Source organism: Paralichthys olivaceus, chromosome 20 (assembly GCF_024713975.1).
Source record: "Paralichthys olivaceus isolate ysfri-2021 chromosome 20, ASM2471397v2, whole genome shotgun sequence".
NCBI classification, from domain to species: domain Eukaryota; kingdom Metazoa; phylum Chordata; class Actinopteri; order Pleuronectiformes; family Paralichthyidae; genus Paralichthys; species Paralichthys olivaceus.
The window spans coordinates 7,372,544-7,516,722 of NC_091112.1; the positions used below are offsets into that span (position 1 = coordinate 7,372,544).

Consider the following 144,179-nt stretch of genomic DNA (forward strand, 5'->3'; position numbering starts at 1 on the left):
CGTATGTGATGCTGCAAGAGGCTTTCAGTGAGGGCTGATATCACTCTGCAGCTCCGCATCCACCTTACAAACACTTCTGTGGGTGCAGGGAAACACTTTGTAACTGTACTATAAAGTATCATCCTCTAACAGTGCTGTAAGGGCTCTGTGGCTCATGTCCATGCACTCAAACTGACACGCATTGTCACGGACACACAATATGAATGACGGTAGTTAACGTTATAGCAGCAATTCCACAGGCCTCGGTGACAGAATGCAGAACGATAAGGTAACTCATTACAGGACTCCATTTCCAGACAAGTACCACTCTTACAGAATGATGCAACCGACACTATATCCCTCACACAGCCATCTCACTGAGTTCAGCTGTACGTGGCCCCATAGGCACAGAGCTGAACATGCTGCTGTAACACTGTAAAATCTCAAGCAATATGTCAGCTAGTGTGTGCGTTTATTTATTTACCAGGTTTATTTGAGTTAAAACTCTATTTTGTCAAAATGCTGACGGACAATGCGTGTTTAAAATATGCTTGAGGTCAGACTAACAGGGAAGTTATATAAAATAAACTCTGGGTAAGGTGAGGTGGGAAATGTGCAATTTGGGGTGGTGGATGAAATGAATATCCAACTTTCATTTTCATTGCAAACTGCATTAGAGACCGTTACATTTACACATGGCTTCCACACTACTGAGGAGTTTTTGAGCCCCTATAATGTAGAACTTTGGAAAAGCAGCGTTTTAGTCTGAAAACTCTGGGGCTGCTGCTGTTTCTTGTTTGAAGTATTTTCCGTAACTAAGCAACCAACTGCAGAGTGGACAATCTGCTTCCTGTTAAAAGCCAACACACACATGCCCAATGTCTGTGATGGTCATGTGATGTTTATTTTCGTATGTGAATGTAATTCCTTGAAATATTGTGCTGGTAATTGGATTTGTGTCTCAAACTTGCAGTGAATCTTCATATAACTTTAAGGCAGGTATCTTATCACCAGCCAACTTTACCTCAGTGTCAGCTCCCAGTAGATATCAAAAAAGGTTTTCACTGCAAGAAGACCATCCACTTTCCTCAGTGGAGAGACATTTTGTGATGCGCTCAACATGGTGACTTCAGGGATGAGATGATAAAACTGATCTGGATGTTTTGCAGAAGCAGTTCCAGCACATCACCTTTAGTAAAGGCTGATTCTACCGTAGCTCAGACTCACAGATGATGTAATGTCATCAGATGGCCTCATTTCCCTGAAGGCCAGTTGACATGAAAGAATAGAAATCCCCTTGCATCTTCAAAAGAGGAACAAAGATGACAAGTCTGATTCTGACACTGCTTGGTTGTAATCCTTCTTATGTTGCCGACTTTATGGCAAATTCAGCCATAAAAGATTTGAGGTTTTCGTCCACTGACTTATTTCATCACTGCAACACTCTGTGTCTTTCTTTTCAGCGGTGATGAGGCACAATTACATAGAAATTGCAACCGTGGGTTTTTGGCTCATTCCTTCCATTGATTGTGATGGCTGTGGTCATGGTCCTGGCTACGATCTCTTGGCAGGACCACCTCAGGGAATAGTCATCTCTTTTTTTTTTTTTCGGCATAAACTCCATGGCCTCTGGGTCCAGCCCAGCTTGCAGATAAAGCACTTGGCAAGAAGTGAACATGAAAGTGAGTCTTGCCTTGGGAAAGCTCGGTTAAAGTTGCAATCTGGCTGGTCGTCGCTTTGGCTGATAGCTGGACTGCAGTTCCTCAATTTCTCACTGCAGTGAAGGAACTTTATGACGAGTGTAATGAAGTTTTTCCATCTTAAAACTCAGTCTCGGGGAACTCCTAATTGATTTTTACAGGAATTATTATTTCACATATTCAGTATTTTAATAAACAGGGAGAAGCAGAGGGATGGGAGATTATCCCAATAGTTCAAACAAGAAATATTGATGCTGTTGTGTATCATTTCTTTGATTTTAATTATTTTTAACAACACTCACATTTTATTTTAATGTTGACCTATGCAGCTTATCGTTTCCTTTGCCAATTTTATAGATCAATATGTTAGAATAAGCCAGTAATGTACAACTTGTACAAATTTTGCATTTCATTCCAGAGGGGAAACTGAGGGTCACTGATCTGAATACATAACGTTACTTTGAAAACATTTCTTTGGCAAACAGAAACATGAGCTGGTTTCATGTTTGACAAAAAACAATGAATCTAATGTGGAAACTATATAAAAAACTAAAGCGTGGGACGTCCTGGTGACTCAATGGGCAAAGGTAGAAGCCATGTAAAAGCAGCGTCCAAATGTTGGGTCCAACATTGCATCTTTGTTAAACTCAGGCTTTCCTGAAGCTGAACCTTGAGATGTGTAAAACAAAAAGACATTTTCTGAAACAAAAATGGACGAAGCTGCACTGAAACACGCTGTTAATCAGCAAATGAAGTAAATACGTGCAAGTGACCGTCCACAAAGCAGCCATTTGACTGACCCGCTGGAACGGCAAGTAAGTTAACAAATGTAAGAAGCTAAGCACAGCAAAGTATAATTAATTTTGTTCATTGTTCATTTATTATAACTAAGTATTTAACAACGCAATTTAACAACTCTTCTATGGTTTTTATTGTGTTATTGTTTTAGTGGATGTGCTCATGTCTGTATCTTGGTTTAAGCAATGTTCTGTAAAGAACATATAAAATGCCTGAGAGATGTGTATCATTTATTATAGAGAAGGTTATTAAAGACTGATTCTTTTCTGTGTGGTATCTAATTGTGTGTCTATTTGCAGTTCAGTCATTTGTCTTTCACTCTCTCTGCATTTAAATTATTCAGATTTATAATAGTTTTATATCTTTTCCATCAAAACATGCAGCAGTATTAAATATTGAATTTCAGAACTTAAAATCTGTCAATGTTTTAGTTTTGTTTCGATGTTATTGGTCTTCTTCTGCCAAACATTATCACAAAATATAATGCACCTATTGTGTTTGGCTTTTGGTTGAGATTTGTATGTATTATTTAAAGTTGTCTGGGCAGTAAACCCTGTTTTTTTTAATGGTTTGATGTTTATTTTAAGACAGCAAAGGTGAGAGCTACATCTTTGATTCTGTTTTATATTTTTTGTATCAACAGTTTTCTCCTCGTTATTCACTTTGGATGTGTGAAGGTTTGTGTACAAACTCAAGAAACAAAAAGGATTTAATACTTATATTTTGTAGGAAATGCAGTTCTCTCTATATGCTGACTCAAACGCCCTTGTTCTCACAGGTATTATGCATATTGCTGAATACCGGGATATGGTTTGTTGTTATGTATGTACACACTTGTTCATCGCCCTCTTTGTATACTTTGATTAAGGTCAGCTGCATCCACACTTGGCAGAAAGGATGAAAAACTTGCTGCAGCTGGGACGTGAGGCTGCAGAGGTCCCCTTCTATTTCTTCTTCAGACATCGGAGTCCTTGTTGACCTTGTTATTAGAAAATAAAATATATGCAGTACTTTTTTCTCGTACTTTTTTCATCTGCCATCTGAGCTTGAAGGAGCTGTCCATGTATTTTTGCATGCTTTACTTCATTTACCACAAATCATGCACGACTATTAGGAACTTTAGTACTTTTCCACACCATCTTTATTGTTTCTGTGGTCAAGTGTCGACCCTCTGCGAGCCAGTCCTCAACCACCACCCCAGTATTAGAGAGGAGTTATTACTCCCACACTCGAAAAACCCACCAGCCTGCTGTTTGCTTCTCTCTCTGCCATGCATCTGTCATAAATTTCATTTGTAATATTGTGTTTTTGCAGGACAAACATTTGTGGGAAACATTGCACACTACAATAATAAAATGCTTCTTCCTTCATGTATTGACTGATCTGAAATTGAGGTTTGCATCTGTTCTCATAGCACTACTATTTCAATTTACTCATTTAGGAGAAATGACGTAAATAATTTTTTTTAAATTACCTGCATTATAAAATATAGATTGACTATAAAATGGTGATTTTACAACCTATGCAATTCATTTTCCAACTTTAACCATTCCAGGACAGAGCTGTGGAGGGTGTTGCCATATAATAATAACTTTATTTGTATAGCACTTGTCTAAACAAGGTTACAACATGTTTCACAAAATCCAAGGCAAAATATAAAGGAATGAAAATAAAAGGTATTCAATTCAGTTCAATTTTAAGCTCCAAAACACAACATATTGAGGTTGAGACCTAAACAGTTATAGAGAAACACAGTGTGTATATATTCAAACACATGGAGAAAATATGCACACATTGAAAAAAGATATATATATATCTATAGATACTTCTGAAAAGGATAGAGATTTTACTTTACTGAAAAAAACATTGAAAACGAACACCTAAAAACAAAAAGAAAACTTTGTTGAATCAACACAAACGAGACAGACAGTGTTTGTAACAGTCAGTAGACGTGTCATCTCAAGGACAATTGTTTCACTGTGTGGAATATAACCTTATAAGCTGCATGTTTTCCTCACCGACAGGACAATATTAATCATAAATAACAGAATGAAACTATGGGACCAGCACACAATCTTTTTCTTGGGGAAAGAATTGAAGATTTTAAATAATAATAAGGTAAAGGCGACGGAATGGGGAAAAGAAATCAATGGGAGGTTTATATACAAGACATGCAGCAGGTGGCAGGTGCATTATTTCCTCAATGTGACTCTTTCTCTGTAGTCCGTCCAAAGCCTGCACCACTCAGGATGGGGTGGATCCAGCAGTGTGTATGCCTGGAGGCTGCAAGATTGCCTTTGTTAGCAAAAAACATTCTTACCTTTGGCTTTTGAAGGGCAGTGTTTGAAAAAGAGACTAAAAAGTTCACAGTCCCTTCCGCCCCATGGGGCAGCGGGGGAAAGGACTGCGAAGGAGAAGGTGAAAGACTTAGCCGGAGCCTGGTTTTCATACAAGGGTGTATTTATTATTCATATCACCCCGATCCCCACAACATTCTGTAAACTATTCTTTTTGCATTATGGCAACAATAAAACAGTTGAAGGCCTGACTGAATATGCACACATAGAAATTAATCTTGTCTTTATGTTGCATGGTTTCCATTTCACCACCCACGCACAACATCTGCATACACTCATAACCCTGTAGAGTGTCCTAAATAAAATCTTCCATTAAATGAGATAATATTTGACCAGATGTTCTGCAGTTTGTAGAAACAGTTGATAATATCAAATTAGGAGTTATTCAATAGCTGACAGGTGGAAGTGATGTTGACTTAGTCGTTAAATCACCCAAATAGATATGTTAGCTTCTCATGACAAGGGTAAATTCATTCAACCATTGATTTACCCTGTGGATAACTGGGTAGTGATATGAGTTATTAATATGTATGGGCCTCTGATTTGATTGAACTTATTGTCAGATTATAATATTATTTTACAATTTATATTTCCTGAGGTTTTTACGACAGACATGAGGGCTCAGCTTAAGTTTCCAATGTATTTTGAGGCAGTGAAAGATTGATTCACATTTCAAATACTGTTTCCAGAAATGAACGTCAGAGAGTGTCCATAAAATTGAACATTCTCTGGAATTATTGCCAAAAACGTCTACTGTGATAACAGGGCGTGTGTCACCTTAGTGGTCACTGTTTCTGCATTTGCATCTCCGGAGTTCAGAGCAAATAGAGGATTACAGTGTGTGTCACTTTAAGAGTCAGAGTTCTCGACTGTAATGTATTTGATTAATTTTAGCGGGCCCGTGCACAGCTGGTATTAACATTTGGTTCTTATGATCAAATCACAAGTGGACAGCTCTAGATACAGGTGTGAACGCACACCTCTAAACCGCAGCAGTTTCATTATGAATCGAACAGATTTCTTTTTAGCTCAAATGTCCGCTGTTGTCCTCCTAATGTCCGCTGTTGTTACTGCTGCAGTAACTGCAGCAGTAACTGCAGCTATTGCGAGTTCTGTCAACAATCAGGAGTTCTCGTGAGGCTAGATCAGCTTTAACTAGAAGCAGGATATCGGAGCACATTATGGCTAAAAACATGGTGTAAATGACGCTGTACGAGTCAAATTTGAATGTTGCTTTGAATTACTGACACTTGGATGACACAGTAGGGAGGCATGTTATGTTTTTTTATTACGTTTGAAGAATCATTCCCCATTTACATCAATTGGATTGGATTTGGCTGCAACGCTATTTACCCCTGAAACTCCAAAAGTGTTTTGTGGACTCAAACACTTCCCCTCCATCAGCATAGTGGTGAGTTAATGAGTGAATTTTCATTTTTGGGTGAACTATCCCTTTAAGAGACACTCTTTTTAATGTTGTGTATTTTGTTTTCATAGGATGACAGTGTATCACTTTATGAGTCAGAGTTTCTGACTGCAGTGTCTTTGATTTCTTCATTATTATCTGTGTAAAAAAATAAGTGTGATGCCAGTGTGTGTAACTTCGAGACACTTTGATATGAAAGTATCGTTGATTTTGTTTATACATAAATAAAAGTATATCGTGTGTAACTTTGAGACACTTTTATATGTATAGTTGATTTTGTTTATACATAAATAAGAGTAGATCGTTTGTAACTTTGAGACACTTTTATATGAAAGTATCGTTGATTTTGTTTATAAAAAATAAAAGTAGATCGTTTGTAACTTTGAGACACTTTTATATGTATCGTTGATTTTGTTTATACATAAATAAAAGTAGAGTGTGTGTAACTTTGAGACACTCTTATATGAAAGTATGGTTGATTTTGTTTATGTATAAATAAGATGACAGTGTGTGTCACTTTAAGAGCCAGAGTTCCTGACTGTCTTTGATTTTACTGTCGTCTGTGTAAATGAGTGCGATGACGGTGTGTGTGTCACTTTAAGACCGAGGCTTCTTGATATTAATAGAGCTGCTGTGTCTTCCTCCTGTGACGTCATGGCCACAGGCAGAGAGGTGCTGTCACAGCAGAGCGATCACTCTCCTCTGATCCACAACAAAATCCTGAAAACCCATCAGAACCCCACCAGCTGCTCTCCTCTGCTCTGCTTCTCTGTGACCCAACAAAAAAAAACTATGAAAACTACATGAACGTCGGAATATTGCGACAGCACTGAACAAAATTAGCCTCCAACTCTCCCTCAGACCAAAGAGAGAAAAAAAAAAAAAACCAAGAGACAAGCCACAGTCACACCGTCCGACATCATCAACAACAAACAAAAAAAAAAGCCCTGAAAGAGACGAAGCAGCCAAGCAGAGCAGCCTCCATCTTAACAGGCTGCAGACACACAGAGAAAAGAGGCTAATGCTTATTTTTGATCAACAGGTAAGCTGCTCCACGACAGCGCCGCTAGCAACATTAGCTGCTCGCTGCTAGCTGCTGCTGCAGTCACAGTGCGCGGAAGGAAGAAAACAAAGCGGCGGCGGCGGCGATGCTCGGTGCGTAGACGCCGAGGGGAAACGCGTGGTGTGCGGGGAAGATGAGGGTCTGTCCTCGGGAAGGGGACGCTAAGCCCGGAGATGTGTTTGCTAACAGAGGTGAGGGGAGGGGGGCAACAATATCAACAGCGTTAGCCGTTACTAGTTTTTACGACGGGCAGCAGCCGCTTTGCGTCTTATGTAACTAACGGCCTGAGCAGAGTCGGTCAGGAAGAGAAAAAAAGAGGGATCTGGGGTGAATGAGAGAGAGAGAGAGAGAGAGAAGGAGGAGGAGGAAGAGAAAAAAAAGAGCAGCACCGCTTTGCTTTGAATTCACATGGCACATTTACATTTAGGTTCGCACACACACACACACACAGACGCTACACAAATACAAATTGAAAGGGGGCTACCGGGGGGACGGCTTTGATTTAAAGGCTGAGTTTGGAGGCGGCAGCGAGGGGACGCGGAGTGACTTAGTCGCCTCAAAGTAGGTTTTGTGTTTTACTCCTTTTTCCTACAAGTTGTCTCTTCTGTACTATTTTCTCCTCCTTCAGCGGCATCCCGAGCCCGTGGAAGCCGGCGGTGACTTTGTGTGTGTCTGTCGCCCGGTAGCTTCTCCCCACAACTACTCCAACTCACTTTTACTGTGTCATTTTCATTGATAACTTATTTTTTTTAAATCTGACGCCGCACACTCAAGTTCAGATTTGCTGCTGCCGCACGTCGCAGTAACTGAGGTTTGCGCTTTAAAGCTGAACTCGTTTTACTTTTGGATGCTCGTAGTTTGTTTGGGGTGCAAGTGGGGAAGTGGTGATCAAAGGCAATTGTGTTTATTAGGTGCTTAAGAGCAGATATGGCGCTGTTTCTTGCACCTCTCTCATTGTTTGGAGCGCATGGTGGATGTGGATTGTCGTAAAAGACCCCCCCTCCTCCCCAAAAAACATCCTCTCCTATCTGCTTCAAAGCAAAACAAGCACGCACTAGCTTCAACATTTATTTATTTGTTTGTTGTTATTGTTGAACTTTTTTTCATGAGTGATGCCGGGAAGCCTGAGTTGCCATTTCCACTCCACTTTGAAAAAGTTTCTCCCCCCCCCTCACCCAGCTCCCCTCTTCTTTCCTCCTGTCGTAAGAAACTGTGATGTTCCTTTGAGATAAGGGAGCCGGGTAGGCATGACAACTCAGAGGGGAGAGCAGAGTATGTGAAGCCAGTACAATGAGGCACACACTGCGAGGAAGCTTTTTACATAGTCCTTCACAGTTCTCCAACTCTGGTCCCCCCCACAAAACAGAGAAAACTGCGAAACTACTGAGTGTGTGTGGAGCGACTTTTATTCAGCAGATAACCTCCGTTTAAAAAAAAAAAAAAAAACAGGTCTTAACTGTGACTCCCCCAAACACTTGTTAACAGCTGTTTCAAAAAAGCTGACACTTCTCTATTTTACTATTTAATTTAGTCATAAGGAAACAAGTTTGTGTAGTTGTGAAATAGTTGCTGGCTATTCCTGCTTTTAAATATAAAGTATATCAGCTTCAAGTTTCACGGCGACTCACTGATGAGCAGAAATCACTGTGCGAGAAATCACTGTACAAACAACGTTGCACAGACTTAAAAAAAAAAAGTGAAACCAAGTTTACTATCTTTGCCTTCCAGTATTTTGTTAAAAAGTTTTCCCTCTGAAAAATCTTAGTTTTTTCCAACTTTTCCATGTTTTTCCACAGCAGCAGAGAACAAGTATATGTGTGTGTAACTATAGGGATCACTTGAGTAAAGACACAAATGCAGAAAAAGATTCACAAGACTTTTTAAGTTAAGTTTGAAGTTTTTAAAGTCAGCATTCTGTGGCTCTAATCTTACTCTGAAGCTGTAAATGCTTTAAATGAGTATTTTCAAAGCACATGACTTATGTGAATTTTACTTAAGGACGGAAAGGATTGTAAGCCGCTTGTCTTCTGTGAGATTTATGATGATGACACATTGTTGTTGTTATTACGCATTACTTATTACGAAAAATTCCTATTGATATTACTTTTTAATTAATTTGTAATCTGATATGATGATGCAGACTTGGTAGTTTGATAATGATCACAGCACCTCAAGGTCAGGATCAAGTGCTTTTTGACAGACATCTACTTTTGATACAGTTGGAAATAGTTTTACGTGCTATTTTGCTGCTGAGTTGTGTGTTCATGTTTTCGTAAGATACAACACACTCCAGCCTGCATATTGCTGCTCTTAGTTGTATGTCCTGATAACATATTCTTATTTCTGAAAAGATCCACACATGCAATATCACAGTGTTTAACTTTTATAAACTTCAAACAAGTTTTTATAAAATTTGGTAAGAAAACTATCTATCAATGTAACAGTGCAGCTCTATAACCTTTTAAAATTTTTTCCTCTTTCCAGACACTGGATATTATTGTATCTTACGGCCTTGTTCGCTGCTCCTATTAAACGTCAAAACAGTTGACGACTTCCTAAAGAGAACCTCTGCTTGTAAAAGTCTTTCCTGAACGTGTGTGAGACAGAGTGGGAGAGAGCACAGCACTTTTTCCTGTGTGCGTCTGCGTCTGTACAAGCGGCGGAGGCAGCCATGGCTTACTCATATGGCTGCAATATGTGAAGCCTCTGCGGTGGAACTGGGAAGAGAGAAAGTTTTGGGGGGAGAGAGAGGGAGAGAACACATGGAGAGAGGGAAGTCAGAAACGTCCTGTTCAACTAGCTGGAATGTATCTCCTGAGTTTTATTGATGGTTTGATGTTCTGTAAGACATGAGGAACAACTGTAGTGATTTTGTGGGCTGCCATGCATTTGTCTTTGGTCGTTTCATAGTAGTGCTGCGTTACCAGAGGAGGGAAAAAAAGGGCCTGTGTGAGATGGAGTGTAAAAGGAGACTTCAGCCCAATTCAAGCCACTTTTTTGGGGTAGAATTCTAGTGATTTCATTGGTACAGGCGCACTTGATTTTGCTGCCTTTGAAATGAAGTAGGCATGGAAATATTTGTTGTACACAATCATTTCTTAAAGCCGTTAACTGTAGTTATCAAAGTTGAAATCAGCTTTTTACGTTAAAATTGGGGGGGGGGGTACAACAAGACAGGAATATTTAAACATTACATCAAGACATTTTTACAAGTAGTTGTTCAAGACCAGAGGAAGTTGTAGAAACCCAATTGGGACTGTGAATATTACACTGTACGGTGAACAATCTCACATACGCAAGATAAGACCATATTTATCAACTGGAAAGCCTTTATAGTATTGATTGAAGTTTGGAAAACTTTTGCAACTGTTCTTCCAGTACGTGACTTAATCTGCTTTACATTACCAGCTTTAATAGTAAAGTGAATAATTCCAGCAGTAACTTCTGCTTATTTGCTGCCGTTCCTCCACTGACATGCGTCCTCTCCATGCTTTGTTCCATTTCATTGTGTTAAATTATACGACGCAGCTAACATAAGGGCTGATTTTAGTTTATCTTGGCTTGTTATCGCTGTCTAGAAAATTGGGTAATCTCATTCACAAACCTGTTACTCAGCACAGATGTGTCTGAGGAAGTGAAAAACAGTCTGTTCCCTGATTTGAGGAGATAACGGCTCTAATAATCTGTTGAGCTGGATAATATAGAGACTGTGACTAAAGTGGAACTAAGAGCGACTGCCTTCACAAATCAAAACTTTGATTTTACTCCTGTATTTAACCCTCCTGTTCTACTTTTGTGTATTTTAGCTGTTTTCCTTTGTGTGTTTTGATGCGTCAGTTAATTAGACATGGGGAAGCCTTGCTCAGATATTATAGCTGACATGTTTACAGGTGACATTAAATTACCATCTCCATACCTGCAAATTTAGATCCCGTCTCAAATAAAGTCTGCACTCAGTCCATCTTAGTAATGTAGCACATGTCATATTGTTTAAACCTAAAAAGATCACATGGGATTTCAAGTTTTGAAGGACCTATTCTGTTTTGCAGACACAGAGCTTCAATTTATTTTTCATTTCTGTTCCTATTTATTTATGAACGTGAACCGTCTTAACTCTCACAGTTTCAAATAAGCAGGAAAAGATAACATCTATTAAAGCAATCAGCTGTTATTCATCTCAACCCAGCCTGCAGTTCAGATAAAGGAAAACATCCATTTGTCACGGATAGTTTCTTTTAAGAAGAAAAAAAAAGTTTGCAAGGCTTCTGGCGCTCTTGGCTCAAAGCTCCGCAGCTAGCACTTCTTTATGACCAGCTCTCTTGTTTTGCTCATATCCCAAGGACACAATTGTTTTTAACTTATTTTTATCGTCTGGGCACATTGTTTTTGGCTCTTTCATTGCTTTATATTTGCTGCCTGTAACGTCAGTGATACAGGGATTTGAGCGTATTCTCCTGTTGCAGTTACTGGAAGTCGGTCTGGAAAAGAGTGTCTGCTAAATGCCCAAAATGTCATCCCCACTCTCCGTCTGTGGTTAGTACAGCGTTGTTTAGGCTTGAGTTTGTCTCTAATGTCTTTGGTCTATTTTAGACTTTTAAGTCTTTTTAGACGGCCTGCTTCAGATAACGAGCACATGGTCCTGGTTTATGGTGAAATGATGCTTTTTTCCCTCCCACTTTTTCTTTTTAGCTTTTTTTCTGGGGACATACAAATCGTAAACATGGACAGTTTTCCTCCTTTGATCTGATGGAGTAAATAATTCATCTGTCACAACATAGAGCAGACTGATAAAGTAGTGGATGAGCAGATAAAGGTTTATATTCTTGTAGAAGGTGGTGATACAGACAGCGGTTGTGTTTATAGACTGAAAAGGTCATAATACTCAACATCAGTTTGCCCCTTTAAAGTTATATCTGCTGAAATATGCAGTAGATCATTGTTTCTAAATGTGCATAAGCTGTATTTTAATCTTCTTTTAAAACAGCTGTGGCTCCTGAGTGAGTTGATGAATGCTCTTCGGGGGGAGAAACCTGCTGGCTGGTTATTTGCTGCATTTTGGGCTGCGAGTTCTCGACTGTTTTGACTCAGCAGTGTACTCATAATGCTGATGCTTCCGGTGCACCACAGACATTTAGTTATCAATCACTGTTTATGTGAGTTTTGACCTAGTGTAAAAAGAAAAAACAAAACGCAGCGAGCGATTTGCTCCAGTGCTGTGTTCAATTAACGTTCAAATAAATCATGTCCTAATTGACAACGAATCAGCGCACATTTGCTCAATCATGAAAAAATGAATTGCTGTTTCCACTTTAAGAGCCCCGCCTCGTGGAAAGATCGTTGTTACATTTACTACACAGCAGCAGTTTTTCCTTGACGTTCCTTATGTTAGACAAATTATGACTTTCTGCTTTCATCATACAGATGTAAAATACACATTTTCCACGAGTCCTATAAGTTGTGTGGCTTTGAATCGCTGCTCGTCTTTCTCCAAGTTGTACTGCAGGTGTTGCTCCAGTGTTGCAAGGTTTTGCAAAGGAAATAAAGAAAAGAAAAAAGCGTATGTTGATGACTGTTTGTCATTAGGGAAAGAAATGTGGCTCTAAACAGTTGTCAGTTATCTTGAAATAAAACAGACGGCGGTGTTGTAAATGTTGATTTCAAAGAGATCTTAATATGAATAAGAAAAGTTTGGAAGCTCCAGTTTATTGTATTAACTCTGCTTTGTAAGATAATTGTGAATAGGTTTTTACTGAGTCTGTAAATATGGTCTGTCAACCTGTTTACACTGAGGGTGCATTAAAAGTAAGTTTGATGTATCCTGTCCACCGACGTTGTGGGTCTCATTGTGATAATGGTCAATAAAACGTTCCACTTTTCACCTTTGAAAATGTGGCTCCACATTAAAAGGTAACATCCAATTACAATAACTTGTCACAATAGATATTGAGCCAAAACCCGCAGCAAAAATCATTAAAGGAGAATCAATTTTGCAATTGCCCTTTTTAAAGTTTTAATCCTTGCATAATGAATTTGAATGAGCTCCAATATTGCTTTTCCCCACAGCAGTGGTATTTTAAAAGATTGTGGTTAGTAGAGTGGACCCAAAACACTTCCAGCTGTCACATCAGGGTCTCACAGGGACATTTATCATTTCATCTTTTCACATGTATTTTTCACACCATTTGTTCTTATGCAGGGAAGCTAAAATGTTTTATTTGGGTTATCTGCTTAAATTGTTTATCTCTTTTACAGCACTCCTGCTGAATATATATATTTTATACATCTTAAAACAATGCAAAATAATCTATCTTAAAGTATAAATTAGGTTTTGCAGGATACTATTTTAAATTTGAATTAATTGTACCAGTTTGGTGTTTACTTGTCAGAGCAAAGCGGAGCATGTATGTGTCAGGATGTCGTGATATAAAATATACTCTTTTTAGAAACTTTATCAAACTTGTATCTTAAAGTAAGTTTGTAAAAATGTAGCATGTTTTTCACAATTTGCAGAGTTAGCCCAACACAATATTTACAAGTAATCCTTTTTTAAGAAAACAAGATTATAATTTTCTCAATGCAAATATTAGATACACATTCAAAAGCCAGTGTAGACACACAGATGTGGTATAAGTAATATATTTAGTGTTGTGTCAGGTAATGCAGCGAGGTAGAGATTACATAGAAGGTTATTACGACAAGATCTTTAGAATACTTTCAAAAGGATTTAGATTACATTCGTATTCTGGTCTCCAGTGTTCCCATGAGCATGACTCCATCTGTAATTTCTTCTAGTTTTCACACAATATCCAGCAGATGAATGGTGAAAATTAGCCATGTAAAATGTGACACTTGCACAAGTGGCATGAATTTGCACGTGATTTATGTTGCCGGCGTCTTTGTGTTGAGGCTGAAAAGGCTGTGAACACACAGATGGAGAATTTTCCTTAAGTCCTTACTGCTTAATTCAGCGAGACTTTTCTGGAGTAGCAGTCGCAGCTATTTTCTTATTTTTTTTTTTTTTTAATCAAAAGAGCTACTTGGATAAAAGTAAAAGTTTACACAATCAACCTTTCCAAGTGAAAGATTTGATTTTATGTGAATCAACACATCCACCAGCTTTTTGACTTTCCCAGGTTTGATTTGTTCTTATTCTATCAACAAGTTAGAATAGCTGTGACAGATGAGGGCTAAAATAACTGTATTTCATATAACATCAGCTTCCTGTTGAGCTGCTATAAGTCTGAGTTATGAGTTTTTGCAGGTATTTGTGAAGTGGTTGTTGTGTGTTCGCAGGTGATTTGAAGCCTCTGCAGCTCAATATATTTCATTAATATGGCATCTGCTCCTGTACGTCTTTCAAATAAATCAGAAATGCACCACTTCTCATGGCAACAGGCTTCTCAGTGTTGGAGAACATTCATTCCCAGACAGTTGAGCATTGTTGATAGATAGTTATCAGTTACTCTAACAGTCTATCAGCACTTATCTCCCTCGGTTGAGGTCAGATCTGACTCACTGATTGGAGATCTCTGTCCTGAAGGTCAACCGTCTCTTCTCTCTCTCTCTCTCTGTGTGTGTGTGTGTAGTCAAACCAAGAACCTGCTCACTCGCATCTACACATTCATTTCTCTCCTACCTCCTTTCCCTCATGCCGTATCTTTATCTACAAATCTCTCTTACCGTAATGCAAACCAAGAAAGACTGTTAGTGTCACGCGTGTTTGATCAGACTGCAACCACTGTCAAAATACTCCATTTACTCGCTCTGAGATTGCAATTATTTCTGATTTCGAGTGTAAATACACGCTGACATTTGTTTGCTATTGTTTCCTTCTCGGTCACAATAATATTTCTTCAGAGGTTTGATTTGTTAAACTTTTTCTGCAGCAAATGTGTGTTTTGTCCCATTGTGCATTTCACAGTCATCCTGCATTATCACAAAGTCATACCTCTTAATGTCATGGATGGGTGTGTGTGTTTGTAAAATGCTCTACATCCTGTGCATTTGTTTATGTGCACGCAATACTAACCCTGTCAGCTATGATGTGTTTCATTTTATAAAATGAATGTGTGTGTGTGTGCACGTGTGTGTGCACGTGTGTGTGTGCACACACGATAAGTTAAATTAAAACTTAAGTTTCATTTCTTAAATAGTATAGTTATGACTATACACTGTACGTGCAGCTTCTTTAAAAGGTACTGCGCTTACTCCCCCTCTTGCGAGCGCACACACACACACACACACACACACACACACACACACACACACACACACGTACAGCCCCATTAGTATTGTAGTCTGGGATCTGGCTAAAACATCTGGTGGCTGAGTAACTTTTCAAAGTAGTCTTTGTCCTCACTCTGTGTGCATACATGCGTGTGTCTGTCAGTGTGGGCCTTCGTGTGTGTGTGTGTGTAATAAGGGGCAGACTTTTTACGGCGTCCCGTCAAATTAAAACTATGATTTAAACGACGAACATGTACATTCTTTTTTTTTTTTTCTTAAAGCGAATAGCCTCTGCTCATTTTGTGTGTGTGTGTGTGTGTGTGTGTATGTATGTATGTTTGTGCCTCTGGCTTTGTGGACTGTTGAAAAAACATTACGAGAAATTAAGCATTGATCTAGTAACTGTAACTGACGAATGGCCAGTCTGGCCTGTTGTGTTATTTTATTCATGTAACCCTGGCTGGCCGGCTTTAAAAACACAAGACTGCGAAAAGAAAGCAAAGTGAGATATGACCCCCTCCCAACTTCCATCTGGTCCTGCTGGACATTTGTGCCCAAATCTGAAAGAAACCAGTGAAATGAGGTTGGATGCAGCTAAACCATCTCACCTGTTTTCTGCGAGGTGGGGCTGGGCTTGGTTTACTGATACTGATAATCCCACAGCAGCAGCTTTGGGCTTTACAGGGCACAGCCCCTGCACACAGTTTGAGCTGATGCCCTCAGAGCTTCACTTCAAACCCACACAAGTTAGAAAGAAGCAGAGACTCATCTTTGACTACTGCAATTCATTTTTCTCTCACGCAGCATTTTTTGAAGGTGTAGCATATTGTCCTGGTATGAATACTTAAGTGAGATGTGTGTGTTGTATGTGAGGAAAATCCTTTGACATAGAGTGAAACATTTGACATTGAGCAGGAAACCACAGCCATGGCTAGATAGTTTTTTTTTTTTCCAGTGTCCCCCAGTCTACAGTGTTTAATGCCAGTGATGGGGTTGTGTCTGTATGACACTGCTGAACTGATTTCAAATGAGATCTGATCACAGTTTGAAATGTAGTTGGACCAGCTCCTAACTATAGATATTTTGTTTATTGCAACTAGGGAAGAGCAGTATTGATCAGCCAATTAATGAACTGAAATAAATCAGCAACGTAGATAATAAAATAGCCCCCTTCAGCTTTTCAAAAGTCTTTTATGGATTTCTATCTAACATCTATAATGGTAAAATCGTTGATTTTTAGACTGTTCATCGGACAGAACAAGACGACTCAATGAGATTTTTGTGAATGAATCATTAAATCCAAATAATCCCCAGATCAATTGCTAATCTTTTGTTGCAGTGCTGATTTGATTCCTTGGCCTCAGAGTGGTTGTGATATAAAATCTTTTTACAGAAATATAAATAGAAGATTGTGGCATTTAACCAAGTCCTATTTATTTAATAGATTCAAGTTTTAAGATGCTTCTCTTAAGTAATACATTTATCAAACATATGAATGCATCTTAAATTAGGGATAAATAGTATTTTGTATGGTCAGCATTTTTGGAGAAATATCACACAATGTTTTTAACTGTTCTGCACTCTCAAGGATCAGATTAGTGATATTTGTCATGGTCAGCATGTTTTTTTGGGGATATGTATGATTTTGCAGATTTTTTTATGTGCATGTGTGACTGTTTTTGAAGTGTCCGCTCTGTGTGTTTGTGTGTGTGGGAGTGCACAGCTATATGGATGATGGAGGGAGGGAGGTGACTCTTTTTTTGAAATGGAAATTAAGGGGGCACACATCTGGGGGTCTTTGAGACTTTTGTGGGGGAGATGAGAAGATGGGTGTCAGAGGCCCACAGTCAGAAGCGTGTGTGTGTGTGTGTGTGTGTATTGGGGGGTGGGGGTTAAGGAGGCATGGATAAAAAAGAGGGAGGGAAGCGTAGTTTCTCATTTCGGGAGAGGTAGGAGGGAGGAGATAAGGAAAGGGGGAGCAGATGGGGGTGTCTGTGGTCAGACTTTGCCTGTGGTGTGGGTAGACAGAAAGAGAAAGACAGAGGTATGGATGGATGCATTGCCAGATGAAGGTATGGCGGAGGAAAAATTTAGAGGCAAGAGGGATGAGTGGAACTGAAATGAGTCACAAAAACATTGTCAGAATGAGACAACATCCCCTATGTTCAAGGGAAGGAGGGATAGGAAATGAAGTGTAGAAGGAAGGATGGATGGACAGAAGGATGGATGAGGAACTAATTTACATAGACATGGGAGGGGGAGGAGGAAAAGTGGAGAGAGAAAAGGGGCAAAATCACCCTCTATAGTCAAAAACTTTACGGCTGACAGTTAAATTTACTTAGGGACCGCGTGTGAGTGTGTGTGCGTTGCGATGGGTGGAATAGCACAGTGGGGGGCATGGCGTTTGTTCTGCAACATGGCTTTTAGGCTTTTTACTGCTTCACACACAAGTTGTCTTCTGCCTTTTCTTTAGAGGATGATTTCACCTCGTCGTGAGAACCTCTCTCTCTTTCACCACTCCTTTCTCTCACTCTCTCACTCTTTTAGACGAGTCAGGGAGTGGCGCTGACAGTTTAGCGTTGGGACTTTGTCGGTCGGGCTTCTGTTTTCCCAGTCGCTTGGACGCACGCAACTTTTATACCTGTGCAAAGCATAAGGAGGGGCGTGTGCTCTCGCATATTTGATGTGCACCTTACCAGATTTAACTGCAACCTCGAGGGACGTGCCTGTTGTGGGATGAGATAAAACATGTTTTTGTTTTTCAAATAATAAAAATGTTCAGGATTATTTTGGCATGCTGTGAAGCTGGAGAATACTCTGGATTTATCTTACCAGGCACTTAAAGCAGTTTTAAAATTTGACTCATGTCTTGAAGGATAAGATAAAATAAGTACTTTTTGCTTTGTTTTTCGAACATATCCTGGTTGTATTCCAGTAATATCGCACCGTGGGCCACCAATGTTACCTCGAGTATACATGTGGGGCTGTGAAGCAAAGTGTTTCAAATAGTTCTGAGGGTGTAAAGAGTCTCCCCTGAATAATACTTGTGAGTGAGGTAGCTTTGATGGAGTTCAGTTTTACAGAAGGAGATGGAGAGGAGGACATATGGAAAGGAAAGAGAGTGAAGAAAAGTGATGCATGATACCAGATGAGTTAGTGATTGAAAAGTGGAACACAAACGTATTGAGGAACCACAGTGTTGTTGAAGACGACTCCAGACCAATGGCACACGTATTTGTACCAAAATCTTTCAGTGAGGCCTTTTGTGCGCTGAGTGTTTCCGTGAGTGCAGTGCCCACTCCCTGCTCCACATAGCATCAAAGCAACCTCTTGCTAACAATTCAGACCAGTGCGGCAGGGCTCGCAATTTTATGTCTCTCTCTGCCCGAGAGAAATTTTTACAAAGCCCAACCTGAACCTGACAGACATTCTGTATTTTGTGTCCGAACCCAAATATCATATCTAATACTTTCTCTGAACCTAGCTGGACCCGGTCGGGTATCAACACTAAAATAGTAAATATCATTGATGTTTTTATAGCAGTGGCTATGCAGCAATACATGTTGCAAGAACATGGGTTTTAAAATCATGCTGAAGGTAAACAAGCCCCTGGTTTCTTTATTAATTTAATCTTGTAAATTAACTTTATTTGTACATTGCATCCAGTAACAGCAGTACTTAAACTATTAAGTAAAGTAGTGTTCAATTTAAAGTAATTTTTTTTTTTGTATTTCTTATATTTGCTGTACAACCAACCAAACCACTACCCTAAAACCAAGGTTTACACCAAGCCATGATTTTTGTGTATTGTTACACCCTTAGTGCACAGTCATGAGTTCAAACCTGTGCTGTGGAAAAACAGAAATGCAGATATATATCATAAACTTATAATTATATCAATGATCTAAACCACAAAATGTTGTTTTATGTTATAATTGTAATTTCCAATCCTGTTAATGCACTCTTCTTATGCACCTGTCGTATGCAATGATATGAACTGATTATGATAAATCGTTTGCAAGAAGTGGAGAATACCCAGTTAAACTTGGCTGTTAATCCTCCTGCAGGTGTGCTTTAAAGTGCGGTTTGTTGAATCTGAATTATAAACTGAGATTATGTAAGGAATTATATGGCTCAGGGCATTCATTCAGTTTCTCGTCGCAAAAATCATTATAGAATCCATTCCTCGCTACAGTCGAGGAAAAGTGCAGGATGCTTTGGCATCAGTCACAGGGTTTTATAGAAGAGCTTTATAGGAGAATCAAATCAAAGGGAAAGTTGATGGCTCGGAGGCACTGTTTGATTTGTGACACTGAGAAATATTAAAGCGTGTTTTTATTGCTGTGAAAATTCTGCATTAAAGAAATTACAGTGATCGTATTTGGCTTTGGATTTTGATTAAAGTCCAGTTTTTTTGAATGGAGTCCAACCCCCATTGACATCACTGAGGCCCCCTGAACCCTCCCAGTCTTCCCTTCCCGATAGTGTTCAGCGGGGAAAGGCTGCTTCACTTGGCCGGCGCTCCAACAGAGAGGGCTCTGGAAAGGAATATAAAGTCAACATTGTGGGTTAAAAATGTTCCGTTTATGTGTCTTGCATGTGTACGTGTGCGCGCGCTTGTGCGTCTTTAAGTTTGTCCAGACATTTTTCCCGTCGGGCCCAGCACTCGCAGGAAACGTCCGATTCTCCAGGAGTGGAAAGTGTGTGTGTGTGTGTGTGTTTGTGTGTGCGTGTGTGTGTGCGTGTGTGTGTGCGTGTGTGTGTGCGTGCATGACAGAGAGTTGAGTTTAGTTGTGAGTGTGTAGCAGTGTGTGTGTATTCTGACGTAATGTTTGAGTTTTCCCAGACAGAGATGAACCAAACCATGACACACATACATACAGTGGTGTGTGCACGCGTATGCTTGTGTCTGTGTGTTTGTGTTGAGATCCATCAACATGTCTTGCAGACGGGTGAGATATATATATGTGTGTGTGTGTTTCTGTTTCTGGCAGAGCCGTAGTTTGTTTTCCGTATTTTGGGGGGAAAAGACAGCCCGGCAAGAGTCAACAATCAGCATGTTGATTTATGCAGCTACTAGTTCCTTCCATTACGCCTACAACTAGCACTGAAGCAGAGTTTGTTCTCCATTATTTTTGATGTATGAGAGTCTTAGCGGTGGAGAGCAAGGTCAAAATCAACAGTCCTGCATTGATTTATGCTGTTCCCGCTTTCCTGCTTCTATCGTACATCAAGGCAGGACATTAACACCATACACAGGCTAATGCGGATATTGTCTTGACTGTGGTTGGTAGGTTCTGTCTCTAACAGCAACAGCAGCAGCAGTTTACCAATCATCTTTTGGGTTTTATGCAGTAAAAAACCCTATGTGCAATTTGAATAACCTGTAAAATAAACCTGTTTTAGAAGTTCAGGTTGTTATAAATATTTGTATTCCCTGGTTCTAGGACATAATTTATGAAGGGGATAGAGGGGTTTCACCCCCTCAATAATCAAAACCGGCCTGTACAATCCCCCCAGATATCAAACCGTCACACCAATTTAAAAATATTGTTATGAACAGAATACAATGTATGGTGTTCTTGAGTCATATTAATTTGCTGCAAGAGCAAAGATACAATTTTGTTGCAGCTACTTTGGCTCCTAGCTAGTTGATATTATTTGGCAAGTATGAAATTTAAATGGTTATTTTCAAGGTTAATCAATCGATTATTCAATGGTGATTTCGGTGCACTGGGCCATGCCATTTGGACTCAACCACTCCATTCTTCAACCCCGACCCCTGTTTTGTATGGATTACTGATGGAAGCATGAAGTAGTGGACTGATATCATCCATCTGCTTGTGTACTGAGGCACACAGAGAGGAACAGATCTGTTATCGGGAAGTGGCATGTGTCAGTAACTTGCACGTGCCTCTGTGTCACAGCTCTGGGTGTGTCCCGCAGTAAAAAAGAGACGGGCCTCTCCCTCGCTTTTTATCCTCCACAGGCTTAAAGATCTGGTTGATCCGGGTCACTGAGTGTTCTTCACCTGAGGGCAAAAATCGCTGTCACAGTCCTGTCATGACAACGTGTTCTCGTATCACGACAAACTGGATGAAGGAGTTTGTTCTTTGTTGTTAATTGTCTCTTCTCATACACATATAGCAATTAAAATTAAGAGGTGGAGCCGCTTCACTAGACATCAGCCAAATCTGAGTAATAAATATGTATAAACTGATTTAATTTCAAGTTTAGTTGCTAATGGGGATATATATATAAAAGATTCATTCTTGTCAGAAAACGTTACAATTATGTCCTTTACTTGACATTCTTGATTTGGAAACAAAGATCAAATAACTACTAAAGCTTTTATTTGGGCCACATCTAATCACATCTAATTGTTTTCATAATTGGTTAGTCTGTTAATTGTTTCTTATATTCATAATTTAGTTCATACAGTTTTAGAAAAAACTCAAAATGCTGTTTCTGATTTTCTGGATTTCATGTTGATGTCTTCATTCTGCTCATTATTACAGGAAAAACATTAAAAACTAGAAAGAAATTTTCATTTTCATTTTAATGAAATCAAAGCAAAGCAGAAAATTCTCCCTCTAGTGAAGCTGCAACTAGAACATTGTTGGAATTCTTGCTTGAAATTACTTGAAATGACTTGAATTCAATTTCTGCCGATCAACTGTGACTCTAAACCGAGTGATGACTCCAAACTCTGACGTTAGAGTCACTGTACAAAAGGAATCCATTAAGAACAGCTAAATATGCCGCGTGTAACCCTAGACAGTCATCACTACTCTGTTTTGACACGGACATCAGCAGTTAGTGTCAGCTGCTCCTCCGCTGCTCGTAGCGAGGTCCGTTTTCTGACACGTCCTCCACTGGGAGCTATCATGTTAGTTTTTTCTAGTTAAGGGATAAGAACTGTAGCGCCTTATTTTTGTTTCTGCTTAGTCAGTCATTTTAATCATTATGATAATCATGCCTATGGGGGACAGTAAAATAACAGTTTGCTCTTCATAAAGGTTCACGCTGAAATAGAAAGAAAAGGCTAATATTAAACTCTTCTTTTCACCTTGTGAACATTTTAAAGGCTTGTGCTATTCTTTTGGAGCAAGGAACAGATCTCCTTTTTCCTGTTGTGTGTGTTTTCCTGCTCTTTTGCCTCTTATTCAGCATTTGATGTTAAATCCATGTTGCAGTAGTGATGAGTCAACAACCGAAAAAAAACACATACTTCAGCGTTTCTGCCTGCGTATCCAGGGCAGATGTTGTGCTGTTACTTCAATTTGGTCGTCCTATTTATAGCATTCAAACCACAACTATTTAAGAAACTTAAAAAAATGAAATAAATGTATGCAAATGCCCCTTTATGTTAAATTATCCTTGCTGCTTAATGCGTTTGGAGCATAAGAGCAGCAGGCAAGGTGTAACCGAAGATTTTATACCTTTTTAAAACATAAAAAAATCTGCTAGTCAAACCCGTCTCGCTGCTTATGTTATCTGATTTTCCGTCTGTCTTAGATACCTTTGAACATCGAGCTTTGCAAATTTCAGATGCAAACAGTCAAAACAACAGAACCATCCGGTAATTTTCAGATGCAACTTTTAAATAAAGAGAAAAAAACATCGTGGTTTCCTGTCCATCCAAACTGTAATTGATGGAATGTGGAACCAAACTCCATCTACATGACATTTAAAAACAAACCGATCGGCATCAGGAGACGCTCTTACATCTGTTGATCTGTCGGCCGCTCTGTTTATTTGTGTTGATACTGTATAGCTTTTTAAGTACATGCAAACATCAGCGTTTCTTTTATTTCAAATCCCTCAAACACAAGTGACTGAAATAATCCCCTTCAGATGGAAGAGTTGGGTTGAGTGTGAGACAATGTGCTCTCTGTGCTCTAATTGGTGGAACATGGAGCTTAACTGTGTCTACATAATGTCTAAAAATGCAGCGAGACACATCAAAAAAGTCTTTCAAAGACAATCTTTTTCTCGGGGACAGACGAGGGAACTGAAAATCACTCAAAAAGACATGGAAGAAATGTGCGTTACTAGTTTGACCACCATGTCATTTGGAACAGCATTAGCAAAAACAAATCAGAAAATTTTTTTTGAGATGAAATGGAGATAAATTAAAGGGCTTGTTTTTCATGGTTAAAAACGACTGAGCACCAATTTGGGCACGTTTAGTGTGTGTGTGTGTGTGTGTGTGTGTGTGTGTGTGTGTGTGTGTGTGTGTGTGTGTGTGTGTGTGTGTGTGTGTGTGTGTGTGTGTGTGTGTGTGTGTGTGTGTGTGTGTGTGTGTGTTGAAGAGTGGGTGAGTGGGTATTTGTGTGTAATCATGTACGTCAGGCCGTCATGAATGGTGTGTTTGAGACGGAGCGGAGTGTGGAGTTCCTCGGGCTGGACCAAATTGGAAACAGAAAAACAAACATTCCCTTGGAACCCCCCCCCCCCCCCCTTCAAACCCCACCTCCTCCACCCCCACGTCTGCCGGCTAGTGGCGCAGTCCAACCTGTCTGGGACAATGTAATGGTCTATAGTCGGACCGGACCACACGCATTCGTGGAGGGGGGTCGAAGCTCAGGAGGCAGCGGCTGTGGTGGTGGTGGTGGTGGTGGGGGGGGTTGCTCAGCCACAATGACAGTTTGGAAAAACAGACAGAAGAAGCACATGAATGTGACAGAGAGCTCAGTGATGGATTGATGGCAGAGGTGGAGATAGGGAGGGAAAGCAAGACGGAAAGGACAGAACTGTAATACTGAGAAAACGAAGAAGAAAGAAAGAGATAAGTCATGGTGGCATGGTGGAGGAATAGAGAAAGAGGAGGAGGATAAGGAGAAAACCAGATTGGCGGGGAAAGACAGTGATTGAGTAAATGAATAAGCAGCAGCTCGACTGAGTCAGAGTTCCACAGGGAAAATATTTAGACCCACACTCACTCTCTAAGAGAAAGAAAACGTTTTTCTCCCTTTTTCTTTCCCTGTTGTGAAAACGTCTAATGAGTAAGTCGCCCTACACTTTTCCTTTTTCTTTCTACTTGTGGAGAGAACATTTTTCTTCTGCTTTCTTTCAGCTCTAATGGCTAATGCTATTATGTGGTCAATCATGTAATAACCGGAAGCGTGCGTGTGTGTGCGTACGTGCGTGTACGTGCATGTGTGTTCACGTGTGTGTGTGTGCGCGTGTGTGTGTAATTTCACAGTGCAGATTTTAAAACCTGGAGAAAAAAAAACAGTTGTATCAATGTAATCTTTGTTTTTGTAGGTGGGTGTATGTCATAGCTTTTTAAGCCAGGGATCATTAAACTCTATATGTTCATTTAAAGCAGTGAAATGGCAAGATATTCTAATTCAGGACACTTTGATATCAGTTCATATTTCAGTATAAGGTTACCTGGGGACATGTGACAGTTCCCTCCCATGTGTCCTACCTGGAACTCATCATCGACCATGTTACAACATCAGAAACAATACTCTTTAACATGGGAGGTTCTCACAAAATGACTCATAATTTCAGTAATGACTCATAATGTGCTTTATTACCGATGCCAGCATTCTCCCTCTCGCTCTTTCTCTTTTTTCTTCTTTTCAAACAGCAGATATCCCTTTTCAGATAATGACGCACTCAAGTTCTCAAATGGCTGCTGAGTTCGTTTTCTAGCCTGTAGTCCAAACAAAGTTAGAGCTGCGCTATAGGATGTGGTCAGGTCCACGGCCGACCAGGTAAACCACAGTACAGGTGAAAAGCCCGTCCCATACATCAATTCACTTTAAAAAAAAATCTTTTTACATGCATTTAAACTTTTCAAAACTGAAATGTAAGTATAAAATCAGCAGGAGAAAGACAGTTTAATATGCACAGCCTCTGCCATCTTCTTTGTTTTATCATTTAAGCTGATAAAACAGTGGCTTTATGAGCGTACGTGTGAAGACTTCAGATTTGCCTCCTACACACACACGCACACACACACACACACACACACACACACACGAGTCAAACTGACCCAAGGAAACCGGCTTTGTATAAATACAGACTCAGATTTAGATTTGCGGTAAGAGGGAGAGAGAGAGTCAAGATGGATGGAAAGAAGAAGAAGAAAGGGTGGCACACAGAGAGAGAGAGGGTGGAGTGATTTTTGTGGTTGGGGCAACAAAAGGGGGAACTGAGAACTGGAGAGTCTGACATTTAACACTAGAATTACCAAATAAAGACAATATAATCGTCAGCGGATACAGGACACACTGGGAATTGGATATTCAGTCATTTATTTTGTTTATTAATACCTGGAAATCGCTCAGCGGTGACAGTTTTGTTCTCGTTTATAAAGCGATCGATATTGAAATGGAGCGAATAATAAGTGTGGAGAGAGAACAAGAGATTTAACGCTGGTGCCGCTGATTGTCACCACAGACTGGTTTCTTAATCTGAATTAATTCCTCACGGTTTTATTCGTGGCTTTTCTGTCACCAGTGTATTGGCAGCAAACTGCTGAGTGCTTTATTTAAAGTGTATTAAGCTGACTGTACGTAACCAGTTTGCGCCACAGATAGTTGTCATTTGACTGTGCCAAGTTTCCTTGCGCGCGCACAGACAGACACACACACACACACACACACGGACGCTTGTTATAAAGAACTATTTGCTTTTAATTGTGCTCCCTTGAGCAGTTTTTAAGGAGGAGGATGGGACACAGTTTAGAGTACCCACATTCCCTTCACCATTCCTCATTAAAAAATGTTTGTATACAATGTGAAGCAGGTTAAATTGCTCTTGCACTTATGCAGGTTGGTAATTTACCTTGTCAATGACATGCATGTTTTATTTGAAGATTAACATTACCAGTGGCTGGACTTTATCCTGCTGCCTTAAAACAGTCTTCACATGGAAGGCGTTGTCAGCTGTCAAATCCGGTGATAAAACAAAATTGGTGTGATTAGTTTAACTGTCCGAGGTATCAGGTGGGCACAATTTGTTTTTGCTCCTTGTGCACCGTTTGATCAGCCGGTCAATTTGGGCGGACGTCTAAAGTCTGGATGAAATTGTTTCCTGTAAATGTTAAATATGGACAAAATGCTTGGAGTCGAATAGGTTCCAGTAAATGTGGCAGAATATGCTGGTTTCTAACTTTATTTGTCTTTCTGTCACTTTCCAGGTTGTTAAGGTGATGGTGGACTCTGACAACCGTGACTGAGAGCCTAAACCAGAGCTGGAAACCCGCCCCCCCCAACAGGACAGAAAGAACGGCAGGCTGCGTATGACTTCTCACACGGACCTGCAACGCACTTGATCAAACTCAAAACTGTAATGCCCAGCTGTTACGCATAAGCGCAGCACCAGCCCTGGACCAAAGGTCGACTGATGCTTTGTGGAGTTTAAGACCTTAAAGAAAAGTCAAAGACGCTGAAAAGAGTGGAGTTACATGGACCTGATGAAAGAAATGGGAGGATATTAGTTTGGACCTGGCACCTGGTTCCAGTTGCAGTGTGGAGTACGGCGCACCAGTAGCCGAACTGTGCTGCTGGACGGACCGTGGCGCCGCAGGACTGAATCGAGCCGCTTCCGCAGAACTGATGCCAAGACCCGCAGTCAGCCATGATGTTTTTATAACCTGATGATCAGCAGAGGTAGGAAATGTATAAATGTTTGTTCACATGACATTTTATTTCTTATTTATCCCTCAATATGATCATTAATAATATTATAACAATAACATTAATATCCTTATTAGTGAAAGGATTATATGAATATTTTTCATATGCATATTTTGTTCACGTTTATTTAAATTACATTTGTTTAGGTATCATTTAGTAACTAATTATCATTGATATACATTATAAAGGCATGTTAATAATGATAATAATGTTTATCATTAATTGATCAATCAAAGTTTAAGCTATGATCGATCCCTGTTTATTATAGTTTTCTGTGGTTCGAATAAAAATATACATTTCACTATTTTTAGCCTACATTACAAACTGTTTTACGTGTTAATTTCAGTGAGTCATGATCGAGTTTAAACTTTAAAACATCAAATAAATTCAAAAACACATGCAATCATTTCTTAAAGTGAAAGAGAAAGGTCTTGATCTGCCTCGAGCTCCATTAGTTTGTGAGTCTTGATAGATCAGTGTAGTTGCCTTGAGATAGAAAGGGTACAGCTTACTGTACATTTTTATGAAATGACTGCTTATGGAAGGTTAGCACTTATGCCGAGCAACTGTGAAGCGTTATGAAAAACTCTTCTTAGTCATCACTGGTGGAGGAAGTGACTGCGTTGCCACGACATCCAACCCATTCTCTGTGGTTTTATAAGATTTTTAGCTGCATTGTGTTTGTGTGTGTGTTTGTGTGACATGATGGAGCCACTGTGAGTCTGGGCCAAATGTCACCTGCACCACCCTCACGCCCACTTTGTTGCACTCCGCTTCACTAAACCTCATTAGCAGAGCTCAATTAGTTCCTTATACACACAGTAAAGTTTTGTGGTAGCAGCTTGGTCAGTTGTTTAATCGGCTGAGTGAGATTAGACATACTTGGAGCAAAAAATATGTACGTAATTGTTACCAGCCGTTTCTGAGGCCCCCTGACATGACAGCACTGAACTGGTAGTAATGGTGATGTGTACCAGTGGAGTAAACTCATATAAAGAGTTAGTAAGCCTACAATTACAGTATGATGATATATATGAGTGGAGAGTTACAGTGAACACAGGCTGCGTACATTCACCCAGTCGACACACTCACACGTACACAGGTGATTGTACTACAGGAAAACAGTTGAGGTTTATGCATACAAAGCTGCAGTGGTTTGTGGTGTTGGCTTCTTTATAATTACAGCGGTGTTTTATATGTTTTGTTTGTGGAGTCGTTTTATTGACTCTATACTGTATATGTAAAATCCTTCACTCTGCACTTATGCGCTGTACTTTTGTGTGTTTATGTATGTGGAGAGAGAGAGACAGAGAGAGAGAGAGAGTTTGTGGATTTCAGTACAGTCAGCAGTTGTGTATGTTATTTTATATTGATGTTCAGTATAATGCACGTTAGTAAGGTACACACGCGTACACACGCATGCACACACACACGCATGCACGCACACACACACACACACACACACACACACACACACACACACACACACACACACACACACACACACACACACACACACACTCTCATACACACACTCACACACACACGCACAAACAACTGCTGTACACCTGTGTCACCTTCATGCTGAAAAGCTCTTGGTCTATTCCCACACACTCAGACACACACTTATTTTTCTTGCTGTCTCAAGAGTTTTTACTGTGAACTGTTTTTTTTTAAACAAAATTTTTAAAAATGGAAAAACACTGTCCACGTTGAGGTTTCTGAGTTACCTGACTAACTGGGAATACTTTTGGAGAGACATATTATATTTGGATGTAGAATAAGTCTAAATGGAGAATTTGCCCAAATCTCGTCCAGTAAAAACTAACTAATAAACTTAAACTACCTGAAAGGCTAAAACACTAACAGGACAGTTTTTTTCATGTAACTGGGTGGGTCAACTGACCTTTTAAACATGAATGAAGGGAGTTTCATTGACTTAGTTTGTTTATTCATTCTTGTATGTGCAATGTTATCAGTTTGTGTTTCTTTAAAATTCTCCATTTCCATATTTTAAGTTTGTTGTTTCTTTTAAATGTTTTTTATTCTAGTTTCTTTGCATAGAGAAATTATTAAAACAAGCCTCTGAACATGGCACTGGATGCATACGTATGAGGCCTGTTGCACATTTGGGTGCAGGCATGTGTATGTGCATTTGTATGTTTTTCATTATGTGGTATGGTGGCTTTGCTTGGTGATGTTATTCGGCAGGGCGGATTGCTTTGAGCTCCTTGATGCTTTTAGCTGTGGTCTGTGTTCCTCTGTGTGCGTTTGTGTGTCCAGCTGTGTCTTCACATGTGCATGTTTGCATGCCCTCCGCTGTGTATGTACTCATGTGCATGTGTGTGTATACATGAGCGTGTGTGTTGTGGCAGTACGTTATCTTTGATGTGGTTGTGCTAGTCAGATTTGGCTGATTTCTTGGGAATGTTGAGTAGAGACAATTCATCCAGGCCCACAAGCAAGTTTAAATATCATGCTACATGCAAACACATTTACACACACAGACACACATTATCAAAACATGCAGAAGTTTATTTCTGTGATGAGTTTGGCTTCACAGAGGTAGTGAATTCCCTTTCTATATCATGTGTGTCTCTCCTCGTCTTCCTCTTGTGTTTCTGTGTGTCTGTCCCAGCTCCTCTACACACAAAAGTCACAGTAGAACCTGGCTTAGAAGAAAAGGTGTGAATGAGGTCTGAACCAATTTGTGTGCACAAGCTACCTGCTGACGTATTTGGGTCAGTCGGTATTTCTTTGTTAATGTGATGATGTCATCTTCTCATAACTTTACAACTTGCAAACAAGAAGAGGTATCGCTATTAGTTCTCGCTCTCACTCACACACACACACATGCCAAACAATTAATCATAATTAAGGCTTATTCGTCATACAGACAAATATTAAAGAAAAGAGGTGTCACTTGCTGTCAGGCCATTTAATGACTTAATTTGTTAGTTTGTTAATAAGTGACTTGCATAAACGACATAAATTCACTCACAAATCAAAGAGACAGATGTGTGTGTCTCATTCTCTGTGTGTTTCTGAAGCCTCTGAGGTCTTCACTCTTATCTCAGGGCTTTAAATCAGTGTGACATCACTAATTAGGAGGTGGGTGTTGTGTTTTGCTGTTAATTGATTGCGCTGTCTCTTATATTAATGACATTTTAGCTGAACACTGATGTATATCAGCAACTTATTTCTAAACCTGCCACTGGTTTACAGCAATAACACTGTTTTTAGACATGAACTTTGGGAAATGTCCAAAAAATGTACAGCAGCCATACTTTGACATTTGCTAAATTGGAATAGTCCTTCATCATAACTATCATATCAAGTGATCAGATATTTTGATCCAAGCAAGCTTGGACCTATTCTGAATCTTGGGCTACTTCCATTTGCTGCCTTGGACTTGAAGCCACCCCTCGAGCACCGCTAACTGGAGCTTGCTCTCTGCCCTGATACCTTGTCAAATCTGGCAGCCACATATGAGCCAGACACGGCTCATACCGTCTGTGGATAGAACGCAGCTGAGTACACTGACACTCAGCCCAGTTGGCTCTGCTTGGCTTCTGATTTGCACTGTGATTAATAAACAGTCGGTTAATGTTTCAGTAGCTAGTTAGCCAATATTAGCCTTTGGCTTATCAAATGACTTGTGGCATAGCTTGTTAAAGTTGAGGTCCTTTGGTTGCACATCCCTATATGCCACACAATTCCAGTTGTTAAACAAAAAAATAGATAATGTAGAAGTGCATACATTTGAATTCAAACAAAGTACTAACATTCTCATTATTTGTTGGGAGAAGGGTAAGAACATCTAAATCAGTGATTGAGTCTGAGCACCTTTGACCCTATCATGGCAGCAGGAACTAAAATTGAGTTATCACCTCTACAATTTACTCCTTTCTTCCACCTGTCTGTGCAGACTGTCAAAAGCAACAGCTTTACAGAGCCACAACTCAATGGCAGCTTGGTGTGTTCATTTTCCACTGCTGGACTCAATGGTCTTTTTTTGTCGTTGTCCACCCTCTATAGAAAAAAAAAGAGAAATCCATTAATCAGATTAAGAACATTAACTAGGCAAAACAAGGGCAACGGGCTCAACCTAGTTTTCGAAGGTTCGACCAATTTATCTTTGTCTCGGTCTGTTTTCTGTGTTTGTAGCAGAAATGGGGTTGAAATCCATTAATCAGATTTGGTTAGCGAGTGACCACATTGCTAGAGGGAGACCAGACCCCAAATAGTGGTTCATTTTTTCTCCCACATAATTACACGCAAAGCCTGTGTGTGTGTGTGTGTCCGCACACACTGCACTATATAGCCATTTTCAGAAATGACCTGTGGGTAAAATCCAGAGATTTACCCAGAGTTTGCTTTTCACACATGCACAACACAGCGGGAGGTTCTCTGCACAGATGTGTTCACAACAGCAACAAATCCTCCGCATTATTTAGACGAGATGTGGAGCAGCTGGGTGCAGCAGGCGGAGGCAGGAAGTGACATATAAACTCCGCTGCGTATATCACACAATTCTCTTGACACCATAGAGACACAGGCGTCGGCTCTTATCACCACAAACTCTTTTGGCATCTGTCGCTCACTAGAAGCCTCATCAAACCTCCCAGTTGCTCAAGGTGAATCCAGCGGGGGATCTCCTGCTGTGTTCTCACTTCAGTTTTTACGGACATTATACTAGGAGGCCCGGCAGAAAGAGTCCACAGAGACTGTGGAGCGTCTCACTCGGACATTTGCATTCACACTTGGAGGAACTGTGGAGTTCAGTGCATGTCTGAAAGCAACTTAAGACACTTTAGCATAGTCCATAGACAAACTAGTCAGACATAATACCACATTCGCACGAACACACACACACACACACACACACACACACACACACACACACACACACTGTGAAGGTTTTGTTAATTACAAACACTCTACTTAGACCTTATCAAAAGCTTTCTCCCTCTCTGTCTATATTCGTGCAGCACGTCTAATGCTTTCCAGCCCATTAGACCTGTATGTGTCACTACATGCTCCCACAATAATGTGTGCTGCACCCATTCACCTATAATTTACTCTTTAAGGATGCTTGCTTGTGTGTGAGGCTATACCTGTTTGTGTGCGTGTGCATGCATCTGGCATGTGTGCCTTTGTCTGGGTACAGATGTGGGTGTGTACGTGTGTTTTTTGTGTTCAGTTTGGCTACAACTGTGCGCTGTAGCCAAGTGAACAAGTGTTAACAAGCTCTGTGCAGACTGTATTTATTTAATCCATATGCTGGTGAACTGTACAGCTGTGTGCTGCTCCTGGTATGTCTGGAAGGAAAAATCACTCTGCAGTCGGAGCCTTGTCTGAGGTGCAGGAATTATTGCCATGTCAGCTCAATTGCGGCTGCTTATTTTGACAAAAAGTTGTACTTTTTCTTTGCTTAAAGGAGTGCTTTGCTGATATATCAAAAACATTTTTACCAAGTGTTAGTCATAGATGAGACACGCATTTACTGGTACTACACGTGCATTCCCATCACTGTAGCACACTTTAGTATCTTTCGCACGTCACTTGTAACCCTGACATCATAGTGAAAGTTTGGCAGAGACCAGACAACTTACACTTAGACATAAACAGTGAATTTTATGGGTTACCTCACATTTTATAACATGTTGTCAGATTGGATTGTCAGCAAAGAAACACAGAAGCTCTCAGGCTGCTGCTGATAGTGTCTCTGCCAGATCGTCAGCAGAGGCACCGCCACCAAGATGATAAAGACAGCTGCTGGGAGCTGACAGGCCAGTGGCTAGCGGTGTTGTGCAGCAGCTAGCATCCAGCTTGCCCAGCTAATGCGGCCAGGGTTCCTGGCAGCAGCAGAACAGCTCACCAGAACAATAACAACAGAGTAGCTGGGAGCTGACAGATAGTTCCAACTGGTAGTTTTTTAGGTCCAGGTGCCCAACACGCAAGCGACTCAGTCACCGTGCAGCAGTGGGTTTCACGGTAGACTGCTGCGTGTCTTTGGCTGTGTTGTCAGTGGCGGTGTAGAGGGAGGGTGCTGGGGTGTGGAACAATGTGGGCACAAAATTGCCATCAGAGATGAACAGGAAGAGAAAAACACATTGCCCACAGGAGACAGAGAGATGTTGATTGGATGTTTCTGCAAACTTATGCTGTGTGTATATATATCTAGCTGTAGGCTGTGTGACATGGCCACACTCTCGTATCCCAGATAGAGGTATATATCATTTCTTGTTACTTCTGCCTTCTTTCTCGACTCTCTCTTTAAATCAGGGCAATGCTCTGCAGAGTTGAAGGTTTAACTGCAGCTGTCATGTCCTTTTGTCTTTGTGATTCTTTGTCTTATGGTGCGTCCTTTCATGTCAGAGTATGTTTTGACCACTTGACTTCACTTTTGCAATTTGGTGATGAATATTCTTTCCATCATCTTTGTGGTTGCACTGATTCAAACAAGTGTGTAATGACTGTGTGTTTTCTATCTGCAAACAGGAAGTGTAGATGCTTGGTCAACATTCAGTGTGCTAGTGTAACAATGTGCACGTGCTTCTATTGGGTTTATGAATGCTTTCTGGAGTAAGACTTGTGCATATTAAATCCTCTGGTATATCCATTAATTAGCAAATAATGGGAATTTTTAATGAAAAAAATTGTTACTTTACCATTTTTAAGTTTTATATACAGAAAACAGTATTTTATACATTGTTTTAGTTTATAGAGGATATCATATGGACTTTCTTCTCTAGGAAGCTTCCCTCTCTGTGAGCTGAGTCATCAGTGCTCTCTTTCTCTGCATCATGTCTTACAAAAGTCACTTATTTGGTCTTAATGAATCACTGCTGAGTAAGTCGAACTGGAAAATCAGACATTTTTGACTCCAGCTGCTTCGTGTCCCTTGGATATGTTTGACTGCAATAACAAACTCTGTTGAGTTTGACTCCTGAATCTTTTCAGGGCCAATTGTCGGTAATGGAACATGAAAAGTTCCGTATTGTTGAGGGTATTGGAGAACCTGCTGTGTCTTTGACTGCACCAGGCTGAAAGGGGACATGTGAGATATTGGCAGAAAGAAAAGTCACTGAAAGATTGGTTGGTTGAGAATGTTTTTTTATTATTACTGTTAATTACTGTGTGTCGTAGTGATGGAAATGCTAAGAAGGATGGCACTGAATTGAAGTTAGAGTCAGAGACAGGGAGGCAGAGGCAAGACAGAGTGTATTACCATCAGATTAATGTTGTGATGATCTCAATGCAGACTTAATAAGGAGGTGTCTGTGCTTTGTTTAGCTTAGACCTGCTGAGGTTTGGCATGTGGTTCTTACTCAGAGCTGCTGAAGTTGTCATGCTTTGAATTTTGACTTTTAACTTTGCTGTTGGGTCACTTCTTGTAGCACACAGGCTGTTGTTTAACATTTCAAGTCTAAATAGGGATGATAGCAATATATACAACCTAGCCAAGTATTAAGCCTAATTTATGCTCAACGTTGGATATGTAACGTGGACGGAGCCTTCTGTTAGTACTCTGCGCACATTTCGTCCACAGTGCACGTCTTCTGAAAGTTTATGGATACAGACAAAACAGACAAATGGAGTAGTACCACCAGAAATCGTGGGAGGCAGTGATGCCAATGATTTAAATAAGACGACAATAGGACACAAGAAAAGAAATTCAACAAAAGCAAATTTTTTGGTGGGGGAAACTTAGTTGGACCATCGCAGTTGGCAACGCAGCTGCATATCACAATCTGCACTGTTGCCATGGTTGTTGCTGTCAGAAACTCTCAGACTCTGCGCTGACCCATTGTGGATGTATTGCTAAACAACCATGGAAGAACCTGGGCATTGACAGTTACACCTTTTGAAACGGATGTATCTCTTTTCATACATAAGATAAGATGTACCTTTATTTATCCTCCGCAGAAGAAATTCACATATTACACAGCAGCACAAGAAAGTAGCAACGCAAGAGTAAAAATATAAATATTATATAGAAAAGTAGAGATAGTGTTTTATATACAAAAGGCAGTTTTTTTTACATGTGCACTCTAGAAATGGGGATCAGAGTTGTTTTCATGTGCAATTTATCCATTCTTTGTAATATATTGAGTGTAAAAGGTTCTTTCGGTTCTTTCCTGAGATATAGTTTTCAGAAAGGCCCATAGGGTTCATATAAACATTAAAAATTTGTCCTGCAGACTTTCCAGCAATCAATACATATTCCTTTTATTGTTGTTGCACTTTTAGGCAATCATTACCTATCTCTGAGTAATGGTTGTTAGATTAGTTTCAGATATCATGATAAGGTATATACATACATTCCATTTAGCAGTCTAGAACATTGTGAGCACAGCAGTCAGGCGTTGATAGATGTGGTGTTTAACATTTGATAGCCCTGCTATCTAATGCCAGAACATGTCCAAACTAAATTAGCCAGTATAACTGGTCAAGTTCCATTCTTTGGCCCTGAAGAGTTCCAGCTTTTCTCAGACATCTGCCGCAGCTGCTTAACAGCGCAACTTTACTGCTGGAATATTAAGTTTAATACCTACTTTTAGACTGGAGAAAATAACCAACCTCTCTAATGGATAAGTGCCCTAGAATGCTTAATTCTGTGTGTGTGTGTGTGTGTGTGTGTGTGTGTGTGTGTGTGTGTGTGTGTGTGTGCGTGCGTGCGTGCGTGCGTGCGTGTTTGAACGTGTAGTGATCTTCATGGCAGGTTCCTTGCCATTAGTGCACGACTGAACAAGGCAGCAATTCATTCAGCAGATTTAACTGTTGTGTGTGTTTTGTGTGTATGTGTGTGTGGCCGTGTGGCAGGTTTCTAAGTGCAGAGTGTGTGTTGTTTTTAGAGAATTGTTTCCGTGCGCCTGTCTGCACCATATGGTCCAATGTGGAAAAAGGCCCCTTTAGGGGCCTGTGTGTATGGATATATGTACTGTGTGTGTGTGTGTGTGTGTGTGTGTGTGTGTGTGTGTGTGTGAGAGAGAGAGAAATGTGTTTTTGTGTGTATGACTGTGTGTACAGCGGTCTGGTCTGCCCAGAGTGAAGCTGTAAAAACAAAAACGTCTCGAGAAGGAAAAAAGGCTGCATAGGAGCAGTGATGTCAAATAGTACGCCATTCTCTGTCTCACACACACACACCGAAATATATATATGTTATGCTATATTCTTTTTTATTGTATTGTTTTTGTTTCTCTCCCTTGGTTTTTATAAGTGTTTTTCCTTTCTCTCTTCTCACCGTAAATCGAATGTGGTCTTTTACTTCAACGATCATTTTCTATTTTTCCTTCACTAACAAAATGAGATCTTTCTTTTCAGCAGTAGCTTATCGATTCTCATTGTCACTTAAGTCAGTTTTTTGTGTTTGGTATTGTTGTCAAATTAGTGAAAATATTGTCTTTTAATTTTTCCATCAGTAATCATTTTCTTCCCTCGTCTTGTTTTTCATTTGTCTGTTTTGTTATTCGCTTGTCGTTTATTTTGTCTAATTGGTGTAAACCTCAGGGCTGTGGTAATGACTTCTGGGGTTAACGAGCTTCTGCTAACAATCACTCACTTACACATGCCTCACACACACACATGCAGATACTTGTGCAACCATTCAAACACTCACATGCACTTACGTAAGCGTGTACAGTATATACAGATGTAAACAAATGTAAGCCTATACTTACAAATGTATTGATACAAGGACGCACAAGGCCACACATATGCACACACCTTTACACGCAGTTCTGAGGCCACCTGAAGATTAAAAATCTCCAAGTACTGATATATATCATATATATGTTCATTTTCAGTATTAAGCAAAAAATACAACTGATTTCTGTGTACTTTTGTGAAGGGATGGTGCATGACCAAAAGAAGACACTATTATATTTTAGAGTGAGAGAGAGAGTATCCAGATACAAAAGGCATTTTTGTTTGCTCTCTTAAACATGACGAGCCAACGTGTTAGCCTTGGCGGAGGTTTACGCTCTCTGAGTCTAGTTTTAATATTTTTCTCAATTAATAAATAAAGAGCAGTCTTGGATAGTAGAATGGAAGTGGTACAATTTATACTCCTCACTCACAAATGCAGGTAACTTCTGAGTTGTCATTAAAAAGTTAGACTGCATGAAGGTGCTCAGGTGTCTAATACATTAAACTATCTTCTCTTAACTTGGTGCGAACTCTGCAGCACATTAAGGATTTTGGATGTATAGCTCTGAGATGCTAAATTCCTCTAAGCCTTATTGACGACGGGATTCTGACGGGAGTCTCGACTGCGGCAGGATGCGAGTTCTCCTGGTGTGAACTCCGGTTTAATCTCTCCTCCTCTGTCTCTCTCTTGCTCTCTCTGCTATCTTGATATGGTCTGTGTTCTGCAGGGACTTCTAAACATTTACATTTCTGCTTTCAAGTGCTGTTTATATATGGCTCTTATCTGCTATCTAACACACACACACACACACACACACACACACACACACACACACACACACAAGTGCACATTCAGACAGGGACAGACGGTGAATCAAACCTTTTTTTCGTCCTGTCGGTAACACTGTCGTTATGTCCATAATAGGACAGGAGGAGAGAGAAAGAGGGAGGCAGAAAGAGAAAAAGAGTGCCACATAGACAGAAGGAGGGGGAGGCAGATAATTTGCCACCAGAGTGTTTTGTGGTGAGGTGAGGCGTGGAACTTTGGTGACATTTTTTTTCTCCTCCACTGATCCCTTGTAGTGAAATTTCTCTTTTCATTTCCCCCCCGTTCGATCGCAGACTCCGCTACAGAAAAGCACCCCGGGGACTAGCAGGGGCTCAGTGTTTTGCTCAAGGACGCTCGTACAGGGTGGATCCTTACAGTCGCAGGGGGAAATAACTTGGCCTTCTCTCTGAAGGATGCTTTTAGTCTTTAGTCATGCTGCCACCCTGCCCTGCCACCCTTGGCTTGTGTCTTGATAAACTCCTGACAAAAACACACCTGGGAACAGGGGCTCCAACCTCTTCTTCACTCTGTAAGGCACAACAGAAGAAGGCACCACAGTACAAACTGTATTATATATTTAGGTTTTGGACTGTTTTTCAGACCAAACAAGACATTTGAAGATTTGAGGTTTTGTGCATTTAAACTCCCTGAACACGGAACTCCTGTGTGCAGACCCCCAACGGGAGATTGTTTGCATGAACCTGTTGTAAATTGATCTAAAATTAAATTCATAATAGCTAAAATATCTGTTTTCAGCCTCATCACATTGTACAATTACTATGACTTGTGTTGAGTTTAAAGGGTTAAAGACAAGAAGAATTTTCACAGTTTTCAGATAATTAAACGGGAAAATGATAGACTATAAAATCTTTGCCCTCTCCTGTTTATCACTGTATGACCTACCATCGCTTTAAAGCACCAGGACTGCACCAGGTTAAACATTCGGCCTCTAACAGGACTGGGAGTATGTCACTGCGTCCCCGCGGGCTCCAGAAGTGCTGCTCAGAACTGACCCTGACATTTGATCTTCCTCTTAGACCAGCGAGACATGAGACAATTCTACTACAGGGATCAGTGGAGTATCACATTACAGGAGTCCTTTTCAGGCCATCAGCCACTGACACATTATCAGATGGTTCAAAATTGACAATGTATTTGTTGCTTACTCTATTCGACAGCTCTAATCTGTTTCTTTTTACCTTTTTTTTTATGGATGGTTGAATTTATTGCTTCAGGGAGATGTGCCGTGAATGGCAGGACGATAGAGCAAGGCAGGCTCGTGCAGAGGGAGAGAGAGGGCGATAGAAAGTCTTGTTACAGTGAAGTTATGGTGAGAGACTAGAAAGAGGGGGAGAGAGAGAGAGAGGGAGAGAGAGGAAATGACACATAGGTGGAAAGAATCTCATCCCTGCTCCTGTCTCACACTGACTTTCTTCTTCTGTCTGTGACACTTTGTACATTTAAACACACACACACACACACACACACACACACACACACACACACACACACACACACACCGTATAATTGAACAGTAATTGAACACCTCTTATCTGCTTATCTGTCCAAAGAGGTTCAAAGTAAAGATCCATGGATCATGTTTTTGTGCGTATCTTCACGTGCAAGGAGGTGCGTTTGTGTGCGTGTGCGTGTGTGCCGTCTGATTCTTATCACACTGTTTGACTTGAAGCTGCTTTTAAGGCAATGAATTCGCATCTCGTCCTCTTTCTGTCTCCTCATCTCTTCCCTTTCCAAATCTCTCCCAGTCTCCTGTTGCGTGTTAATCTCTGTCTCTCTCTTTATCTCTCTCACTCTTTCTTTCTGTCTGTCTGTCCATCTGTCTGTTGTCTTCCTCTAGTCGAGGAGCAGTAATTATCAATGTTCATTGCCAAAAAGCCATGCTCCAGATAAATATTTTGTATCTCTGCATCTTTTTTTTTTTTTTCAAACTCCACTTATCTATCAAGCTGTTGATCTACTTTCTCTCACAAAGTTATATTTTGTTTGCAGAGACGCTGCCTGTATAAACATGCTGAGTTTCAGGTTTGACAGGTTGAAACACCAAAGATAACAACTTTGCCGGCGAAGAGTTTGTATTTTCCTTTGTCCATTTTAGCTTCTCCACAACAGTTTTCCATTAGCATAAGCAGAGCGCTGTGGTTGTGTAAAACATGAGACAAATAACAGCTGAAAATTATTATTTGTTTGGCATTTTGAAGCCTTTATTTGATGGAACAGTGAAGGAGAGACATGTAACAGGGCAAGAGGCTCTGGGAATGGCTGTGTGTGTGTGCATAAGCAGCTCCGCCCCAGGAGGAGAGGACAGAGGATCAGGGCCAAGCCAAGTGGTTGAAAATTAGATTTCATGATAAAATATGACCAATTTTCTTATCAAACAGATGGAATTGGAGCGGAGGGTGTTTCATTAATACCAGTCTGTCTCAAATAAAGGCCTGTTAACTTCTGTAGGTGAGGTAAATAAAGGCCCTGGTCAGGAATTATAGTCTTTATGGACTTTTTGAAAAGTACTGCTGTCTCTCTGTATGCCGACAGTATACTGCATTTCACTTTTTGGACAGATCTAGGTAAAGTTTTAGGAACTTCTCACAAAACACAAGTTTATTAGACTTTAACGGTTAGAATGTCTGATGTCGAGAGACTTTCAGGTCGGCTGCCAAACTACTTTGATATTTCGGTGTAAATCAGTCCCAGAGGATAAACACTGTCAAGCCTTAGCAGAGTTTTCAGTTTTGCACGTCTTCAAGTTTTTGAATCGTTGCCACAATTGTGGTTTGCTGCTTTTGATTGATGCATAACTGCAATTTAATGATGCAAGTACAAGTATTAGATGCAAAGGTAATGATTGGTGACAAAGTGGATAGCCAAAAGGCAGACAGAAGGGAAAAGTCAGATTTACCATTGGCTAATTCATCCATTAATGCCCCTTGTATATGTGGCATTTTACATTATGCTATACACGGTTCAGCCCCAGGGCGGCAAAAAACGTTTGGAAAATTCGAGAGATGCTTTCAGCTGTCAGTCGCAGCAAAAATTGAACACAGAGGAAAATCTCACCTGCATATCAAGGGCTGTTTAATTTTTTTCAAATGCCATTCATCAGCGGCATAGATCAGAGAGAGATTGGAGAGAAGAATGAAAATACAGAGGGAAGGGCTGGGTATCAAATAAGAGATGAAATGATTTAGGGTGTAGTAAGAGATAGATAGGGTTTAAGCACTGTGTTTGTGCGCGTTCATGCTTGTATTTGTGTGTCTGTGTGTATTTTAAGGGTGTACCAGCATTTAGATGGGTGTGAGAACTAAAGATTACATACCTGTGCTCTTATTACTGATCCACACCTGAATCTCTTGTAAATCTTTGACCTACTTGAGATGCCCTGATCGAGCGGAGGTCGCATGATTTATCCTCAGCACGCATGTTAAAGAGGCTGATAAGCTCCCACAATACGGGAGAGATCGGTTGAATCAAGCTTCATCTTTTTAACAAATGCGACAATTTCATTATTTTGAGACTTGGCGAGCTAACATACTGGATATCACGCCCTGAGAGAAAAATGCTTTCCAAGGTGAGATCAAGAAATCTGCAGATGTCTTTTGAAATTGAGTGTTCATTGCCAAATCCTCTGAGTTACAGGATCTGGCTGTTTGCAACTCAGACCTTGTAACTTGCTATCTTTTACATTCAGAAACCCAATTACTCCATTTCATAGGTAAAGAAAATGTAAAGGAACATTGAAAGAAGGTTCAGAGACACATTAAGAGCTGGTTTGACCTTTCATGCAGGAGCAGCACAGTAGAGTTGCGGGAGATCTGTATCTGTACACAGCGGCAGTAATCCTACATAATGAACTGTGCATGTTGCATGTATTAGACAAGGCGGGTGTAATGCTGTGTCTGCCTGCAGGTCAGAATATGGTAAAAAGTAAATTTCCACAGAGGGTCTTCTACTGAAGGGCTCTGTTAGTGTGGCTCTGCTTGCTTTTTCCCCCAGTTATTGTCCGAACCAAAGTGCATTGCAGGGAGGGCTGGGGTCATAATGACTCCTCCACAATGCACAAATAAAGGTCGATACCATTTTGTCGATATTTCAGTTAGAGGACCCCCTGTCAAGGCAACGCTCCCTGAATAATCACCACTTCACTAAGCCTCTGCGTCTCCCTTGTCCATAAAATCAGCCAGGGCTTGCCGATACAGATAATCACAAGTGATTGATTTCAGTTTATCACATTGAGAATGCAGAGTTAGATGAAACCAGCTCAATGTGCATTACAGTCGCCTGGTTTTGCACGAGTAGTTTGATTCACAGGCTACATCAACCAAGTCATTTTAGGTTAAATTAATTTATAGACTACGAGAAAGCTACTGATTTCTGTTTGAATTTTATCCCCGCCAAGGAGGTCATGTTTTAGAGTGTTTTATTATTTTATTATTATGAACCCATAAAACTTTGATGCAGACAAAAGGGCTGATCCAGGGATTTTCTAAAACACACTCTCTAACATTTTTACACCTTCTTATAGGGACAATTTCATCAATTTCTCAATGTAAAATGTGCAGATCTTGATGAAAAAAATCTTTATTTAATATTATTTAATATTTAGATCGACATGAGTGTCTGCAATTTGGTGGAACTTGTTTGATTCTAGTGGGACTGTTGGAGTTTTGCGACTGCCATTCTTTTCTTCTTTATTTAATTTACTCTTAAAGACCTCATCGCGGTGAACATAAACAAAAAACCTATATTGAATCCATAGGCTGTGATGTGTGTGTATGTGTTTCTCTCTCTGTGAACTTATGGAGCTTTCATCTCAGACCTCTGAAGTCGCAACGACCTGCAACTTCCCCCGGCACAGGAAAAGCTCACTGTGTGTGAGTGAGTGAGGAAAGTAGAGATGACACTGAGCGAGAGAGAAATGGATGTGAGCTTGCCTATGGAGATTTTATTTCTTCAGGCAAACCTTCCCCGTACGCAGTATGACTCGCCGACAAAGTAACTGTTTTAATAAGGAAAATAACGTGTCTTTTATAACTTCTAGAAATCAAAAGATCCAGGTATCGCCTTTTTCCCCCAAAAGCTATAAAACAAATCCAGAGATATGCAGGAAATCTCTTCAGTATCTTCACATTTTTTGTTCTTTAATTAATGCTTATCAGTTAGCCATAGTTCTTTCATTCTTTTTTTATTACTCTGATGTTTCTGCTTCATTTTAATCCCAGACAGAAATGATGATTGTTCAGTCTGTGTTGTTGAAAATCTTCCTGTTTTAGTGCAGGATCCTGTAGTAATTCTCTCGGAGCGAGTTGTCTACCTCCGTCGTCCCTCTGGGGCAGACTGAGGTCTCATAACCATCCGCTGTGCGAGTGTATCTGTGTGCATGTGTATCTGTCAGTTGTTATGCAGGATAGAGGAAATGAAAGCTCAGACTGAGCCCCAAGGCTCTCTAAACTGTCTCAGTGTCCTTCACATGCATGTGTGTGTGTGTGTGTGTGTATTTGGGGGGGTTGAGCACATCTGCTCCCATAAATAAGTGTGTGAAAAAACACAAGTTAGTGTCGACAATGAGAAGACAATACATTCACGTGCTCTTTTCCCCTCTTACACTCAAGTACACACACAGATACACATGCATCTACTGTATTGAATCTAAGCTTTTATTGTGAAATACTAGGCAGTTCCACCATCTTCCCCTTTTTGGTCCTGTGTGTGTGTGTGTGTGCATGTGCATGTGTATGTGTGTTCTTTTGTGTGGTAGATGTATTGTGTATAATTTTAAACTCTCCTCCCCAGAACCAACAGTTGCTCACATGTACACAGTGTATGATGCATTACATCACACCGGTGCTTGTGGCTCTTACTGTTATGATATAACGTTTGATTCACTGACTTAAAACACATTTATGATTGTTCAGTCTTCTTTAATTTAAGTTGTATTTAAAACGACCCGAGCTGTGTAAGTGAGTGTGTGTGTTTGTGTGCAATTTCCTGGTTGTCCCCCAGCAGCCCCCGAACTGTGATCACAGGAAGTTGAGAGGAAGTCTTAGGGTCTCCACTACACAGACACACAGACACACATGCACGCACTTCTACCTCCTACCACACTTTCACACTAGTAGGAGACAGAACGGGAGGGACTGCGCTTAGGTGTGATGATCTTTTCAGTTATTTCAACTATTCTCTTTCTTTGTCAAGTGTGAAGTCTTTCAGCTTCTACACCACCTTTTCTCACGCTCTTATCTTTTCTTTTTCACTCAGTCCTTCTCTCTGAGGCATCAGCAAAGTCCCCATCTAAGGATGCAGGGGAGACTTGGTTAACAGAAACCAGTAAAACCAGTGTGCTAACATGTACACATGACAGAGATCGGGATACAGGGATTTTTACTTTGACAGCAGTGTGGCAGGATAACAGCACACATTTCTCATAGGATGATGACATCCTAAAGAAAATAAAATAAATCAGGTTGGTCCATGTCACACTTTTACATAAACTTTGTCCATGTGACAAAAGAAGTCCGTGCCTTCATTCATGTGGTGTAGAAGAACGCAAAGTGCTGTCAGAATGATGATAAGGGCCTTTGCCCGAAACGTTATCTGGGAGGTAATCAAAGAGTCAAATCACTTTGTAGATATTTGTTGTCTTCTGGTTTTCATCGCTTCTTTTTTATCAGGTTTGGATGGTCGTGGTTTCGTATACTTTCAAAAACAAATAGTACAATAACAATATATAGTAAGTGTTGTGTGCCCTTCGTGTTCTGATACTTCCTCTCTAAATTAATATCCTGAGACATACTCCATCATCCTGTCATTAAACCAGAGCACAGAGAGTGTTGGCCTCCTTTTTTGAAACTTAAAGAATATCATGTTCTTCTCGAAAAATGGCTGTTTCTGGGGGTTTAGATATATTATAAGTTGTTTGTCCTTCTGTTGTTTGCAATCATCAGACCCAAGTACAATGTGTATCTGTGCATAAAAAGGCAAATTGTTGGCAATTTCAGCAGTTGTACAGTGTGATGCTGATATTCTGGGTTGTCTTTATTCATTCTTTTTCTGCTGCTGTGGTTTTGAGATGTGTAATCGCCAGGAACGTTTTCTCCCTCTCCTCTTTCATCCAGTACTTTGTCCCTTTTACTATGTGAATAAAGGCATTTCAAAAACACACCTTTTCAATACAAAATTTTGAGGATTTGGAGGACGTCCCTTAATTATTTATGAGACACTGCTTTTGATGTGTTTTTCATTTTTGTGTATGTGATGTGCTTTGTATCTGTGCACTGTCAGTGTGTTTACTTCAGTATTAAGGCTGTGATTTAATACTTTTATCAAATTCTCTCCTTTTAGTTTGAAGAATTCTATTCCACCAGAAAAACCCCTGAGTTTGTTTATTCAGTTAGTTGTAATACAGCAACAATAGATTTCAAAGCGGTGATTGCTTTTTGTGTGTGTGTGTGTGTGGGTGTGGGTGTGTGTGGGGGTGTGTGGGTGTGTGTGTGGGTGCTTAGCTGATGTAGGGAAACAATTAAATGAGGATTTAATTAACTTATTTTTAAACAATGTAAATGATTGAAAGCAAGTGATGGAACTAATCTTATAATGTGGTCTTGTTACAATCGTTTAGGGCTGAAGTCAACGTGACTCTGCCCGTTTTTCTGTAATCATTTTGTTTGCGGAGCAGAGCCTGAATAACATTTGGATTTTATTTTTTATTTTTTTTACATTCAACTTCAGAAGTATATCAGGAAGTAAGTTGATGCCTTTTCATATTTTTGATTTTTTAAATTTTTGTCTGTATCTCCATGGCAACAAGTCAACATTTTGAGGAGGCTCTCTACTCAGAACCTTTCACTGGTAAACAACAGAAAGGGTATGGATATGAAGGGATTAAGTTGTTATCACTGGCACCGAAATACAAGTTTACTCACGACCTGCACACTAAATAAACACCACATAAAGGCACACCTGTGGGCAGCTCGCAGGTTGTAAAGAAAATTATTTGTTTCGTGCCTTGCTGTATTTGTATGTCTCATCTAAAATGTGTGTTTTTAAAAAAACAATCAGGAAACTTCAGGTAACCGTGTCAGCATCAACAAATCTGCTCTCTCAAGTTGCCAGCGGGATATGTCATCTCCTGATGTTGTTATTGTGAAATAATGTGTTTACTCCTGTTTTACAACATCTCTGTGAGGCACCTTACTGTTTAAATTCATTCTAAATATTATGATTTATTATATATAAGTGTGTATGTTGACATGTGTTTTCACTTTCTGTGCCGGTGTGCGATCCATAAGGATCTCTTCTCGTTGCCAATCTCCATCTCCTTGCAGCCAATTTAACAATAGGTAATTACACACACCACTGGCTTTGTGTGTGTGTGTGTCTTTTCCATACTTCCACATGTGTGAAACTGCTCCCTCATGACAGTTGTGTGATTTATTCCTAAAGTTCTTAATGACATTTTACACACACACACAGCTGTTGACCACAACTCCACAACTTTGCCTGCTCACCGCAAAAACAGCGGTTAAGGTGAAATCATCAGTTATTGAGAGAGAGAGAGAGAGAGAGAGAGAGAGAGAGAGAGAGAGAGAGAGAGAGAGAGAGAGAGATCCATTTTTAAAGGAGCTTTCTCAGACGTGACCACACATACATGGTATGCTACACACACACACACATCCAAGGCATGCTCTAAGGACCATAGCAGGGGAGCTGTGTCTGTTAGTGTGTGTGTGTGTGTGTGTGTAAAGTTAAAATCCAGACAGCCATTCCAGAGGCGAGACTATTGAGTCTTATAAACTCTCAGGTCACAGATTATTGAAATAGCAGAAGAGATATATAGTCTGTGCCTGTGTGTGTCTTCTGCTCCCACTCTGTCACTAAAAACATCAGCTGAAATCCAGACACACACACGAACACGTGCATATATATGTATTTCATAAAAAAACATAGGTGTGTGTGTGTGTGTGTGTGAGAGAGATTTGGAAGCAGTTGTCTATGCCAGTATTTAAACTAACAGCTTGAAGTTGTGTGTGTTGTAATACTGATTTATTTCAACATCATTTACAGTGCCTTTGGGAACAGAACTCTTGGCGGCTCTTTCATAGTAATAGTCTAAAATACACACAGGCAGTCTATTGTGTGGGCGAATCTAACAGAATGTACCTTGTTTTAACCTGCTAACCTCCCATGATTTCACTTGAGATTCCTGCACGCCCTAATAGGTTTAAACCCATTCCTTCTTTTACACTCGGCGTGTAAATCACCGTCGGAAATAGTGGATTCTCGTCGCTTTTAACATTTTGTGTGCAACCATCGTTTTGTGCAAGTTGTAAAGTTAAAGAGTCAATTGAGCTCAAGAGCAGAAATTTTGCCATTTGAATTTGCAGACAAGTTTCAGAGAGACTCCCTCTGTGACTTGAGAAACGTTCTTTTCCTCAGTAGTTTGTTTAATAGCCAGACGACTGTTGTTGTAATCGGGCAGCTCCCACTTTATACATTTGTCTGCATGTTGTGTTAACCAGTGTTCTGCCTTGACTCCCTAAAGGGGTAAATAGCCCTCCTGCAGCGAAACACAGATACACATATGCACAAAGCCACACGCAGAGTACAGTGCTTCCCAGACCCTGTGTGGTGCAGTAATCCAATGTAGCTATTCAAGGTCAGATTCCCCTAATAGACTTTTAATGAAGTTTGTGAGGGGGAGGCTGGGAGTATGTGGGTGTGTGGTTGTGGGGGCCAATTGCAGTTGTGTGCACTTTGTGTTACATAGTTTGCGTACAATATAGCTTCTTTGTTTTCAAATAAATGACAATGGCAATGACAGTGAATTAGTAAAGGTATAGTGACTTGCTGACTGAAGTTAACAGGCTCCAAGTGCTGCCGTTGCTTTTTCAGTTCACATGTGAAAAATGCAGCACGAGATTTTCTGGGTCGGACGCGTTCCCAGTAACAGCAAAACGTCTGGAACATTCAGGCGAGGGGTGGAGCCTTGGTAGAACATGCAGGAAGCCGAACATGACGATAATGACCAGAGTTCAAAGCGCATCTAAAAGCAGCAAATGTGTCTATTCAATATGGACATTAATTAAAACTCAATCAACTTAATGTGCAAGATGACAGCACATCAAACATTAAACCGTGGATCAAAATACACAGTAAAATAAAGTAAACTACAAAAAGCAACTTTAAAACTTTTATGGCCCGTATGAGATTCTGCAGAATCTTCTCAGAACACTTTATCACAACAAGCGTCTGATTTTTTAACAGGCTTTGGAACGTGTTTTTGGAAGCTGTATGTACACGTTGCATTAAGAAATTGAATACATTGTGTGATTTACTACTGATTTATACGTGTACTGACTGACACAGTGAGCTTCCGTTTCTTCGCTGTGATTCATTACTAGGTGTCTATCTGTCTGTCATATGGTGATTGAAGCTGTGCTTTTGTCACCTTTACACGTACCCCCGCGACGGACACATCAAGGTTCATGCAGGGATAGGCTCGGTGCACGGCAGGCAGAGAAATGGAGATTGAGAAGACGACAGCCAAAGAGGTGGAGGGAGGGGAATGGGTGTGTGAGAGCGAGAGATTAATTGAGAGACAGCCAGGATGAAAGATGGACAGATAGCGAGAGGAGAAGGAGGAGCAAAGTGTGTGCATACCATGGGTTTGGTGTGTGTATGAGCAAGATCCAGACCAGTATAGAGAGAAGTAAGCAGAGAGTGCAGGAGCAGAAACAGAGGCTCATATTGAGAGAGCGAGGTATTGAAACGTGAACCTCTGATTAAGTTTGACATTTAAGATGACATATTTTGCATGCTGTTACCCCATTACAAATGAGTTCTACACTCTGGGATAGTGTGTGTGTAAGTCTTTATGTGTGTGTGTGTGTGTGTGTGTGTCTATGTGTCTGTGTGTGTCTGTAGAGTTCTGGTATTGATTAGGGGCCTTGCAGGCAACTGAAAGCTTTTAGTCTTAAAATGGCAGGTGGACTCATTCTCACAGTGGTTTTATGTTGACCACCCCCCTCTCCCTCTCTCCTTCTGCTTCTCTCTCGACTTTAACTTCAATTAGACTCCTGCCCTTGCAAAATCAATTCCAAGCTGTTGCTGGAACCCCCCCACCCCCACCAAAAAAAAAAAAAACCCTGAAATCTTCCCTTCAACTGACTCTTTTCTCCCCCCCCCCGTTTCTGGAAGTGGCCAGACGCACCCGCGGTCCCATGCGGCGCTCCAGTCGTGCACCTGCGGCTGATTTTGATTATTATCCCGCCGCCCCCAATAGGCTCGGTTTCACGGACTGATCTGTTTTGTCTGTGCTGGCACTAAAAAAAGCCTCACGTGCACGCTTTCATTAATATTTTCTTCAGCTGCTTCCACTCACTGACACGTAACCCAAAGCCACGGGCCGTTTCATCGCGACCGCCATTTTGTGCATCAGTGGCCTTCTTAGAAGTAACGATCTGTGACATTTGCACATAAATAAATGACGGCTGAGTGATACGCCGCAGTCGTGATCATGAAAGCTTTAACATTTGCCACAAACAAGAGCTGGTGCCTGCCAGCTCCTTCCAGGGAACCTTTTTTATTTTATTTTTTTTACAAAGAGAAAATTACTTTTTTCTGATTTCTAGCAGCTGCTTCAAGAAACAATGATTTGTGAAAGGTTATCTGTAACTGTATGGTTGAATAGACAAATTGGACTTGGCTGTTCAATGTGAATATTCAATGTGTTTACATTTTCTTTCATTTAAATCATCGAGCACTGCTTTATTGAACTGCCAGATTTTTTTACCAGGGTTCTGCGGATGTTCATGGTGTCAATGTTCAGATTATATCGCAAACAAGCCAAGTTGCCCTCACAAGCTAACACGTATTCCTTCCGTCTCAGTCAGACTCGACAGGCGACTACGCAGTACTCTTCGGCTGCTCACGCCACATGTCCACCCCATATAGTGTGTATAAAGATGGACAACAGCCAAAATGTCTTGATCGCCCCCTGGTAGCTCATCAGTGTTAGTGGATGGGACACGGACCAAACTAACAAAGTCAAAGTATACGACAAATATCATCGTGATTATAGTTCCTGTCGTTTTAGATAGTACTTATCATCTGACCTGATGTACAATGCCATCTTGAGTGTTTGACAACTTTGACTAAAAATGTGCAGCAAACCGTTGAAAAGATTTTGAAAACTTGTTCTTGTTTTCCTACAGTAAATTTGAAGGTTAGTGAGTTAGTTGTTGCAAATAAACACTTTTGTATAAACAAAGGTTTCTCCTATTTTTCAATTTTCACACCTAAACTCTGTTTGAACATTTGGACATTTTTCTAAGTAAATCACATACAAGTCATCCTCTTTTTGGGAATGCATATTAGTATGTGAAGCTTATCTGCACCTTTCCTTCTGCATTTTTTCCCTTTCCTGCTGCGCTCCCTTCCTTTGTTCTTTTCCTCTGTCTATCCATTTCGCCAGACAATCTCTTTTTTCTTCTTAAATAAAGAAAATATATTGTCTCTCCTGTCTGAAACCTCTCCTCCCATCCAAAGCTCCTGTCCTCCTTCCTTCATATCCCACTGTCTTATAGTCATTGCTACGTTGTTTCCATTAATCAAGAGTACTTAACTGCTTTCTCACTCCAGAATTAGCACCTGCCACTTGCATGGAAATATATAGGTTGGCAAATAAAAAATATGACGTCATGATTGGCGGGTTGGTGAAACAGTCACGACAAACTTTCATCACTACACCACAAACCAGTTAAGCTGATTGACTCTCGCTGTCCACCGTCGCTACAGCTTGACACAAGAGACATGATGATGTCATTTTTGGCCCCGCTAACTAAACCTAGCAGTAAGTGCTAACCACTAAGAGCGTCAGAGAGTATGTGGCGGCACATTGCCAGTATTTTATCAGGGTTTCCGCTGGTAACATCGCTCAGTGGCAGACTGCCACTGGGGAAAAATCAATCCAACCAATCAATTATCTAATCTGATGTTTTGGTGATTCGCCCAGGCCGGCATTTTAGTTGGGTGGAGGGCGTATAGACACATATTCTCTCTTTTAGGTCCAAGCTGGGTTAACTCAACTCTTAGCCAAGCTCTCTTCGCTTTCAGTTAGAGTGCGGCAGAGGGTAAACCAACAAGCATCATTCATTTTTTTTCAAACCGATGCAGGTAATGCAAGCTGCACCATGATAACCTGTACCCGATACCCTGTTTATTGATGTGTAATGTAGACAATAAAGTTGGTAGACCAGTGAATGTGACTGAACCAGGATATCATGTCAAAACTTTTCTGTAGGTCGGGTTCCATCTGATTCCGAAGGGCTCTGGTCAGGAACCTACATCTGAGCTTATCTACGCATTTAATATTTGACTCTGAATACGGGCTTCGCACATTTGTCCATCTACGTTTACCTCCATAACAAGGGAACATGAATTACAGCTGGAAGGTCTGATCAGGGATGGACAGATGTGAAGGAATAGAGGATGTGAGTAGAGTTGGAGAGGAAAGGAAAGAGGAAGATGAGATTACCCAAAAATTTCAAACAAAAGAAGTCTGAATGGGTTCCAGATTGACCCAATTTTTCAGGATTCAAGCCTTGGTTTTCCTTTCCTTCAAATGTTAAGTTTCAAATACAAAATTATTGAGTAAAGTATATTAATTAAGATATTTTGATTTAATTAGTCCATGATTTAGTACTCCCCTAATCTCTCCCGTGGTCACATTGCCCCCACAGCAAACCTCGGGATCCAGACTCTGACTCACGAAAAGTATTTTGGCCTGTGATTTCTTTCAGTTCACCAGCCATTGGCAGATACACTAAAAAGTTAATATTTGGACCCTGCCCCTCATGATAAATCTTCCTAAACTGTTCTAAACTCGATGCAGAGAATCAGAGACAGAAGGATGGCAACAAACGAAAAAGTAAGGACAGATGATGAAGAGCATGAAATCTAGGGACAAAGACTACAAGGATAATATGAAGAGACATAATGACGCAGATCGAAAGACAGAAAAAAAAAACAAGCTACAGAGAAATGTCTGTGTAACAAGACCTTGCCCTTAGCATTATTTCTTCATATGTTGCACATTAATCCTTTGTTTATGAAAGCTGGAGATGCCAACTGCAGCTGTCCCACGGGGTGGGGAGCACAGATATCTGAAGCCGGCAGAAATATGTGTTTCGGTATCGGCATCAAACACATCCATCACAGTGACTTAATAATAATACAGTGGGTAAAATAGTTGAGTAGGTTTCTCTGTTAGTGAGAAACTAATCAGTGATCTCTGAATCATAAAAACATACTTTGAGCTTTTTTTCATGTGGTGTTGATGATCACATACACATCATGTGGTTTAGTCTGAGTTAGATGATGTTCATTTAAGACAGAAACAGTTCATCAAGACCCTTATAAAAGCATGACAAAGCGACAGCATTTATATAGTCATTTCATTACATGCTTTACAAAACACATCAAATTCAACCATTCTCACACATTGATAAACAGCTTGGTATACTTAGCATATTATCTGTCACTCACACATCACATTCTCACAATGCTGGCAAAGTACAGGGCCACCACCAGGAGCTGATGTCCTGCCCAAGGGCACTTCCACATGCGGACTGCAGGAGTGAAACCCCTGACCTTCTCGTTAGTGGACGACCAAATCATCCAGTAGGAGACACAGCCGACAGGCAATTTGAAGATGTCAATCTAAAGTTTATTTATCTTTTCAGATTTTAGACTGAATGATAACTTGATTGTCTAATCCCCAAAATATTTGCACTGCGGTCAGATTTTATTAATAAGCAAAACTCCATGTGATAATGAATCATGGATTCACAATGCCTCTGTGATAAAAGCCTATGCCTGTTATCTGCCACATACTGCAGAAACTTACCATCTCCTCCCGGTCCATCCTTCAGCAGTTGTCTTTGGGTGATAATTGACAATTTCAGATAAAAGCTTCACTGGCGTTGGGGCTAATTGCAGTTGATGGGAGTGATTAACTGTCGCGTTTATCCTCGCTGTAGTTTTGAGGCCTTTGTGGTGTATAGGGGCTAATTGTAGCTAGTAGCAGTAGTTGTTATGCGGTATGTTGTGGTGGGTTGTACCTAATTGTAGCTGATAGTAATGGTTCCAGTCTGTGTATACAGCCTGAAGCAGACAAAGGCTGGGCTGCGACACCGAGACACACACACTGAGACACAGACGCACACAGTACAGCCTCGAAACGCATACCTATATTTTTCTTGCCCACATCCTGCAGCATGCAAGTGTGTCTGACGTATGTAAAAGAAAAAGAAATGCCATTTAAAATACATAATAGATTGAATTGCTGCTCTTGATGATAACTATTCTATTGATTTTATAGTACTTCAATCCAAGTCATTCATCATTTGTTCCTATCATCTTGATCAACTTTCTAAGCTGCCTCATACAGGGCAGATGGAAACTCAGTCGGGTCAGGCAGTGCTTCTTAGGTTGGGATCACAGCTTCATTGCTTTACCACAACGATCTGTAGTTTTCCACTGTGTGTGTGTGTGTGTGTGTGTGTGTGTCTGTGCATGCGTATATATGTGTGTAAGTGAATGATGAATTCTGACTGGGTGTGGTGAACATCAGATGAGATTTTCCTCTGCTCTCTGCGCACCCTCACTCTTTCACTCTCTCTTGCCCTCTCTCTCTCGTTCTCTCTCTCTCTCTCTCTCTCTCTCTCTCTCTCTCTCACACACACACACACGGTTGTACTTCTATCTTTCGTGAGGACACTGATTGGCATAATGCATTCCCTAGCCCCTTGCCCTAACCTTGATCATCAAAACTAAATGTTTAACCCTGCCCTAAAACTAGTTCTAACCCTAAATCCGAGTGTTAACCCTCAAACAGCCCAGTATAAGTGGGTCAGAAAGTGAAGTCTGGCCAAAATGTCCCCACTCTGTAGGTTGTAGGCTCAAAACTGTCCTCACAAAGACATTTGTATAAGTACATACACACACACACACACACACACACACACACAGAGGGTGCCAGGTTCTGGGCGTGGGCCCTTGCAGACATAAATTGCTTTATTTTAATAGTTGTATGGTAGAGAGAAAAGAGGGAGAGAGAAAAAAAGGGTAAAACACTAGAAAATTGGATTGAAGAAAGAAAGAGAGTGGGTCTCTCTCTCTCTCTCGCTCTCTCTCTGGTCATTTCTCCCTCCTTTTTCCTGTTTTCATTTTTCTTTTCTTCCTAATCCTCTAGATTATATTACAGGGTTTGTTAAAATATGGTCCTGGTCTGTTTATGTCGATCTCTGTGTTTACGGTCATTTGATTATTTTGTTTTCAGCTAAAATCCCTTTTACTTTCTTTAGAAGTGTGTGTGTGTGTGTGTGTGTGTGTGTGTGTGTGTGTGTGTGTGTGTGTGTGTGTGTGAGACAGTTAAATCAGTCATGATTAAGTTTCATATCTCATTCTTAGACTAACAGACTAGGCGACACACATGCTATCTCTCATCCACATGCATCATCAGACGTGCACTACACACCCACACACACAGTGTCTTTCCCGTCATATTGCATTGATCTAAAAGTGATCAGAATTTGGCGTCTATCGGGCGTCCTTTGTGTGTGACTGTTTATGACTGAAGACACACACACAAACGCAGCGTATGGGTCAATGGGTTGACTTTGTTTACGGCTGAATATGAACTGAACGACCACAAATAAACACACGCTGGCACGCGCACACACACGCAAAAAATCACGCACACACACTTGCAAAAACACTCACGCAATATCTCCCTGTCACGACTGTTGTGAACAGAGCGACCACAATTGTTCTCTTTTCAAACAAAAGAAAGATTATGGCTTAACTTAAAACATATGCTTGGTTATTTGATGGCTCTGTATAGTGATTATAAGGGAGGCACGGGAGGGATGGTGGGACGACAAAGGGAGGGAGAGGGCAGGGACAGAAAGAAAAAAAATTAATGATGGAATTACTTAAATTATTGCAGCAATTATTCTTGCATGTGAAAGTGGGTGATGAAGAATAAAAAATCCCTGAAATACAAGGTAAAGGCCCTGATAAGTGCCATTTTTTGTATTGTTAGAAGTATTTTTACACTGATAATAAATGAGTGTGGTGGCGGGAAAGACAAGAGACGAGACGACAGGTTTTGGGAGAGAAAAGGGAGACTTGTGCGGGGGGATTAAAGAAAAATGGGAGATGAAATGTGAAAGAAAAGCAGAGGAGAGAGGAAACCAAGGACAGGAGGTGATGCAGATGAGGCACGAGAGATGTTGAGAGATGAGAAAAAGAAAATTTGGGAGGCAGAGAACCCACGAAAAGCTTGTGGAAAGAGATGCAAAAGAGGGAGAGATAGAGAGAAATTTGGAGTGCTGGAGGGGCTGGATTGCAGTCTTCCACCTCCCTCATCCATCTTTCTGATATGGGGTGTGCGGTTTGATGTGGTTGAGTGTTGGCCATTCTCCCCGTCTTCTGCTCCTCCTCCGCCTCCTTTCGTCTCTCCCCATTCCTCTCTCTCTCCCCCTCACCCCTCTGTCTACCACCCCTCTCAGTCTCTCTGATATGGTTTGGGTTTTGATGTGGTCATGTGTTGAAGATTCTCACGGATGGTTTCCATAATGATAAAAAGATTCACTCCCTGGTATGGAAAAAAAAAAGAAGAATTGCACTTAAGTATGCAACTAACATCGCAACACACACACACACACACACACACACACACACACACACACACACACGTGCCTTAAAAAATATCTCACAGCTAAGATGTTTCTGATTTTATGGGCCTGTTTTTCTTTTGACGAGGTTTGTGGTTGAAGATCGTCACAGATTTCAGCGTTCAAAGAAGTTTGTAAATTGAATCAAAGCTTTTCTGTACACATACACCATTGTAAGAAAATTGTATTTGTATGCACATAATCCCCAGTATATTATTTCTGTCCTGCAGATTCCTTGTATCCGTTGATGTCCTGATTTTAATGGTTACAAAAATCTGCATAATATTTTCATCCTTCTTGTAACACAACCCAGAGTTTAAATGTTTTAGATCATGTAAACATCAATCCATTAATACAACTTTTCTGTCTCTGCTTTTTAGAGATGGTGAGGAAGAAGAACCCCCCTATCCGGAGTGTGGGAGGTGAGGAGGAGGAGGAAGAAGAGGGGAGGAGGCCAGCAGCAGGAGAAGAGGAGGAGGAGGGAGAGGAAGAGGGGAGAGTGGGAGCAGAGGCCGAACGGATAAACCGACCCTCTGAGCCAGAGTCGTCCGAGAGGGTCAGAGGCGATGAGGAGCAGGAGGAGGAGGAGGGAGAAAGTGAGTGTGTTTCCTCATCTGTCTCTCCCTCATCAGTGGGTGATCGCTACGCTAATGAGGAGAGAGGGGGCAGGAGAGGAGGAGGAGGAGGAGGAGGAGGAGGAGGGGGTAGGTCCAAACAAGGCGATGCGCCGTTGACTGACAGACCCGAGAGCCAGTCGGAGCCCGAAGACGGGGAGAAGGGCGTGGAGGAGAGGGAGAGGAGCGACCGAGTCTCACCTCCTCTGCTCTCCGCTCCCCACCTCCTCCCCAGACAGGAAGGAGGGGAGGAGTCGACAACCGACACCCCTCCGCTCTCCTCCAGCCCCTCTCCCAAGCTCCAGGACTTCAAGTGCAACGTGTGCGGTTACGGTTACTATGGCAACGACCCAGCTGACCTGGTGAAGCACTTTAGGAAGTATCACCTGGGTCTGCACAACCGCACACGGCAGGATGCTGCCCTCGACACACACATCCTGGCCCTCCACAACATGGCCCCTCAACACACACCTCTAGGTAACTGCAGCTCTCAGATTGTGTTTAAGTTCATATATTAAACATTGCTGCTTATTGGTAGAAAGTAAAGTTCACATCACAGGTTAATGAAATAATCACCACTGATAGAAGCATTGGAACATACAGTGACGTGTCTGTTCTCTTAATCTATTTGTTTGACTCATGTCATGTATAAAAACAAGAATGGCACCCAGTAGAGCTCACACCTCCACCAAGGCCCAACAGTCCCCTTATGAAACCACATTTAAATGCACTAGATCCAGATTTTTTTTGTATCTGCACTAAATTGCATGCCCAATTTTTTTTTTTTTTATCAAGCTCCATGAATTATTCTCCCAGAACACACAAAAATGTTTTAAATTGCCCTGTTCCGCAGTATTGAATTGCAGGATGGGTTCTTCCCTGATTCATAACACATCCAGCACACACAAAAACACAACCTGTGATGCACACAATGATACAGAAATACAATCATCACACTTTACAAATATACAGGGATTATGACACATGCAGACGTTGGCTACAAGATGAGTACTTAAGTATAGCTCACATTCTTCAACACCAAAACACGGCTGAGCAAAATGATCTCACATAAAATCAGCCCACTTATTACCCCATTATCAATGAATAAACATACCCAGGGAGCAGTTCAACCTGACTGCATCAGTGAGGTGAAAGTTATAGCAGTTATAACTAATTAATCCCTGCATAATTTTTTTCCCAAGATGTTCTGTTTCCACTGTGTAAAGTTTGTTTTACCATCATGCTACCACTGCTTGTTGATCTTAAGGTTTTTCCTCTTCCCAGATGTCAGAGCTGGTCTATGATTTTTCTTTTTTTTTTTTTTGCCTCTAGCAACTCGACACACATTTTTTTTTTGTTTGTCTACTTCCCCAAGTTGTGACCCCTACTTGTATTTCTGCTCCCAGACATACAGACAGGACAAGGGCAGAGGAACCAAGCCAAAGAGTCGGGGAAGACGAGGCCAGATATACACAATCAACAGCATAGGGCAGTTATGATGAATGGCACATATGACGTACAGGTAAGCAAGTACACATCAACCAATGTATGTTTTTTATGAAGTATAATAAGGGAATTTATTCATTTCTACATGTTAGTGTGAACTCGTAAAAACTGACTCAATCCATGCATTTGAAAGAAAACAACCAGAATGTAGAAGGAGAGCCAGTTCCACAATTAGTTAAACAAAACTGTAATTAATAAAACTCCACAAAGAATCTTGTGGTGAGACCATGTTGAGTTTATTTGAAGGAATGTTTTTGAGAGGTTGGACAGAAACTCACTACTTCGGTAAAGCTCTCGTTTTGTTACCTCCGGTGAAAAGGCCTGAAAGTCAAAGAGGTCATAAATTGTGCAACAGGTATTTGTACTTTTAGATAGAATCATACATTTTACAGTGATTCATATCTTTCAGTGTTGGGAACTTATGTTTTGGGAATGAAGGAGGCAGTGCAAAGTACTTTCTGGTCTTATTCATTTTGGACAGCATAAATAAGAAGACAGTTATAGAGTATTACTGCATGAATGCTGAATATGAGAGTGTGTCATAAAAGTTTTGAGTAATTAATCCAAATGACTTGATCCAAACAAGTGACACATTGCTTTAGTTAACAATCCGCTACAATCAGAACATGTGGTCATAAATTTGAAAACTGAGCTGAATTATTTATTGAGCTGAACGATCTGCAGCTGATTTGTAAGAGAGGGCGTGTGTGATTTGAACAGTGAGGCTTTGTCTTGCAAGTTATAAAACTTAACAGACCGATGGAAACAGAAAGGAAGACGAGTTGAGCTCCTGGCAGACAGGCACGTATCAGTATGTGTGTGCTTCAGTAAAGGTGCACACAGACACACAGGTATAGGTGCACTGTCTCACTCATTTAGTGTGTATCAATGGCAAGTAAATATATGTTGCACTAATCCCTCATATCTAATAGTCAATTTGTAAAGTTTAAAATGTCCGATATTATATAAAATGAGATCTGCATGTCTTCTTTGATTTATAAGGTGTAGGTCAGTGAATTTCAAGCTCAGTCCAGGGAAAATTGCACAAAGTCTCCTTTCAGGAACTGTTCAAACAAGCTGTCAGGATTTCTGTAACTTTGTGAGGTCACAACTATACAGTCTCTGACCTCGTACAGGCCACCCAATGTTTTTTTCTCAACTTTCCTAACAACACCAAACAGCTGAGCTAGGTACAAGAAAGTGATTCTGCACCACTGTCGCTGTCAGGAAGCCAATTTATCATAATATTAGAGTCCAGTTTATTTATACTGAAATACCATAACATTTTAGTCTGGATCTGACCATCTGTTCAGCTCATTTTAGAGCTGACTGACCAGACAATCCATTTCCTGTGGTTGGCTTTGCTCTGCGTCACTCACAAAACAGTCAGCCAATCAGAGAAGAAAAAGCTCAGAGACAGGACTGAACCCAAAACGCCCTTTACTTGCTCGAGCACCCGAGAGGAGCGTGGGAGAAGAGATTTAATACTGTAATGACAGTCTATTGAGACTAGAGGTTGTAAAATTGATTCTCAGTACTTCATATTGATATCAAAACTTCAAATAAAACAATGTGAAATACAGAACCTGCAGCACGAACCAGTGTCTGCTGGGAGCAGTTTTTTTAGATATTGCAGGGTAAAGACAGAATTACGGCGAAACTGGTGTGATTTAAAATTCCATCTCCAAGATAAGTGTTACACGTGTAGTTAACAATAATTCAATTTTACCTTATACGACATCAGAGCACATGAAAGGTCTGATGTAATTTGCACCTATAATCTGGACATCCAGCCGATCAGCCAATAAACTGGAAATAAATCACTTTTCTTTTCTTTTTAATCAAGACATTCTCTGGTCAACGTGGACGTATTATATGTTCCTGTTATAAAAGACATTTAAGCCTCAGACACAACTTATCACCCGGCAGCTGTACTTGCTTTGAAACTGTTTCTTTCCAGTTTGCACATATATTTGTTCCCTCGTGTAAACTTACAGTGCGTAGATCTTCTTCCTATTTTTACATTCAAATATATGTGTGTGTAACATGTAATTTTTGTGCGGTTTTAATTTGATAAAAAAACCCAGCTTATAATAGCTGCTAAAATATTGCAAATTGGAAGTGTCTCCATTTTTGCAAACCCGCACCGATCTGCACTAGAAAAGCTCCATCTCGTTACCCGCAATTATCTCCCAATCAAATCTAGACCCGCCCTGACTTGTTAACACATGTCCCGTCATTCCTGATTAAACACACATGCTACATACAGAGTCTTTTCACATCAAATGCAAATAAAACAAATCCTTGCAGCTGTCTAGGCCTCATATGAGCTGACTTAGAATGCTACACAATCATTTAATCAACAACTTTACTTTATACTGAGGAGAAGTGTGCACATTGTTTTCAAGAATCTAAATTAGGTCTAATGAATGACTCAGCAGAATACCTATCCTATATTGTTTAGATTCAAATATTTCATACTGCGGGTATATTTGCACTTCTTTTCTTGAATGAGTGTGATTTTTAAGACATATTGTTGAAATAATAAGCTCTTAAGTGGTTATTCCTCCATAGTTAATTGTCTTTGAGTACTTTGGTACGACTCCAGCTTTGGTAACAATTGGGTCAAGGATTAGTACTTTAAGTGTGCAGGAACAGTAGGGTTTTGTCTGAAAGCTTTAAACAAGATGATCTAATAAACGTACGTGTGTGTGTGTGTGTGTGTGTGTGTGTGTGTTTCAAAGAGTGTGTATGAGGAATAGTGGAGGAGTTTCATTTCATTTAAACCTGCCAGTCTGTAATGGCTGTAAGTCACGTAATGGACACAGAAACACACACACACACACACACACACACACACACACACACAGAGTCAGAAATAGAAAATCCAGTGGGCTTAAGTCGTCATTATGAAGAAAAAGTGAAAGTATTAAAAAAAAAAAAACGAATGAAAGGGGGCTCTATTCTCTCCGTCCCTCTCTCGCTTTTTCTCTCTCCCGCCCACGTTTGGAAAATTCCATGTTGTCATTTGCTGAGACGAGGTGGCCCGTCAACCAATGAGATGGCAGGGGAAAAGACTTAGGGAGGAGAGGGATACCGTGAAGAAGAAAAAAAGAGAGATAGAGATGGAGGAGGAAAGGAGAGAAGGGAGGGAGAGAGATGGACAGACAGAGAGAGGCTTTGAAAGCAGGAGTTCTAATCAGCTGTTATGCGGTGTAATGTAACAGCTGTCAGACACATTTAACTTTCTTTTTTTCTGCCTCTGTTCTCCACCCGCCTCTCTCATCATACGTCTTTGTCTCTCCTTCACCTCCTCCTATGCAGCCTGCTCATACTTTCCTCCTCTAATCTCCCTTTTACTCCAACTTCTCAATTTGCATTTCATCTACTTCCCACACCAACCTCTTTTCCTCATCTAACACATTTTCCCCCTCAACTCGTCCTGCTTGCCCTCTACCTCTTCTCTTTCTCTCCCCCCCCCCATATTCCCCTCTGTATCTGTCCGCCCATTCTGCTCTGTAAAAATGACTTGGATGTTTGGCTCCTTTTCTAATTGCCTGGGAGGGGTCTGTGGGGGTCGCGTTGATTGGATGATTTGTGTCGTGATCACACGTGGTAATGGCTTTCATTTAGCATTTTGAATTTATTCTTTCTAGTGAAGCTAACATATACCATCCTTATCTTTTTATAACCCACTTTTTTATTGGGTATTTCTTCCCACACTCTTTTTTTAAGTATCTTTAAATGTTTTGTTTTACATGTCAAAGTTGAATATCTGCACTGGAGCGATAGCCGTTAATGAATATAAATTTCCCTTTTCATTGTCCTCTATGCTAAAAGAAGGACTGAGAGGTTTAATTACTGAGCTGTAACTTCAAGAAAAAAAAGGAGGGGAAAAAGAAAAGCACCTCAGCGATATTTCTCCAAAAATCAAATCCGAAGAAAAAAAAGAGAAGAAAATGGAATCAGCACCATCTATTGCAATAAAATACGTTCATGTTTATAAACAAAATTAAGTTGGGAATTGGGACTAAAATCAAAATCTATACATCTATATTTGCACTGTAACAATAAAGCTAAATGCTCCTTCATATTTGAAGTTTACCAGTTGCATTTTACTTTTGCAAAACGTCGAAAACAGATCGCAGATGTGGAAAGTGAGAAATAGTGTTGAGCAGTATGTCTCATGTCACTGTAATGCTCGCCAGGTCGCCTGCTCACCTACACAGCCAGCAGCGCACTGTAATCAATTTCAGTCTAGGAGCTAATCTAATAAAAATGCAGACGAGTGTCAGGTTGCTCGCTCTGTAATGTGAAATCTTGGCTTCGTACGGTGCATTCTACAGTGAAGCCTGTTGATATGTTGGTTTAGAGCAGCCTTTTAATTGTCTACAGTTACACACAGAAGAAGTGATGGATTAAGTTTGCTGTTAGTTTAAGTACTGAAAGCAGCTGAAGGGAATTCTCAGCAGAGCATGTATGTTCCTGAAGGCTTATGGGATGTATCCTCAAAATACCTGATGCTTAAGAAGTTTAGAAAAATAAGAGACCTCCATCAAATGTCTTTATTACATTAATTTTATATTTTATGGACAAAGCCTACCTTGTACAGGATACCCAATCATATACATCACATATATGTGAATGAAGCTAATGACAGATAAATAATGTCATATATCTAACTGCAGTGTGTAGGTTTATCTCTGGAGTGTGTTTGTGTTTGAGTCCTACTTCATATTACTGCATCTTTAAAAATCCCTTATCAGAACAATTTGGGAATAACCCCCATTCTATTTGCTGGTATTGGATTAGGCCCAAACATCTATAATCAACCTTGTTATAAAAGAAGGCATAAATCCATTTATGCTAAACAGTTCTGTATAATGAGCTCCACTTAAAGCTGATGTGAGAGTAAAATGTTGGCTCGAGGATTACAAAAACTTGATTGTCTTTTTGTCAACAGGTGACCTTGGGAGGCACGTTAATTGGGATTGGCCGGAAGACCTCTGATTGTCAGGGAAACACTAAGTACTTTCGCTGCAAATTCTGCAACTTCACGTACATGGGCAGCAATTCCTTAGAACTTGAACAACACTTCCTGTCGTCGCATCCAAACAAAGTGAAAACTCCGCCAACCACACCCCTGCTGGCTACAAACAACGTGGCAAAGCATGACAACCAGGCGATGGGCAGGAGTCCGATCATTGATGGGGCGGAGCGGGTGGCGGTGAGAGCGGAAGACGATTCTGTGGCCGGGTACTCCATCCCTGTTAGGGCGTCTTCAGATTCGTCAAGCTGGACAGGGGAGCCGGGTCGAGGCGGTGTGCAGGCGTATTACTGGTGTAAATTCTGCAGCTGGAGTTGTGAGTGGTCAGGCGGCTCAGTGAAGCTCTTGGAGCACTATGAACAAAGACATAGAATGAGCGTGGGAGGTACTATGAGCCCCAACAACTCTACTCCTGGGGCGCTGGACAGAGAGCGGGAGAGAGGAGGGAGGAGAGAAGTAGGCGAGAGAGACCACACGGCGTCCAAAAGCCGCAAAGATCCATCATCAAACCCATCCAGCACCAGCCAAGGTAATAAAACAGGAGAAAGTGCGGTGGTGAATTGCTTTAAGTGATTTTCAGGAGAAGGTAGCTGTTTTTATGGAGCACAAGATTAATGAGCAAAATTAAATTCAAGTCTTAACGATTTTTACTTCTGCTGTTATGATGCTGCTCGACTACTTTGAGACTTTAGACACTGCTGGCCTCCACTTTTTCACTTTTAGTAGTACTGTCATACTCTGTGAACCCTTCCTTTATGTTATATTGAGCGCCATGACACTACTTGACCCTCCTTGTTTACTCGTCTTGAGCATCACAGTTGACCCGTCTTAAAATGTCTGTGCTTTCTCGACTAAAAGACTCAGACTGTTTTATTTAATAGACCTCTTCTGTTTTCCACTCTTAGGAGACCCAACCAGCAGCGACCCAGAAGCAGTTGTGACCAGTTATAACTGTCAGTTGTGCGATTTCCGGTACTCGATGGCCCACAGTGCAGATGTCATCGTCGTAGCGCCGTTGCTGCTGCACTATCAGCACAACCACTCCATCCACCGATGCTGCATCCAGCACTGCATGTACTGTCCCCAGGGGCTCTGTCAGCCACACAAACACTTGGGGGAGGTGAGATTAATAAAATATTGAAATGTTTATTTGCTTAGCGTTCAATGTTTGCTTGGCAGAAGAAAATGAGCTGGGTTTTTTGTAAGCACAACAAAGTAAAATATGAACAAGTGTAAAGGTAATTGGTCCAATTTCCAGCCTTGTTAAATTCCCTCACTCCAGTCCACACACACCATATTTGTGCGTGTTGCCAAACGGTGCCGTGGCGCTTAAAAATGGAACACGGCGTTCACTTTTTGATATCACCTGCATCGATTTAGTCAATAACAGCACCAAGGTGAAAGATAAAGCATATAGACAGCACTGTGCGTAATTATCAGAGCCAGTCAGATATAAATGTTGGCCGATATGAGTTGGCATACTGCAATCAGCTTTTACCTGAAAACCTTTAGTTTTACATGAATAAATGCAGGAAAAAAAGTGGGCATCGGCCCCAATAAATCCATATCAAAGTTATTACGTGTTTTTATTTTGAACTATTTATTTGTGTTACCAGCTGTAGTCATTTTCTTTTTTTTAGTGTAATATAGCGTGTTTATGTATAATTCACTCTATATGTATTTTACTGTAAAACGACATCTGATTTTTCTAAATAGGTGTCCCACCCGTTTGCCTGTCGGAAACCCGCCTGCCCTAAATGCTGTTCCAAGTTCTCTCCGTCCACCAAACAGCAGGATGCAGCTGGTCCGAAACCTGCCGCCACCTCCTCCTCACCCAGCATGACCCCTCCCAATCCTAGAGCTGACCCAGGTGTGATTTCTGCTCCCACCTTTCCCCCCCTCTAACCCTGCCCAACCTGTTGTCACACAAAGTATTTAAAGGCACAGGTCACCATGCAAGGAACATAATGTCATTCTGACTCCAATGTTTCCTGTCTTCAACTATCCCTTTATTGTTGTTCATTTGTTAAACATCATTGGCCTTTCTTAATTTCTTCCCCCTGATTTTCTGCTCCCAGGCGTCACCCACTTGTGTGACCAGTGTGCGTTCGCCACCACCGATATCGACGTCTTGCTGCAGCACTACGAAACCTGCCATACCCTGATCAACCTAAAGGGGGCTTCCCCGCACGTCAAGGCCGAGGAAGAAGTCGGTATCGACAAGGATGCTGCCGGAGGAGAGAGGGAGCACTCTTGCACAAAGTGTCACTTCATCACAGAAGTGGAGGAAGAGATTTTTAGACACTACAGGTGAGAGAGAGATCATTTGATTGCATATTGTGATTTTTTACTGGAAGGTTGATTTGTAGAAATCAGGATATTGAAAAGAAACAAGGATGTTTCTGTTTTAATCAATATAGTGCTGAAAATGTAAATGTTTATAGATGGAATGTGTTTGTGTGTTTTCAGAAGACATTCAGTTTATCTTCTTTATGAGAACCAGTGATTTTGTGCCAGGTGTTCACTGAGCGACTGAATGTGGCATCATGTGACTGCACAGATGTGAATTAGTGATATCAAAAGAGTCAGTTTTCCAGTTAGAGCGAGTGAATGTTCCACTCAGTGAATGACTGTGTATAGAAGTATTGCTTGGGTTGGGATTCAAACCTCTGTAATTCTATTCTTTTTTGCACTCAGTTATCCGGGAAACGATGACTGAGCACCCTCATATTCACTAACAGTCCATTAAAAACAAACACACACACACACACACACACACACACACATACACACACACCGATTAAACTATTTATCCATGTCAAACCTAGTGCCTACATTTCCTACAATGCAAATCAACTGCTGACAGCTCAATTCCAGATTTGGGTGTGTTTTACTACCAGCAGTTAATGTAGCTTTGAGCCTCTTGGCCCGAGCAGAGATTAGGAGCAGATAACAGAAGTATGGAAAACTCAGTTCTTGATAACTCCGCACACCCAGATTTCTTTTTTTGTTTTCAGCCTCAACTGATGCAGTTTGATTTTGCACAGCCCCCTCTTATACAACTTTTATCAGATATGTAAAAGTATTCCTGAGACCTGGGAAAACAGGCTTTGTTGGAGTTCCCCTATAATTCTAACGACTTCTAGTATTTTGTATTAATTCTTTGTTTTCAGCTAATCAGCCTGTCAACATAGAACCACAATTTACAGTACGCCGAGATTTTCTCCACAAAAGTAAAATGTTGTTTCAGTGTGTGACAGAATTTGCATGTTTGCTTCTTAAATAAGTCATGAGCGCAGTTTTACAGATCTAAAAGCCTGTAAAGGTCAGAACAGACTCCACAGCAGGTTTGTTGCCTACACAGAGAGACATAGCAACACACACACACACACACACACACACACACACACACACACACACACACACACACACACACACACACACACACACATGCTCACGCTCACTGGGGTTTCAGTGACACAGCCAGCAAATGAAAGAGACCAAGAGTGAGTTAGAGTTAGGGTGGGAAGAGTGAGAGTGGTGCTGTGGGAAAGTTTCATTTGAAGGAGACAGAGATACAGAGAACTGTAGATATTTATCTTAAGGAGCTTTACATGTGCACATAGACAACTGGACTTGTGTTTGAGTTGCTTATGCAAAAATCCTCAAGATACAATGGCCTGGATGAAGAGAATCTTCACAGATTTGCAAATGGGATTGTGAAATAATTTTGACAGTCTGTATTACTTATTGATTTGTGCCAACAACATAATTTAACACACACAACTTGTGAACAACGATTTCTGCTGCTAATTAAGGTCTTAAAAATAAAAATGAATTCAAGGGTAAAAAGTAAAGGAGGGATTGAAGGAAAAGGAAATAAAGAAAAGTGTAATTGATAGGGAAGTATATGAGTCAAAGAAGAAAAGAAGAAAACCAGAGAGAATATAGAGAAATTGCAGAGAAAGGCTACGAGGTGATTGAGGGAGAAAGAGTAGAGGGGATATAACAAACCACAAACATCATTAATATAATCTAAACTTTGAATCTTGGAACTGAAATAAAACTAAAATGGAATAAAGCCAAAAAGTTTCACTGCACTTCTGAAATCGTCTGAACCATTAATGATTCCAGGGCCAGGTTTAAAGAAACAGAATCTGAGCAGCAATTATACGAAGCACAGAACAAAGGGAACAAAAATACCAGAATGAAAACTAATCAGTTTCACAGGTTTCTTTTCCACTCTCAGTTAGACACGGACACAAAACACCAACTAGAAGTTACGAACATATGGCATTGTTGTCCACTACACCTTAGTTCTTAGTGTTAATGCTAGGTTTAAAAATAGGTGTCTGTGTGTGTGTGCAAATAGATAATTAAATTATTGCATACTAGGAATAGAAATATAATACTCAATTTGAATTCCCTTAAAAAATTCCAAATTTACAATTGGAAAAAAATCTAATTCCTGTGCACGAGTAGATGCTGTAACTGTACATATGTGGAATGAATAATTTAAACTTATCTCCCTGTGTGCACATGCATGTAAAGTGTGTTTATAGCAATGACATAAAAGCGCCTGATGTGTCTTTGTGCAGCATCTGTAGACGTTTAAGTCCACAAGGTACAAGGTGTACTTTTGCACACGGACGTTTTCACTAATTTCTACAAACAGACCTTAGACCTTTTTTGATGTGCTGGAGACGCTGTTCAGAGCCTCAGCCTGAATCTGTCATTGCCCAGGACACATCTTTTCCTCAGCAATTACTGAAGGGTTTAGGGGGAGAGAGAGAGAGGAGGGAGGAGGGAGGAGGCCAGCAATAACAGACACAATGTGAAGGAGACAAAGCACACACACAAATCTCCACAGAATATATATATTTTTTTTAATCATCTATTTTATTTTGACTTCCTGTCAAATAAAGATGTTGAATATATTTTTAGAAAGTATAATGCAAAGGGTATTCTTGAATTTGTGTCAGTTTTGGGACTTTCCTCATTGGCCGTTGCTCTTTCTTAATTAAAGGTGGCAAACAGTTTCTTTTAACACACCTTTTAAGTTACAGTCTTCAACTTAGACAATGTATACTTACTGTCTCTCCCTGCAGTATGAGCCACAATGCAGTGTTTCGAGGGTTAAGGAAGTATGAAAGTTAACTTGTTGAAACCTGCAGAAATGCTAAAATATGTTATGTTCAGCCAGATACAAGGGTTAGACCTAATCTTCAGCATTTGATGTGTCAGACTCCAAAGCAGAATCGACGGACATGAAAACAGAAAACTGTTTCCAATAGTTAACAAGGTAACAAGTCCATGTTCTTGGTATTGATAATTGATTTTGCTCATTAACCTACACAAGTGGCACCGATACCATTTCCTCAGCCTGGAAAACCCCTGGTGCTGCAGTCTGTTTACAGTGTGTGTATTTCTGTTCATTCAGGTCTTCGCCTACAGGAAGTGAAGGTGGTTTGTTGATGCTTGATTCATTTCTTTTCATTCAGATTCATTTACGTTCCTCACGGTTTTCTCTTAAATTCATCGTGATTCAGCGAAACACTGAGTCACTTTTTGGCCACTGGCTCGGTGAAATAGTACCGGAGTGGTTGGAGGAAAGCGAGCGGGCCGCGACTAATGCACTTTAAATTTTGTCAATTCAGGGAGTGGATTTTCTTCATAATGTGATCAATGAAAAAAACTTTTAAAAAATGCAGCCCATTAAAAGCTATTAGGAATGAAGGCTTTTTACAATTGAAACTGATGAATTGACTCTTAAGCCTTGAAGAGAAACAAAACCTGCCACACGAGTCTCTTATGTTCAGTTGTGTGTTTGTGACTGTTCTTACTGTACGTCAAGAGTTATTCATTCATTTATTATTTATGTAGATAATTCACTCTTGTTTTTTTTTCTCTCCGTAGGCGTGTCCATGCGTGTTGCCGTTGTCGACGCTGCGACTTCACGGCTCCTGATTCATCGGCCCTCCTCGACCATTTTAACTCTGTCCACTGTCACGACTCCTCTCCCTCATTAAGCTCATTTGTAACGACCTCCTTACCCACCTCGCTGACGCCTTCATTAACACTCTCTGCCAATGGCTGCTCAGCTCCCTCCACCTTAGCCATTAAAGAAGAGAGCAAGGGGGATCTTCGCCTCCTCTACTCCCTTGCGCCACCTGAGGGTCGGTTGGCAGAAGGTGGCAGAGAAGAGGCAGGAGGGGTGGTGAAAAGCGAGGGAGGGGATGAGAAAGAAAGAGAGCGGGAGAAAGGCTGGGTCCTTGGGGAGACGAGAGGAATAGGTGAAAGAGGAGGTGAGCAGGCCCATGGTTTGCTGTGGGTGCCCAAGGAGCGAATGGGACCTGACAGAGGAGTAGAAAGAGGAACAGGAGGCGGGAGCCCCTCTCTTTTCCCCTCCCCCCTCCCATTGTCTTTTGTTTCAGCCAATCACGAGGCCTCGCAGCAGAAACGGGGCGTGGCTTCACCGAGCATGGTTTACCTGGGAGACACAAAGTCATTTTTGGGAGATACCAAGTCGTTTTTGGGAGACGCCAAGCTGTACGGAGGAGGACGGCCAGGAGGAGGTGCTGCAGGTGGAGGGGAGAAGCAGAGCCAGATGCCCCCTCAGCAGTATACAGGAGGAGGAGGTGGAGGACAGGAGGGGAAAGGAGGAGCTGCAAAAGAGGAGTCCCAGTCCCTGCTACGGGTAAGGTGGAACACAAGCACAACGTCCAACCTCCCTCTGTTTCACTCTCACTTCATTCTCTTGTTCAGACGATTCGTCTTTCTTTGTCTCATTTACTCCCTGATTAGAGCTTTCAGCTCTGAAGAGAAGAGAAGCAGTAGCAGAGTATTAACGCTACTGATACTCCTCATCTTCGATTCCTTCAAATGACACATGAGGATTAGACCACATGCAGTGAGCAGCTACAATGAAATCTATATTTCCTTCCTTCATATTGAAAGTAAGAAGTTGGACGTTTGTCCATGTGTACATGATTCCATGACGCATTTCTCTTTCCCATAAGTTGCATTCATATATTTTTCTTTCCCACTCACAACACTAAGAAACTTGCCCGTTGCTTTGGGGACAGAGAGGCAAACGGACAGTTCCCATGGTTACCCACTGTCAGTCAGTTCCCGAACCCTACTTTGTGGCCCACAATGCTTTTCACTTCTCAGTGATCTCATGGACTGGCAGGGAACAGACTGCGGTTCGCCAGCGCCACAGAGCTTATTGGCTATGATCACATTAGATCAGAATAGACTGGACTGTGTGTGTGTTTGTGCGCACGCGCGCATGTGTGTGCGCACGCGTGTGCGTGTGTCTCAGGGCACTGACATAGGTCTGTGTAAGTGGCAGTATTAAGTGTGAGAGAGTTGTGTTCTTGGTCTGTGTGCATGCACATGTCAATGTGTGTGTTGAGTGTGTGGCTTCTTTGAACAAGCTGTGGGTTGGCCCATCGCGCGTGTGTGTGTCTGTGTGCGTGCATGTGTGTGAGTGTGTGAGGTGTTGGCAGTATCTTGGCAGACTGGGCAGGGTGGAGCAGCTAGAGTTTTACTCATTATCGTGGGTGGGGCAGTTTGTGTCTGAGAGAGAGTGAGACAGACAGAGAGACTTCATGCGTGAGAGAGAGGAGGAGGGAAACTAAGATGAAGATAGGGAGAGTCAGATAGAGATAAAAAAAACGTTACCGCTTAACATACTGAAGATGATTTTCATTTCTGTTTTACGTCAGCAATTCATGTTGTGAGATTAAAACATGTTTGTAGGCATATTTTCAAAGAAGTTTTTGGACACTATGGCATTTATTAGTAGAACACAATTTCAGTGTGGAAGGGGGAGATAGCGGGGAAAGAGACGCGGGAACAGAACCTGTGGCTGTTGCAGGTGGACTCGAGGCACCGTACATTTGCCGTCTGCTCAACCAGGTGAACTATCGGGCGCCACGACAGTCTTTAAAACCCCAGTTTTTAATTTAAATGTCCAGGAGGGTCGGTGCAGACTTGCACATTCAAAGACATCTGCATATGTAGACACCTAGTGTCATTAAAATTATGTCCCAGTGTTGCGTAAAAACCACATCTGTCGTCCGTGTCCATTTTTCCATTTGTGGGGTCCTTCAGGGCCTTGAGGTGTTTAACTGCTCAGTGAGAGAGTGTAAAGGTGAAGGAAGAAAGAGGGAGAGAGCGAGGGAAGACACAACAGAAACAATTTAACAAATTTATCAGAGAGGATGACTCATTACTTTAATTGTTTCATAAGATATGGCCTCTGCTGCTGTCTTTCTCTCCCTCCTCTCAGAACAATATTTGTTCTCAGTTTCTATGGCATACACTTACAGGTCCCACGCACACACACACACACACACACACACACATGCACACATCACTGACTCATCACTGACTCATCACTGGGCAGGGTCAGGGAGGGACACTGATGCAAAGGATCATCAGAAATAGCTAAGTACACACATGCACACACACAGACACGCAGGCGTTTCGTCCAATTTATATGTGGCCTTTGACGCAACAGGGCAGATTCAGAATTGTAAAAGGTTGAATCCACCCAAAATACAAATTGACTCTTTGTAAATGGCAAGAAAGAAGCAGTGAAGGGGGGGGTTTGCAAGACATGATGGAGGGAGGATTGAGGATAACAGAAGGATGCAGGGAGTGGGTCAGTTAAAAGGAGGCAAAGGATTAGAAAGTGACAAAAGTAGAAACAAATGGACAGAGTCGTATTTCGTCTTAACGTGTGTGTTTTTTTTTCCTTCAGTGTGTGTGTGCAGTTCTGCTTCTTGTGCGTTTCCCTCATCCTCACTTGTTTCTTTCCTCACTTTCTATTCTCCCCTGCATCGATCTGTCTCTCTCCCTCTCCCGTCATTCTTTTTCTTTCATTTCCGTTCTTTTCTACAAAGGACAACTCACCTGATACACACAAATCGATACACACCACACGCACACAAACACACACACCACACACACACACACACACACACACACACACACACACACACACAGTCTGAGTTGTTAGTATTCTGCTATGGGAGGCTGCTTGCTGCGTACAGGCGAGAGAATATTTTCTTTTGAAAGGCCTGATCTACGTATAATTGCTGCACAGTGCTGCCTTGTTGAGACACTGCTCTGCTATAGGCTTTGTTTTCGTAGTGATTTATTACAATGAAGACATTTTCTCAGTCTGAAATTGTATTTTCTGGCTGTTTGAGTGACTCCATGAGACAGGGATAGAAAGCGCATGAGGTTTACAGATGGAATTAAAGTAAAAGCCCAGTTGACGTTTTAGTTTATAAATGGAACGAGACAGACTTTGAGTAATGGTGGTTTTTCGAGTTAAGCGGGGCTGAGAAGGGTCCACCTCTGAGCCAAACATATGTGAATGTACCCAAACATGCGAATCAACCCCCAAAATTTGGATCATCTAATACATCCCAGATTGTTTTCAAAGGGAACTCCACCTCAAGGACAGCGGAGAAGAGCAGATAAATGGACGCAAGCAGGGAAGAGGAAGAAATTGTGGATTTGACCTTACAAACATAATATAATTGTCTTCATCTTATGTGGTCATAATGCACTGCTGAAATGTGAACCTTCAGGGTTTTAAAAGTCCCATGCGTGACATTCAATTCCATTTGAGCAGAGAGACGGACAGAAAATATAGAGGAGACGAGCTGAGAGCAATGAACGGGGATGTGTGCTTTCAGCAGATCAGAGAAGAGTTTCATTAAAGTTACTCTCGTTTACATTTCTGCCCGACCGAGCTAATTATGTTTAAAAGACACACATATGTACTCACACGCACACACTGTATTTATTATTTTTTGGTGTCTCATTTTCCTCCTTTCCTCGTATTAATTGTGTTTTTCAGTGTACATCTGTGTGACTGTGTGTTTGCTTTCTGCTGCTTGTGTACTTAATTATGTGTGATGCGCCTGCATTGGCATTCTACCCGAGTGTGAGTGAGTGTATGTGGTTTGTAAGGAAATTAAAGCATGAATTGAACTTATTTACCACGCTGATAATTTAAAAACCACATTATATCCGCTACAGGAAATTATGAATCTCATGCTCCACTCACTCTGTTTGTCACGTTGTGCGTGTGGATTTAATGCTCTTTTAAATTGCCTGTATGTAACTTTTTTTTGCCTTGGCTGCATAGCTAATGTTAGCATTAAAGGCTGATTACTTACCAATCCAGGAGAAGTCTGTCTCCTGCTGTGCAAGTCAATGCCAATGTTAACTTTTGTTTTCTAATGAAAAGGCTAATGCCCTATCTCGCCATGTTAAAGAAAGTGATGAAGAAATCCTGGAGCTGCCCCTGTATCTGCATCCATGCCAAAATCTAACGGGTTTCTTCCTGGACCGTGTCCCATCCGTCCACCAAGTTTCTTGGAAATCCAGTCAGTTGTTTTTTTGTGTAATCCTACTGACAATCCAACCAAAAAACAAATCAAATGAACACGGGGTGAAAACATAACCACCCTGGCCAGAGATAATAACCAAAGGAAAAAGGATCCTAATCAAAAATATCTGCCAATGTTGTGTTCAATGTTCATTCTTTCATAATAAGAGCATGAATATTGATTTCACAATTAGTTGTTCCTCAGTAGTTGCGGTTTTCAACCCGCACAATGATCACTTTCTTGTCAGGTCATTTTTGACCTTTGTTGCTTCATTCCTTTATTTGTTGATCTGGAAAATTTGGCTTGAACTGAGTCTAGGTGAAAATGCACCGAGCCGTTGCTCTGTTATTATACTGTATATGCTTCAATACACGCCACCATAATGACCGACTATTCCAACAGCCATTAAACATCAGTATTCTAGCACATTTAAGAGCAGACTGAGCCCAGAGGTACCTTTTTTTTATTTTTATTTTTTTACAGGCATCCTTATAAATGGAGCTCATATACAAAGATGCTCTGCTAAGCAGAGTTGGCATACTACACACAGCCCCTTATGGAAAAGATGAAGAAGCTCGGGCTTTATTTTCTCTAGTCACTGAAGTGCAGGTTTTCTGTTTGCATATGTTTATGAGTGTGTGTGTGTGCGCTGGAAAAAGATAGACACTGATATTCGCCAAACTCTTCTCCCTCACTTTCTCTCTTACACACACACACACACACACACACACAGTTGTCTGTTCTGGGCTGTTCCGTTTGTTTGTGTAGCAGTCACATTTCCCATCAGGACATAGACTCAAATAAACACAGCCATCCTGGAAAAAAAAGTGTGTGTGGTAGTGTGTCTGTGTGGTACCAAGTCTTGTGTGTAAAATCCAGGCTGTGTTTAGTGTACCAGAAACATAATCAGACAACCTGTTTGCTGTAATTTTGACCTGTGTACGTCTGTGTGACTGTGGAAAGACTGTGTGTGTGTGTGTGTGTGTGTGTGTGTGTGTGTGTGTGTGTGTGTGTGTGTGTGTGTGTGTGTGTGTGTGTGTGTCAGAGTTATAACCCGTGTGTGGCTTTACGCTGTGTGACAGTCCACAGCAGTCGTATTGTCTGCTAGGAATATTGCATTTGGCTTGAAAAACAAATTACACCATTTTAACCACATTTAAACCTATTTTGGCTGTTCCACACGCTCGCACACATGCCACGCTCGCACACGTATTACAGCTGACAACATGTGTAGCGGGAAAGGTGACAGCTTGGCATCTTTGGCGCCATGCACCACAAAAATTAGCTTATTTGTTTGACTACATTCTGGCTCACGTTTGAATGTTAATCCTCTTTTCAAGGTCTGATTGACTGATTCTGACTTGTGTTTGAAAAATAAATATAGAAAAAAAATAAAATGTTCCTTTTCAACCTGCTTGGAAAACATGATTTGCTACTGCATCAGACAACTTCTTAAAGTGTAAAGTCAATCATCAGTCATAGGAAAGTGCAACAAATTGACTTTAAAATCCCAGGATTTGGCAGAGCAGCTTTTCTTTTGGGTTAATTGCTGGCAGCAGTGCGGCATAGTGATTGCTCATATGTCCCTGATCTACAAACACCCAGGTTCAGTCCCCTGTGTCTGTGCTGCTAAAGTGTCCTTGAGCAAGACATTGAATCCCTATTTCCTCCAGGGCTGCTGCTGGGCAGTTGCAGCCAGACCTTCCTGTGTAGAGGAGTCAGCAAGATAAGGAATTACTCCTTCTGGAGTATAAAACAGACTTTCCTGTGATTATCTCGACTTTGCTGGCTGGCACTCAGAGAGCTGTCCTATTTATGACGAACCGCAGTAATCTGGCGCCAAAGTAGGAAAAACCATTAAAAGTATTCATATAGTTTTGCCTCTGCCCTCTCGATTAAGTATGATTACACAAGAATCCTGATCTTAAATGCCTTTATAGAACAAACAGAGCCAACCAACATGCGGTAGTTTATATCTCATAATATCATGTAATGTGATATAATGAGTTTGACTGGAGCCTAACATGCCGTCTATTCAGATCCCTTCTCAATCCACTGAGTGTTTCATTGGTTAGGACACATGTCGCTAACACACACGGCCTCTTCATTGGTTCGTCGGGGCGCCCATGACACAGATGTTCCACCTTCCCCGCCAGTGAACCAACCAGGTGTTTTTCATCATGTCGACATGGCAACGGTAAAACACAGTGGTTATTTTAGCTCCTAGCTGTAATTTAGACGTTTACATCAATTACTGTTACAATCAACTTACACACACACTACTGGAAGTGTGCGTGCGTATGCATGTGTGCAAATGCGTGTTCTTTTTCTATTTCTCGTTGTGTAGCAGCCATGGCTTTTACATTACGTTCATTCTATGTCTCTCTTTCTCTCTCTCTCACTCCCTCCCTCCCTCCCTCCCTCTCTCCCCCCCTCCCTCTCTCCCCCTCACTCCTCTTTATTTTTTGTGTAAGGCGGGAGCAATTCACCACAGGCTCTATGTTTGTGTGCGCATGTGGACGCACATGCAGACGTGCATTTGCGTGTGTGTTCACACATGGAACTAATATTGAGGCCAGATGTTCCTTTTGCTACAACAAGAACTCTACACGCAATGCTAGCCAGCTACACACACACACACACACACACACACACACACACACACACACACACACACACACACACACAAATGCATAGGGTACACCATTCTGGCAGCATTTGTGTAATTAGGAAGCTGATTGGTTAGATTAAAATTCCATCTGACCCCTGACCAATAGTTAATTTGAAAACCATGCCAGCCTCCTCCTTTCCTCGGTCTCCTGGCTCGTGTCTCCTTTCCTCATCTCCTATTTTAATCGGAGGTTCTTTCACACAATCAGGCCTTTTAGCCTTTTTTTTAATGGTGACTGATGTAATTTGACAAACAAGGGAAAAAGGGGCCGGAGAAAATGATGGTGAGTAGCATGTGTAAAACTGCTTCCAGTAAGTGACTGAAAGTAGAAAATGAGTACAAATGACTTTTTTCCCCTTTATCCATTAGTGTATCCAATGCCATGTATTGTAAAAGTGTCTTGCTTAGCAGAAGCACTTAATGAAGAACAATGTGCCTCTGTTTCACTCACAATATTAGTTGAAAGATTTTCTCTTCTTTAACCCTTTTTTCTTCTTTTCAGTTTTTCTTTGTTTTATGAGCTTACTCTCTTTTATGTCTTTAGGATACATAGATATATATATTTTTTTCTTTTACCAATTTCCCAGCGAAAATCACGTACATTCCTGGGACTAATATCAATGTGTGTGCAATTTTAATTGAATATAAGGGGACTGTGAGTTCCATTCTAGCTCAATCTGCGTTTTCACTTACATTTGATTCCCTGCCAGTCTCCGGTCATCCCTCCTCTATTTTGACACTAAGAAAACACTAATCTAATGCATCTTACATACTTAAGTTTCATGTGTGTGAGAGAGTGAGAGAGAACGTGTGTATATATCTGTGTTTGTGAGTCAGCAATGCCATGGCAACCTTGGCGATCCAAGGCCCTCTTGGCAAGGCAGCAAGTTTGCCCTGGGCACGTGAGTGTGCAACAGATTTTGCCATCGTGTGTGTGTGTGTGTGTGTGTGTGTGTGTGTGTGTGTGTGTGTGTGTGTGTTGAATGTAAAGTGGTGATTTTCACTCTCCAACCCACAATCCACCATTACACACACTCACGGTGCCATGCATACTTGATAAGGTGGTACAGCTAGAGGAGGGTACATCCGTTTTCTCCCATTCTCCCACTGTCTCCCCCTTTACTCCTCCCTCTCTCTCTGCCTGTCTTTCCCTGTGTGTCCCCTGTGAGGTGTTCACTTGTTATGAATTCTCCACTAGTGTGTGCATGTGTGTGTGTCTCTCTCTGTGCGAGTGTTTTATGAATTCTGCTCCACCGGCACGATGCATCTTGTATACTCGATTTCCCTTAAGACCATTTCTTTTCTATTCTCTCACTCTCTCTCTCTCTTTCTGTGCAACACAACAGGAGCTGACACAACTCAGCACAGCTTCAACTGTTCAAGACTTGTTTGCTCCCACAGTGTATCAACTGGTCGTGTGTTCCTGTGGTCCTGTGTAGCTCAGTGCTGAAGATATTATTGTCTGTTTGTGCCGCGAGAGCCTTGTTTTTTGTTCCATCTTCACAGCTAAGAAGTTTTGATGGGCGCCATAAAGAGACGTTTTGGCGCAAGTTACATTTTGGGCTTCATGCCACTGCTACTTCAGTACATCTCTGGGCGACGTTCTCATAACAAATAATGTGTTCAACAGATGATACAGATGAGATTGTCAGCAGAAATGTGTAGATTTTGAATATGCACAAAAGGGGGATTGAAAGATTATCTTCACATAAATCCATACTCCATATTACTTTGTAATTATTTTGTCAATAGTTCCAAGGAGGGTTTGTTTTCACCCCTGTTCATTTGTTTGTTGGTTTTCTGGTTGTGTAGTTTATTGTGCTTGATTGATTTGTTGGTTGGTTTGGTTTGGTTGGTTGACCTGATGAATTGTTAGCAGGATTATGCAAAATCAATTTAATGGATTTCCATGAAACTTAGTAGAAGTTTGGGACATGAAGGAGTTAATGGGGGTGGATCCAGGATTTTTTAAAATCCCATTTTTGACATGGCAACATAGGGCAGCCTTAACCTGTATTTTGTCAACTGCGAAATCTAGGACACAGTTTTATGTTTGATGTTTGAAAGGTTAAAAGTCTTCGTAGATAAGATCCCCAGACTCTTGGAGTATGTGCTGCATGCTTATATTGTCTGTAGCTTGCTTTGCCACCATTCTCTTGCAGTTAAAATAGTTTTTCCAATGTGGAGCAGTGATACAGTGGTGCAAGAAAAGGCCGTCATCTTCCACCAAACCACAAAAACTAAAAAGACATGTCACTTTTCATGTGAGGATCAGATCAGTCATCTACTTGTCAAATCAGTGGGATTCTCCTGTCAAGTACTTATCACTGAGTACCACTAAGTATATGGGACATAATAGTGACACTTAATCACTTTTATAATATTTATCTTTTATAATATTTATCTTGGCCAAGGCTCATTGTCTGGCACGGTTCTAAAAAGGTCATTATCCATCTGAAGTTTGAGGTCAAAGTCAAAGCAATGGAATTTTAAATAACCCAATAATTACAGCATGTAATTAATTAAACAAGTGTTTCTCTTTTTCCATTTAGGGAGACTATTATAACACTGCACTGTTTGCACACTGTTTGTTTAAATCCTGTGTTTTTATTGGGGTTCACACTAATAGTTCATAGTCTTTTAGTTGAAATCTCTTTTTGGCTGTGACGTGGCTCAGATACATGTGTTACTTTTTTACTTTAGAGAGAAACCAGACAGATTTAAACAAGAATGAAAGGAGAGGAGATTTTATTGGGGTGAAAAGACAAAAGGTGACAGACTACTCTAAGTATGTTTGTAAACATCAGTGTAATGATGGCATGTGTGTGAGTCTGTGTGAGAGTGTGAGTACTATTAACTTGAGCTGTTCATGATGCGTCATTGCTGCAGGTGTTTGGCTTCTGAGTTTGTACAGACACACACACAGAAACGCACACACACACTGACGCAAACATTCACACAGTCATGTCCCCTAGTCCCAACTATCCTGTTTCTTGATAGACCAGGTGCAGCCAAACAATGGGCGTGCATGTGTGTGTGTGCATGTGTGTGCGTGTGTGTGTGTGTGCGTGTGTGTGCGTGTGTGTGTGTGTCTGCTTTGCTCACACGTCCTTGAGCATTTTGTTTTTGCTTTCCAAGTTGTCGTTATGATTTTGCAGCATGAACATCTACAAGCTGATAAATCTTATGAAAGTGGGACCCACAGAGCACACACATTTACTCACACAGTGTTTATTGAGTCTGGCTGTATCTGTAGTCTATGTTTATGTTTCCCATTAGAGCAAAACATAGCAACTGACCTCATGTCCATTCGCACTAGATCAACACAATTACAACACTGTAATCTCCACTCAGAAATGTTGGAACCATGATCCATCGTTCTAACTGTAACTAACTGTTTTTTTTTTTTTAATTCAAGCCAAGTCCGATAGTATCTGCATCCAGTCCGACATTAACTCCTTTATTTTGGAGCTCAGGTCACTGAGATAAGCAAACCCCATTTTAGAGGAAAAAAAACTCCTCTGAAAGTTGACCCATGTTATTCTTTTGATACAACACAGTTTTCTAATTAAGAGCAACTGTCTCTCTCAAAGCCCTGAGAGTCGCAGATCAAATGTTTGCTGGTAAAAAAAAAGCATTTGAAAAAACACAATTGGGATCAGAATTACCGAAAATGACAAAACAGACTTTGACCTTTTAATTTGGTACATGTCCCCTTAACATGGAGAAGGCATGGGTTCCACCTTATTTCCGAACAGCTTTTCCGCTTTCTTTTAGTTTCTATACCTCCTGTTAACCACCTGTCTGCACATCTGAACACACTATTTCTTCCCCTGGTTTGTGTTTTTATTTGCAGTGTTTCTATATCTCAGCACACACTTTGGTGCCTACATTGACCAATAGTCAAACCTGCAAATATAAGATCCAAGGGTGCAATTAACTGAAATTGTAGTCTTTGTCATTTTAAACAATTTAAAGCTGCCGTGTGGAAGTCTTTCACAGTCAGTGTTTTTCACAGAAAAGAATGGCCTGTATCCTCGAGGTTCGACAAATGTGCTGAGGTTCTTTCTTTTTGTCCGGCATAAAACATTTAGTTAAATATTTAAACCCCTGCATTATTTAAATCTGTATTTTCTCACTAGCTGTTCTCTTCTTCCTCACTGCCTTTGTTAGTGCTTCACTATGTTTGTTAGCATGATGCCACCACCAACAGTTAGTCAGCGAAATGGAAACAAAACAGTTGTGTATAAATCACGACAGAACAGGGGCCTTCTCAGGAAAACACTGCTCGATAGTGCTCCTAGTGGTCAGAAACTCCACAGGGTACCTTTAATCGCAAATTAACCACAAATATGCCAATTCTATAAAACAGTGTAATTGTTGAATGTATACAAAATAAGAGTCACTAAAGATACATACGAGTGAGAATGTATAAAACGTGCAAACAAACACACAAACATGTTCAGGCCTTGCAAACACATGTGAAGGATCATCATTATCTAAAGCCCCTTATTTGTAGATCAACCAGGAAACAAGTGTTGCATTACTTCAAGACCACCGAGCAAGCGAGCCGCAGACATAGAGAAAGAGAGAGAGAAAAGGGAGTGCCAAAGGAGACAAGAAAAAAAAGCCAGAGACGGAAAGAGTTAGGGAGGGATGACAAAGACAGGAAGATGAGAGAGAAGACGGAGGGAGAAAGAGTAGATAGAAATAATGGCAGACGGAGAGAGAGAGATGGTAGCAGCTGCCAAGCTCTGAGTGGGGTTAAGCATCACCACAAGTACAACCTAATAAGGTCTGAAAACACACACACACACACACACAAACACACACACTTGGCCGGTGTTCAGACTCTGTATTTCTGCAGTAAGCAACTGTAAGCAGTAACTCACATCTGGCCCCAGAGCCTCTAAAGCTGAACACTGTTGTGATGCATGATGTTGAAGTCTTGTTTGAGGAATTTCCCTGCGTTGGTCTTACAGCTATTTCAGCTTCATGTTGCTGTTCTACAATATCAAATACAATTAGCATTAACATACCTTTTAGGATTTGAACAAAATGTGTGTGATTGTTCAGTAAAACAAAACAATTTACGCTCCGAGGCAATCTACTACTTACCACTGTCAGTTCTGCGTGCTTCAATATGCCCCCTTATGCCTGCAATGTGCGTCACGGGGTTGCAGCTATAAGCAAGTAAGGTTTAAACCTTTAAAAACCACTAGAAACTACATTTTAGACCAAACTACACCCAAAAATATACTTGTTAAGCGCAAGTCAGACTCCACCACATTGATCCCCATTGTCTTAAGTTGGAAACATTTTTTCGACAGCGCGGTTTGCAACATGAGCACTTCTGGTTCTTGGATTTAACCACCATGAGCACTCTTCCTTCCCAAGCCCCTTAGCTTGAAAACTTGCAGTTCCACATGTTCATAAACTTGCGAGCAGACTGGCTACAAACATATCCAGAAAGAGATACAAGGATACAGCGCTCACTGGAGCTAATAACTCGTATTTACTTTTGACAAATTCAAGAAACAATTTGGCCTTGGGCGGTGACTTTCCAAAACAATTGAGACTTTCCCAATCTGAATTTAAAACAATTTATGACTTATTTAGGCCGTTTATTTGTAAAATATATTTTATAAGGACCTGTGGCCACCCTATGTCTTCCATATATCTTGTTCTTTAAAACTGTGAACCTAAAAGAGGGTTTTCAAGCACTAAATGCTTCTGTTTGTGACGGTAATATTTGTATTAGTCCATTCTGCGTGTTTCCTGCTCTACAGCAGATATCACTGTATGTGTGAACACATCTTCAAGGTTGTTTTTACCTGTTTGTTTCCCAGACCAGTGCTGATAACGACCTGTTGGTTCAGTGTGTGTGTTTACTCTGAGTCACAGAAAAGTATTTAGGAGACAGCGTCATGCAGTTTTATCAGCGTAGTGGACAACATATGAATTGTTATTATGCTGCAAACCTTTGCCAGATGTTTTTTTTGGTCCCACAGCTTTAAAACTATTTAAACTCATCTTTTGTTATAAGCATGTTCTGAGTGTGCTATGAAGCTGCAGACCGCACAATTAGAGCGTCTGCTTTATTTATTTCTGAACAGCCCCAGAACTGGATTGAAGATTGTGCTTCTCTGCTACTCAGCTCTCCAAACCCTCTATCTAGTGCTTACAATCTATTTAAATATTATTAAGCCCCTGCAGCACTTTACACCTGTTGCTTTAACGTTGAGACCCATCGTGGACTGCATCAAGTACAAATCACATTATCTGGTCTGAGCAATAAGTGGTGATCTAGTTTTGAGGCCAAGTGCGAGAAAGTAGGAGAGAAACTCTTCGTGATTCTCTGTTATTTGACAATAATCTGATTTAAAGACTTTAATGTTGTAACGTGCACAGTTTAAGTTATATCTGCTCTGTTTTTATATGTCTTTTTAGTTAGATATCTAAAAAAAGTGAAACAAACATACAGATATTAGCCAAAAGATGGAATGGCAATGGTTTTGGTGCAGATTGCTGTCTGTGTGTTTTCAGCCCTTGAAGTAGCGTGGACACAGGACTTCTAGCGTACGTGTGTTGGAATGACAACTCCCAAAGTAAACTATAACACAAACATGAACGCCGCAGAGGCAGCTTTGCGTATCGGACAGCAAGATTACTGTGAAAGGTCTAAACAAACTTAGCGAGTCAATGGTTCTATGCTAAATAAAAGCTGTCGAGTACCTCGCCGGAGATGTGAGGAATGAAAGTTGACATTGCTGCCTGCAACTCAGCCCTCCCAAGTAACCTAATACACCAAAATGCAAATCGTCATCTCCCGCATGTATGTGCACAATGAAAAACAAATCTCTCTCTCTCACACACACACACACACACACACACACTCACACAACTCCTGCTCTCTTGCTCCCTTTGCCCCTGGAGGCAGGAAAAAAGCAAAGAAGCTGTACAAAACAAAAAACAAAGTGAATAACAGGAGGATGAGGAGATAGAGGATAACGTTGTGCCGCTCTTCCTCACTAAATAGTGATCACTTTTTCACTGAGTGTACCTAGCTCTTCTCTCTCTCTCTCTCCGTCCCTCCCTCCCTCCGTCCCTCCCTCCCTCCTTCTCCCTCTCTCTCCACTGAAGGGAGATTAAAAGCTGATAGGAGATCGCAAAGACATGTTGCACTCCTGTTCTGACACACACACATGCATATAGACGGTAACATTAGCACTTGTATAGCTGGGAGCTCCTGATGTAAAACACATGTTCCTGCCTCAGCAGTGTGTGCTGGTGTGTCTACGGCTGTTTAAACCAACTTTATCGCTCCATCAGTTCAGAGACAAGGAACGATTCATTCAGAGAGCGAGAGAGAAAGGAGGGAGGGGTGGGGGGGTAGAGGAGAGGAGTGTGTGAGTTGCTCTGTGTGTGTTTGTGTAGATGTATATTAGGGAGACAGTGAGTGATTAATCTCTATTAATCAAACCTTTGGACAGTTGGCCCACTGTTATTGAGACTACGGATAATCCCAGAAATTCAGTGTTGTACAAGTTTGATACCTATTTGTGTTTTCACTTTAATGACAGATGACTTCGGTCTCCTATGTGTAGTAAAATGTTTGACAGCGTTACAGACTGTGAGAACGCGTCTCAGTGGTTCCATTACTTTTGAGCCAAAAGTGATTCCACAGATGCAGAATAAATCACTCGTAAGTACCGTTTGTTTTTCTCTATTGATCAAGTCAATCAAAATCTGGCCTTAAACGAGATAAAATGAGGGCTTTTTTTTCCATTTACACTGATAGGAGACCAATAAACAGTTCATCAACTTCACCTGTCGTCTACATTTCGTTCCTTTGTGATGGTTCTAGGTGCCAAAACGATTCCTGCTCTGGGGGTTGATACTTTGCAGTGGTTCAGGAACAAATGAGGTGGATTTTTCAGGCCTGAAGGAAGCAAACAGCACAGGGAAGCACACCCAGTATCAATATCGAGGTGAAAATTTGACATTTCTGATAATTTAATATATATTAATGTTAAATCAAATTTATAAAATGTTGTCATTGTCTATTTTGGATAATTGTATTAGCAGTTTTCAGACATGAACTCGAGAAAATGTCCACAGTTTGCCTTTCACATTTGAAGGCAGCATGATGGAGGCTCGACATGATGTTTAAATCATCAGACATTTCCGCTCACTTTCCTCGAGATCTGGAAGGAAAAGTACTATAAAATGTCCAGAACAGCCGATTCAGACATTTGTGTTCTCATACACAGCGCCTCCGAAAACTTTCAGGAAACTCTCGACCAACGTATCTGTTTTAAATAACGCTTCAATTGTTGCTTGTGATTTTTTAATCCATTATCAGGCTAATTTACCAGATCGTCACAGCACTTTAGATGCAGTGAAAAAGCAAAGAAGTAGAAATGGGACTTTTGTTTCCTGAGTTCATTTCCTGTGGCTCCTTCGTACCTGGAACTGTTCAGTCAGAAAGTGCTGGGAGTCATGTCATCTAAATTGTAAAGGTGGAGCTGGCGTGAAAAAGACCAGCGGCACCAAAGTTATGTCGGCTTTTGCCTTTTTTCTGGGCCCAACAAAAAAGGAAGCAATAACAGAGACACCTAGTCGCCTGAAAGGTGTAATCCATCAAAGACGAATCAGCAAATTAATATATGAAGTTTTTTATTCTTGTCCCGTGTTTATGTGGTGCCCTCGGTTTAGTTCTGTTTTCACTCCCGGCAGGTTGACAATAGAGTGTTACTGAAGCACTGGATCAGAACTGTTCACATTTTAACTAAATCGCAGGGTTCTGTGAAATTAAAGCGACAAAGCATACATGTCGATAACATTTTGTTGAACCCATTCATGGGATGGTCGAGCGCAGTGAGCGAAATAGCAGAAAACAAATAGATTTGCTTGATAAAGGTTTCTTCTTGCCGCCAGTCGTTCTAGCAGAGCGAACTCATCTACATTTAAATTCAGTGGCCAATGTGTGTGGTCATCCGTGCCTTTTGATTTAGTGTGTGTGTGTGTGTGTGTGTGTGTGAGCGCTTTATTGACCGGCAGATGAAGGCTGCATGTGTGATGAAAAGCAGGCCACCAGATGGACTTATGGGAAATAAAAACCTTTTATTTATTTATACCATTTCATTAAATGGCATTTGTTTCTGTCTCTTGGTGTGAATGTGAGTCCATGTGTGCATATGTGTGTGTATGTGTGTGTATGTGTGTGTATGTGTGTGTGCCTTGTATTTAATGACAAATAGAATAGAGAGATCAGAGCAATCAGGTTTGAATGATTACTATGGGAATGAGGGAGAGCAACTGATAGCGGGAGAGAAAGAGGAGCAAAAGAGACAAAGTCAGATTAAAGAATCAACAAGTACTTTCACGTCAACACTGAAAATATTGCTTCTGTTCTCTCTCTCTCTCCCCCTTTCTTTCACTCTTTCTTTACTTCTGAGTTGCGGATTCTCTCTATTAATTATTTCCCTTCAGTTGAAACAATTTTTTTCTCTTTGTGTACTTTTCTCTGCTTTTGTACTTCTGTATTAGTGCCGTTAATTATTTTTTATGATCATTCTAGTTATTGCTTTGATTATTCTATATCTCATTTTCTGTTTGTACCTGTTCATGCTGTATGAGCTCTTATTTATTTTTAAAGATATCAGATATAGATACCATAGGGTCGCAACCAACAAATCATGTTGTTGATTAAGGCTCATTCATTCTTTTTGATGCCAAATTTGATGCCAAATGTTATTTTTAATCATTGGTTAAACTGTTGGTTATTTTTCTCAGTGAATAGTTTGATCAATCAGATTTTAAATATATTCCTTTTTCAGTTATTTAACAACTTTTGTTGACTGTTTGGGATATTTGCTTCATAACTTACTTCTGTCAACTATTTAGTAATTAATCCACAGTCTAACACATTTTCTGTTGCTTACTAACTCACTATTTGTTTTAGCTGTTGTCCGTGAATATAATAAATGTACAGTGAGTAGTTATGGCAGCACTGCTTCACCTTTGGTCACATTTATTTAAAATCAGTGTCAAGTGCACGAGTCTGCCTGAAAGGCATTTGTTCGGCCAAACAGATTTAATATTCAGGGGAGTTCTTGTGGTTAATGGTGCAGCGTCCAAAGGTCACCCTCCCATCAGTTCATAAATATTTGGTGCACATTTATTCCAGGTTGGGAACTGAGAAGGGTTTTTATGCACCTTCCTCATTAGTCGGAGTCAGACTGCAACTGAAGTGGCTCGTATAGAAAACTACGCAGATTCCAAAGTCAACACTGATGTTTTGTGAGCAGCACAATGCACAATAAACAGAGGGTTTATTTAACAAGTGCCAGCATTCAATTGCAGTAAAAGACACTTAAGTTAATTAAGTGTTGAAGCATTCACTTTTATTAGGTAATAAAGTCATTCATTTTATTAATATACACAAAGTATACAATGTTCTCGGGTGTATGTTTCAAGGTAGATGACAGATTCTTTCAGTTGATAAATTATATCCCTGTTCTATAATTTGTTGTATCTATAATATTCAACAGAAGCAACATTACTCAGTGCATATCTAACAGATGACAAACTATGATCAGTGCTTTTGCGGCTCATCTCAGTGTGGTCCTTTTTAATGTAAAAACAAAAACACAATAATGATGATCAAAGTAAAGAAACAATAACCCCCCCAGAGTTTGAGGTCAGCCACATTGTTTTATGTGATTTTTGTGGTATTCTTTTGTCTCGCTTGATTTTTCTAATTAAGATAATTTTACGTTGGATGCTTTTCTAGGAAAGTTTGTTGGATCATAGTTGAGATGATTTAGAAATGTGGCTCCCCCGGGAAGCTGAGCAGCCTGAGCCTGCCAGCACATCTCTCTCTCTCTCTCTCTCTCTCTCTCTCTCTCTCTCTCTGTCTGTCTGTCTGTCTGTCTGTCTGTCTGTCTGTGTGTGTGTGTGTGTGTGTGTGTGTGTGTGTGTGTGTGTGTGTGTGTGTGTGTGTGTGTGTGTGTGTGTGTGTGTGTGTGTGTGTGTGTGTGTGTGTGTGTGTGTGGCTCAGTTCATGAGTAATAGCTGTAACCTACAGAGAATGTAGTGTGTGACTTCACAATATATGTGTGAACACCAACCTACAACCTGCAGCTTGCTGGACACACTTGTGAGTGAGTGAGTGTGTGCGTGTGTGTGTGTTCTAGAGGGAAAAAAACCCAACGGAAGACAAGGAGTGTCTACATATGTTCCAGCACAGATTCCAACCTCATAAATCACTTCAACTGGTGTTCAACAGTCAATCTCTCTCTCTCTATCTCTCTCTCTTTCTTTCTCTCTCTCTCTTTCTCCTTCCATTGAAACACACTGTTCTTCCTCTGCCAACAGAGAGATTTGTGTTCTGTGTCTCTGTCGTATAAGATTAGTGAAGAGACAGACAGAACCGAAGGAGAAGAGAGAGAGGGAGAATGAGCAGGAAGTAGATGGAGGGAGGGATATAATGGAGGGAGGAGAAAAGACAGAGAAGGAGAGATAGTGAAAAACAAGACTTTTGCCTTTTTCTTGGCAACGTGTGTTTGTGTGTATGTAGCGTGCGTGCTCTTTTGGTCATCTCTCGTCATCGACCTCATCTCTCTCGTGTGTGTGCGAGGTGCACATGTGTGCGTGTGTGTGAGTCTTTATCTGTGTGTCCTGATGTTATCCAGATGTGCAGCAACGGTGGGCTGTAAAACTCAGAGTTATTGTCATAACATTGTTGCTCACTGTGTGCATGTGCATTCGTGTGTGTGTGCGTGCACGCGTGTTGCTTCCTGTCGTCGTCTTAGCACTTTATTACAGAGCTGATGGAGAGCCAGCACACGGACACTCTCTCTGTCTCTCTCTCTCAACCACACACACACACGCACATACTGTATGAGCAAACACCAGAGTCAGTTTTCTGCAGTGTAATTGGTTCCAATATATATTTACACACTCTTTACTCCATCTGTGTCCAGGATGTTGAGCTCTTGCTCTGTTTGCTCATCTGTGTTGGTCCAGTTAGGATCACTGGCAGTGATTGAATATTAATCGTCTGAATTAAGGTCCCGTCAGAGCTTGGATTTATATTATATGATACATAGGGTTAAACTAAAGATTGCAATTTTAACGAATGAGATTTAAAAAAGATTTTAACTATAACTTAACGTACAAACCTGTGTTAACCCGCTAACAGTTCAATAAGGAGCTGACTATTCTGTCACTGACTCTGGAAGTAACATGCATCAAAATGTAGATATTGATCATATTATATTAAATTCATCACTGTGTACATTGCATAAGCTTTATATTAGTATATAGTGAACCTTTGTTACATTTTTATTGAATTAAATTAAATTGCAATAATGAATGATATTTTTTCATTGCCCAGCCCTCGATTATGTTATATAGTGTTAATAATTGCAATATATATTTCTCAAATCATTCATCCCCACTTTCAAATGAACACAGCAGTATGTGCAAAAACTGGTTGAAATAGTCCAAACACAGCGTATGCAAAGAACTAAGTAACTTCAATGATGATTCCTAAATCTTTGTTTTTTTTCTTTACATCACACCTGCTGAGATGTGACGGTTAATATTCTTACTTTTAGAACAGGAGTTTTGTGTCATGTCTTCATGCTCAGTAGGAAAAACAGTTTAAGATGACTAATGATGTGTCACATGGAGCCTTAATGTGGTTTGGTTTCACTTTCTGCCAAGTTTAGTTTTTTTTCCCACAACACCCTCTTCTGTGAATTACTGTCAATCACATGATGAAGGTAAAAAAAAAAAAGAGTCTTTGCCAGGAAACTGTTCCTGGTCTCTCTCTCTCTTTCTCCCCCCCTCCCCCCTATCTCTCTCTTTTCACTCCCCTCGTTTCCACCCGCCTCTCCTCCCCCATTTTTCTCTGCTCACCCCAACCAGTCGGGGCAGTTGGCCACTTCATTTGAGTCTGGTTATGCTCGACGTTTCTTCCAGTTAATGAGGGAGTGACCAAATTCTCTATAATTTTGAATGTCTCGACCTTCTATGTAAAGTGCCTCTGGATAATGTATATTATGATTCGCCGTGATACAGATACAATTTAATTTGATTGAAATAATCTCTCTGTCGTTGTTGACCAAAGCACGTTTGTCACCTTGAAGGCTGTCAGTTTAAAAGAAGAGTTTCACTTTGATGATATCGAGGCTTATTACACATCTATTCATACTCACACACACTAGATTCTCTTTGAGGGAGGGTGGGGGAGGGGGGCCTGTTCATCCATGACAGTTCATCACATATAAGACGTGATATAAGACGTGCCATCAGTTTGTGTGACACTTGACTTGGTATTTTTATCTCTTAGTTTTCCATCCCTAACCCCCGATCCTACATTCTGTTCTGTGTGATATTCTCTGGAGAGAGTTTGACCAACTGCTCTGGATTTCAGCGGCGGCCCGTCTGCCCTGTAGCTCCGTGCCACAGCTCCTGTTGGAAATGATTGGTATCTCTCCTCCGCTCCTTCTGTGGACTCCACTCCGTCCGTGTAGCGCCTCTGTTGTTTTTATTTGTTTTCTCGCTGTGAGGAGACGAGAGAAAAATGTAGCCGCAGATGAAATAATGAAAGAAAACAGAAAAAAAGGAAAAGAGAGAATCAGAGCCGTGACTAGATTTATCTTTCTCTTTTCCTGTCATTGTTTTTCTCCACCTCTCCTGCTCTCCACCCTCCTGTCTGCCTCCATCACCCCCTCATCTCCTCCCATCCCTCTGTCCCTTCATCTTTCTTTTTCTCAGTAATGACTAGGTGCTAAGTATCACTTTAAAGGTCATGATATTTGCTACCTGGAGGTGTCTTTAGTGACTGTAGAGTGTGTGTCTCATTATGAGAAGTGTGTGTAACAGTGTGAGGGGAATAAGTCATCCCTCAGGCTGTATCTGGATGAATGTGTCTGTGTGGGTATGCTGGATATCAAGCTGTTCGTACAAAATCTTTTTCACTAGTGGTAATTTGTTCACTCACTTCCCCTGTTTCTTTCCCTCAGTTTCCCTCTGTTTCTTCCTCTCCTCCTCTCGCTGTCCCTCCCTCTCCCTCTCTCTGTTTCTTTTTCAAACAGATTGCTTTCTGCAGGGGTGGCAGAGAAGAAGAAGAGATAGAGACAGAGAGAAATTGAGATTCCTTGTCCTTGAGTGACCCAGTTCCATTTCTAGCTGAAAATGAAAAAAAAAGTCTGCTTTGTAGTTTTCTTCAACTACTGTCTCCATTACAAGGTTTTTTGTTATTGGTTTTTTGAGTTTAATAAATTTTGCTCAGTGTGGCTTTTTTTTCTCTTTTCTTTTACCTCCCCCGAATGATCCAAACAGCCTTTTTACTCGGTGCTTGAGACAAATCCAGGATATTGATGTGCAGACTGAAGTTATTACTTACAGGGAAGCAGGGATCTAACACCATTAAAATGGTGTATTTCTAAGAATGCTATTTAACATTGTGATTTTTTCTAAATTAGTGTCACGTAGTGTTTGAGCCTTTATAGTGATCACAACAGGTCGTTTCTACAGCTAATTTACCAGTGGATTACCACACCCAGTATACACACTGCAATTTACAATCAGTTTACATCAATATTTAAGGCAGTATGACATTTTAGGATCAGCGAAATTGAGTTACAACCCTCCTCCAACCATCCGATAGCTATGGTGCTTATCCTCTGAGGGTTGCAAGGAGGATAAAATCGTTCCCAGGTGACATATGGTGAGAGGCGGCCTGCACCCAAGGGAAGTCCACATGTAGACACTGACTCACTTCAAACAAATGAATGAACCTGTTCAATTTTGTTGCCACTGTATCATGATGGTATTAAAACCAACAACCAGCAAAATGAACTTCCCTTTTGTCAAACACTATACTTTCAAAGGGGAATAGTACAAGCTATCCGGCACCCGCTTTCGTTTCTTTGTCTTCCTCAACTGTTTAATGCTGTCTTAACTTCCTGCAATTGGGCCAGAAGATCAAACTATCCACCTCTTATTGGCGGATGAAAGTTTGGTCCGTTGATCCAGGCCGTGGTCCTTTAAAGACCTGTTGATTCAGTTCAGACTAAATGGAAAGATCAGACGGTCAGAAGGTTTTATTGAGAATTATATCACTAAAAGCGAAATATTGCAAAAAAAAAACAATAAGTATAAATAGAACATTAGGCCTTCATTTAATTTACGAGTGAGGACGTGACTTTCACAGTAGTTTCTTGCAGTAGGTGCCTGTGGAGGTGTTGGGGCACAGCTTGATTCTCGGCCAGGTTTCCAACCTGTTGATAGATCTGAGTGTTTTGCGGCGGCTGTGTGCAAGTCTAATTAAGGCCTCAGATAAAGTGACAGCTCATTTTTTTTCTCCTCCTCAGTGGATGGAGAGCTGTGTGAAGCACAATATGAAAACCTCTCAACAGACAGGATGTCAGGTGATACTCCCCGAGCAGCCATCTCACTCCCTCCGCCTCTGATAAGGGGAGGGTTATCATACATGGTGCTACCTGGAGCAAATGGAACAGAGATGGGACATCGATTACATGCGCGCACACATACACGCACACACACACACACACACACACACACACACACACACACACACACACACACACACACACACACACACACACACACACACACACACACACACACTCACACACACTCCTCTGAGAATAGCTGATCCGTTTGGTTTCTCTTGACAGCAAGAGCATGGCCATCAACACCCTGAGAATGTGTGTGCGTCTTTTTTTTGTTTGTGTAGCCTCAGTGCGGCGAGAGGACTTTGAGAAAGAGAGGGGGATGAAGGGATGAAGGGCTGGAGAGGGGGGTTAGAGTAATTCAGATATTGATGTGGTGGCACTGCCAAACATCACTGGAGCCTCAGTGGTGGCTCAGGAAAAATACAAACTGAATTCAAAATGAGTTTGAGAATTAAACTACATAGATATTTAGAGGAGCAGGGACATTATGAAAATATACACAGATATACTACAGCTCACATTTTCTAATATTTGCTTTGCTACTCACACTCCCTGGTACAGCTGGGTGTCCTCTGATGAGCCACCTCCACATTTTCATTTAAGAAAATAACAATAGATTTATTGATAATGAAAATGGCTCTGCTCACATTATTTATTTTTCCAGAATCTGATGTCATACTGTCTTTGTCTTTTTAAGTCCTTAACCTTATTGAGAACACGTAGTTTCCCTGTTTTTATAGGAATTCACAGCAACAAGCCCCGGGCAAACTTTTACATCAAGCCAAATTTAAATGACCGGCTTTTTATGTGGGAGCATTGTAAACTACTTAGACAGGCTTTATGCTTTTCAATGTGTGTCTGTGTATAGAGACACACAGACAGACAGCACTTCTCTCTCTGTGGTAGTGTTTCTAGCTCTAACTCCCTCCCTATGAATAATAATAATAACACAGGCCTTACTCACACACATTTTAACACATCTTAAACCTGGTGAATCATACAAAGCAGCACCTACTCGACAAACTGGCTCCCCCATCATTGACACTTCTCACCATATAGTCAACAGCACTCGGCAATATTCTGAAGGGTCGCCGGCGGTTCCGTGCGGTCACATTGAGGCCTGCGTAACGAAATGCTACAGCGCTGTCACTTCCACAGTAATGATGGTTAAAGGTCACAGTATTTCATTAATTTCAGGTCCTCTTTATCACTGGCAGTAGTGCTCTTGGGTGTGAATTGCCTCTGCTGCCGAGTGAATTCGAGGGGAAAAGTCGGTGGGTAGATTGAGCCGTCAGAAGACAGAGATGTGGATTGACGGAGTGAAGAGGTTGAAAAAATGTTATTGTGTCAGTTTTAAATTCAATACCCTGTTATAACCCCTCAGTGGAAATTTGAATTCATACTCTGAGCTGGTTTTTACACACTGCTGCTGAAGTAAAAGCTTGTATCTGCTCTCATTAATGCTGTGGAAGTATTCATTTGTTTTGCTAGGACTCCAATATGCCCCATGCATTTTGATGAGTGGGCCCTAATGAGCTGCAGAGCCTTATCATTTGTCCTTTTGGCTTCAATTTGATGGTGCCGAGCTGCTCATTTGGCTTTAGAGAATATAGGGTTGGTATCTTTTTATTTTTAAATCATTGTTTTAGCTTGTAAATATATATATTTGATATTTGTTTTCTTACTGTGGTTGAAAACTGGATGTTTTATGGGAAATTGCTGGGATAATTATTGGTACTGGAACAATTAAATCTCAGATTTAATTGTATTTAAGGATTTGTGTGTGTGTGTGTGTGTGTGTGTGTGTGTGTGTGTGTGTGTGTGTGTGTGTGTGTGTGTGTGTGTGTGTGTGTGTGTGTGTGTGTGTGTGTGTGTGTGTGTGTGTTACACGCTTTTCCCAGTGTCTTCCTGTACTCAGTGTTCACCTTGACCTGTGCATCTACTCCTCTCCCCTCACTCTGACCTCTGACACAGACACACACACAATTAACCATCTAACCGAGGCTGTGAGAGACTAGGGTTTTTTTTGCCATTTTATTTCACTGTTGTATTTCTCATCTTGTTATTTAAAAGAGTTATCAATGACGCTTTGGCAATATTGTCCTCCTGACATTCATGCCAATAAAGCTTATTCAATTGAATTGATTTAAATTGACTCTGAAAATGTTGGGAACCGTCCAACCTCTTCTAGCTTGTCTCTCTCTTTCTTTGCTACGGCTATAAATTCTGTGTTTTCCTTGCTTGTCAATACATGTGTTGACAGCACACAGAGAAACAGACAGGCAAGACACACAGGTGGAAAAACAGCTAAATTGCGGCGACAGGCTGACTGAGTGATGAATGTAAAAGCTAATGCTAATAATTCATCCTGCCATGTATGGACATAAATTAAAAACCTGGTGAGAGGAGCTTCTTTCAGCACTGCTGTGGAATTTAAAGCCTTAAAAATGGCAGATATCGATAAACGTTCCCTCTGTTCTTGTCGATTTCACTATATTCTTAACCTCTTCTCTCCTCATCATCCCTTTCTCCTTCTTCTCTTCTCCCCTCAGTAGTCTTCATCACCAGTGCTAATTGGGGAGATAAAGTTATTTGGCAAAGCTCGGTGTGTGTGTGGCTGTGAGGTCGTTTAGAGGTGTAATACTCTAAAGGGCCATCCATTATGCAGTTTGGTTGGGACCTCACTGCTCTTCCTCTCTCTTCTTACCTCTGTCTTTCCTTCTCAATCATTTTTACATCTTCCAACTCTTTTTTTTTTGTGGTTCTTTCTTATCTTCTTTTCTCACCCCTCATTCATTTTTTTCCCTTATCTTCTTCCGTTTCTCACCTCAATTAAGCGAATCGTAACTTTCCAAGGTTGTTTGGCGAAGATGTATCGCCTTTGTGTGTGTTTTAGTGCACGTCCTTTCCCTGTTCAAGGTAAAAACCAGTATCAAACTATTCACTCTGCAGCTGTTAGCATCAGTCTAAATTGGAAATGGAAGAAATGGTGTGAAGTGAGAGAAATGTGTTTGTTTGTGTGATGTCTCTGGTGGTCAAATTGTCCTTTTCACTCCTCTGAATTATTAGAATCATTCCATTCAAAAAGATTTATTCAGCGACTGGTTCAGCGTTTGACCAGAGCTTTGACTGCATAGTTCTGTTCACTGAACTGAAACATGGATGAACATTCAGCTCATTAAAGTGAACTGATAATTGTTGGAAAAGCCAATGAGCTGTGCTGAGAGTTAAGTTGAATGAAGATACCGTTTACACACATAACGCTGTTATAATAAAATCCTATATTAAGCTTACAACTTTTCCCAACATCTAACTATTAAAGAAGAAATTTGTAATATTAAATCCCTCTAGGACCAATTAAGCACTTACCTACCTTATCTTTAAGCTGGTCTTTGGGTTCATGGAGCTCAAAGCAGAAAAAAGACCATAGTGGTGTTCTTACAAGTTCACTTGAAACAAATCTTTTCAAAAGTTAAAAACAAGTTCAATGTCTTATTTTCCTTGTATATGTATGTTTTGTTCGAAATATCGTCTTTGTCTTATTTGATAAAGGACATGTTATAATAGGACATATAAAATGTCTCATTATTAAAATGCCATAGCATGTTGGTTCGTTGGCTGGGTGGATGGTTGGCTGGGAAACTGCACCACTTAACCCCATCAGAGTTGAGGCTCCAACATCAAAATGAAATTAGTAACTGGACACTTCGTCAATCAGGTGAAAATGCTTTACTTCAAGTTGTAGATAAGACTTACATAAGTTCATCCATTCATGAACTCCTGTTGATGAATTGGCATCTGTTATTTATTATTAGCAGTACCAGCAGATTATCTCCTACACCAATGGGTCATGAGGGTCTTTGTTGTGTGGGAATGAGCCCACTGAACCATTCTCAGATAAACAAGAACATAGAGTCTAGGACACTTAATACCAATGGATAAGACCACAGGTATGAAGGATGCACTTTATAATAACTCTCTCTCTATCACTCTCTCTCTTTTGCTCTGGGCAGTAGGGTGAGTTAAGGTTTCAGTGTCCTGGTTTCCACACCTGATTATGTGCTCAGTGTGTGTGTGTATGTGTTGCAGTAATGTGTGTTAATGTCAACCTTCAGGGCCTTCCCATGAAGACACTCTACACACACACACACACACACACACACAGAGACATGGTACTTTTCTGGTCAGTGTGAAGTGGGCCCCTGCTCCCCAGATACAAATATTAAAAAAGTTTTATAAGGAAGAAAGTATAATTTTAGATAAGGAATATAACTTCTAACCAAGGATATGCACATGTAGCCTTAAAGTTCAGAATATGTTTTACACAGAACCTGATACAAGTAAAAAATATTAGTTTTAATGAGAATTTAGTATAATTCTATATATATATATACATAATTTAAAATTACCTTAGTTTGAGAGGCCATTTTTTTGTATAAAACTGCGAAGATTGAATCATTTCTTATACAGAAAGAAGAAAATACACACACACACACACACTCACACAAACACACACTGTAGGATATCTTACACTATCTTATCAAAATGATAAGTTAACTTTATAGAATCAGTTGCTTGATACACAAAACCATAACTGGATATCAGTAGTTCAGACATAGACACACACATACACATGATACACATGGGCATACACACACATATACACATGGGCATACACACACACACACACACACAGAACACAACAACACACACTATACACACTACACAGTGGTGTCCAGGTCCATGCACTCCTGAGTCTGCATGCATTGAGGCTGTTTATCAAAATTAGATCAACATGGAGCGATTTCCTCTTTTTCTCCGTTTGCTAATGTGCTTCTCTTGCACCCCCCCCCCCCCCCTTACTCTCTATCCCCCACAGTTCACTGGTTATCAGCCTTTTACCCAGAACACATAACCGAGAAGTCGATGCGACCGCGACTGTTTATCAAAATTAGATCAATGAAAATAGGATTTTGCTTAAGTGCGGCCCAGTGTTTGTTTGTGTACGAAGTTGTGCACGCTTCCTGCTCGTTAGCTGACACTCTACCATTGCTGCGTAAAAGGAGCAGCTACTGTACAAACTGAATTCTAGAAGGATGAAAAGGCCACGGAAGTGAGAGGAAAAAGGGCCGGAAAAGACTGATAGCAAAGGGTGAAAGAAAGAAAGGAGATTGAAAGGAGGAAGGTGGCCACACACAGTGTGTGTGTGTGTGTGTGTGTGTGCGACTATGACCTCACCCCTTTTGTGTCAGGTGGAAATGTGTGTGTATCATGATGATGTCATCTTGTTCCGGTGTTTTCTCCTGCTTTTCTTAAGAAGCTCATCTGTCATCTCAGCCTCTCTCCTCATTCACTGTTTATATACACACACTCACATGCATGCCAATATGCAAACACTCACACACATAATGATAGGCCTGTTGTGAAAGATGACACCTCTCCCACAAGGCTGTGTGTGTGTTGTAGCATCTTATTAACAAAGGAACTGGGTTGTTGTGTCTTCTGCTACCTTATCCAGCCCCTCCGCTGTGCAGAGACTATCACTGTCTTTTTGTATATTTATGGAGCAGTTGCGTCTGTATATTATCTATATTCTCATTGCACATCCTGTTATCATGCACCAGCACATAACACATTCATCACGTTCCAGTTTCAACTTTATTATCTCCCGGTAGACAATGACTTTTGCAAAAGTAACTCACATAAAATCGTGAAAGACAGCGTAGCCTGTAGTTATAATGAGATGAACGTAGAAGACGTGGAAGAAGTTTCAGCAAAGAATTCACATGATGCACATGATATAATGGCCGCATATAAGTTTCAGCTGAACATGGCCTCTCCAGGATTACATCCAGGGAGCTATAGTTGTTTTAAAGAAAACTTTTCAGTCACGATACACACACAGTTCTGGGCATTTCCTCAAACCCTCTTACATCATCATTATGCATGTATACAGTATGTTAGAAGAGCAGAGGATGCTCTTGTGAATGTTTCAGAGCCTACAAATCCAGCATCTTAACACAGCACAGGAGCCTTCCAGCTCCTCTGCTGCTCACTGCATAGCTAATGTCTAAAGACGGATTTTTATTCTGTGAATCCTCTTCACCTCCAGCCTTGATTTTTAAATAGTCTCATGTCATCAACAAGGTTTGTTTTTTTTGAGTCCTGAAATGTGATTTTCTGCAGGTTGTGTCAGCCTCTTCAGAGGGTGGAAGCAGCTGAATGTGCTGCACTGATAGCATTGTGCAGGGAGTGTGAGGGCGGCTGGAGCAGACTGTTGGAGCAGAGCTGCAGGCTGTGTCTGGAGGGAGGGGGAGCTCCGAGCGGCCGCCAGTGAGCTGAAGGTCATGCTCAGGGTGGCTGGGCAGTGGGCGCGATGTCAGGACCCACACCGGCCATTTCCTGCTGAGAAAGTTTCATTCCGCCAATTATTATGTCTCTATGTAGTTTTGCAGTTTTACCACCACAGAAATCCATATGACATTGATGCTCCAAAACCAACATGTGTTCGGTTTTTATGTGGGATTGTTTGTGCTGTAACAAATGAGTATTAGCAGTTTACTTGAAAGCATTTTACGAAACCAGAATAAAACCAGGCATATATTTTTTTTACTTTGTCACCTTTCCTTGATTTCTCAGAGAATGATTCATGGAATCTTAATGGCATGTTCAGGAGACTGATATTTATGAGTCTGTAGCAGATCTTAACATGCTGGGCCCTGGGGGAGATATGCTAAACCTATGGAACCTTGATCCACCTGTTGACTCTTGGAATGGAAGCATGCATTAGTTGGTCCTGTTGCAGCCTCTGAGGAATGCTGCCCTCGAATTGAGACACAGCATATTTTATCGTCATCCTTTTTGTTTTTTCAAATATCTGTTGATTACATAAGGGAGCTGTTTGGTTGCACCCACCACAGAGTTACCAGACACAGGGCACCATGTTACTGACTTTGTGCCGTTTGTGCTGTACCTCACTTTTACTTATTGTCAGTGTTGTTGTTTGTTTCTCCCCGTTAAATAAGAATAAACTTGCAGAATAAATTTAGTCGGTTCAACTTAAATCCGTTCAACTCAAACCCAATTATTCTATTAGGAGACGCAATTTAAATGCACACAGTAGTCTGAGAAACCACACACATGGAGCCATGTGCTTAACACACACACACACACACACACACACACACACACACACATACATACACACAAATAGTTGATGGTTGGTAGCACCTCCACTCTATAGATTGGTCCCAGATGCTAACCCTAACCCAGTGTGTGTCTTTGTGTATGCACATGCTTGTGTTTATGTGTGTGCTTACATCTTTATCTGAAACTACCCCAATCCTTGTGCTCATGTCCATTTCCTACTCTTTTGTGTGTGTGTGTGTGCGTGTGCGTGTGTGTTACAGAGAGAGCAGAACACTGATACAGTGTGTGGGATATTAGACTTGGCAGTATGGAATTTAGTTAATTCCTCCAGCTAGTCTTCTAGCTTGATTAAATAATCGCTGATTTAATGCAAGTCAGTGCATGTATGAGTGTGTGTGTGAGTGTTTCTGCATGCATCTGTGTTTGTGTGTTGGCGTCTGTGTGTTAAAGGCAAGGCTGTCTTACTCTTTAAGTGAATTAAATATAATTTCATTTTGAAAGACTTTGTTTAGAGAGCCCTCTTTTTTAATTTATTTTAGACCGCAGGGCGCCTCAGTTGATCTCTTTCTTCTTTTTCTCACTCTTTCTTTCTGTCTGTCTATTTTGACCAAAAAAAAAAATTTCAGAACTTTCCCATTTTTATTTCTTTGACCCTGCTCGTAGGAAGTTGTATGAAATGAATGTAGTGCGTTTAGAAGTCCAGCTTCAACTCCAGTTCAGAGATGCCACAATATATTGGCTGCAGATGGCAGCTGCAACATTGGGAATACAGAAAGTAAATTTGAGGGACTGTGTATAACAGACCCAAATCAGTGGACGCTTAACTCTTCAGGCCAGCTCTTCCATAAAGATCTAAACAGCCGTGCAATGTAAACAGTTTGTACAACATCTGTAAATTTATGGCTACGAGAGAATGTCGGAACGGACTCAAAGCCACAGCTGAGGGCTCGGGCCACTGTGCGGTTCCACCAGATGTTTTGATGTTAGAATAAAAATCAGATTCTCATGAATGAAGCTATAATTTATTAGTTGGTTTTATGAGCCGAGTCACGAAAAAGTCACAGAGAACAGCCCATAACGTCTGTTTGAATTTAAAGGATGGCAATCATTTTAACCCATTTAATGGGAAGCTGGCATGGCAGCATGAACCCAATAAAGACCAAAAACAAAATTTCAAATTGGGAAATTAGACTTGATCACAAACAAGCCATGAAACATTATATGGAGTCTTTTTTTAAACATATTTCCCCCAAACAAACTCACTTATGTATTGAATTTACTGTCATGTGGGTATAAAGTTCTGTTAGAGCTGCTGTGCATGAGAGCAGAGAGACGGACAAAACCGATAGTGAAGGTTATTAAACCAGTAAATGTTATTTTATGTGCAGACTGCCACTGAGGAGCATATACTCTTAATTTCTACTGGCCTTTTCATGGGCATTATGAGACTGATAAAAACTTCTAATATTAACTTATCAATGTCATAATTCACTCGTTTTTTTGTTCTTCGTCCACATTCTTTTTTTTAATTTACATATTTGAGCACTTAAAATGAGAGAATTCCACATGACTGTGTTTTATTGAGCAGAAAATCAACTTCTTCCTCAACTTTAGCTCAACTTTGTATCTAAAACTCAACTTTTATGTTCATTTGTTGGCCTGGATCTGGCTTGATTAGGAGGAGGTTGATAAAGAGTTTAATTTTCAAAGTAATGAACGTTTGTGTGTATCTGTGTGTGTACACATGCTGCATGTGTGCGTGTCAGAGGGCGTTGTCGGCGGTGCTAATTGAACGGTATCACAGGCCGCAGATAAATAGATGTCATTAGGGCCCTGAGCTCTAATTACCAGCAGCCCTCCTCTGCAGGCTGAGGTGAGTGGGAGAGGCCAGGTATTAGTAATCAATCAGAAAAACAACACGCACGCGCGCACACACACACACACACACACACACACACACACACACACACACACACACACACACACACATATTCTGCATATACACACTGATGTTCAAGAGCACAAGGAGCAGAATCACCAATAAAGTTTGTGTGGCTGTGTGTGTGCATGTATGTGTGTAAACGTGTGCGGAGCCAAGCAGTTGATGATTGAAAAGGAAGTCTAAGATCATGAGTCAAATTGTGTGTCTGCATGTGTGTGTTCTGGAAGATGTTGGGGGCTATTTCTGTACTTTCTGTGTAATTGACACTTGAACCTCTCTCTCTCTCTCTCTCACACCCACACACTCACACACACACACACACACACACACACACACTGTGCAATCCTTGTAGCTTTAGAGTAGCCAAGACATCCCCCACACACACACTTCTCCTCCAAATGTAGCTCACATTCATTAGCCGGTGGAAGCAAATCTTTTCAGGTGTGTGTGTGTGGGTGTGTTGCGATGAGGGGGCAGCTGTGGGGCCATATGTGAGTGATTTGGGTGCTCGGAGGGAAACTGAATTCTGATGACAGACGCACTGTTTGGCTTGCAATTCTAGACACACACACTCATATACACACACACACACACACACACACACACACACACACACACACACACACACACACACACACACACACACACAGGAAGCACACATCAATCAATCACCTGGCTCTGTCGCTCTACATGTGGCGACCGTATGGTGTGTTCGACACACACACACTCACACAGACTGTGAGTGTAAGTGCTCGGCTGTCTGATGTCAGATGGACGAGAACACATGTACCATAAATACTGGGATGTTAGCTCAGGTGTTTATTGCATCAAACATTTTTAGGAGGAGGATGTTTTATCAATCACACATCGAGACGGAGAGAAGCTGTTTTCCATATAGAAACGTGCATCTATTTAAAACTTAGATTTTCCATCCTGATCCAGACACTAGGAAGAATGTCATAGTAAATGTCTGTTTATGAGCCAAATGGGGAGGAAACAAAGATGCAATTACACACAATTTTAATGGAATGGGGGTGAGAGGAATTGAACCACCAACCTTCTGATTAGTGGACGACTCCCATATCAACAGGCGACCCAATACTTTTTTTTTCATGACCTAAGCAATCTCCACCCAACATTAAACAGAGGAGAAACAACAAACGGAAGAAAACATGTTATTATGTTTTTTGTCTGACTGAAGTAAGGATTCACAACTGCCACTAACTCAGAGGGGTTTACTCACACATGCAAATAATATGTCTAAAAATAGGCAATTTACAAAAATAATTCTTCATGGTACTGCACAAACAATATTCTTCAGATACATCTGTGCTGAATTACTGCCTTGTATGTGTGCATGTGTGTGGTGTGCGCTCCCACAGAAATGTAAAGTGGTTAATTGTCCTGTGATCCTCGCGGTGCATTAGATTGCAAAAGCAAACTGAGCAGTGCCGCTCCCACCGGGCTCCTCTGCTTTTAGCTGGCATCACGGAACAGATGCTCCGAGAGTGGATGTGCCGGCAGTTGCTCCGTCTGCAGCTCTGAGACTACAGGAAGAAGAAAAAAAAGTGAAGCGCGGAGCTCTTTTGTGAAAAAGTTAAAACCAGGTAGTTCCAGCCCGTAAAAATATGCTAAACTCTCGGCACTGTCACGAGCTTAAAACAACAAGAAGGCAGCGCTGAAAGAAGGAGGTCCCAGTGGAGGCTAACTCCATGATGGGAAGGGGAGAAACATATTGTGATAACAAGAGAGAAACAAAAAATGACGGCGGTTAAGATGGCAGACACAGGTGTGTTGTGGATTTTAGAGCCGAACCCAAAGGCACGTACAGTATTCAGATCTAGCTGCTGCTTATGTGAAGACAACAACACAATAAAGACAAGAAGAGACAAAAATGTGGCAGACACAGATAAATTCTGGTACCTTTAGACTATGCTGATATATTTATACAGAATTTACGTCAGTAAAAGTCAATAAAACAAAAGAGGGATGCAACAGGACTGAGAGTGGAGGAGAAACAGAAATGTTTGGATGGACAGGCAGATAGAGAGTAGACCGACTCATGGAGGAGAAAGATGTGGTGTGCTGTCCTCTCAGGGTCATGAAGGTGGTGAGTGGGGCCACAGACTTAATGGGATGGAGAAACGTTGTGATTGGCTCATTACTGTGATGGAGCACGGTGCCACGGCGATTGGCCTTTTCACCTCCCTGCCATTTCTTGCACACACAACTTTTCTATGCAACACTGCTCGGTGAACCGCTGAGGTGTGTGCGTGTGTGTGTGTGTGTGTGTGTGTGTGCGCAAAAAGTCAAAGACTTGACTGCAAAGTACCTGCTCCAGTTCAGAAAAACACTAATGCACTTCATACCTCAAGGTGAAAGAGTAGCTCATCCCGTTCCTCGTCTGTCGAGTAGTGCTTGACAAAATTACTGCGGGAGCTCGCATTTATCTCAGAAGTATCTCTTTGACGCACTCACAGATTTGAAACACACACTGGATGTTCAGGTGGCACGGTGGTGCAGTGGTTTGTACCATTGCCTCTGTGTGGAGGTTGCATGTTCTCACCATGTTCGGTGGGTTTTAACCAGCCTCTCATCCATCGTCCGCTGGGACATGTCAGTGTTTTTATCAAACTTGTTTTACACTAAGTCCCAGCAGAACTCCCCATTCGCTGTAATAGATAAGAGCCAATCAGTTTCCTCTCTCCTAACTTAACCACCATCCACTTTTCTCAATTGTCATAAAAAAACAAATCCACATTTTCTTTCTTTGTTCCCTTTCCTCTGCTGTCTTTATAATCCTCGCTCAGTTTCTCCATCCAACTTTATTTTTTTACCTCCACTCTCTAACGCTGTCTGTGTTTTCCTTCGTCCACAGCGGCGCAGAGGAAGTGGGGTCTTCTGTGCCAACTGCCTGACCACCAAGACATCGTTGTGGAGGAAGAACGCTAACGGAGGCTACGTCTGCAACGCATGTGGTTTATACCAAAAACTACATTCGGTAAGTCACAAACAGACATGTAAACAGATGCTGTGTCTGCACCCGCTGTATGTTACACCACTGATTACACTAAACAAACTGCAGACCTGTGAGGTGAAAGGATAAACACTGGGCGGACGTCCAGTTTCTTTCACACAAATAAGAGGTTTGATTTCTGCTTGTCAGTTACCTACAAGGAAGCTTACTCATCTGTGTTTCAGTTAATTCAGTCTATATACAGTATTCTCTCTTATAAAGTTTATATTGAATTAGGAATACTGCAGCGCAGACTATTTTATAGACCCTGCGCTGGGTCTGCAGGGTGCGTTTTGACCACTAATTATTATTCCTCCTGTCTAGCTGATTAGCATACGATGCAAATTAAATGACGCGTACTGCAGTTAAATTTTTTTATGAATATATTCTGTGAATCCCACTCAAAAGTGTGTGTGTGTATATATGGTTTGGTGGGTTCCAGGAAGTTACACACCATTTCAGCAGTCACAGTGAGGCATTTCCACAGAGTGAGAAATATGATGGAATGAATCTACTTTACCATCTAAGCCTGGGGAAAGTCTATGGAAATCCCAAATTTAATTAGACTGCATGAATTACAGATGAGATAAAGAGTCAGCCAGGAATTCAGTTTACCTCAGAATATTGAACTTTCATACCTCAGATAGGTTTTAAGGGGTTTGATCTAATTTACACTTCAAATGTACCTATTTAACTCAAGTTAAGTGTGGAAGGGGCCTTCAGAGCTTTAACGTATATAATTATATAAATATATAGATTCATGTTCATATATTGGCTTTTTAGGATCAGCTTGTAAAATTTGAAAGTGAACAAAAATGTTTCCTTCTAATAAATCAGAGTTAATAAATGCAGAAGTGCAGGAGTTGGCCCACTGTATCACAGCCCTGGCCGTTGCGCCGCAATTATCGAATGGAGCTTTAAAGACCTTTTAGAGGATGACAAGCCATCGCAGTTCACTCCTTCCTGCCCCTGCAGACGTCCTCGGTTCAACCCGTCCATCTCATCTGCTGCTCCAATCACGTCCCGGCTCCCTCCACTCTTGGCAATCATCACGACAACCATATTTTATATCCCATAATAAAAGTTTTATATGCTCTACACACATTATTAGAGAGGATAGCAGCTAGTAAAACACTTGAGAGCGAGTGAGGGAGAGGGAGAGTTATGAATAAGGAGAGAGAAAAAGGTGGACCCAAAAGGGAGGGGGAGGAGGGCAAATAGAGAGGGATCAAGAGGAGGAAGACAAAGAAAAGAGGAAAAAAAATTCAGGGAAAGGGTGCGGACAGAGATGATTCAGGTGGGGGGTGTGTGTGAAGAGTAAGAGATGGAGGGAGATATTAGGAGATGATGAGAGGGGACAACCATGAAGAGAAGGGGAGACGGAGTGATAGAGAGAGGGAGAGAGAGTTGTGTGGAGTAATGCAGCCCAGATATTTTATCAAACCCTACAACCATAAAGATGTACGACATTACAGCTACCTGTCTGTGTGTGTGTGAGTCTGTGTGTGAGTCTGTGTGTGTTTCTGTGTGTGTGTGTGTGTGTGTGTGTGTGTGTGTGTGTGTGTGTGTGTCTTACAGGGTTGCACACACACAGATCTTGCTATTTACAGTTTGTACATGTACAGTTAATATGGACAACTGCTGCCATTGCAAAACATACTGTTAAATGTTGGTTTAAATGACTTTCTAGTGCCATGCAGCTAAGATTCAGTACAGTGAGAGTTTTGGCTTTGAATCACTGTATGGATGTAGAGAATCTTAGAATCTATAGGTAGTGAGGGATCAGACTTTCAGAATTTCTTTGCTCTTCCTCTGCATCTCATCTCCCCTCTCCCCACTTTCTCTGTTCAACATATATTACTCTCTTCTCTCATTCATGTCATCTCTGTCTCACTTCTCTCCCCCTGACTCTCTTTGGTTTTTTTTTGTTCTCCTCCTTCCTCTATAGGTATAAACACTAACACAGAAAGACCATAAAGGACGAGTCAAATTTCTGTGATTTGATTGACAAACGTGTTTTTTCTTATGTTGGCTGTCGGCATCGTCTCAGTGAATGACTTGTTTACAGTCAGTGATCCAGGCTGCTGCATGAAGCCGCTGGTCCTGAATATATGTGCATTAATATATCATCAAACCAGTTTTTTTGTGGGCACATGAACATGTCAGAGTTATGGTTATTGATTCGTTGTCAGAACTGAAGTGGCGATCACAATTTCACATGTTCTGCAGAACATCCCTGGTATTTTCTCCCTGAGCTTCTCTCTTGAAACAGCTGCACCACAAAGACAGATAAACCACACACTCGCTTGTTTTCATACTTTAACAAACACATATCTCATACATAACTGTGAATGTATAAAATCGATAAATCGTTTGCAGTGCATATATTTTAAGAATATACCAGCTTTACTGCATTAAGTTACTTTTCTTCACCATGTTTCTCTTTGCTTTTCATCCACTTCAAGTCCTCCATGTTGCTCCATCGTGATCTTTCACTCTTTCCTCTTTCTTCATCCCTCTCTATCTATCTTTTCGTGATTGGTTTGGATCTACATCACTCACACATACATGCGGAGCAGATCATTTCTAGACGTACATTAATAATTTATACCTGCATGACAGTGTACATTTAAATAAGCTGAAAGTGTTTTTTTGAAGCTTTTGAAAAGTGGTTCCCTTTATATCGCTTGAATTTGACCTTGTTTTCAATTAATGCTGCGTGGAGGTCCCTGTTTCTAACGTGTATGTAGACGAGAGGACTGTTGGTTTTTCTTTTAAATGAAAAGGAATGCAAGTCATTACTTTTGAGTCAAAGTGTATGGACGCTTTAAAAGACACTTTAAACTCCACTGTTTATTTTACTTCCAGGGAGGAAAATCTGCCTCTAATTTGTCCTAAAACAGTTTAGATTTTTTTGGGCAGATATTTAGGACTAAAAGATTAAAAAAAGTTTCATCTTGCACAAATCTTTACAAGAACTTCGTTAATTCTGCGGTGGGGAATAGATTAAGTGAGTGCTTCAGAAATAGTTTTCCAGTTGTTTTTAATGTTGTTTGTTAGACTCTCAAACCTGTTTATTTTTCAGTTTTTTTATAGTTTTTATAAGTTTACTCTAAACAAAAATATACAACAGGAAGTTTCCGCATGCTCACAGAGTGAGAGAGATTATGTGATGATGTCTGGGACAGAAATGAAGACATATGTTCGTGTTGATGAGCTTCTGATAACAAAACAAAAGTTTAGTCTTCAGGGCAAACTCCACTCACATCAGATGTAAGTGCTCCCCCTTGTGGTTTGGGCAAAAATTACAGTGTACAGGACTGTTGCGTGTCTTTAAAAAAAAAAAAAAAAAAATTCATTAACTGTTCAGTCATGCATGTGAAAGATGATATGACAAATATTAACTGTCTGCTTATGAAATGCAATCACTTTAGACATAAATTATTTAAAGTGACTTATGTGTCATGTACCTCAGCATTATGTGACCATACTGATATTAAAGTCAAATAAAAGAAAACGATCACCACATTTAAAATTCAATGTTCACTAACTTTCTCTTTTCTCATATGCTTCTCTGTTTCTTCTAGACACCCAGACCTCTAAACATAATCAAGCAGAACAACGGTGAACAAATTATCCGACGGCGAACGCGTAAACGCCTCAACCCTGACTCGCTGTCGTCTGAAAACCCCACCCCCAAGCAGCAGCGAATCACCAGCGAGGAGCGCATGAACGGGGAGGAGTCTGACCGGAGCTGCACGTCGATGAAAAACCAGCAGCCCTCCCCTCGCTCGCGCTCACCCCGCTCCACTCAAGCCTTCTTAGCCAATCAAACGCTGGAGATCCACAGACGCATGCCTCCCCTCCTTGTCCCTTCGCACCCCCCCTCCTCGCTGGTAGTCGAGGGCAATGGCGGCATCGCAGAGGGAGTAATAACATCAAAGTTAGAGGGAGTTAAAGGGGGAGGGGGATCCGAACGAGGCAGTCCCATTGAAAAATACATGCGTCCGTCTAAACCGTCTAGTTATTCGCCTCCTGGGTCTCCCATTGAAAAATATCAGTATCCCCTTTTCTCTTTACCCCTGCCGTTAACCCTCTCACCTGATCTGACCCCTGAGTCCGATTGGCTCAGGTTCTGGACCAAGTACAAGATGGCAGCCACCTCTGGGGTTCCTGGTAGCCTCAGTAATCTAAGCAGCCCTGGTAGCCTTGGCAATAACGCACATTACCTTGGTGCAATGGTGTCACCAGTACAGCATCATCAGCAAAACTACACGGTGCCTTACTGTGCATCTCCATACTCTCCTCTTCCACCCCCTCCAGCTCCCCCTCACTATCCCCCTCCCCCTCTTCATCCTCAAACCTCATCCTCCTCATCATCATCATCATTAGAAAATGACGCTCCGTTGGATCTCGCAATAAGACAAAGGGATACGAGTGCTGCAAATGCCCACATGTCAACAAATGGTGCAGAGAGGAGAAAGCAGGAGTCGCCACGAGCTGAGAGTTTGCGAGAGAACTGGAAAGGAGAGAAAAAAGAGGAGGAGAGGACTGATGAAGGAGGGAATAGGATGGAGGAGATGGGAAAGGAAGAAGAGGATCATTCGGCAAAAGTTGTTTCATCAAATCGTGTGATGGTGGAAGTAGCCACGCAGGACGACCTGACCAATCGCTGCATCCACTGTGGGATCTACTTTTTAGATGAGGTCATGTATGCCCTGCACATGAGTTGCCACGGCGACCAGGGACCGTACCAATGCAGTTTTTGCCTCCACGTGTGTGCGGATCGCTACGATTTTACCACACACATACAGAGGGGCTTACACAGGTACACGGACAAGACGTCGCAACAGAAGGGCTACTCGCAGGAGAGCGAAACTCCGAGCATCATGGAGACGTCAGAGCAGGAGTCTGGAGATGTGACTCCAGAGGAAATGAAAGAAGGAGGCGATCAAGATGAGATCACATGTGGAAGTGATGATGTCTCAGCAGAGGGTCCTGATAATCGAGCAGAAGAAATTACAGGCAGTGATGTTAATGATAATGAAACAGAAGCAGAAATGGAGGTAAGAGTAGAGAGTCACGATGTAACAAACCAGGAATTAGGAGGCGAAACAGCATCAGATGGCAGCGTTGACATCACAAAAACTATCGAGGTCACGACTGTCGCTGAGTCTAAAGACATGGAAGAGAATGTGGAGAGTAACTAAACCGCAACCTTTGACTCTCACAAACCTTTACGAACATGTTTCATCAAATGAATAAGCTGTATGCCATCACGTTCCTGGAGGCTAGCTCATGTCAAAGCGGGCCTATCCCGGGCACTAAACGGAACACATCCTTATGCTGGAAGCACTCGGCTGTCAAATGGTCAAATAAATCATTGTAGGATCCCGCCGCAATGCTGCAGGGATAATATGGAGGAATAGTCCGTCAAGCAAAGGATCCCTTGATGGCTCTGTAGCAAGTTATTCAACAACAGCGTCCGGGCATGCAGCTGAAATCATCATTAATTAACAGCCACTTGTGTGCTTTCCAAATAAGAGGATTGGAAGCTCGACTGAAAGCGAGACTGGTCTCATTTAGGATGAGTTTATGGAGCTCAGCACCTGCGCAGCCACCACACAGCAGAGCAAAAAATACAAACAAATAATGCTAGAAGCAAAACACTTGAGCTGAACTGAACAGAGCTGATCTCTTATGCACCAAACTGAACCCCGAGCTGGCCACGACTGCTCCCATGCATCACTCAGACTGTTATATCTTGGTACAACCAGATTTGATCTGGAGCATGTTTTTAACTATTTTCCCGCTGTGCAAATGAACTCAAAACCAAAACTTATTTTAAAGACTTGAAGTTCATAACAAATCCAGTTTGTTCTTGGCTGCCGTTGGATTGGTACAGAAAGGATCAGTCGGGTTCTTTCACACTTGCTGAAACTGGCGGTGTTCTCTCGGATCAATGCAAATTCACCACGGCTGCAAAGTGGTGCAAAAATGGCGGACTGGTTGGATTTGATTTGACCATGACTTTTTGAACTGCTTACTCAAAACCAGTTTCGACTGGTTGAACCGGTGCAAAGCCGGACCGAAGTGTTCTCTTCATCCATTCGGATTGAACCAAGTGACAATATTTTCTACCTTCCTCTGTGCCATGATACTAGCTACGTGCCTGGCTGCCTGCCTAATAGAACAACCATCTATTAACCTGCTTAACATTTATATTAATAATAATAAAGGTAATAATAATAATGATGATGATGTTATAGTTGAAAACATGCAATTTGCTACACTTTCCTATATAATATGTTATTTTGTAAAGGAAAATAATGCTTTTTTGCAGGAATTGGTACTATAAGAATTAGTCTATTTGCATTTTTCTTTTGTTTTCTCGTTTTTGGAGCTATTTGTCGCTCTTAAGACTTGTAACAGCCGTCTGACAGAAATGGTACAGAGAAAAAGAGGGGGTTGTGTGTCCGTGTGCATTTGTGTTATTGCGTCGTTTATGTGTGCGAGGATAAGAGGATGTGTCCGTCCCCAAACAATGATGTTCAACATAATGAAGGCTTGCGCTTGGTTTTTTGTTTTCAGTCCTCAGGGGTCACACGTGTTGCACACCAACCCGCCTGTTTCATAGCATGGGACACGTCATTTTTACATGTTGAATGGTGTAATGGTTTTAGCATGTTCTCTTATATATGTTCTTATCATGTTCTTTATGTGCCAATAGATCAACATGGTCTCAGTATGTAACATTTTTCTGTATGTCTTTTACATGTTGTTAGGATTCATGGTTTTATAGAGAGACTTAGGAACCCTACATTTTATCAAAAGGATCAATTCTTTGGGTTAAGTGTATAAATCTTTGCTCTGTATTGAGTCTATGGAGCCTCTCGTCTACAGTGTTTAATTCAGCCGATATATTGCTGAGAGTTTGGTAGTTTACCTCTATGTAGCATGTTAGCGTCTTATTAAATCTGCAAAATAAGTCGCCTTAACTCAGAATGGGAACTGTTACTCGTTAGACCTAAACAATACTGAAGAAAACACAAGATTGTAAAGTTTTTTTTTTTTGTAATTCAGTGAAGTAAAATGGATCATGTTGCTCTCAACTCAAGCAAATCGACCACGGTCATTGGCCACTCGTGACCCACTTTAAATCCATCTTTTAAAATCCATTTTAAAATGCACCTGCTCTTCTTCGCAGCCGAGTCTCTCCAAACCAAATTTAGCATTTCTCATAGTTTACGTTTGTCATTGAGAGAGTTGTGAAACGACCCCCCTGTCCTTTAAAAAGAAGCAACGCGGTGGCCATCTTGTTTATTTTTGTAAAAAACTGAAGAAAAAAAACAATCACTTCTCTAGCCTTGCTGCCTTAGTTGCTAGAAAACAGAACCCAAAAAAATCACAGAGGGACTCCTTTGGGGGAAACAATAATAGGCTGATTGAAAATGAAAGTCGGGAAGGTGGAAGCTGAAGAAAGAGAGAGATATTTTTCTATGCTTTTTCCAAAAAGACAAGAATGAAAAATAGTCCGCCTAGTGCCTGGTAACTTGTTTGGTTTTTCTAATGGCTTCGTCTGTCTGTGTCAAAAGGTTTTGTACGTCATGAGCCACGTCAGCCAGAAGTCGGACAAACAAACTGATATTTTGCTTCCCACTAATCAGATACTTTCCCTATGTGCATTTTCGTGCGAACTGTTGCTCTCATTTTCACATGTTTGTATACTACTTGGGAGAAAAGTAGACGTATGTGCCTCAGTTACTTTTGTTTGAAAACCTGAATACCAGCATGGTCTCTACTTTGATTTGGTTTATTCGGAGATGGAAGCTGAATTACGTCTTGAAATCACGTCGCCAGTTTGCCCACATCACGCTAAAGGTAGAGCTCATTCTAACATGGTTTTATTCTGAGGTGGAGTTTATTATAAATTCATTTCTATCAGATGTTAAAGGGTTAACTCAGGACTTTGTCAGCAAAACATCCAATTTCATTCTTTTTTCAAAGCAGCAGTGAGATGAGGTTCCTCTAGCAGAAATGTCTAAAACTTAACAAAGTAGAAAATCAGATAAATTCTCCCGTCTGCTCTGTCGAATAATCGCTCCCTGCAGCAACCTTTTACATTAGATTTTCCAGTCTTTTAAACAATTCATCTTGATATATACAAACAAAGCTATTTTTGCATTTCTAAATACCTTAAAGGGGCATAATGTAACAATTAGCCAGCTGTTCAATTCATACCCCAAACAACTAAGGGGTAGCATATTATTTCATTTCACATTATCTTAGTTGGTGTCCACCCCCTCCTCTTTCCCTGAGCCATCAACAGCGTGGCCATAAGGCAAAGCAAGAGAAATCCTGATGGGCTGATTGACTGTCAAGAAAAAAATCCATAAAGTTTTTACTGGCCTTGTCAGTCTCCTCCAGCCTGCTCTGTGTAGCTGTCATTCCGGGTGCACATAAAGGCGAGCTGGGTGTGTGGGCTCGTCAGTGCCAGTGTAAGGATCACCAGGAGGAGCATTAGTCTACTCGTCCATTGCTGCTAGACAATGTGAAGTTTTGACCAGGATTGATTGGAACTGCAGATAAAAGACCGGCAGCGATTCAAGGCGAGTGGGAGGAACATGACTTCAGATTATTTGAGAAATCCTTTAGTTTGAGTGGAGCGGAGGAATCCCACTGAGAGGAGGGCTGTAACACAGGTTTCTAAAGTACCTGCAGTCAGTACTTCTTTATCCTTCTTTATGCCACAGTGACTCACTATTACCTCTTGAGGTATGAAGTGGTATTACAAGGCATGATGGGTAAAGGTTACATCACACAGCGTAAAAATCTTAACATAATGTCATAACTATTCTATCTTCACATTCTGTCGATACCTTTAGTGACTTGATATTTTTAAACTGAAACATTTTAATTTTGACCCTTTCAACGTTATGATATCTAAAATGCTAAGAAACACAAAGGTTGGAAATATTTCTCGTGAGTTATGACATCTCACTGCAGCAGGCCTGACATCCTCATATCTGACAAAGTGCAAGAATTCTTGTCCTCAAAAACGTTTGCCCGACATCTTAATCATGTATGTCTCCACTATCCGTATCACATTTATCCTTACCATGGTGCATTGGTGAGATGAATTTATCCTAAACTTTGGCCTTCGTTTGGTGCATATAGGTCCCGTCATGTACGGACTGATGAGGCAGATCCAAAAACATCCCACATGTGTTTTAAAAGTTCAGAAATGAAATGCTGGATTTAGTCGTCCTTATTTCTGGAAGTCATTTGTGCAAACGTTACGTTTTTGGAATAGACTCGTTTTGGGGTTTCTCTCAAGGGGCTGCTAGCAGAAAACAAACTGTTTACATTTGCAAATGTAGCACAAAAAAAAAAAAGGAACGATGCGCTGCTTTCCTAAAAGACAACAAAGGGAAGAATGGAGGGACGCCTGCTGAGATGGATGGATGGATGGATGCCTTTGAAGAATAAATAGAGAGAATGTGGATTGAAAGGCGGAGAATGGGATCAAAATAAACCTTCAGTGGTTTAGCTGATGATCATTCATCCCATCTCTCGTTCGTTTGTTTTGCTTTAACTACTTTAACATCACTCCTCTTTTTCCTCATCTACTATCTCCTTTCCTTTCTGTTTATCTCTCGTCTGTTCTCTCTGCTGCTCACCTCTCGTGCTCCTCCACCTCTCTGCCTCCCTACTTTCAATGAAAGTAGTTGAGGTGTTCTCAGCAGGTCGACGGGGTTGAGATGGAGTTAGTTGACTGTGTTATTCTGATTTGTGCCCAAAATAATTGATTCTGAGTTTTAACCCAAAAAATCATCTCATGTTGACTTGGTAAAAGTTGAATTTCTCTCCTCCTTCATTTGTATTTTGTTTGTGGAAAGAAATGTCTGTAATTCGAGCTCATCCATTTTCCAACAGGCCTGACATTTGTGATCTATTCTCTTGTTCTTTTGGTAACAATTTTCAAGATTTTCACTGGGTTTCTAAGAAAACAGTAGAAAGAGGATTTACGTGGGTGGGAAAACAGGATGATCTGTTTTTTTTTTTTTTTTTTTCCTTGAGTCTGGTTTTACATCTCGTCCCTCAGTGGGCCGGAGACGAATCCTGATGCCAAAATGTTTGGATGGTTTAACTTTTGAAAGAAGATCCTCTCTCTTGACTGAGTTGAGAGCGAAACGAACACAGCCTTGATGATGAAAACCTTTGTTCGTGCACGTTTTTCATATTGTAAGAACCCTGCAGAACTCATTCCTTATCCAAATATCTTCTTTTGCGTCTTCTGCGTTGTTGCCTCCTGAGTCGTGTGAGGATACTGTACGGCTGAAACACAAACAGACGTTAATGGTGGCAGGAACTTTTGCTGCGTTTTCCAAAAGAGGACGTTTAGCTAAGAATGGAGGTTCTGCAGGTCACACATGACAGGACATGAATTTTTACTTCATTATTGAATTGTATGTGTTTTGGTTTGATGGCATTTCACATCAGCGTTTACATTGGGGGGCCTTAACAAGTGTTTTCATTTTAATCTGTCCGAATGTGTTATAGAATTGATGCTGTTGCTTGCACTCAGTTTATTATGTTCTTATTGCCAAGGAAGGGATAACACACACACACACACACACACACACACACACACACACACACACACACACACACAGTGGTACGGATTCAGTGTACATTTTGGGATGTACTGTATTAATCATGGGAGACAAGGGAGCGAAAGGCCAGTTTGTAATTGGTCAGACAAACACGCACACACACACACACACACACACACACACACACACACACACACACACACACATATACATACATACAATGACTATGTACATTTAACCAATATATTTTAGTAGAATTTTTATTTCTCTATTCAGTCGAATGGCTTTTATAGAAAGTATGGGATTTTTTTTCTTTTCCTCCATGTTGTATTTTATTCTGCTTCTTCTCTGTATGTTATTGTTTTTAGGTTTTATTTCATGCAAAAAATGATATTTCAACAACATATTTTGACAGCCAAGAAAAGTTTGTTACACAGCTAAACTTGAAGAAATAATGATGATGACGATGATAATAATTAATAAAAGTAATAACAAACATACTGGAACTGGACAATGGGTGTTTTATTACATGAATGTTGAGCTTAAATCCTCCACGTGTGTTTTTAGGAGCGATTTACAACAGAAAAACCTTCAACTCTTCCTTCTGCTGTGTTCTCTGACTGTGTCCTGCAGCTCCACCATGTTTGTGTCTGTGTGTGTCTCTTGTGATCTGTTTTTACTGCTGCCTGCCTGCGTTTACACACACAACACTCTGTCGAAATCAAACTAGCTCTGAATAAAATAGTGCATGGCAGCTCAGGACACTTTTTAAATAGATTGCATGCCTTTTGTTTCATGCAGATCTTCAGTCCATGTGAATGTGTCTCTCATGTCTGTATCTGGATGTGTTTCTCATTCTGTTTTGAGTTAATGCTACAAAAGGAATATTTCACAGGCTTTTTATGGCCTGTGACCCTTCAAGTGAATTTAGTTCAGTGAAGAAGTGTTTTATTACATTTGCTGTAAACATTCATGGTCCTGAGAAGACAGACATTTTGCTGTGATTCTGCTGTGATCTCACAAAACCCTTTTTTGCCTCATGAACGTGTCATATAGAGAACACCTCGAGAGATTCATTTCAAGCTTAGCACAAATGTTCACTTGCAGTAATGGATGAACTGATTTGCGTTGTCAAAGGTCACTGTGGCCTCAAAAAACATGTTTGTGCACTATTGAACATGAAATGTTGAATCTGCTTTCAGGGAATTCTTTTTAAATGTTTGAGTCTTCCATCATGAATGCAGAATGTCAGGAACACTGCAGTGGTTGGCAGAGCCTCACAACTGCATGGTGGTAATTCTAGCTCACAAGAAATATTATGCTTGAATATAACATTTTAAATGTACTGACAGTTTTGGCCAAAGGTTTTCCTCTTGAGCTGCAGCTGGGTCGAAATTTTAACCTTGCACGAGATGACCAGAAGATTTACTTCAAAGTGGCTGATCTTTGTTTTGCAATGCGATGGAGCCTTTTAACTTTCTTGCCCCCGTCACCTTTCCTTCAACACCACCCTGCTGACAAAATACATTTCTTATCTGATTAAATAGGGTGTTCAGGGTTATAATGACCTGCATCTTTTATTCCTGTAGCAGTGACAACAGCTAAGTTAGCAAACATGTCAAAGACACATACGATAGCAGAAGCAACACAAAGTAACCAGAGGCTCATTTCTCACCGACACTCACCGCAGAAATAACCTGAGAGCCTCCCTCCGTCCTCCTTTGGGTCGGGAACTCTGTCAGGACACAAAAGCTTCAAATCTTTGCTCTATTTATGTTCGACATCATCAATTTATCATTATGTTTATAATACGAACATTGATTAGAGTTGATTAACTCTGCTTTAGAGCCCGCAATGAAATTATGTGACAGCAGGGCACTATTCAAATGTGTGTGTGTGTGTGTTGTGAGTGTTGTGAGTGTACAAGTGTGTGATGATTGGGCACAGAAAGTCAGCGTCGGACCAGAATACTAAACACCCTGGTGTCTACTGGAGAGGTCAACACAGACACATGCAGCAGCACATAATTATGAACCCATTCCAGGAAAAGGAGAAAAATCCATAAAGGAATTTAACAACACGGAACAATTCACAGGCACGTTTGCATACTGTGTATTCTCTAAAGGGGACAAACGCATCAGACGGCAGATGTGCGCCTGCACACACTGAATTCTTCCATTTTGCAGCGCGTGTATCCTCTTACGTCGCCGGCGTCTGGCCCCGTCTGTTTAAATCGCAAACATCATTTCTGTTCATTGAATGTCATGTTTATGTTTGAATTATCTACACCGCTGTGAGTGTGTGTGTGTGTGTGTGTGTGTGTGTGTGTGTGTGTGTCTTAATCGCCCCCTGTAGGCTGGCTGCAGTACAGGCCTAGGTCCCCTTCTCCTCCATGTTCATAGTTGAGTCATGGACAAAGCTAAAATAAACAGAGTCCAAGTCCAACCTACTGTCTTTGTCGTTTTGTGGAATTCTTCGTTATGATTGACAGCTGAGACTGACTCATGATCGGTCAAGTCCACTCCTCCCCCCCGATCACTACTATGCAGACTCCAAATTCGCTAGATGGCAGCGTTTGTATCCAAAAGGCTTCATTACAAGGGTAGCGGGAGGAAGTAGAGACACTTCGTTCACGTCGTCTGTGATGCTTATGCATGAAGCAGCATTTCAGGTTTTTATTTGAGTTGATTGAGATTTTAACAAGATTTCAAGTCCAGATCTCATTCCTGACAGAGAGAACGGTCATAAATAGACAGATGATAGATGGATGGATACATGGATAGTTTTCGGTTTAGATAGATGAAACCAAAATGAACTGCTGTAACATAGAGGATCTCTGCCTCTAACCAGCCCAGTCTCTGCTCAATGCATAATAACAGCTTGACATCGCCTCAGTATGTCGGTTGTTTTTCATCAGCTCCACAATCAGGTCCACTGAGCAATGATGTGATGAGAAATCTTCTCTGGTTTGAATTCCTCTGTCGAATGTAGATGCAACATTATCTGCACACGTCCTCTTCCCTCTTAGTTTTGACCTTTTTGGTGGAAAACACAGAAGAAATTGACTGCAACAAGATATTAGGAGGTTTTTCTTTATTTGTGGGAGCTGCTAAAAAATTTTATTTGGTTCAAACAAAAAAAAGATCTCTCTTGATTCTGATTCTGCTTTTATTTGCCTCCTCTTTTCAGGCGTCGTCCTCAAGGCGTCCGGGCTGAGACGATACAAAGGTGCCCTCGGTTTTCTTCTGTATCGCAGACGCACATGAGAAGAGGAGGAGAAATGCACAAAAACGTTTGTGTTCACATACAGTGTCTGCAAATACACAGCTGCAGCAGGTGGATTTACATCTTTCACACAGTCACACGCACGTTATGTCAAAAACACGCAGCTCATCCTTGGCCCGTCCTTCACATTAGGGCTCTTTCAGTTCTTTTAATAATAATTCCCTTCATAACATCTGCTCACAGTAACACTGATAATGGGAGGCACCTGTGAGAGTGTGCGTCCTCAAAAGACGGCGTCTCTTTCTGTAGAAAACTCTGATAAGCTTCTGCTTGTTTTCTTCACCTGCACACACTCAACTTTACATATTTAAATTGAGGACATGAGGGCGTGTACTTTGAACAGCTGTCACTCAAATGTTTTCTCTTCTCTCTCATCTAACTATTATTGTTTGTCTTCTTTATCCTTGTTGCTCTGATCGATGATATTTCCAATCAGGATTCTGCATTTTATATTCAACTTAAACATGTTGAATTTCCAATTAGGACTTGGTAAAGTCAACATGGTGGATTTTATATCTGAAAACATGAGAGTGAAAAATCCAGGAAATAGAAAAACCTACATTTTAAGCAAATACAAAGAAGAGTCTACATAATTATAGACTCTGAATGAACGCGAAGGCAGCACTTAATCAGAGCCGAGGCAGCGGAATAAGTTAAAGAAGCATCAAGGTGCCCTGAAACATTTTATATATCATTAATAAAGAAAGTAGCACTTCAGGACTACAGTGCAGCGTGATGGAGAAAAGAAGTAAGAGGGAATTTTCTCTGGCAGTTACAAATTATAGATGAAAAGTGAGTAAGCACTTTTATACTGCCTAAAGTCGTTTATTAAGTTACTGTAAAATAAAATCTTTTTAATTTATGTTCACGAATGAGGACAACTTTTTCACCACTCCACACAGTCCGGCCTGAGAACCTCAGGCGACCAGGTCTTTTCTGTCAGGACCCCCGCTCTTTGGTGTTTTATATTATTTTGTCTTTACTCTTTTCCCACCTGTCACATTTTTTTCTCCATATCTAATGCTTTAAATTTTCTTGTTGTTTCCGTTTTTTAACTTTTAAAGCACCTTGTAGCTGTGTGTTGAAATGTGCCATATAAATAAAGTTGTTTAGGTGACCAAATTAGCTTTTGCCCTCAATTAAACTAATGACATTTATTCATGTTTTAAATTGAGTTACACTCGGACCCATTAACTGGACAAACAAACCTCACCTCTAGTGGTGTAGCACACTGGCAGCGTTATGAGAGCCCACAAAATACTGTAATGACCAACTTATTGGGTAATTTAATCTCTTATTCATGCTTATCAGACTTTCTACTGCACGGACAGAAAAAATACCGAGTTTAAAGATCACAGCCGCAGGCAAATTCACTTTTCTTCACCTCACGATTTCCTAATTTTTCCAATGATGATTCTAATAGTATGTATACATCTTAATTTGGCTTTAGGCCACTGAAAATTCACATCAACAACCACCGCTGCAGCAACACCTTTAAATATATTCATGCTCATAAAAACCAGCCATTTTCATTCCAGCCAATATCCTGCATGTTGTGATGTCAGAATGATGGTGCCGACATGAAGGCAGGTTTAAAGGGGTCGTCCAGCTCCAGGCCACGTTCTGCATGCACCAGTACTACTGACCTGAAGCAGAGGTTGTGTGGGTGTTTTACTCTATTTGGCGTCCTGGGTTTCACAGTGAAGTTTCCCCAGAAAGTATCGACCCTCTTCCACCTCCACCGATTACATCACGATGCTCATTCAGGATTTTAAGAGTTGTGTTAAAAAACTGCCACTGAGCTTCATCAGCATGCACGAAGGAAAACAGCAGCAGCAGCAGCTTAAAACTGTGAGCTGCAAAAAGGTCATATTTCATACAAGCGTTTAGATTTATGACTTCTGAAATTAGACCCCGCCTCCTTCAATCAGAGCAAAGCATGTCTGCAGCGACATCCTCACTGGGGAGGAAACCAGAGGAGGCAAGAATGATGTAGTGGACTGTGCATCAGGGAATGTGCTAGAAAAGTAAATGTGGTACTTTCACTATCCTTAAGTACAAATTTGTCATCTTATAATAAAATACACACTTCACCTTGTGTCTTGTTGTTTGTGATGTTAATTTTAAGTAAATGTTTAGACCAGATAATTTGAATGCGACTGGAGTGCATGATATAAACCTGCCTGTTTGGAATGTGCTGTTTTCTCACTTTTTTATTGTTTGTGTGAGCAGATTTTCATAAACTGAGTTCATCCTACCACGTTTATGTGTGGTTCATTTATAAGTTTGAATGGTTTATGTTTTTTCAAAATAAAAGCTCTCTAATCGCTCTCGATATAAAGCATTACAACAAAAATCGAATTTAAATTTACTTTGAAAATACCTTTTCAAAGAGGAAGCGTCAGCGTAATAAACAAAAATGATGGATGTCACCCACATTGTTTGATTAATCACATTTTGAGAGTGAAATACACACGAGTACATCTCCTCAGATGTGTGGTACTTCTCCAGGTGTGCACACAGAGGTCAGATGACAACCAGATACTCTTGGTTATAATGAGGCAGATGGCAAGTGTGTTTTAAGTGAAGCGTGTCATTGCCATAACGGACATCAACACCTGTGAATGTCTATTTCAGTCCGACATAGCGAAATAAAAATAATCACGTTATGGAAATGACGTTTGTGGAGTTAGGAGGCAGATGTGTGTGCGTGTGAAGGATTCCAATGTTAGTAAGCAACTGATTCATGTCGTGTTAACAAAGAGGAAAGAGGAGGATTTTAAAGAAGAAGTAAAGAAAACAAGCACAAGCAACGAAAAGCAGAATGTGAGAACGAGGTGATGGCGGCTCCTCTCCTCTCCTCTCCTCCCTCCACTTCGTCCATTCATTATTCAGTATACCTTCAGGTCAAACTCTCAGTGTCTTCTTGACATATTCCTCCTCTTCTCCATACTGCACCCCCCGCCCCCTGCACTCCTCTCTCTGTATCTTTCCTTTCTCCATCTTTCTGACTGTCACCCTTTCATATTCCCCAGAAATGACCTCAGAGATGAGAAACCAAGCTTTGAAATGTCAAATTTATGGAAAAGTATTTTATTTTTCTTTACGATTTTAATTACCGGCACATGCACACAGCTTTTTGAGGGGGTAGAATTTTTTTGACAGTTCTTCGTCGCTTTATTTTCTTTTTGCTCTGTCTCTTCTTCTCTTCTCTTCTCTTCTCATATACATGGAGGACTCTGTGACAGTTTTTCTACTGGAGCTCAAGCACATAAGCAAAATGAAAATGTCAGGTTTTATTCGTGAGCCATTCTGCATTTCATTTGTAAATTCCCCTTTTCAGGTCGTCACAGCTGCCACTGTTCTTGGTTGCAAAGCACTTTGGTAACTGTTTTTAAAAAGTGCTATATAAATCAAGCTTATTATTATTATTTTTAGCTTTGTTTCAAATTCTGAAAAACACAATGGGAATTAGTTTTTCTTTTCAGAATTCTTATATATAAACAAAGTCATAATATAAGCAAAAGTTTATTTTCATAAAAACTTTTAAAGGATTCTGACATAATCATTTCGTTTATTCAGATTAACAGAGCATCATTTTTTAAAGACAGTTTGTCTCAGGATTCTCACAAAACAATCTTCTGGGAACTTTATTTTTACTTTGAAATGTAACAGGAAACGCTGCATACATGGAGCACAGGTGCGTCATTAGCGAGTGGAAACAACCGGAACAGAAGAAAACTTTTTTATCTGCGTCAAAAGGAACGAGAACATTTTTCACGCAGAGACGCGGTCAACACGCGAGGAGACAAACCAAGTGATGAGACAGACACGAGGACTTCACTGAGACGTGAGGGACATCTCCGGAACCACTGCTCCAGGTGAGCTCTCATGCGTAATGACGCTGGACACCACCAGCAATTAGCCACAGCCCTCATTTCCCCTGCTATCCCCATGCAGGTGTGAAGGGTTCACCTGGTGGAAGCGGTTTGCGGCCATGATCAGATATTACCATAGCAACAGAAGCTAAGTGGAATAGTGCTGCGGTGCCTTGAGGTACTTTTTATTATTTATGTGGCCCCACTGGTTTCATTTGCATCACAGAGAGGTGCCCAGGAACCACTGGCAGGATGAAGTCATCCCGGTCCAGGTTTGGGTCCTGCAGACTTGACTCGTGTGGGGCAGACATACTGTTACACATTCACCTCGTGGCAGGTGTAAAGCAGTCTTTTGTGAGTTTGGAATCATTTTCAAAGACTTAGTGAGAGCACCACCACCACCTGTGTGTGTGTGTGTGTGTGTGTGTGTGTGTGTGTGTGTGTGAACTGCTTCTGTACTTGAAATCTCATATTCATGTGAATGTGCAGAATCTGGAGACGAGGGATAATATTTTCTGTTCCATTCCTGGTTTGACTTGATGATTTCTGTGCTGGGTTCACCATCATCTCAGCCCACGTCTTAATAATTGTGGAATTAAATAAGCTACTGATGCTTTAAATGATCGCACAACAAACAATTCTTGGCGGAGATTCAGGGCTGCTACAATCATAATAATACTTTTCAGTATGGGATCATATAAAATCTTTATTATCCTGCAGGAGTTGATGTTTTTGATCCTGTCTGTTGTTGCAAAGAACATATTTCCACTAAACTTGGTGAAAGGATGGGACATATTCCAGAAATGAACCTACAGAATCATTTTAGGGGCTTTATTTGATAGGATAGTGAGAGTCTAGTTATGAAAAGGGAGCAGATGACACGCAGGAAAGGGCCACAGGCTGAAATCGAACCTGGGTCGCTGCAGAGACCCAAGGGTTGGCAACTTACTGAACCCATTAGATTTGAGAGTGAATTTGTACAAATCCAGATTTTTACTTTTCACTTTCTTTAGAATTGTCAGATTGATCATTTGTTTGACGTCATGGATCTTGATTGGAAATGGAGGGGACGGATGAGTTTGTGCAGTGTGGTGCAGTTTCACTGACTGTTGGGCAGATATCTGAGCAAAACCCCAAATAATGTCAACACACCGTCACTGCAGATCTTCACAATACAATCTCAGCAAATAGAGAATATTTGCCACTTTCATTCAGTTAGAAATCTGTAATTGATATATTCTCAGAACCGTTTTAGCTTTTTAGATTTTTTCTTCTCCATGTTTATGTATCTATATCAGGATGTAATGTAAAAAAGCCTCACTGGAATCTATATGAAGGAGATGAAGCCACTTTGAGCAAATATTGAAGGTGTAGTTACTTTCTGCTCATCAGTTTAAACGCAGTAACACTATGTAAAGAGTGTGATTGAAAACACTGGGGTTATTCAGTGATGACATGAGGGCGTGTGTGAAAGTCCACTCGTGTGAAAAGGCCTTTAGATTGTGAATCCTCCAGAGACAGAGAGGAGCACTGAGAGAGAACTGGACTTGAAGAAGCTCCAATGATTAGACTGTGATGAAGAGAATGGACTTTGGATGATAAAACATTTAGATTCTTAAATTAATTAAATAAGCAGGGGGGATAAAACACAGTCAGAGCCTTGAAGGGGTTTTGTGAGGTGAGGCAAAAATTGGAGAGATGGCAATTGTGGAATGAATGAGCGGTTTCAAGTGGAGTACATGTTTAAGTGTGAAGAGGAAAAAAAAAGAAGAGGATTCACAGTGGAAAATTGAAAATTGGAGAAAGTCCAGGAAATGAAGAGGTGAGATGAGAGAGACAAAGAAAGACAAAGGAGGGACATAAATTATGAAGCGAGCGGAGTAGCTCGGCCGACAGCGAGGGTGGCACATGGATTGTAAAGAAAATGAAAGCCGCCACCAAGTGATATGAATTGGCTGCAGAATCTCTCAGTGAAGAACTAAAGGCATTTTAAACAAGCGAGGGAAGATACAGCAGGGCGCCGCCGACCGGAGCGGAAAAAAAATGGACCGTGTTGGGGAGGGGGGTGAGTGAGTGAGATGGAGAGGAAGTGCGAACGTGGGAGGGAAAGAGAGAAATGGGGTACAAATGCATCGGGTGGGGATGGGGGGGGGGGGGGGTCTTAAAGAGTGAATAAATGAAGCGAGAGAAAGCAGGGGAAGATAATGATCCTCGAGGAGTTAAGGGGGGAGAGCATTAGGAGAGGAGCAAGGTGGAGATAGGGGAGAGTGACGGATGAGGGGAGACTCTGAGAAAAAGGAAACAGAGGGAAATGAATGGTGAGGACAAGATGACAACAGAGATAGAAAGGTGGAGGTCTTTCTCTTCCTGTCTCTCTGAGTCTCTCATTTTCTAATACTACATCACCCGACGCCATCCCATCACTCAAGCCCTTCTTTTTTTCCCTCCTGCACATTGTCCTGTTTGCCTGCGCTTAGTCTTCCCCGTTTTCTTTTCCTCTTTGTTTATAGAAATGTATTTATAAAATAAGGCCAGTAATGAATTCTGTCTCACAAACATAATGTCAAAATTGCAAACGTGGAAAGAGCCGAGAAGTTAAATAATTAAAAAAGCAGGAAAAAGGGAAAACAAGATGCCGACTGTAAAATCTTCTGTAAGACCTAATATTTAATGTTGTCTGAAAGACAGTTAATTCCTCAGAGGGTAATTTGAGGGAAGCAAGTACAAGTGCACATAATTACCACACATGCAAACACAAATGACCATGTCAGTAAATGGAAATACACAAGGATTAATGGCTGTATAATCTCAACACAAAGGCACAGTATCCCAGAAGTTGAGAAGATCATGTTCCCTCTGTTTCCTGCACTGGGCCCCTGGAGTAAAACCAAACTTTCATATTTCTCATGACAGTAAAGTATTCGAAGAGGATGTGTTGTGACGGCATGTTGATCATCTGTGTTTTACAGCTTCTGTTGTGTTAAACTGGGCAAGAGATTTTTGTTTGTATGAATCGCTCTGAAACAGCAGTTGCACTGTACTGCCACTGGCAGGTGCTGTTTTTGGTATTTTCAGTAGTTTTTAGTGATGTGACTTGGCCAAAGCTACGACTAAAATATCTTAAATGAGTTAATATGTCATTCTGGACACTCCCACTAGCCAAACAGCAACGTGTTCCGTATGCAGGACTTCAGTTTTGATGGCAATCATCACTAACATTATAGTTTTTTAAAGAAATGCGCTTGTATCAGTTACTTGGTTTCAGGATCAGTCGGAACATCTCCATTATTTTTAAATATTTGTTTCCTGCAGAACCTGTGCATTACAACTTCTGTATGGAGGGAGAAGGATGCTGGGAACTCAAAGTCAAGATGTTGGAATTGGTATTTGGGAAGGGAAAATTATATCTGAACATCAATCACACAAAGGTCTAAAGACAACAGAATTCAAATTTTACCTAAAGTGATGCCAGTTAAAGAAGTAAATTAATAGAAATAAGGATTTGTTAATTAAGAGCTCCCAACTCAGAAATTTGAATCAATCTTATTTTTCTCTTCTTGTGTTTTCTTTGAATGTGTCATCTTTCATTTCCTATTTCACCACCTGAACCTGTTCACCAGACATCTCCACCATCTATCACTGTACGAGCCAACAATGCAATCAGCCTCTGCTGTGATTTTCAAACAGAGGCAGGTGGAGAAGTGAGAGGTTACTGAGTAAGCAGAGTCAGACTCCGGCAATTATCTCATTAATAAAACAAAAATGATGGATGTCACCCATATTGTTTCATCAATCACATCTTGCGAGTGAAACAAACACGAGCACATCTCAGATTCTCCAGTTGCTCGTGGAGGGTCAGACGACACCCAGATTCTCTTGGTTACAATGAGGCAGATGGCAATTTTAAGTATTACCTCTCAAATCAATACAAGCGTTTTAACATTTTGGACGCAATTTTCTAACTCAATGGAAAGTCATTTTAACATTGCATGCCTGCTGTGGGATTCGTTGTGCAGCAGGAAAATGGCCCTGATTGGCTTGGAATGTTCTTTTTTTACTGAAATTGAGAAAATTGGCCTTAAACATGATTTCACTTCTAACTGAACAACATCAGTCCTCTTTAACCAGGAGATCACCACAGTAAGACAAATACATAAATTCACCCTTTTTCTGCTAATTGTAAGCTAACAGACCTAAATGCTTCAATCAAGGTGTAATTAAGTTTGTCCTCTCTGCTGCAGCGTGTGGTTTAGAGGACGGGAGCTCAGGAGTTCATCAATTTGAGCTAAATTCTTGGTCAGGACGTTTTTTAAAATCCTTTTGGATGTGCATTGTTTGGATTTTAATAGAACTCTTAGTGGACCGTTGAAACATCCGTAAAGTTGTTTACCATCCTCAGCAGGCAGGCAGAACACCTGCTCTTGTAAATATATATTTTTTATCATTTTCATTCTCTCCATCATTGGCCAGGGGTATTGTGTGTATTTCTAGGAAATGTTTGATCAATGCAAAAATAGTCTCCTGTGTGTTTATCTTGTAATTTTCTCGTGTAAATGAAGATCATGACCCACACCACCAGCAGATTAATTTTTTTACGCTGAAGAAGAGAGGAATTTATTTTAAGGATTCCCTGTCTCTAATGTAATTTCCTGTCAGTGTGTTGATAATGCACCCCCCTGTAGAGGCCCTCAGTAGTTGTTGCTGCTCCAGTCAGCTGATTGGTACTCACCGCTGTTTGCCGCTGTGTGAGGTGTCAGAGGTCTTTAATCACGATTGTGACCATATCACAGAGGAGATTATTGTTGTGATGCCCGCTGTGCCTCTGCTGCCCTCGAGTCCTGCAACATACTCTCTCAGTTTGAGACAGTCACCCCAGATACCTTCAGACAAATAAAGAACCCAGAAACTTGCCTGACTTGCTATTCAGCCCTCTCTTTGCCAAATTCATTATGGTGCTCCGTCTGATATTAGGACCCCCCTCTGCTCACTAAATTATTACCTCCCTCTCCTCTTTTATTGTGCCCTCCACCTTCAAAAGGAGCCGTGATTAAACCTCTGCTTAAAAAACTCTAACCTTGCGTCTGATGCCCTTAATAATTGCAGGAAAAAATTTAAATCATCTCTTCCTCTCTGAAGTACAGGGAAGAAAACCTGACATAGCCAGCGGCTGATTTTCTGCTGCATTGGTCCACTTGGAAAAAATTGTAGTCTGTCATAATGGCTGATGATATTTCCAGCCCAGTACTCTACATTAGTACAGCGCTTTTAATCTTATTTTTCAGTCTTTTGTTTGATTTGATGCAGGACATTGTTTGAAAATCAAATAATCTAAAACTCATTTACAATCATTTGCAGGAAGAGTTCGTCAATAAGGGTTGTTGAATGTAGACTTAATACCAAACCAGCTGATTCTTCCATTTCCAATGAATTCTCCGAAACAACTTTCATTTTAATAAATAAATCTATCGTCTGTGCAAGCAGCTAGTTGTGATACTTTGTTACATTGTTATCGTTAGGAGGTAGAGACGGTCTTCCACCAACCAGAAAGTTCAATTGCCAGCACCTCCAGTCTGCATTCCAGATTGTCCTTTGGCAAGAAACTGAACCCGGTATTGTCCATTGAATGATAGTGTGTGATTAAAAAAAAAAAAAAAAGTGGCGCGTATAGAAACACTCTATGAATGTATGCATGAATGCGACTTGTGCTGTAAAGTGCTCTGAGTGGTCTAAGGCTGGAAAGACGCAATTTAAATTCAGTCCATTTAGCATGACATGGTAATTATGATGGCGGCAACGGATGAAGTGAGGGGATGTGAAATAAAGAGCAACAAAATACATGTTTGGAGAACGATGACGTGGGTTGACTCACACATGAGACTGCTGTTTCTGTTTGAGCTCATCCATGACCTTTCCAGAATCTTACCTGTGTGTTTATTACTGTAACCTCAGTGATGATGGATAATGCAGTCAGTGGTGGATAACGTAGTTTGAGCAGCTTTTTGTGGAAGTTGACATTTTGCAATGTGAGCATTGGATAAGCCAGAGAAACATCCACACCTCACCATGGATTTAAAAAGTGTACAAACCTGGAAATGATGACTTTCCTACTGTTACTGTTAACATAGGTTTGATGAACTGTTGCACAGCACTGCTTCAATGTGGAGCTTTAAACTCCACGATTTCAGCTCCCGCTGCTTTGCAGTCCGCCTCAGCAGTGTCCAATTCAACCATAATTGCTCATTAAAAATTAAGGACATCGAGTTTGTTGTCTGCGATGTACCATCCTCGTCTGAGGGTTGCCTGTGTGTGTGTGCGCGTGCGTCTGTTAAAATGTTAAAAGCAGCCAGGCCAGACCAGGTTTTAGACAAACTGTCAGGATGAAAAGGATAAGAGGAGAGAAGAAGCAACAATGGAAAGAAGAGAGGGTGAGAAAAGGAGGAAAAGGATGGAGAGAGGAGTTCAGGAGAGGTGAGGCATGAAGAGGACAAAAAAAGACAGGAGCTCTAGAGAGGGGAGAGAAAAATCATGCTGAGACAATCGGTCTCACCTGCAGCTAACTCAAAAGTGTGTGTGTGTGTGTGTGTGTGTGTGTGTGTGTGTGTGTGTGTGTGTGTGTGTGTGTGTGTGTGTGTGTGTGTGTGTGTGTGTGTGTGTGTGTGTGTGTGTGTGTGTGTGTGTGTGTGTGTGTGCCCATGTGGTGGTGTAACACGTATCGTGCATCTTTCAGGCTGTGAGAATGTGCTTTATAGGTAGGTGTGTGTTTTACAGTATATTGTGTCTGTTTTTGTTTCTGTATTTATTCTAGGAAAGCTCTTGGCAGTTTATATTTGAACATCACTGAGGCAGTTCCATTGAGAGAGTGGGAAGAGGAAGGCGTAAAGAAAGAGAGACAGACTGGACTTAGAAGCCAAAAAAAAACAGTAGATTAAAAAAGAGGGATATGTAAACATTGGGTCTCTTTCTTTCCAGCAGGGTTCTGTATTCAACCTCATCTACCTCTGTATCGCTCCACCCTTCTTTTCTTCACGACACCGTTCTTTGCTGCTGGCTTGATGCTCATTTCCTGCCTCATCTCGACACACTGAGTCAGTCCCTGCTGCTCTGTTCCACTGAATAACTTTCATCGTCATTATTATTTGCAGAACGCGCTGCAATTTTCTCCCTGTAACCACAATGCAACACAAATAGCCCAGGATGCAGTGAGGGCGCGTCTCTCACTGTTTGTCTCAGCCAGTCTTACGCACATGTGCTGTAAACCGGCCTCAGTGTGTTGGTGTTGTTTTGGCGTTGGTATGTTCCTGCGGGGTTGCGTGTCGTGTCACCTGTCTGCACGGCATCATCCGGTATTGTTTACAATTGCTTAATTGCTTGTGATCTCCCACAAACCCTCACTGCTGCTTTTCTTTGTCCTCCGTGTGTAAAATGGATTGTGACACTTCCCAGCCAAATGGCCTTTAAATAAATATGATTACTGAATATATCATCTTCAGTGTGATGTCGTACTGAGACAATTTAGCCTGAGCATAAAGTGTAGCCGTATAAATTATTGCTCACACAGCAGCATTGGGCTGCAAAATACAAACACACCCACACTCTGAATATACAACGATGACACCCATGTTTATTTTACATATATAGCAGCAATTCATTTTTTAATGACTAGAGCTGAATGGAATTTCCTTTTCCAGAGTCATGGTCCTCGGAGGTCTTCACACTGACTGCAGGATGCGATGCTACCTTTGCTTTGGTGTCATGAAACTGACAAGTAAGGTGACAGCACTGACATCAAATTAATTAAATTCATAGGTTCGATAGTGGGATACTCTAAAATGGTCTCTGAGCAACTGGAGGGATTAAAATTGTAATTAATATGGTTTGATTTCCAAGCCTGCAACTTCATGTTTGCTTCACTTTCACTTGTCAGGGATCAGTGTGGTTTTCAGCAGCACGCAGATGTTTTGGGAAAAGTAAAACACTCGGACCAAGGTAGCCAACTGCTGGATGTTTAAATATATTTTTTTGCTAAAATCAGTTCAGGCAGATTCATGTCAGAGTGCAAAAGTATGATCACCTGCACTGAAGTGTCACATTTTATAGGTCAATCATATGGTTGTGTGTCTTTAATGGTAGGGCAGCAAAGACATGTTAGCTGTCAGATAAAGGAAACAGATATTTTAGAATATTACCACCCTGGAATCTTCTCTTATTGACTGTCCCTTCACTGTTCTGTCATTTCTCTTCTCCCTGTGGATCACTACAATCGTGGTGAAGGGGTGCAATTTGTGCCCAAAGTTTGATTTACAACCAAACAAAGGCAAGCAAGTTGCAAAACTGAACTAAACGATGTTTTCTGTCTCTTCTATCATTTTCCTTTCTGCTCCATTTCACTGTGACACAACAAACAGTGCTGTCCATGGTTCTGAAACAACAGCTCGGCATTACCCACATGTATCTTGGCCAATGATTTAGGTTTAGTTTTTCTATTCTTCTACATAAACATGCATCTTAAACAGAAAAACCAACCATCTAATGTGATAAACAATTGATTGAACATTATAATAGCGTATAATGTGTGTAATTTTCTGGTAATCAAACAACCTATTATAAGAATTGGAATCATCGATTTACAGACTTAGGAGCTTTGTTTTTGGGCAGTTGGTTCCCCTGTGACTGAGAAGCCCACAGGACGGGGTCTGGACTGTATAACTTAGCTGTGAACCCAAACTGCTCAAATGTATCGTCTAACAAAAAACAAATTGCTTTGGTCCCAGAGCAGATTAAAATTATCTGTGTTGTGTAGACTCTGCAGACACAGAATCAATAGTCAGTGAAGCTGCCCATGTCATGATTTACAGTGGGAATTGGACCAGAAACAAAGGATTTTTTATCCAGGACTCCTTAATGGGAGAAAAAAACCAGCTTGCTTGGATATTAAGTTGTAACAATTCACAGAACGGCGGATTCAGCCAATGGAGACATTTTTAGAGACTCATGGGAAAAGAGCTGAGATGGGGTCTTAAGGTAGCTTTTAAGGTGGTAGTCCGCTCTGTGGAAAAAGCTTTTCTCTTAGCTGTGACGAACAAGCACCATCGCCCAAAGTGTGGTTTATCAAGCAGGTTTCTGGCTGGGTGAGGAGGATCATGGGAATCTCTGCTACACTTGTCTGACCCTTTGCAGGTATTTGATGGAGGGTAGCTAACAGCTACTGACCCTCTCTGCAGGATGGATGAGACTGAGGATATTTCTGAGGGATACTAGAGGACAGGAAGGAACCAGACAGTGTTTGAGGTTGTGCTGATGCTAAACAAACACATCTATAGACTCGTATAACAAATTTATTCTTACTATGCGTGATTGTTAAACTCAATTGTACTTTTCTGTTGGTGGATGGCGGGCACACTTTTTGGGAAGTTGGGAAATAATGATCCTCGGGAGCTTGAACAACTCTCTCCTGCTCAGTGCTGTGACTATTACTTTACAATAATCTGAAGCTTTATTGATCAGCGTGCACTAACTCTGCCCCTCACCTCCACTTGGGTCAGAGCACGGAGCTGAAATACAAGTCCTGCTGTTTGAATAATGTCTCTCTAATAACTGAGCAATGCTGCCGCCCATAATACCCAGGAGGGGATGAGTAGGCGAGTGTCTGTGTAAGTGTGACCTGAATCTCTCCCGTTTTCTGCACATTAAGCTCCAATTTGTTTGTTTGCACTCAACCATGACAGCCGACTGACCCATCTCGCATCAATGCCAGTGTGGTATCATCGGCAAGTTTGAGCGCTTTGACAGAGGATGCGCTGGAGGAGCCATCATTTGTGTGAGGAGGAAGACGGAGGGGGAGAGAACTCGTACTGCAGAACATAATACTATCAATTCTTTCTTGAAATCTATAAAATAGGCTGCTGTGCTTTTGTACCTGTTTTTTTATTCCCTATGTAGTTATGTCATTGTCTGAATAATGATACTTACACATTTCAATGTTTTTTATTGACCCATCATCAACCCACTGGGGATGAAAGTGATTTGGCCTGTGCTTCGTGCCAATTAATCTGTGTTGTCATTTCTTAAAGGTTCAGGTTTGAATTCAGGTTATTACTAGAAAAGGTTTACATGATGCACTGCTGTTAAGAAAATGCCCCACTGTCCTGAGGCTGCAGCTCCTCTTTTCAGCCTCTGTCTGAAACACATGTTTTTACATCCTGTCTCTTTAAGGCCCTCCTCCAGATAAAGCCCCGTCTGCTCTGATTGGCCAGCCAGCCCACTCTGTTGTGATCGGTCAACTTCTTCCACTAGGTAAGCGTCATGCAAATGTGGGGCATTGTGATGTGACGTTCCCTGGAAGTATCAGTCAGACTACTGACGAGGCATTCAGGAGCACTGTTTTCTGTGGGGGAGCAGATCCCTGGTAACCGCAGACTTCTGATATATATGATAAAGATATTTATACCTGGGATGCAACAGAGTTTATAGTCAAGACATAAACAAACATGAAATTAATTTTCCCCAGGAAGTGGTGTGGCCATACATCATAATTTGTATTTTGTTACTATGGCAACATATACTGTAGCTGGGGGCTGGATGGGAATGAATGATCATTGAAGGTGATATCGATGAGTCACATCGAGGCTGTGGCTGAAGCAGTGTTAGATGTTTCTGTGATGTGACAAATTCATTGTCCACCATGAAGCAGTCTGGGCACCTGCTGAAGATATAATTCAATATCACTTTTCAGCTGCTGAGCTGAGAAAATACATTTTGCTTAGAGCACCTTTTAAGCACCAAGTAGTTTTTGACATTTTGCTCTTCAACTGTTCCATATTTTCTTCACCAACGACCCCTGAGCTCACGAGCAAAATTACCTTTCACAAAGAAATGTTACCAGCCATCTTCTTCCCCCATTGCCGAGCTGTGTTCCTCTAATCAGGGCCAATGTCCCTTTAATAGAAAGGTCACTTACTGCCGGCTCCCAGGGTCAAAATGATAATGAAGTGCCAAAGAGTTAATTATAATATTTATGTGTAAGATAAAAGTTTAGAGCCCTCAGATGTTTATTGGGTAGGTTGTCTATATTTGACACGTACACACACACAGCCCCAGATGCATGCAGTAGCGCTTACTTAGACAGTCAATATCAGACACCTATTCATAACCTTTAAGCCTCTCATGCAGGGACACACACACGCTGCTTCCTGTAATCAATGGCTATAGATCTGAGTACACACATACACACAATCGTACACACGGACACTGTTTCTGTTGGACGAAGCCATAGACATGGTTGATGCTGGAAATATATTCATAACCTTTAGATATGAGCTGACTAGCAGACAAACACACACACCTGTCCCTCAGTGACCCTGCCATTACCAGTGATTGATGAGCCTTGATGTTCCTTATGGTTCATCTCAGGGGTTATGACCTGATGTATTGATCCAAGAATCCGTTTGAGTCTCTACATTTGCTGATGTGTGTGAGTGTTTTGTATCAGTATGTTTCTGAGTGAGACTAATGATCTGAAGCACTATTCACTCTGTGCATGTGCTGGTTTAAAGTGCGTGTGTGCGTGTGAGTGCGTGCGTGTGTGTGTGTGTGACCTTCCGTCATTGATTACAGGCAGGGTGTGATCGGAATAATCACTCGTCTGTCGGACACTCAGCACCCCACCTGAAATCTGCACAAACCTCCTATGAGATATTGAGACATTTTGACAAGTGCTTTGAAAAGCACTGAAATTTGAACGATTTCTAAAATACTAGTGATGACATTATTTTAATAAACAGCTCTTTGTAAAAATGCTCTCATCTAATACCCATCCAGGAGAGTTCCTCAATCTATTCCAATAACTGTCCTCTCATAAGAACCTTAAGAACAAAACAAAAAAAGTAAGCAACCGGGCTGTGGGCATGATGATAATATCATGTGATGAGTTCTGAATCATCTTTGTGGTTCATCCTGTCTTTCACAGACCACAGTCTCCTGCCAAGTTCAGCTCCCTCTGAATTCACACCAGATGTAACACATCAGTGGTGTTAATTTATTTTGAAAGAGACCATCACTTCAGTTTATATCGTCTCTGACTTCTGTTCGCGGACTAGATGCCAAATGCTGTTTTTCAAAGTAAAGCAGCAGCAGTCGAGCAGGGAGAAGCATTGAAAAACACAGCATCCGGCCAACAAATGGTTTAATCAGTGGTCAAGATAAGGGGTCTACATAATGGTAACATAATAAGTAATAATAATAGTAATTAAAATCTAGGGTTTTATATTTTTACCCCAACAAACAATGACGTGCACAAAGCGAGCGTCTCTTTCAGTAGGTCTGACAGACAGGTGTCATGATGGGGAAAACGGGCTCTGTGCTGTTCTCTGCTATACTGCGTACTGTCGAGTCAACATGACAGCATGGGGGCTGAAACGGCTTCAGAGACGAGGACAGATGGATGAAAAGATAAAAGGATCATAAAAAAACATCACCACAACTGCACTGACATCAGTAAAATCTATCTATACACAATGTAGATAGATGCTATCAAAACTTTTTGAAATGATATGCTCTCGCAACTTGTTTCATAAAACTCATAAAATATTCTCGAACCAGCTTTTGCTTCTGTTTATGGTTTTAATGCAGAACGGTTTACATATTCTATCACAGAAACAAAACAAGACAGACATATCTGCGGACTTCACCATCCATGCAAACAACAATTAGCCTGTTTCCAACCGATATGTATTTATATGTTGGACTTGAAAGAGAATGATAAGAAAGCAATTATAAACAAGAGTGTAGTTTTTACCTCCTTTCCAGTTTAGTTTTTTCTCGAGGGGATGTTTGGACCCTGCGTGATGCTGAAAACAGACACACACAGGGCTGCGGCAGGAGATCACCGGTCATATACACTGTAAGATTGCCTAAAACCAATCCCTACCTTTTGTTTTCCCCTCTTTTGTTTTCTTTCTGCTGAGTTTGCAAATGAGCATCCACATGCACATTTCCAGGGATCCATACTTCACACAAACACACAAACAAACCCTCCAGAAATTGCCAAGTTTTGACTCAAGGAGAGAGAGAAAAGTTCAGGAGAATTTCAAAAATTCAAAGTAGACCCCAAAAACGAATCGTGTCGCTCGAGTGGCTTTATGAGTAGCTTTCACCTGTCGATGTCCACTCCTTTGGTTTTATTAGTTTACCTTTTTTGTTTTCTTTATTCTGCAAAATGGCCTTGAGGGAGTTCTTTCCTGGACCAAATTCAGTTTAATTTCTTCTTTTTGATCAATAACAATATCAGTGTGATGGGAACTATCTAAAGAAACCATTTTTAGATTTGGTCCATGTCCCATCCACTAACATGCAGGGACAGGTTGATGACCTATACCAGCCACCAGGGGGCAATCTATATACTTGATATTTATCCATTTTTATGTACAGGCTGTGTTTGCTATAGCAATAGTGTGGCTGTCAGTCATCCGTCCCACAGAACAAGCTGTAATTTGTACCTGTTTCACACACCAGTATAAACTCTATTGCTTTCTCGTCTGCCATTTTGGCGAAACACAGGGCTCCAACTATTTTCATTGTCAATCTCTTCTTTTTGTTGCTTTTGCTACGTTAGTACAGCCACACTTAAATCGTACCTGGTTTTCTAAATAATTGCCACTATGTGCTCGCCATCGTCTCAGCAGCTCATTTGTAATGTGCAGTTTCCTGGAGAGGTTCTCATTCAAACCCTAATGTGAAGAAAAAGGAAACGGATCTGTAGTTAGGCCATGTGGGGACAAGAAGCCGGGCTCTAAAAGCATTGCTCAGTCCCACCCGGACCACATCTAAACATCTTTTTATGTTTCTGTCAAAATGTCAGGATGTCAGGCATGTCTGCTCTTACACATGTTGCTGCCTCGACTGTCAGCAGCCTGGCAAAAGGGAAATGATTAAAGAAAACCATCGCTTTGGAATGTAAATAGGCTGGGAACTGGTGGACTGGTAGCATCACTCACAATCCAGCAAGTAAATGATTGCCCTGTTTATATCAGACAAAAAAGCACACACTGACAAAGTGATTTATATTGTGTGTGTCAATTCCGCAGCCATACAGCTTTTGTTGTAGGTGCAGGCTGATTTGGTTTTATACAGAGGACAACGATAAAGCATCTCATCAAGACATTTACATGCTATATTTTGATTTTGTTGCTTTTACAACATTAATACGGTTCATCCCAGGGCTCCTGATCTGTCATAATGCCATGGTCCGAGGCACAGAGGCAGTCTGGAGGTCAGAACCAAACAAAGAAGCTGTGAAGGTGCCTAAACTAACTAAGTATAAGGCCAAGTCAGACACCAGTATTTTGTGAAGGGTCTGTTGTGTAGTTTCAGTTGATGATGAGATGAGGTCTGAGATTTAAACCCTCAACACTACAAAATGATGTCACCTGCATTAAATAAAAATAAAAAATAAAAAAAAGGATTATTTTTTGCATTGAAGGCAGAAAACTTTCCCAGAAATGAGAATGGGGCACATACGAATACTATATGAGCTGAGATGATACTTAACACACAAACTGTTGGTGTGGTTTGGCTTTTAATGCTGAGAGGCATGAATCAAACTTCACCAAGGATTTTCTCCCTCCTCAACAATCCTGACTTCCCTCCTCCTCTGTTTGAAGTCAAAATAAGGCAACAGAGCTTATAAACCCATGATGGATCAAAGTATTAAAAGAAAAGATTATTTCTGGAGCATGATTTATTCGACTGCGTGCCAACTTAAAGAATCAAAATGCCTTTCAGGAAAAGATGCTGCCGCACAATGCACACCTTGCATAAATTATGATATGAGTCATGAAGACCCATTAGGCTATAAACTCAAAATACATGCAGGATTGCTCTGGCTGTATTTAACCAAATAAAATGTTGCTGAGCTGAAATACTTCCTGTCTTTGTTCCAACTCCACTGGTAGCCTTATTTTGCTAAATGAATTATAGTTAAACTACTATTTTCAGCATATTAAATAATTTAAGTCGAATTAGGAGGATTCCAATTTTGTTAAAAAAAGCTGAATATGTCCTTTGTGTTCAAAAAATGCAGCCACACCAATCAAGTTTCGACCAGAGTAAACACTCTGTAAATGTTAAATGATTAAAGACCTGACAGTGAAAAGTATGAAAGGTCTGGAAGGAGATTGATACGTTACTTTTCTGCTTATTCCATTAACTGGGATTTTTTTTTTTTTTCAATTTCTTTAAGTTGCTGAGAGGGAGTTTTTTTTAAAACTTTTTTTTTTGGGGAGATCTTTATTCAATGTGTGGTGACAATTATTCCAATCAACTCTATCAGAGAAAGGATAGTTTGCTGGGTTCAATGTCAGCACACTTGTAAATGCAAGATGGCGACAAAGTGGTCTAGTTTTATATTTTATATATTTTTGGAGTTGGTACTTTATGAATCATTTTAAAGATTGTCTGTTCTGATTGGAAGCTGTGATGTTATGACAAACTAAAACATTTACAATTAATGGGGCTCAGTACAACAGGTTGCTCTTACTTATACTAGCATGTGATAGCGGCTCCCATCAATCAGAAGATACTGATATTGCTTTTTGGTAAATTATTGCTCACAAGTTGTTTTGGGACTGATGGGTTGGGTTACTTGACAGTAGCTCTGATTTAAAATATGTTTTATTGAAATTTTTCCTTACTCCTAATGTGTTGCAAATTACAAACCCATTTCCATTACTCTGGCTAGTATCATAAATATCCTCAGTTTAAGGGCTGCAGCCAGCACTACTGTAATTTGTCTGTGTGCATAAATATGCATTTGTACTTGTGTCTTTAAGCCTGAAATTTATTGCATGGGATCAGAGTTCCCCGTTATAGATCTACATCTACCTTGGCTGTTTGAAAATTGATATTTCACATGCACCAATGCAGGGGAAGTAATCTGTTTGTCGCAGTAAAGCTTCATATCGAATTTTCTGTCCCGCTAGAGTGTGGTGCTCAAAGAATTACAGTGTTGATCCGTCAGATGTCCACTTGTTTAGTTGACACAGCTTTGTTCACATGGGGCTAATATTTATTTCCCACTAAGATGTGACCATCATCAGTGCTAATGCATCGGCCGACTGGCAGACTGTCAGCAGATAATTCACAGTGATCACATCAGCGATGCCACACCCACAGGGAAAGCACAGCACTTGAAAACGCTGAGAGTAATTGGACATTTCTCTGCATGTCCATGTGTGAAACTGAAAAATCGTTTATCAGCTAACCGTGCAGGTTTACCATCCTTTCCTCTTATATTGTTAATTTGTATTGACTCACCTTATATTGTGATTCAAGGTGGAATCATTTATCCCTTTCCTGGCCTTCATAGACTCCTTCAGTTTCACGTTCTCTGAGTGCTCAGGTTTAATCCTGCTGTGTCTGTTTAGAACCTTTTATTAATCCACGGGATTGTTATGCCCTCATTGACCTTTATCTTGCTCACCGTGACCTGTGGGAGCTGCCTTGTAAACTCTGAGTCTCTTAACACCAGCAGAAGCGTTTGGGGTTAATTGTCTTGCTCAAGGGCACATCAATATTAGTCATTTAACAAGGGCACGCCTATGTTTGCATGCCCCTTCATTTAACCTTAAGGGTTACTCACACCACAGATTTTGTATATCCACATAGTTTTGTGTTTTACAAATTAGACAATCTTTTTATAGATAAGACATGGATCATGAAGGATATTATTGTAGGCTATTATATATTTACAGTGCATCGAAAAATAAGACTCCAATGATCCAGTTTAGCTGCTATGTTCACCAGAGGTCATTGTCAGTTTCAAGCAGAGGTAGAGATTAAGAAGTCACCGTCACACCAGAAAGTGACAGCAATTCATTTGAGCGTTCCCAAAGAAGAGGTTGTGGGAGGTTGAGGACACACGGTGGCTGTTGTTAGGCAAGTTTAGAATGGATTTGAAAAGAAGGCTCTGTTGGTATTACCTAGGATGAAGAGAGAAAAGTTCATTAACAAATCAACATCTCAACTCACCATGACCTTGGAAGTCTTGTTCTGTGAAATGTGTCTATTTAATCATGTATTCTGATTCCACACTTTCCTGAGATGAGCAAAATACAAGGACATGGTTAATGGGGTGCGTGCTTTGTTAATCAAATTTGATGGTAATTAACAATTGTTCATTGGCACAAATTTACAAATTGGTCTTGATTCATAGGCTTGTATGACACAGACGGTGCCCTACTATTATCTTTAACCCACTGTGTCATAGAGTGCAGGGTTGTATTGTATTTAAATAAAGCTTAGAAGACCATTTGGCCACTGACAATTAAATCCTGGGCCTAGAAGCAGTATTTATCTCAATGGCATAGATTAGGAGGAGACTTTCCCCCAGGTGAAGGAAGACTGCTTTTATTATTCAGATAACCACTGACAAATTTTCACCGGGGGGGGTGGCTTGTATTTCTCTCGAGTTTCAGTTTTAAAGTAAGTGCCAGATAACACAAGCTAGTGTTTTGTGATTGTCATCTTACAAAGAAGAGGTACCAATTGCAGAGCATTGCTGATGTGTTCGTGCCCAGCTCCACTGGCACTGACTTAGAAAATATTGTTTTCAAAAACAACATCTTAAAGCTCTTTCAGGCAGAATGGAAATAACAAGAGTCCACACTGACTGCACTTTCTATTGTGTTTATTCAATGAGCACATGGCTGCACGTGTCATCTAATGTAATTAGATCAATGTTTTGTCTATGAAGTGCTCAGGAACGACCAATTTTAATTGAGTGCAGGATATGAACTATTGTCATGTGGTGAGTGTGATTATTGAATTCATGGAGAAAATGGACAAAGGGATGGAACCCTGGTCCTTGATAGCTTAGGGTATGCTCTTAATAGGAATGATTGATGGCCCAGTTGGTCATTAAGCTTCAGCATGGCTATTGTACAGTTGTGCAGTCTCTATCAAATTACCCTATTAGCAGAGGACCTTTAGGCTTGGAACACTGACTGTATTTATTTTATTCTGGCAGGGAGCAAATTATTAGCTTTACAGACTGTTAGAGGTAACATTGTTTGAAACACAGTGAGGACACCCCACGGTCAATATCTGAAAATTACAAATGTATTCTTTTAAGCAGTAGACCAAGAAAGATCGGAAAAAGGAAAACAAATTAGAATTTAATAGAAAGACTATATATCCAAACCAACTGCAACAAGTCAGAACCCCTTTCATTTATTTTTCAGTATTTTTCTTTTTTGTATGTTGCCTTCACTTTTGATGACAGTCTGCTGTAGGCATGTGTAACACTGGTCCTGCACCCAGAGATTTTCTGCCTTTCTTCACAGATTGCTCTGCTGCGGTTTCTGTGGATGCACTTGGCCAGGTGCTAGTTTTCACTTTTTACTGTATTCCAACTTGACTGAGTCTTTTCAATCAGTATTTGGGTATGAAAAAATTCTTTATATAAGGAGACTGTCTATAAAAGTAATCTCCCCGTCACCTTCTGGACTTACACAGGCCCATATCAGCACACTACCACCTCCGTGTTTCACCTTAACCTTTATGTCGGCACCGCATCACCGTGATGGTCTTGGCCGGGTCCACGCCGAACATCCTGGAACCCATCGGTTCCAAAGAAATTTATTTTGGTTTCATCTGAACGAATGTGCCGCCAACATTCATCAGGCTTCTTTTCATGTTCTCTGGCATCATTCATTTTTGCAGTTTTGTGCAGTTTCAATGTCCTTCGCTCTGTGTGAGCAGTCACCAAAGCACCATTTTAACACGAACATAATTCTTGTGCCAATCAGTAGCATTTGTCTGTCTGTTTATAAATGCAATAAATAGCGAAGTGTGTTTTGCATAACCTTTGGCCACCTCCTCGCAAAAGCTGCAGCCATGTTTTGGCTCATGTTCAGAGGCCTTCTGATGCTCCTCTACCTGCTTCTATCATTATGAATGCTCACAATCAGACCTCTAACTTGTTCAGGCAATTCTTTACCGTGTGGAGTCATGATGCATTAAATACAACCAGGTTTGAGCTGCAGTCACAACTGTGAGAGCTGCAGTGATCATCGCCTCTTTTATAACCTTTCTAATGCAGTTAACCCTAATTAGAAATCTAAGATGTTTTTACTTTTGCTGCGTTGACTTTGTACTTATTTTTTTAGTAGTACAGATAGGATCAAAAACTACACTTAAATGTAAAGATAATAGAATCCAATGGTCAACTTCTAATTATAGAAATATCTTGCTGTGTGCCTGATGTTCTACAATCAGAAGTAATTCGATTCAAGAGCATGAGGCAATGATTCATGGGCACTCACCTCGATGACTAGTGTGAACAATGAAAAATGCATTTGACACTTAACAAGTATTGAGAAAAGTCCTTTTAAAGCTGTTTAAATTTTAGTGTTGATTTCTATAGCGTGTGAATGCAGCTCATCCTGTGAATCAAATCCTTTTTATCACTCAGTCTGTTTTATCCTTTAATCACTCGGTTTCTTTTGATCTGGGAAACGAATTTCACATCTACCTTTTATGGACTTTGTAACACTGGAATTTTGGGGTTTTCAGTAGCAATGCATTTTCTCATAAAATATGTATGTTTGCCTCTTGTGTCTTCTTGTGACACAGTATCATACGAAACACCTGTCACTTTTTACTTGGATTTAAATACACATGAAAACATACATGTGCGGCGAAGAGAAACGGTTGAGTTTAGGCAGACAGGCTTGACCGGAGCACCTCTAACCCTGGTTTTTGCGGCATTTCGACTGATTCTTCTCCTTATTTGCCTGTTGGGGTCATGATGAGGAAAAAAAGTAAACAGAATAAAACACATTTTTTGTGAATTTCTTTGGAAATAATGCAAAGATTTAAAAGAACATTCTTTAGACATATTCAGAGGACACTGACTGTGAGCATTTTGGTGTAGCTTGAGTGAATTTAAGGGGACTGTTGGGCGGGGTAAACGCTCTACTGAGTGCCAAGGTTTTTTTCTTTTGGTATGTTTAATTATTTGTGTATACAATTGTGTGGCTTCTGTGTGCACTGTATTACACATTTGTCTGCATGTCTTAGTGTTTTCTTTCCTCCTCACCCAAAGAGAAAATAGAAAGGATAAATGTTCAATCTTCTGCCAATTTGACTGCCTCAATAATCTCCCTTCACACGAAAGACAGTTCAACACATTCAAATGTGTCTACTGTGTGTACTTGAGTCAATGTGTACATTGCTTCATAATGCTGTGTTTGTGTGTGCATGCACGCGCACTTCAAAGATCCCAACTCAGCAGATTTACTCATACACACTGGTAGGGGACTATATAGGTCAATACACACCCATGTGTGCACATACACATACAGAGGCTTTGACTGAATACATTTGTGTGTCTTCCAATAGAAAAAAGAATTTGTCATACGGTATATGAAATACAACTTCACAAGTAAAGTTGTCACAAAGCCACAGTTTTGGGGAAACTCACTTGGGAAATATTACATGAATAGCAATTTTATACATGTATTTTTGTTCAAATATTTTCTGGATGAATTCTATTAGATGAAATGTATTTCAGCTCGATTTGCTTGGTGCAGGTAGATTATAAGACAACTACTAAAACTCTTAGCAAAGAAACTAAAAGGTCCATCACCCACCAGATCTTCATTTGCAATAAGACTTTTGATCCTACAGCAGACGCATGGACTTGCAAGATGGAGAGTACATCCACCGGCGGGGCAGCCTGGTTTTTCTCCAGGGTATCAGATGCTGCAATAAACTAATTTTGTTGCAGGCATCCTATAGCAATGCTGCTGGTCATTAGGGTGTAGAGAAGAGCCACAGTGCAACTGTGTCTTGCATATTGTTTTCCTGGCCTTGCCCCGAGCTTGACATTTCAGCATATATTAAAAAATGTCACAGTAACAACCCAAAATCCCTTAGCCCACACTGGACTTGAGTATTTTGCAACCCAAGCCCCCATGACTATTGACAACACATAATTATAGGTACACACACACACACACACACACACACACACACACACGCACACACACACACACGCAGGGAAGAGAGAACATCCACTTTCACACACAAAACTCAGGCATGCTCAGAGAAAACAAGTACTGAGAACCCAGATGGCCTTTTCGTTCCCCTTTTTGCTGCCCTCATTAAATATCAAGTATCTCAGCCAGTAGCCACACAAACGCACGCACACACACACACACACACACACACACACACACACACACACACACACACACACACACACACACACACACACACACACACACACACACACTCGTTCTTAAGTCATCAAGATTTTAATCTTTTACACACATCCACACACAAGCTGAATTTTTTTCTCATGGTCAGTGCAAGAAACTGTGATCACACATGCACACACCTAGTGCAGCTACAGCTTTCCTCCAGTAATTCTCAGACTCTGCAATCCCCTGTTTTCCCCGAGCAGAATGATTGTGAAATGTTAGGCCTGGTTTCAAGGTAATTACACATGAAATCATGTGAAAAGTGTAAAAAGCCAGAAATAAATGACTCCAGAAGGCCTCAGAAACCACACCCTCACGCTCTGGCCTGAACAGTGGAAATTGAGCGGTTGGAGCAATTAAAAAGGCTTCAATCTGAATATTAATTATTTCAGGGATTGGTGATATCGGAGCAGCTCAGTGGGCATGAGAAGACCTGTGAAATGGCTTTTTTGAAACAGCAGAGATAATGAGGTCTGAAACTCAGTGTTTCTGATGTATTAGCCGACGAACACAAGCTGGTCTCATAAACCCTGCACGAGCATTTAAATATGAAACCGATAACACCAAATTGCTTTGGAGGACAGTTAGAGGCGTGGTGGCTGCACATCAATAACTAAACCACCAACCATGCATATGCTTCGTCGGATAGGACTCAACACAGATTTGATGTTACGGAGGAGGACAGTGCTCACAAATGTTTTATTCAAAATAATTATTAGATATTTCAAACTAACTTACATTTTACTTTTTTTTCACCCATGAATTATCAAATAAAACAAACAGGAAGGAAATTATGAGATATATTAAATATTTCAGGAGACTTTTTGATTGCATTTCCAAGTATAATATACAAATCAAACTTTCCACAGCTTCAACAGCGGTTGTGATATGTAATAATTATCACTAAACACGATATATTGTTTTTTGTATTGGTGGCTGCCAGTCAGCCTAACTGGGGTCATGATTGGCTGCACCATATTTCATGGCAATTCATCCAATATTATTTGGCTGACATCGCCACTCTTTGCCAGTTCGGCACACTCGAGCAACATCCTTTCCATAATGGATCCAATTTGTGTTTCTAAATACCTGACATTTGATGTCTGTTATCTGGGATGTTCTGCAGACAGTGTTTCCTTATGCAAATGACACATTTCCTGTAGAGCCTATTGAAAAAGAAATTGGTATTTTCCCGATCAGACCGTGAAAACAGTTTGTGTTATTTGCACACAAGCTACAGTCCAGTTCATTTTTCACAGTGTTGATTCAGTGGTGGATGCCTTACATTTAAAATTCTCTCAACAATGTAACCTCAACATACTCATAGTAGCTCCGACCTTGAAGATGCAGCATCAACGTTGCATAGTTTTGTGAATCAGTTGCAAGTAATCATCATAAAGTCGACAGCCCTGTGTCAGTTCATGTACAGAACATTTACATGCATCACTGTAGGTTTACTGAATCAAACTGTGCACAAAACACAATTAAAAAAACCACCCACTGTTTCAGTGTAGATGAAAAAAGATGGTGCAATCGCTTTACTAGATGTATTCCATGAGGTCGCTGGTTCTGCCACTTCCATGACTGTTTCTATGCCAACCCTCTATTTCAGGCCAGGATAACGATATGGGGAGGGAGCTCACTACGAGTTCAGACAAAATCATCCTGCCAGCTTTTCCCAAACTTGGCACACTGTCCAAGTAGCAACTCTACCAGTCGCTCAACAAATGCAGTGCTGAATGGTAATGCCTCGGTTTGGTATTTGGGTATGAAGATTAACAGTGGCGGCAGGTTTTCTAACTTAATGTGGCCTCCAGAGTAAATCTGATCAACGTATGGAGAAT

At 40.9% G+C, this 144,179-nt stretch overlaps 1 protein-coding gene across 6 annotated transcripts; it reads left to right on the plus strand.

Moving 5' to 3' along the window:
• Positions 1-5,980: 5,980 nt before the first annotated feature.
• On the plus strand, positions 5,981-114,415 carry trps1 (trichorhinophalangeal syndrome I). 6 transcript variants are annotated; one of them, XM_020102023.2, is made up of 11 exons: positions 5,981-7,884; positions 26,708-27,179; positions 55,823-56,533; positions 57,463-57,578; positions 62,526-63,138; positions 63,515-63,729; positions 64,326-64,479; positions 64,688-64,919; positions 68,526-69,306; positions 103,162-103,284; positions 106,887-114,415. In XM_020102023.2, exons 2-11 carry the CDS (start codon positions 27,167-27,169, stop codon positions 108,507-108,509), a joined length of 4,581 nt encoding a protein of 1,526 aa, XP_019957582.2. In that variant the 5' UTR covers positions 5,981-7,884; positions 26,708-27,166; the 3' UTR covers positions 108,510-114,415. The 6 variants fall into 6 exon arrangements, with proteins under 6 accessions (XP_019957582.2, XP_019957583.2, XP_069372876.1 ...); XM_020102024.2 differs by having other exon boundaries at positions 5,981-7,514; XM_069516775.1 differs by having other exon boundaries at positions 5,981-7,415.
• The last annotated feature ends 29,764 nt before the right edge of the window (positions 114,416-144,179 follow it).

Bases quoted from the DNA above. Each gene is read 5' to 3' on its own strand.
- trps1 (XM_020102023.2), top strand. The intron at 64,480-64,687 runs GTGTGATTTCTG...TTCTGCTCCCAG, and splicing joins CAATCCTAGAGCTGACCCAG to GCGTCACCCACTTGTGTGAC. The intron at 69,307-103,161 runs GTAAGGTGGAAC...CTTCGTCCACAG, and splicing joins AGTCCCAGTCCCTGCTACGG to CGGCGCAGAGGAAGTGGGGT.